Source organism: Eulemur rufifrons, chromosome 7 (assembly GCF_041146395.1).
Source record: "Eulemur rufifrons isolate Redbay chromosome 7, OSU_ERuf_1, whole genome shotgun sequence".
Classification (NCBI taxonomy): Eukaryota; Metazoa; Chordata; class Mammalia; order Primates; family Lemuridae; genus Eulemur; species Eulemur rufifrons.
The window spans coordinates 176,985,944-177,091,773 of record NC_090989.1 but is presented as its reverse complement, the minus strand read 5'-3'; the positions used below and the strand labels follow the sequence as shown (position 1 = coordinate 177,091,773).

The window sequence follows — 105,830 nt, the reverse complement described above, 5'->3', positions numbered from 1 at the left end:
CCTCAGACGCAGCCCCCACACCCGCCTTCGCAGAGTGGAAGACAGAATGGTCAAGGCAGAGGGCTGCTGTCAGACTCCTTGGCTTGGAATCTCTGCCATTTGCTCGCTGTGTGACCTTGAGCTATTTACTTCGCCTCTCTGAGCCTCATTTTACCCATGTGTACAGTGAGGGCACTAGTCCCAATATAGTTGTGAGAATTGACTGTGTACACATCGCGTTCAGAGTATGCATAAATCAGTGTAATCCTAAAGAGAATACGGCCATACCTGAACCCAACATTGGTCATTGGCCCACCCAGGAAGAGAAGCAATGCATATGGCAAAGTAGTAAAGAGCTCGATTTTGGGAATCAGTAGGATTCAAATCCCAACTCAACTACTTACTCCCTGTGTGACCCTGGACTAGTCACCTAAACTCACTGAACCTCAGTTTTCTTATTTATAAAATGGGGATTGTAAAACAGCCGGGAGGACTGAGCGAAATGGCGAAATGTGAACCATTTAGCACAGTGCCTGGAACTCATAAACACTCAATTGAAGTGGCTGCTGTTTTTATTACCATCGTGATCGTTATTACATAAGCGCCCAGGAAGTAGGAAAGGGCGGGAATCTCAAAAGTCATCTTCAGCCCTGACATTTTACAAATGAGAAAGCTGGAGCATAGAAAGCAAGTCTGGCAAGACAACACCAGAACCCAGAACCCAACACATCTGGCCCCCGGTCAGTATGTGGACATTTTTATACACTTGTCTGTGAGCTTTTAAAAGAAAAATCTCTTTCTGTAAGAGCTGTGCTGTACAATACAGTTCCCACTCACCATGTGTAGATACTGAAATTTAAATTAACTAAAATTAAATAAAATTTACTGTAATCCTAGCAATCTGGAAGGCCGAGGCGGGAGGATCACTTGAGATCAGGAGTTCTAGGCCAGACTGAGCAAGAGCCAGACCTCATCTCTACTAAAAATAGAAAAAATTAACCAGGCAACTAAAAATAGAAACAAAAAAGTAGTGGGGCCTGGTGGTGAGTGCCTGTAGTCCCAGCTGCTCTGGAGGCTGAGGCAGGAGGATCGCTTGAGCCCAGGAGTTTGAGGTTGCTGTGAGCTAGGCTGACGCCATGGCACTCTAGCCCAGGCAACACAGCAAGACTCTGTCTCAAGAAAAAAAAAAAGAAAAAGAAATAAAAAATTAAATAAAATTTAAAATTCAGTTCCTGACTTCTTTAATAAAATCCAGTTCTTCAGTCACACCAGCCACATTTCCAAGTGCTCAATAGCCACATGTGGCCAGTGGCTTCTGTATTGTACAATGCAGATAAAGAAAATTCCCTTGGCCCAATAAATTCTGTTGGAACTTTCTATTAGAGAACACACAACCCTAATTTCTAACACTTTGCTTTGTCTCTTTGATCACTCTCAGCTTGTCAGACTGAATTTCTTATGGCATTCACACCTGGGTCTTATGTCAAGGCTTGTGCACCTGTGGTTTTTCTGTTTGAAAGCTTCTCCTCTCCAATTCACTTGGCTACCTTCCTCTCCTAATTCAGGCCTCAGCTTAAACATCACTTCCTCTGGGATACTTTCCATGATTCCCTTAGGCTGTCTTTGCTGTGTGCACTTTGTCTCTTATCACAGATGTTATCCACTGTTTGGAAGTTGAGACTGCAAGGGGAGAAGAGACAAGAGATGAAGCTGAAGAATTACTTCCTTTCATTCATTTCTTCCTTCTTCCTTGGAATTCCTCCCTAGCCAGTGTGTATCCCAATGTCTGCTATCACTATCTCCTACTCATGCTAATTGCCTTGGAAGAAAACAGAATACAAACGTGGCAACCAGCCTCCACAACTGCCTCTAATGATTCTCACACACTGAGATTCAATCTCCTCCCACACTGGATCAGAGCTGTCTATGTGAAGGCACTGGGGCTTCTGCCTTGGACTCTTGCATTGATCAAGGGGGCCTCAAATGGAGAAGCCAGTTGCCATGTGATGGGAACATTAGACAGTCTTGTGAAAAGGCCTACAGAGAGAAGAACCGAGGCCATGGAAGTGGATCCTCCAGCCTCAGGCATTCCTTCAGATGACTGTACCCCCAACTGACATCTGGATCACAACCTTAGGGTAGATCCCAGGGTGCAACAGCCCAGCCAAGCCACTCCCCAACTCTTGATCCACAGAAACTATGACAGATGACAAATGTTTATAATTGTTCTAAGCCTCTAAATTTCAGGATAATTTATTACACAGCAATAGATAACTAATGCAACAAATAAGAAATTTAATAGTAACAGCTAATCTTTATTAAGTACTTTCTATGTGTCTGGCATTCTTCTAAGCACTTTATAAAAATATCTAATTTAATCCTCACAAAAATCCTATGATATAGGTAATATTAATATCTCCACTGAACAAGAGAGAAAACTGAAATATAAAGAGGTGAAATAACTTGCACAAAATCACATAACTACACAGACAGGTGGCTGTCCCGTGATTCAAACCCAAACTGCTTTCAGAACCCCAAACACTTTCTTGTCCTCAAGAAGGTTGCATAATACCAGGAGAGGTAAGAGTAAGCATAGACCCTCAGGAAGGGTACAAGGCCAGGACGTAATCAGGTGTTCAGAGGCCTGTGCAGTCTGTTCCAGGCAGAGATGAAAGTTGCTTTTTAGAAGGGGCCTCACTTAAAAACTGGAAAAGATTTGCACTGACAGAGACGAGCCCCCCAGGCAAAGGCAACGGTATTAACAAGGTAAACAGTTTGTGAGAGCCTCCTAGTTGCTGGGAAGAAAATAGTACATAGTCTCTCTTTCCTCCATGGAGCTCATGGTCTAGTGGAGAAGACAGACCTTAAATAGGCATGACCATGAGGGAAGACTGGCAAGGTGAAGGCCCATTGCGCTGGTGTGTACAAAAGGGAAAGAGCCTGAACTTGGAGAAGACGCAGAGCAGGTGGTGGAAGATGGAGACAGAAAGAGAAGTGGGAGAGAGAAATTGGCCAGGACCATGTCAGAGACAATGTAAGGGATCTTTGTTTAACCCCAGGGAGAATTACTTGAGTTTGGTGACCTTTCTGAGATGGGTCTGTGGGAAGGAACAAGAAGAGGATATTGAGGAAAAATTTAGAAAAACCAACATCCAGAAACATGAGCTTGAGAACAGGGAACCATCTGGGTTAAAATGCCACTATTAAAGCCTTAAAAGTTCTTTCTCTCTCGTGGCCTTTTATTCATGCCTTTAAGTCCTTATTTGTGTATCATAATGGGTACCAAATGAAGCTGAAGTAGATGGACAAATTAAACTGAATATAATTTTCTAAACAAGTATGAGGGTGGTTTCACAAACCATCAGAGTTCACTTTTTTCCAGGGACTTTGGAATGCTAACTCTTTTTTAGTGGAAATAAGAGTAACAAAGGGTCTGTGCAAAGAAGACCCTGAATTGTTTTGTCTGGTGCCACAACGAGGATGTCGCTGCCAGTGCCCATGTTAGGTTAAACCGCAGTGTCAGAAGGCTGGGCTGGGCATGGTGGCTCACACCTGTAATCTCAGCACCTTGGGAAGCTGAGGCAGGAGGATCCCTTGAACCCAGGAGTTCAAGGTTGCAGTGAGCTATGATGATGCCACTGCACTCCAGCCTGGGCAACACAGTGAGACCCTGTCTCAAAGAAAAAAATAGGAAGAGCGATGGAAGAGGAGGGGACTGGCAGAGTGGGGCTGCCTAGGTGGGCGTCTTGCTTGTCTGACTGCAGCATAGAAGTTAGCTTCAAGTTGTGTGACAGAAAATGGGAATGTATGAGGAGAGTAGGGTATTCCATGGGATCCAGGACTGTCACCAAACTCAACAGCCATCTTATTCTTCAGCTCTACACAACTCTCTCTCTCTCTCTCTCTCTCTCTCCCCACACACACACACACACACACACACACAACCATTCTATTGGTTCTGTTTCTCTGGAGAACCCTGACTAAACTAATACATATATAGTCATGTATTGCTTAACGATAGGGATAGGTTCTAAGTCATGTGTTATTAGGCAACTTTGTCGCTGTGTGAACATCATGGAGTGTACTGACACAAGCCTAGATGCTACTCCACACCTCGTCTGTATGGCATAGCCTATTGTTCCTAGGCTGCAAACTTGTACAGCATGTGACTGTCGGAAATACTGCAGGCAGTTGGAACACAGTGGTATTTGTGTGTCAGAACATATCTAAACTTGGAAAAGGTACAGTCAACATACAGCATTATAATTTTATGGGACCACCGTTGTATGTGCGGTCTGTTGTTAACAGAACCGTTGTTATGCAGCACATGACTGTACATACACACATATAGACACACATACACAGACACTATTCAACAATTGAGTATGATAAAATTGGATTTTGTACTGGTTAAGAGAAAGAGGTCTAAAATCAGACTGATCTGGTTTGATTCCTGGCTTATCAGTTCCTAGCTGTATGAACTCAGGTAAAAGATTAATATCAAAATGCTTTACTTTTCTTATTTGTAAATTGGAGTTAATAGTGGGGTTCTTTTTCTTTCCCTCCTCCACGCCGAAGAAAATTAGTGGTTCTTTACTCATTGGTTTGCTAGGAGAATTAAGCCAGGACATGATTCAATCAATGTTAGGTATTGTTCTTATTTACTCGGGTTAAGAATCATAAAAATAATCTTTGTAGTTTTGTTTTCTTTCCCTCATTTTTTTTTCTTAGAAATGGGGTCTCACTCTGTTGCCCAGGCTGGAGTGTGATTGCATGGTAGCTCACTGCTGCCTTGAACTCCTGGGCTCAAGCAATCCTCCCACCTCAGCCTCCCAAAGTGCTGGGATTACAGGTGTAAGCACTACGCCTGGCCTTCTTTCTCTTTTGAAATAATTTCAAACTCACAAGAAGGTTCCAAGTAGGGTACAAAGAAATTTTTTTCCCTGAACTATTTGAAAGTAAATTGCTGACCGGATACCTCCAAACCCCTGAAAATTTTAGGAGGTAATTCCTACAACAAAGATGTCCTCCTGCATAACCATGATACCGTCATCAAGACCAGGAAATTAGCATTGACACATTACCTCCATCTGAGCCTCGGACCCCATTTAAGTTGCACCAATTGACTTAATACTGTTCTTTACAAGAAAAAGATCCAGTCTCACGCACTTGGTGTATCTTTTTAGTCTCCCTCAGGCTGAGAGACTTCCTTAGTCCTTCCTTGTCTTTCATTGCCTTGATCCTGTTGAAGATGACAATTGTAGGCTGTTCCTGAGTTTGAATCTGTGTATGTTTCCTCAGAATTAGATTCAGGCTATGCATCTTTGGCAGGAGTGTCATAAAAGGATGTCGTGTTCTTCTTATTCCGTCCTATTGGATGGCACACCATTTCAGTTTGTCCCGTGACTAATGATGTTCAACCATCATGTGGGTGAGGTAGTATTTAGATTTCTAGATTAACTAGATTTCTCCACTATAAAATTGCTTTCTGTTCCCCTTTGTAATTGTACTCGTTTCCTGTGGTTGCTGTAGTAACAAATTACTACCAACTGGGAGGTTTAAAACAACAGGAATTTGTTCTCTCACAGTTGTGGAGGCCAAAAGTCTGAGGTCAAGGTGCTAATAGGGCCACTGTCCTTCTGAGCGCTCTAGGAGAGAATCCGTGCTTTGCCATCTCCAGCTTCTGGTGGCTGGTTGGAATTCTTTGATTTGTGGCCACATCGCTCCAATCTGTGCCTCTCTTGTCACATTGCCTCTCAAATATTCCTCAGCCTCACTCTTTTTTTTTTAGGTCTCATTATGTTGTGCAGGCTGGAGTGCAGTGGCTATTCACAGGCACGATCGTAGCACAGGACAACCTCAAAGTCCTAGACTCAAGCCATCCTCCCACCTCAGCCTCCCAAGTAGCTGGGACTACAGGCATGTGCCACCATGCTCAACCTCATTTATTTATTTGAGACAGAGTCTCTCTCTCGCTCTATTTGAGACAGAGTCTCATTTATTTATTTGAGACAGAATCTCGCCTTGGCGTCAGTCTAGCTCACAGCAACCTCAAACTCCCGGACTCAAGAGACCCTCCTGACTCAGCCTCCTGAGTAGCTGGGACTACAGGCACACCATGACAACGCCCGGATAGTTTTTCTATTTTTAGTAGAGACGGGTCTCACTGTTGCTCAGGCTGATCTCAAACTCCTGGCCTCAAGTGATCTTCCTGCCTCAGCCCCTGACAGTGCCAGGATTATAGGCGTGAGCCACGATGCCCAGCCTAAGACAGTAGATTTTAAGATCTCTCACCACAAATATATATGTGGAGTAATACATATGTTATTTAGCTTGATTTAGACATTCCACAATATGTACATATTTCAAAACATCCTGTTGTACACCATAAATACTATATATATAATTTTTAAAGAGTCAATTTAAAAAATTAATTAAAAAAAAAGCTGTTCCAGGAATCAGTCGTTTCTCTAAGAAGTTCTGATTCTTTTTAGTGGAGAATGCTTTTTAGGAATCAAGATGAGGGTGCTAAGATGTTCACTGTAATTGGGTCCTGTCGGCAGACAGAGTTGGAAGATATATGCATGTAGTGATATATACTCGTGCATACACATACATTTATTTCTATATCTATCTATATATACTGTATTGAAAACTATGAGTTCACAGATTCTAATTCTAATCCAACGATGGAAGATTCATTCTAGTTTTCCCCCTTTCCATACGTGTAACTTTCTTCTCCAATAGGAAAGACTCTGGCTGCCCTTGTCCTCGATATATTTATTTATTGGATCTCCTGTCACTACCTCAAGTTCCCTTAACAGTTGCCCTTTTCACCTCTCTTGGGCTCCGACATCCTGCACCAGGCTACCTTCCCCCACCTCCTTGTAGATTCCTATTTTTCTTGGCCACACCTGACTGGTTTAAGACTGAATTCTTCTGGTAATCTCCAAATAAAGACAATTTTTTTAAAAAAGACTGAATTCTTCTGGAAAGGAAGGTAAAAGAGTGGTAGTACTTATATGATAATAATAAAAGTAATTTTTAATTGCTCAAATAACTGATGAATAATGTTCCATAAAGCAACTCAAACAACATAGGGCAAGCAAACCTCTGACCCTCTCCTGACCCAGTACCCACGGCAGCTGGATGGAGTACAAGGAGCTTGCTGTGAGTCTTTCCAGCTGTTTATTAGGTGTTTACATGTCTCACCTGCATTATTGCAATGGCCTCCAACAGCGCTCATGCCTCCTATCCTTGCTTTCCTACCTTTTATTCTCAACACAGCAGCCAGGGCCCCTTTACCAGGAGAGATCACATCAGGCCTCTGCTCACAACTCTGCACTTGCTCTCCGCTGGACTCAGGGTAGAAGCCACAGTCCTTACAGTGGTCCATGTGGGGCCCCGTGGGCATAATCTGCCACTTCCCTCTCCCCAATCTCATCTCCTGCCACTGCACAGCCACGTGACCCCTCACCTTCTGCAGCACATGGTCTTAGGGAGGCTTACCCTGGCCACCCTCACCTGGACTTCTTGACCCCTCACCCTGCTCCATGGCTTTTGCTCATAGCCCTTTTCATCTCCTAGCATTTTACGTAGTTTACTTTTTAAATTATCTTTATGATATGTCCTGCATTACTAGAACTTAAGCACCTCAAGGAAAGGAAACTATGTTTTGTTCACTGATTTTTTTCCAAGTGCTTTGAACAGTGTCTATACACCATAGGTGCTTAACAAATAATTATTTGTCACATAAATATATATCAAAGTAGTTATTCTTGGCTTAAATTTCCCTTTCTTTTTCTTTATATAAATAGTAATGTATTCTTTTGCATTTTGAGTTTTTTTAACAATATATCTTGGGATATTTCCTTTTTTTTTTTTTATTTTGTGACGGGGTCCCACTACGTTGCCCAGGCTGGAGTACAGTGGCTATTCACAGGCACGATCGTAGTACACTACAACTTCAAACTCCTGGATTTAAGCAAGTCTCCCACCTCAGCCTCCTGGGTAGCTGGGACTATGTACAGGCCACTATGCCCAACGTGCCATCTTATTTTATAGATACTAATTTTAATCTTATTTTGCTTAACAGTTTGGAATATAGATGACATGTTATTATTTAACTAGTCCTCAATGAATGACAAAGAACTACCCAATTTTTCTATATTATGAACAATGATCTTAGATAATTCAAGATTGAATTTCCTCTTTTTAAAAGGTAGTGTTCAGCATGCAAAAAGTCTGAGAATTAAAAGGGATCCTAGGGCAATGCCTGAAAAATATTTTATTATAATTTTGTATTATTATTAATACTTGTGCTGCTACTATTACTACTACTTGCCTCTTGAGGCCGACATAATACTATTTCTCTGGGAGGGCAATCGCTGGATAGGTGTATTGTTAATTGAAACTGCCAATTGACTTTTTGCAAACAGCTGTCACTTTCCCAAAGTGTATAATTGCACACACATTTGTAAACTAGGTTATTTTTGTCAATCTGACGGGTAAAAGAAATACCTCTGTGTTGTTTTGCATTTCATTTTCAAGATTTATCACTTATTTTGAGCATGTTTCTCGTATCTTTTGGCCAACGGTGTATTTCTTTACATTTCATTCCCTAAAGACTACTGAGCTAACCCAAAGTCATGTTGATTGGATTTGGCAGTCTTCTGGGCTGTCTTAAGGCATTTCGCTTCTGTAATGGCCTAATTATATGTATATATGGTTAGTGTCACCACTCCAGAAGGGTGGAGTAGGTAGGGTGTGGAAGGAATCGGCCTATTACAGGGAAGTCACAGGCCCTGAACATAAAGCTGACCCAAGGAAATTATCAGGGCCAGATATTTCCCAAGCGCATATTTTGCATCAGGAACTGGTCTGTGAAGACAGCAGTGAACAAGGCTAATAGGTTCTCATGGGTCGTACAGACTAGGGGACAAACAAACGTAAAGGAATTAGATGATTAAGTAAAAGCCCCAGCAATGCTATGTAGGAAATAAACATGGCATGGGAGCATTGTGGGAGGCCACTTTGGATGAGACGATCAGGTAAGGCCTCTCTGAAGAGGTGACATTTTGGTTGACACTTGAAAATGAGCCATGTTGGGGCAGAGCAGGGGAAACAAAAGCTTGACAGGGGCCGGGCGCGGTGGCTCACGCCTGTAATCCTAGCACTCTGGGAGGCCGAGGCGGGTGGATCGCTCAAGGTCAGGAGTTCGAGACCAGCCTGAGCAAGAGCGAGACCCCCGTCTCTACTAAAAATAGAAAGAAATTATCTGGCCAACTAAAATATATATAGAAAAAATTAGCCGGGCATGGTGGCGCATGCCTGTAGTCCCAGCTACTCGGGAGGCTGAGGCAGTAGGATCGCTTAAGCCCAGGAGTCTGAGGTTGCTGTGAGCTAGGCTGATGCCACGGCACTCACTCTAGCCCGGGCAACAAAGTGACACTCTGTCTCAAAAAAAAAAAAAAAAAAAAAAAAGCTTGACAGGAAAGGGCATGGTGTGTTCAAGGAACCTGGAAAGGATTTGGAGTGTGGTAGGGACGGGGAGAGAAGAGAAAGGATCAGGTAGGCAGAGGCCGAGTACCAAGTTCCTGCTAAGCAGTGCTAAGGAGTTTGTTTAGTGGTCATCTCTTATGGGTGATAGACAGTGGAATGTTTTAAGCATGGAAATGACAGGTTCCAATTTATGTTTGTCAAAATGTTAGGTAGATAGCAAGGGATTCCGGGTCTCCTAGGGATGAAAGTGGGTGCCGTTGCCTTGGGGCAATCACCTCACCTGGGAAGAAGGACAAGGATGGGCCCCAAGGCAGGGCGCGGTGGCTCACGCCTGTAATCCTAGCACTCTGGGAGGCCGAGGTGGGAGGATCGTTTGAGCTCAGGAGTTTGAGAACAGCCTGAGCAAGAGCGAGACCCCATCTATACTAAAAATAGAAAGAAATTATATAGACAGCTAAAAATATATATAGAAAAAATTAGCCGGGCATGGTGGCACGTGCCTGTAGTCCCAGCTACTCAGGAGGCTGAGGCAGGAGGATCACTTGAGCCCAGGAGTTTGAGGTTGCTGTGAGCTAGGCTGACGCCATGGCACTCACTCTAGCCTGGGCAACAGAGTGAGACTCTGTCTCAATAAATAAATAAATTAATTAATTAAAAAAAAAAAAAAAGGATGGGCTCCAGGCCTCCATCTTGGTCCTCCTTCACCCTAATCCTCTCCCGAGTGACCGCTATACCTGGGGAGGAGGGAATACCCTACCAATTGGCCAATCATAACTTAGCGTGCCTGCTGCAAAAGAATGCAGAGGACTCTCTAGCCCATGGGCTAAGTGGCATAGGTGCCACAGAGTCTAGAAATTGACCTAGAACAATCCAAATGCATAGTAATGCAACTCCCAACTGACCAATCAAAGTGGTCCCATGGTGACGTCTGAGCCACTAGGGAGGTCTCAATTCAGGTGCTATAAAACAAGCTACAGTCTACGGCCATGCCACCCTGAACGTGCCCGATCTCGTCTGATCTCGGAAGCTAAGCAGGGTCCAGCCTGGTTAGTACTTGGATGGGAAAACAAGCTACAGACCATAACCCAGACCCCTTTTGCACCCTTCCTTTTGCTCTCCCGTTGCTGCGACAATGGGTCTGATCGTCATCTGTGGCATAGGTATCATGCTCTGTAAACCTATATCTTGCTCTTGCCCTATAATCCCACCTTTTTATCCTCAATAAACCTCATTTTTGTGCTTGCCTTATTTTGGTGTGTCTGGTCATTCTTCTGCCATCAGTGCACCAAGAACTGTCATTTCAGACCAAAACCTGACAAAAATCACCATGATTTCTTGTTCAGTCTTCCTTTTCAGGAACCCATAATGGGACATCTCTTTTAGTGATGCTCCAGTTCCTGACATTTCCTCTAGCATCTGCAACTGATGACATGCCACCTAGACCTGCCATTTTCAAAATTTAGAGAATTACTTGGGGAGCTTGATTTTTTTGTTGTTGTTGAAAAACATGATTTATTAGGCCTGGGGTGGGAGCCAGGCATCTCCATTTTAGCAAGCTCCTAGGTCAGTGGTTCTCAAACTTCAGTATACATCAGAGTTACCTGAAGGGCTTGCTAAAACAGATTACTGGGCTCCACTCTCCAAGTTTTGGACTCAGTAAATCTGTGGCAAGGTAACAAGAATTTTTATTTCTAACAAATTTCCAGGTAATACTGATGCTGCTTGTCCAAGAACCACACTTTAAGAACCACTGCCCAGGGTGATTCTAATAAAGCCAGTCCCTGGGGCCACACTTTGAGAAACACAGGCCCGGGGACTAAAGCTAATCTTACCAGTATGTCATAAAAGGCCCTTCACAATGTCTCTCCAGCCTATCTGTCCAGCTTCATCTTGTTCCACCCACTGTCTGTCCTGGGCCACCCACTAGCATTCTTCACTCTAGACACAGAAAACTTCTCCTCACTCCTAGAAGTTGCCCTGGCTGTGCATACTTACAGGCCTTTGCACATGCTGTTTCTTCTCCTTGCAATGCATCGTCCCCAAACATTCCCTTAAGACCCAGTTCAGCTGTTATCCCTTCCCTGTTGAGTGTCCCCAACTTCTTGCTAGGTGTTGATTGTATCTTTTATTGGATTGCCTATCACTTTGTATGTATTTCTAACATAGGGGGTTGAAAACTTTTTTGACCAAGCTCTGCAGTAAAAAATTCATTTTATATTACAACCCAATAAACATTACTTATATAAAATTAAAATATGATTTTATAAATATATTGCTATATATTCTGATTCTGTTCTATTGTATTTCATTTTTTTAAAAATGCTGGCTATAAATTTTTAAATTAACTGTGGTATGCAAAGCATAGCTCTAATACATTTTTCTCATATTACGTAATTATTTTTATATTTGTCTTAACAATTGAAGTATAATCTGTTTGAAAGTAGGTTTGTATCTTATTGCTCAGGTGTCTCCAAAGCCTACTAGGGGCTTTAGCACTTAGTAGATAATCAACAAATATTTATTGAATGAATGAATGAATATAAGGGTCTTTGATTTTCTTTATCCAACATTGATCCAAACATTAATGTCTAGCTAAACATAAGTCAGTTGGATCAACTGTTAAATCAACTGGATATCTACATGGAAACCAATGAACATGAACCCTTGCCTCTCATCATACAGAAAAATAAACTCAAAATGGAATACATACCTGAGTATATATTCTAGTCAGCTTGAGCTGCTATAACAGACCCATAGACTGGGTGGCTTAAACAATATTTATTTCCATGGTTCTGGACCCTGGGAAATCCAAGATCAAGGCACTGGCATATCCGGCGTCTGGAAAGGGTTGTTCTTCCTGGTTTGCACACCACCATCTTCTCATTATAATACTACATGGCTAAATGAGAAATCATCTCTCTTATGTTTCTTCATTTATTTTTCCCATAGCCTTTTGTCAAAGCAATTATGTTTCTTCTATAAGGACATTAATTCCATTAATTCTCTTCATGAGGGCTCATCCTCATGACCTCATTACCTCCCAAAGGCCCCACCTCCTAATACTATCACATTGGAGGCTGGGATTTCAATGTATAAATTTCGGGGGGACACAAACATTCAGTCCTTAACAATATAAACCTAAAACTATAAAACTATTTCTGGAAGAGAAAATCTTTGCAACTTGAGATAGACAATCATTTCTTACAAACATAACAAAAAGAAATCACTTTATTAACACAAAAACCTTTGCTCTTAGAAAGATATCATCAAGAAAATAAACTAAATTATGAGTGCAGTGGCTCATGCCTGTAATCCCAGCACTTTGGGAGGCAAGGCAGGAAGATTGAGGCCAGGAGTTTGAGACCAGCCTGGGCAACAGCAACACCCCATCTCTACAAAAAAAATTTAAAAAAGAAGAAAATTATCCAGTCATCGTGGCCCACACCTGTAGTCTTAGCTACTTGGGAGACTGAAGTGGGAGGATTGCTTGAGCCCAGGAGTTCAAGGTAACAGTGAGCTATGATCAAACCATTGCACTCCAGTCTGGGTGACAAAGTGTGACCCTGAATCTAAAAAGAAAAAGAGAAAGAAAGAAAAGAAAGAGGCCGGGCGTGGTGGCTCACGCCTGTAATCCTAGCACTCTGGGAGGCTGAGGTGGGCGGATCGTTTGAGCTCAGGAGTTCGAGACCAGCCTGAGCAAGAGCGAGACCCCATCTCTACTAAAAATAGAAATAAATTATATGGACAGCTAAAAATATATATAGAAAAAATTAGCCGGGCATGGTGGTGCATGCCTGTAGTCCCAGCTACTCGGGAGGCTGAGACAGGAGGATCGCTTGAGCTCAGGAGTTTGAGGTTGTTGTGAGCTAGGCTGACGCCACGGCACTCACTCTAGCCTGGGCAACAGAGTGAGACTCTGTCTCAAAAAAAAAAAAAAAAAAAAAAGAAAAGAAAGAAAGAAAGAAAGAAAATAAACAGGCAAGCCACCGACTAAGAAAAAAATAATTGCAACACATTTTTTAAAGGACTTATATCCAAAATATATAAAGACTCCTAAAACTCAGTAATAAGAAAGAACTCAATTTTTAAAAATGGGCAAAAGATTTGAAGAGACATATTACCAATGAAGACATATGAATATCAAATAAACAGATGAAAGGATGTTCATGTCACTAGGAAAATGCAACTTAAAACCACAATGAGATACCACTTCACACTCATTAGATTGGCTAAAATTAAAAAAGACTGTCTACATGATCTTGCCAAGGATGTGGAGCAACTGGAACAACTGGTGGTAATATAAATAGTACAATCAATTCGGAAAACAGTGTGACTGTCAAACATATACCTACCATACTACTCATCCATTCCAGTACTAATTTTTACCCAAGAGAAATGGAAACATATGTTCAAACAAAGACTTGTTCACAAATATTTACAACAGCTTTATTTGTAGTAGTCAAAAACTGGAGTCAAGCAAATGCCCATCAACAGGAGAATGAGCAAACAAGTTATGGTTAATCCATGGAAAGAAATATTACTGAACAATAAAAAGGAATAGGTAGTTCATTCATTCAACACGGATGAATCACAAAATAAGTATGCAGAGTGAAAAGAAGCCAGGCAAAAAATAATGCATACTGTACGGTTCCATTTATATAAAATTCAGAAACATGCAAAGTCATGCATCGTAACAGGAAAGCAGACAAGTTGTTAGCTGGGAATGTGGGTGGAGAAAACAAGGAATTAAAGGGGCATGAAGAGTCTTTTGGGAGTGATGGAAATATTTGTCATCTTGAATGTGGAGATGGTTTTAAAGGATTATACATAAGTCATTACTAATCAAATCATACCTTTGAAATGTAAGTAGTTTATTGTATTTGAACTAAATCTTAACAAAATTGTGTAAAAATATTAATGACTAGCTAAACACAAGTCAGAAATGCAAAAAAAAAAAAAAATAAGAACCATAGTCTAGAAAACAATGCATTTAAAACATATACCTTAAAAAGGGAAGTAAGAGATAATGAAATTAAAAGCATTTGGGGATCTTTGGAGTTAAAAATAAAGCACCCAGCTATATTATTATTCATAATACAATTAAAATAATAGCCATACTGCAAACTGAAGGATAAATGTTATAAACCTTGATTATGTAAAAAAAAAATAATAGCTAATAAAATCCAGTGATGGGAGAAAACTTAGAATGCTAAATTCCAAATATTTTGTGCAGAGAGTTAATTCAAACTTTCTCAAATGGAAACAGAGACAAAGGAGAAGGAGGAGGAGGAGAATTATTCTCATAATTAGCAAAAAAACCCCTACAGTTTAGGTATTATTTAAATTCCATTTTTTACTCACATGAAAAAATTGACCAATTGCAGATGATGAGACAAAAATTTCAGTACGAGTAGTTTATCTGGTGGCCAAATCCAAGGAAACACTGGTGTAAGAGTGGGGAAGTGAGACAAGGAAGGCAAAGAAGCCAGTACATGTATTATGAAGAAAGTTACCAATGTGGGCAATTTGAGCTTCCTCCCACTGGGGCAGAGTTCTGGAACAGAACCAAGAGTTACCCTACCAGAGAGAAGAGGGAACTGGGTTATATATTTACCAACTTCTCTCAGTTAATGTTTGAGGGCTTCTCCCAAACATGTTAATTTTCCTACACTTTCAGCCTGCCTGTAGGTCAGCAGAGCAGGCTGCAGTGGCGAAAGAGAGCCTTCAGGCAAGGAGTCACAGGTTGGGCATTAGAATCTGGGCTGGCATGCATAGAAATAATATGTGTTAAAGAAATAAGACTGGGCATGCTATGCTGGCCACCCATCATGTGCCAGAAACTGTGGGGTCTAAATTGATAGATGGCGACCTTAGGAGGCTTAAATCCCAACACAGCACACCAACTATTTTCTTAATTAGCTCTTGACTTTATCTAAATTTCCCTTTTTTTAAACACGTCTTCTTGGTTTTATGTTTAAAAACCACCAGACACTGCAAATGAGAGCAGAGTATCGGGGGAGCTGTTATAAACAACTATCAAGTTTTAAACATTTAATACACCAAAGCTGGCATCGGTCCTTTTATTTTTCCTTCAACTCTGTGTGCTTGCAATCATTTCTAATAACAATAACTTACATGAAGAAGAATCCAATTCCCTAACATAACATTTAGACTCGCTTTGTCACTTGACCCAAAATAGTGATCCTAAAAAATGAAATGCTATTGTTTTGATAAACCCTAAATGCTCAGTAAAGAGACAGGCACCGGCATTCCCAGGAGTCTCCTTATAGTCATAGCCTTTATGTCATACACATGACATAGAGCCCATAGAAGAGTAGAAGATACATCTACACTTGTGATTTTGACTGTCACCTCTGGGAATGTATGGGGACTGTGGAGCTGAGGAATTAGTAAAGTACTCTTGTCCAGCAGATCAAATTTTTGACTATGCACCCCGCCCCCATCATTCCTTCTTGTTAGATTGCTGATTGTCTCTGGCATGAGGGCTTTAGTTGGTTAACAGTAGTTCTCAATGAGGGGAAAAAGATATATTACAGTTGTTTTAACACAAACACCAGGAGAACAATTTTCTTGATGTTTTGACCCAGGTTGGCAATACCGTTTTTCAGCTGAACATGGAAACAATGTATTCTTCCAAAGATAGAATGATTCTATTAAAATGATGTGGAAATTTTATGGATGGAATCCTGGAAGGATGTGTGGTTTTCAATAAAGTATAAATGAAAAAAAGCATAGTTAAGATGATACATTTCCCTTGGCATCATTTGAGCCTTTAGGTTCACAGCTATTTCTGGACTTTTCACTTACACAAGACAATCCATTCTCTCTTCTTTTTCTGTACTAGCTCAAGTTGTGTTTTCTATTACTTACAATCTAAAGAGTTTTAACTACTACAGAAATGGGTACCTTACTAAATGACTAAGGACCTGAAAAAAAAAAAAAAAGAAATTGGTACCAGGAGTGGGTTGGTTTCTAGGCAGCCAAAATCCCACAAATGTCCACCACAGAGCCATAAAGAATAGATTGTGGAAATAAAGCTGGGTGTGGTGGCTCTTGCCTATAATCTTAGCACTTTGGGAGGCCGAGGCAGGAGGATGGATTTAGGCCAGGAGTTGCTCCATCATGTGGAGTAGAGTGTAGTGGTGTCTTCATAGCTCACTGCAACCTCAAATTACTGGGATCAAGTCATCCTCCTGCCTCAGCCTCCCAAGTAGCTGGGACTACAGGCATGCCCCACCATGCCCAACTCATTTTTCTATTTTTTGTAGACACGGGGTCTTGCTATGTTGCTCAGGCTGGTCTTGAACTCCTGGTCTCAAGTAATCTTCCCACTTTGGCCTCCCAAAAGTGCTGCAATTACAGGCATGAGCCACTGCGTGCAGCCAGGAAAATTAGTTTTTGAGAATATTCAGAATGAATATAGTGTGTGGTGAAGCTTTGCTCACAGAAATTGTTCCCAGTTCATGATGCAGGTGACTCACCTCATTTATTTATTTCTTACATATTTTTTGAGCATGTGAAATATGCTAGTCATTGAGTTAGATGACAGGCACGAGCATAGAACAAGATCAGCAGGGAAGGTATCCTTAAGCAACTGTGTGCCTACTGGGAAAGGTAGTCAATAAACTAATAGTTTTATACAAATAAGTCTTGTTACTTTTACAAACAGAAAGTGCAAAGGAAAAGTGCAGGGTAATATGAGCGCATCTAAAAGGAGGATCTGCCCTTGTATGAGGAATCAGAGAAGACTTACATGAGGAAATGGCATTTAAATTGATTCCAGGTATGTGCAAAGCCCCTGTGCTGGGAAAAAGGTAGGATTCTTACAGGAAAACAAACCACCATAAATGGAAATTAGTGAAGTGGGGGAGAGTAACTCAAGATGGGGCTGGGAAGACAGGTAGGAGGTAGAGCACACAGGAACTTTCTGAGACATTTGGAAAGGAGCTTAGGTGTTATCCTAAGCGCAAAGGGGAACCACAGAAGGGCTTTATATGGGGGTGGGGATGGGTTATGGTTTGGAGGGGGCCAGAGTGAATGCAGAGATAAGGGGGCGTTAGAGCAACAATACAGGCCATAGATGACAGGGACCTAGAGAATAATGTTTTGAACAGAGACAGCAATAAAAATAAACAGAGGAAGGTGACCCAGTTAATTCTCAAAAGGTAAACGGAATCCTTTTTTTTTTTAGACAAGGTCTCCCTGTGTCACCCAGGCTGGAGTGCATTGGTGTGATCACAGCTCGCTGCAGCCTTGAATTCCTGGGCTTAAGTGTCCTCCTGCCTCAGCCTTCTAAGTAGCTGGGACTACAGGCATATGCCACTCTGCCTGGCTAATTAAAAAAACAATTTTTATTAATTTATTTTTTTGTACAAATGAGGTCCCACTATGTTGCTCAGTCTGGTCTTGAACTCTGGGGTTCAAATGATCCTCCTGTCTCAGCCTCCCACAGTGCTGGGATTACGGGGGTGAGCCACCTTGTCTGGTTGCTCTGTCCATTTTTGTACAAGTTAGAGTTATGTCTGATGTCACTGGCAATTCAGAGGGTTTTAATTACTACAGAAATTTGTACTGGGAGTGGGGTAGTTTAGCGGAAAGTGACAATTTAGTGATGAAAATGATATGAAATCATGGAGAGGAAAGAGACAAGCATAATGCCCAGGTTTCTGTGATAAGGCAGGGGCTGGGTGTTGGTAACATTTAGGACTTAATGGAACAATGGAGGAGAAGAGAGGGAAATAATATGAGATTGTGATGACAGAGGGGAGGCTACTTTTGAGCTGTATTCTAACTCGATGACTTAATGAGGAAGCAAATGGAAACAATTGCACTGGGAATGGTAAAACTATTGCAGCCAGAGATTCTCAAACTTTTCCACCTAAGTTCCTCTAAAAAGATAAGAAAGGCAGAACTTCTGCATATGGACCGTCTGGTAAGCAAACATTAGACATCATGGTAGACTAAAATCTAATACACTTAAAGAAATCCACTAGCCATTTATTTAGTGGAGTTTGGGAACACAAGTCATTTTTAAAATTTTTGAAACTTCATGTTTTACTTAAATTCACTCAGATTTTGCTATTTCTACAGTAAGAGTAGTAGGAGCAGTAGTAACGCATGCTTTTATTTTTATTTTAATTTTTTTAGAGACAGGGTCTTGCTCTGCCACCCAGTGCAGTGGTGCGATCACAGCTCACTGCAACCTTGAACTACTGGGCTCAAGTGATCTTCCCACCTCGGCCACCTGAGTAGCTGGGACTACAGGTGCACACCACCAGGCCTGCCTAATTTTTTTTAATTTTTGTAAAGACAGGGTAACAAGACATGCTTTTAAAATTAGCTATTGCTTTGAATCAGCATTATGCTAAGAGTCTTATTTACATCTCATTTGTAATGTCTGTTGTTTAAGGCACAGAGAAGTTAAGATACTTCCACAAGGTCACACAGCTATTAACTTACAGAGCTGGAAGCTGAGTCCAAGTTTGAACACAGAACTAGTCTTTTAACCACTATTGTTTATTGCTTTCCATCATATAGCACTGTATATTTTAATGTTAAAAAAAATTTTAAAAATCTTCAAAATGATACTCCAAGAAGACACAGGAGACTTATCCCACGGTCCAGATGCCCCACCTCCTTTATAGCCCTGTAAAGCCAAGGGAGCCACTTCCCTAGTTTGAGATATACAAACTTAAGAAAACATTCAATCATTCAATACATACGAAGAATCATCTACCTGCAACGTTCTCCTACCTGCTTAGAACCATACTTCTTTTAATCTTTTAAACACTTTAGCTTCACTAACATTTATAGAACTGAAAAGGGTTTCAGAGAATGTTTAATCAAACACAAAATAGATGAAGAAATTGAGGTGTGCACAAGTTTAATGTGCCTGCCTTATGCCACGTGGGAGGTTACCGGCCAAGGCAGGACGAACATTCATTTGGACCCTGATTGGTCCAAGCCAACAGATTTTATTGGATCACAAGTTCCTATCACAGCAGACAGGTAGGTACCTGCCCATGGCATTAGCTAACACGTATGGAATGTTCACACGTGCCAAGCACTTTACATGCATTGTCCCATTCACCCCTCAGGACAACCCATGAGGAGCCCCAGCCATCATCAGTGCTGTTCTAGGAGGGAGACGCCTGGGCCACACAGAGGGTCAGCGAGGTGTGCCGGGTCACACACACAACCAGACAAGGGTGGAACTAGGATCTAAACTCAATTTTGTCTAAATGTAGTGCCTGCACCCTCACTACACCTCACATAGTAATTTGATGTGGGTTCCCAGTTACTCCAGAAAACCGCTACCAGATACCTCAGTATTTTAAAATGTTGTTTAAAAATATAAGGGAAAAACTCAGTAGAGGAATTGAGCACCCTGTGTTGATTTTAAAAAGAGATTAGGGATTGTGGGGGGAAAACTTTATATCATATAGACTCAAAATTCATGGTACAATTATTTTTGGTATGTGTACCCAACTAAAAAGTCAGGCTCAATTTTGCTAAATAAAATGTAGGAACATGAAGAAACCAATATATGTTCTCCAAACTTTGTTCCTTCTATCTCAAATGCAAAACACCATTTAAAAACAAATATTTATAATATGGCCTTTGTATAAACCAGGCACATTTTTAATGACTTTTAAAGTAGACCAAGCTACTTGCTAAATCAAACACTTCTTAACTAGTTGTAAAAACTTAAATATTACCAATTATAAAATTTTAAACTTGAAACCTTAAAAAGGCAAAGAAACACACCTTCAAAATAATACTAAACGACGTGTTTTTAGCTTTTAATTTAAAAAAAGGTAAAATAGGAGATGGCATTTAAAAAGACAAGACAGTAATTAAATCATAATAATTGTGTTCCTTTTAATTTGTTGTAATAAATCCTTTTCTTTGGGAATATTCTTTTGCTTATTTCTTAGCAAAGAAAAATTACACACACACAAAAAAGAAGAAGTTTTCCAACATAAAAAATGCAGTCAGGGTCTCCTTGGGAGCTATAAACAATGGGTGCACTTTTTCAGTGACAACACAAACATGTAAAATTGATGAAGCAGAAATTGCACCTGATTCTTACATGTTTATGCATATGGTGACACAAACACAAGCACTTTATCTTGAAGACTCAAGAGAATATTTCCAGTTTTGACCTGTGAAGAACAAAAACTAGGACGAAGCTCTCTGTTTCTTTATCAGAGAAATCACATCAGTTTTAAATAACAACAATGCAGTTGTGAAATGATCTGACCTCAGGTTTGACTATCCATAATTCTTCAATTCACAGGTACAACAAATGTTGGCTCTTCCTTTTAAAGGCATAGTGTGGTGTGTGTGTATGCATGTGTGTGTGAGTGTGTCTGTTGTGTTTTTTGTTTTTTTTTTAATTCTGGAAAATTCTTAACATAAGATTTGATGTAAGGATCGGAACTTAGATCTGCCTGCACAGGGATCCCTAAGTTCTGTCATTCTGCCACTAACGCCAGGCTTCTTAGCACTACTCAGAAGGTTACATGATAGACAGAAAGGGAAAGGCAAAAATGAAAAACAGGAATACGAAAGGTAGGAGAGAAACAGAAAATCACAAGATTCCCTACCATTCTATTAAATGAGAATATAATGACTTGTGCTCCCATGGAACTCAACATATTTTTGAATTCAGTCATGAAATGATATTCATTTTGGTTTATCAAACATGAAATTTATACCTGGTAATATTTATACATAAATCTAAATTTGTATGAATGTCGTCCTGTTTTCAGGGTGGGCTGGAGTGATTATTTTGTTATCAAATCATTATTTTGTGTTCACTCACTGTGGATAACGTTTTGTGGGGTTTGATTTGCTTGTTTTTGCTTATGAACACCATAATTGCAATAAAAGAAATACTCTCTGACTCAGGGGGATGGGGGGCATGGGCAATATACATAACCTAAACTCTTTTACCCCCATAACAAGCTGAAATAAATAAAAAAAAAAACCTAAAAGGAAATAATGAAAGGTGAAGGTAAGAAAAAAAAAAAAAAGAAAAGAAATACTCTCACACCTCCGAGTCCATATCAATATGCATTTCAATACTAAATTCAGTAAAAGTGAACAGGAATTTGCAATGGAAGCACTGACTATGAAACAGAGATTTGATACAAATAGTAATGCTTGGAGCATTACATCTAAAATGCTAAATTATCAATTTGAAAGTGGAATAAAAACTTAAATCAATTTTTTTTATCCAGTTAATCTTTCAAATATTGGAATTTTCAACATAAGTCATGATTTCTGAGATTTATATTACAGAAAAACTCAGCAGGGAAAATATTGTCAGCATTTCTAGTGACCCTGCTGTCGAAAGCCTCGATCACAATGCACACAAAAATACTGTCACGTTTTGCTATTAGAATGCATTCTTTCATTCTCCAATGGAACACCATTGTTGTATGCCTTAAACAGAATTTTCAAAGAAATGAGTAAAGGAGGAAAGAGAGGAGAGAAGAGGGAACAGAGGGCAGGACAGGAGGAGAAAACCAGCCCATGATCTTCCCCATATGAATTCAAAGTGGCACACACACGTGTGACAACACAACCTTTGGCAAACTTCAGACCACAGATGGCATGTTTTAGAAGTCCACTGAATTAAAATTTGTGGCTCCCAGATTTCAAAGGTGTTAATGTAGTAGTTTTCTGGAAATTATCAAAGGCAGAGAACATACTGCCACAATGGTAATATCCTAGCTATAGAAGATAATTAGCACTTTAAGGCAATAGGGATTGGAAAAGCAAACTTTTTTCCAAATTCTAGACCAAACTCAACTAAAATTTCAGGATACAACACAAGAATTCCAAGGGAGAAAACCACACCAGTTTCTAAGGTTTTCACTGTCTCATAATTCATCATTCTATAATGTTCTAGGGTTCTATCATTGACCCTTGCTGGAAACCCTGTTTTTGATGTTCATATCAGCACCCACAGTTGAAAGCTGTAGGTAAACCTGGCTCTCAAGAAAAAAAGAGGCATTGTTGCATTTGAAATCTTTACAGCAGATATTCTGTGGGACTCGTTAAAGAATGGACGTTAGGAAATTATGTTCACATCCTGACTTTTTCACTAAAACTCTATTTGTAGGTATATAGGATGCATTTTCCAAAAGAAAATTCGGAATTGCTCCATATCCTATGTGTCCATACCAGGAATGGAAGGCCTAGTACTAAAGATATAAAATAACGAATGATGTCACCTCTACTGGTGAAATGAGGAAACAGAAAATATAACATCAAAAATAAGAGTTTCACATCATAATGGTAGTTTCCTTTACAAAAATAACAAACCACAGGCCACCCAAATGATCAGAAGGAAAGTATGGGTTATTACCCTAACATTTTAGATTTAAATTTGTTGCTACCATAATGACGCTGCATACCACTAATGATGGATATCTATATATTTCTGTGTAGTGCTGAGATTTTCATATACTTTTTCAAGGTAAGACTTTTTCTGCTGATATAGCACTTAATTTCCTACTGGATTCCAATATATAAAAACACATTTACATTAACAAGATAATATTTTCCACTTTATACTTTCAGATCACTTTCTATATTTGACAAAAGGTATTTAATATTTTTATTTCCAAAAATTTCTCTGCAAAAGAGGATGCATCTTACACAGAACCGTGTGTCTTACAGAATAGCAATTCTATTGGGTATGTTCATTTCTTTGTGTTACAATTTCTTTATTTACCTTATAAAGGTGATACAGGCCCTTAATAAATTCACCAGGCTGTTGCAAACATCAAGGAGATCATTTATGCAGAAGTCATTTGAGATAAATAAAGCATTATGCAAAATGTCCCTACGCTGATACCTACTACATGAGCAACTAGGGATTAAGGCAGATCCCTTTGCGAAATAAAATATAGAACTTCCTCACTGTAGCTAGGTGATAAGATCTGCAAGGTTTCTTGGCTAACAGCAGGGTAACCCTAGGGAAAACTTTAAAGAGACCTTTCTAAGCTGACAGGAAGCTGAATTTTCTTGCCAATGGACTCAGCTGAGCTATTAATATTTATATTGTGCACATTAAATTTGAAGTTGGCCTTTGATTTCCACCCACTGCCCAAAAGTTTAAAGAAGAGAGAAGACCACACCTATTGACTATTGAGAGATCAAATGTCTTTGTGGGTAAACACAAAATCACAACCCTTGCTAAAGAGATCCCTTGGGTTTAACACAATTACTGAATTTCCTTTCAGAAACTGTTGTTGCATAGAAATTTCTTATGATTTAGTCCTCTGCAAATTCAAACAATCTTTCTTGAGAAACACCCCCAGATACATGCTTCATCCTTTAACACTGCCCAATTAGCTGAAATCTGAATGTTTCTCTCAGACGAATTTTAAATAAAATGAGGTAAACATAATCAACTTGTCTTTTTAGTCTCCTACATAAAAAAAAAATCTCAACAAAAGGGCTAACTTTTATTGAGACTACCTGTTTTAGATTGCCATATCTAAACAGAAAATACAAAAATAGGAAAAAAAAAAAAGGCTGGAAGGAACTACATTAAAATGGTAACAATTTTTTCCACTGGTTGGTAGGATTATGATTACTCTAATCTTGATTTGGGTCCATTGGCCCATATTTCCTCTCTTTTTTTTATTTTGCTCTCAGCCATGATCAGTCAATAAGGCCCACATTTTTCTACAAGTTTGTTTCACAAGTATGCATCATTTTTATAATAAGGGTGTGGGAGAGCCAATTGCATAGAAAGTGCCTCAGGAATGCTAGATAAATATAACACCTCAGATGCCACTGAAATGGTCTCAGACACTTAACAGGAATTGGAAGGCTCAGAAAAGTTCCTTTTCGCAGCTGGCTTGACCTGCCTGAACAATGTTAAGTGCATAATAATGTTGTTGTTTTTTTTTTAATTTTTATTTTTTAGAAGTAGGGTCTCTGTCTGGCTATGTTGCCTAGGCCAGACTTAAACTTGTGGCCTTAAGCGATCCTCCTGCCCCAGCCTTCCTAGTAGCTGGAGCTATAGATGTTGCGCCCATTTTTTTTTTTTTTTTTTTTGCTTGTTTGTTTGTTTTTAAACAGATAAATAGCATTTTAGAAAAAATGAAAATAAAGCATGTTCCCTTACAGGGGCAACTAATTTAGCAAAATTTAACAAGGCATTTTAAACTCAACAGTCATGGAGCACCATTAAATATTCACACAAAAAGATCCAGGCAGCTTAAAGATTAATATTTCCTTGATCATAAGACACCTAATTGACTTGCAACAACACAAAGTATTCAGCGCATCTGGTTGGGGCCAACACGGATGATGACATGTTTCTCATAAGCCCTTTTCATTGTCTTCTCAATTTGCTTCAGAAAAACTTGCGGGATTCGTCCACATAAAGTGTGCACAGTCTCCAGAAACTTCAGCTGAAGAGGATAATACATGGATTGAAAGAGATTGTCTTGAAAGGGAAACTGAAAGATATAAAAAAAAAAAAAAGAAAGAAAGAAAAAGCTTATTTTAGTTTAAATGCCATCTTAAATGCAAATCGCTTTTACTAAGAAATGACACGGCAATTACTGTAAGCACCCAGGCACGGGATTCTGTGTTCTCAGACAAGTGAAAAGCCCTCCGGATCTAAGTTCAAATCCTGACTCAGCCGTGCAAACCCAGGCAATCATTTAACATCCCTGGACCTCAGCTTCTTTATTTCCTTTTTGTAAAAAAAAGATTTACGTGGGTCCTTAAGGCTCTTAAAATCTAAAATCAAAGCATATCTTTAAGGACCTGATAGTCTATACATAGCATGTTCATGCTGAGTGGAAGCAAAACTCCAGCAGACACTCACTTGACATCTACTACAACAAAACACTGAATTCTTCATATTTTTGGTCTTCGAAGCAATCTTTTTTTCATTTTTTCTTTTTGAAAATTTACATATTTATTTTATTTTCTTCCTTTCTTTCTATCCTTTTTTTTTTTTTTTTTTTTTAAGAGACAGGGTCTTATTCTGTTGCCCAGGCTAGAGTGCAGTGGCACAATCATGGCTCACTGTAACCTCAAACTCCTGGGCTCAAGTGATCCTCCTGCCTCAGCCTCCCAACTAGCTAGGAGTACAGGCGAATACCACCACGTCCTGCTAATTTTATTTTTAAATTTTTTGTAGAGATAGGGTCTTGCTATGTTGTCCAGGCTGGTCTCAAATTCTTGGGCTCAAGCAATCCTCCTGCCTCAGCCTCCCAAAGTGCAGGGATTACAGGTGTGAGGAACCAAGTGCTGCCTGAAGCAATCTGGATGAAGAAACTTTAGGGTATGTCTATGGTGACCTCATAAACTCCAGAGTTTAGCATTTACTCGTACAATGTATTAGCAATGAACTTTAATAATTCAGGTACCAAATACTGGTGGTTGTTTATTTCCCACTTAATATTGGGTCTTTGAGGTTGTTATCTATTTTTAAAATTCTCTCGTGTTCTCATGGAATATGTCCATGAGCAGTATTTTCCAAAATAAATCTTTCGGACTGATTAGTTATGAGCACGTGTCAACGTTTTATTACAATCTTGTTGAAAGTGAAAAGACTGCTAGTAGATCAAGCCAATGATCCATTTTTCACAAGGACATTTTATATGAAAAGACTAGAAAGAAAAAAAGGGAGAGGAGAACGGTTAAAAGTCAGCATACTCTTTCTGACAGCAGAATGGGTGGGTGTCTGGTTTCTTAGAACAAGTCTTAATCCCTTTAAAGTTCATCGGAAATATTGCTTAAGCACGTTTAGCAGAAATGTCAATTTCTTCCCAGAAGATTATGCCTTACATAATGCAAGAATGTTCTGTCCCAGAAGAGGTTTGGGACAATTTTTCTTTCACTGTGCAATTTTTTTTTTAAGAGACTGGGTCTCGCTGCTCTGTCTCCGGGGCTAGAGCGCAGTGGTGCAACCATTGCTCACTGCAACCTTGAACTCCTGGGATCAGGTGATCCTCCCACCTCAGCCTCCTGAGCTGTTAGGTCTACAGGTGCACAACACCGCACCTGGCCAATTTTTTAATTTTTTATAGAGACAGGGTTTTGCTATGTTGCCAAGCTGGTCTCGAACTCTAGGCCTCAAGCGATTCTCCCACCTCTGCCTCTCAAAGAGCTAAGATTACAGGCCACTCCTCGCCTCGACATGCAATTTAAACCATTGATAAACCCCTTGAAGCCAGGTCTGATTCTGTCCTTTTCACCACTTTATCCCTATCAAGGGGAACAGAATAGGTCAAAACCTTGGAGTCACCCTTGATTCCTCTTTTTCTTCCACATCCTTCCCAAACCTGTCAGCTGTCCACTGTCTCGACAATACATCACAAACATAGCCACTTCTTCCCATCTTCCCGATGCTTACCTGGAAAGCTGCAATCAGTCTCACAAATGACCGTGTGTTTCACTCTTGCACCCTTTCCGTTACACATTACCAAGGTGATGTTTTCAAAGCATGAATCACAGCCTATCACTTTCCCACAGGGGCTCCCACTGCAATTAGAATAAGATTCCAAATCCTCCCTTGTTCTAAAGGCTCAAGGTGACCTGGAACCCTCCCCTCTCAGCTCCTCTCTCCTTTTATCTCCTCATTCCTGTCACCTGCGACCTCTTCCCTGTCCTTTGGGCACACCAAATTCAATTCCTGCCTCAGGGACTTTGCCCTGATTATTCCTTCTGCTTAGCGGGGTCTTCCCCAGATCTCCCCAGAGTTGCCTCCATCTGACCATGTCCCAGCCTCGCCCAGCCCTTCCCCATGACCCCAACTAGCAAACACTCCTCTCCACCCCGGGACTCTGGACTCATACCCTGCTATTTTTATACCTTTTCACTTTTCACTATCTCAGAGGACTTCTTTTCTGTAACCCAACTAGACCAACCTGGCTTAACTTTTATGTAACAAAGTTGTGAGGTGTTTTCCAGTTGCCATGGATCCCCAGGTTGAAGGTCACGTAACCTGAGCATACCCAGATAAACCAAGCTTGCAACCATGGATGGAACCTAAATGCTGCCACGGAAAAGTGGGGACTGAATTAAGAAGCGGACACCACAAGGCTCCAATCAGATTCAGCCCTGACATCACATGGCAGCATCCAGCCAGAGTATGTTTCCTGGCATCACCCCATCGCAAGATTCTATCAGACCACACTTCATCACCCTCTGACTATAAAACCAGCCCAAGCCCCTTGTGGGGGACACACTGCTTTGGGAACTATCCCTGGTGTGCTCCTTACTTGTGCCAAGTAATAAAAACCTGCTTGCTATCCATAACCAACTTGACTGTGTCTACTGACTTGATACCTGCCGAGCAAACGAACCCCTCCGTTTGGGAGGCAACATCTTCACACAAACACCTGACACCAAGGTGAGGATGTGCGTGCACCTGAGACAGACACAGAGGAAGAGTGAGAATATCTTCAGAGAGAGATGAAGGGAGAAAGAGAAAAAAACATATACACAGAGAGAGAGAAAAATATGGATAAACAGGAAGAGAGAGAGTATGAGCAAGTGAGAAAATGTGAACAAGTTAGAGAAAGAGATAAACGTGAAATTGTATCATCAAAACAACTTCTACTAATTACTGAGCACAACGGTAAGTCAGGTGCTGTACTAAAAGTTTAATGACCGTCATTTTGTTCAATTCTCACAACACTTTCATGAGGTAGATAATATTACTATCTCTGGTTCACAGATGAGGAAACTGAGGCCCAGTAAGGTAAGAGCACAGTTAACAGCTTCATCATCAGAAAGTGACAAATTTGGGATTTGAACCCACGTCTGTCCAGGCCCAAAGCCAAGCTCTGACCCACTACATGATGGTGCACAGCATTATAGAGGATGAGGAAATATAATGCATCTTTTATGTATTTACTCACATTTCAGGTTGGGGTTAGTGATTTTACTGATTGAAATGCCTGAATGAAAATTGTATTTTTAGGCCCAACTGGCGAACATTATTGAGTGCATTAGGCAGAATCATTTATAAACAAATATCATTTGTTTATCAGATACCATTTATAAACAGATTATAAACAGATATCATTTATAAACAAAATTGGCCAGGTGCAGTGGCTCACGCCTGTAAGCCCAGCACTTTTGGAGGCCAAGCAGGAGGACTGTTTGAGGCCAGCAGTTTGAGACCAGCCTGGGCAACAAAGCAAGATGATGTGTCTATATAAAAACAACAACAACAACAACAACAAAAAACTAGCCAGGTGTGGTGACATGCACTTGTAGTATCAGCTACTTAGGAAGCTGAGCCGGGAGGACTGCTTGAACCCAGGAGTTCAAGGCTTCAGTGAGCTATGATTGAGTCACTCCACTTCAGCCTGGGCAACAACAATAACAACAACAAAAAAAAAAAAAAGAAAAGAAAAGAAAATTATTCAGCCCTATTTCTGATTCCCCACCCAGAAAACAAACAAGATTAGTTGTAACGCAAGAACCACGATTGCCCAATCCAAATCAGGGCTGACAGATCATAAAAGAAAGCCGAGAGTGGCTCTGATAGACACAGCTGCTGCATACTTATTTAACTTGCACTTGTCCTCCTGAATGGGTTTGCCCCTGGAGTCAGTGTTTCAATACCGAGATGTGAGGGTATCATTAAGTATACAACACATTTTCTGCATAATTAAATCACCTGGCCTTTGAAAACCAAATAATAGGAAATATACAAGAAGAAAGGTATGCTTAGATGCGTGCTAAAATCTTTCCCTGCACAGAACTCTGGGAATTCCAGAGTTAACATTCTCTGGGACTCTCCCTGGCAAATGCACATTTTCAAAAATATGTTACTATGTCATGGGATTTACCCCCCACTTCACTGTTGCCAAAGCCTGTTCATGAAACCCTGAAGGTTCCTAGATCTTTAGGGAAAAAAACCTAATAAAGTCTACAAACTTATGTCAGGGGTTGGCAAACTTTTTCTGTAAAAGATTAGATAGTAAATATTTTAGACTTTGTGGGCCATATGGTCTCCATCACAACTAATCATCTCTGCTGTTGTAGCACCAAAGCAGCCATAGACAATCATAAATGAGTGGGTGGCATTGTGTCCCCATTAGACTTTATTTATGAATGCTGAAATTTGAATTTCATATGGTTTTTTCATGTCATGAAGTATTATTCTTCTTTTAATTTTTTCCATCTATTTAAAAATGTAAAAACCATTCTTAGCCCCCATTATCTTTTTTTTTTTTTTGAGAGAAGGTCTCACTCTGTCATCCCGGCTGGAGTACAGTGGCATCATCATAGCTCACTGTAACCTCAAAGTCTGGGACTCAAGTGATCCTCCCACCTCAGTCTCCTGAGTAGCTGGGACTACAGCAATGCACCACCACGCACAGTTAATTTTTCTATTTTTTGTAGAGATGGAGTCTTGCTATGTTGCTCAGGCTGTTCTCGAACTCCTGGCCTCAAGTGATCCTCTCACCTCACCCTCCCCAAAGTGCTAGGGATTACAGGTGTGAGGCACCATACCTGGCTAGACCACATATCTTACAAAAATAGGCAGCAGGGCAGATTTGGACCAAGTTTGCTAAGCCCTGCTTTATGTCTTAGAATTATGGTTTCAAAAGGGTAATCTCTAAAAGTACCTGTTGCTGGTTTCCCACTAGCAATCTCAAGGTAAAAAGTAATGTGAAATACACCATTTTCCAAAGCATGGGAGACAAAGTGCTAGCAGGCAATGCTTGATGTGATTTTAGGTGGCAAATCACAAAGTCAAGTCCTTTCAATCTTTACATTTACTACAAAAAGAGTTCACATAGAAGTCTTCAACTCCTCCTCAAAACTTGCTAATCTTTTTCTTTTTTGAGATGGGGATCTTGCTATATTGCCCAGGCTGGTCTCGAATTCCCGGGCTCAAGCCATTCTCTTGCCTTGGCCTCTGGAGTAGCTGGGATTACAGGCACACGCCACCACACCTGGCTAATTCTTTTATTTTTATTTTTTTAGAGATGGGGTTTTGCTACATTGCCCAGGCTGGTCTCGAACTACTGGGCTCAAGCAGTCCTCCCACCTCAGCCTCTTAAGCATTGGGATTAAGGGTGTGAGCCACTGCACCTAGTGCAATGCAGTTTTCTTGAGGGAATTGCAGGCAAGGGCTCAGGCCAGCCATGTTCATACACGTATCTGCATTTCTAGCTCATGGACCTTCATTTCGGGGACCTTGATTAAAGTGCTTTTCTCCACTTTGACTCAGCACCTTTCCACTCCTACTTCCTTCTCTCCTCCTCCCCCGCACCCCTGGCCCATGAGGCCATAAAAATGCAGGAACATTTTCTTTAGCGCTCCTTGGCAGTGAGAAGACTCCTGCCATCTGTGCTGCATCTACTTGCCTCACTTAGTACCCTTTGGCGGGTAAAAAAAATGGAACACTGGGAGCTGAAACCGCTTTCTGCTTCCTGGTTGCACTGTTGCAGGTAAGTAAATGAAGTCTTGATTGCTACTTTCAGTTTAGCTCCTTGTCCTAATTGACCACCTTCACATCTGATTGTGCAAAAGACTGGGGTTGGTAACCAGGCAATATATTTACCTTAAACTGAATAATATCATTTTATTTTTGTTATATTACATTTACCCTAATGTGTTACCCTCTACTATGGAAAATGGCATAGGAATTCTCTTTCTGACATGAAACTTCCTCCTAAAGTAAATTTATTTAAGTAAAAAATATTGAGTGATACGTGGAAATTAAGTCAAGAGTGGGTATGGTATTGGGTAGCTAGTGGATATAGTGATACAGAGGGACTGAGGCTGGGGAGAACTGGATAACTCAATGCTTTGGGAATATGTGGCTTTCCAAGGGACTGATGACCAAAGTGCCCGCAGTGCTATTTCATGCTGATAAGCACGTGTCTGCCGAATGGTGGCAAGACGACACTTACGTCCCGCACCGCTTCATAGAGTGCTTTGAAAGTGGGCTGCTTGTCATCATGGTAGACGCCTCGGTTGCCATGCAGAACAGACACACCTTCACGCTCAGCCTCTTTGCAGTTGCTTCCGTACATGCAGTGATCGGGACGGTAGTTCCACTGGCAGGGGAACACATAGAGACACTCTGGTGGTGACAAGAGAAAGACATAAGTCCACAGTCAGCGCCAGCTCTCACCTGCACGTCTGGCCATTAAACTAACATTTCCATTAACTGTACTCAGCATATGATTTCAACATACAGGAGTGTGATTGTGACTCATGGGCCAGATTTCATAACATTTATCAAAATTCTGAGGTCAAGAATTGAAGGAACACAGTCATGATGTAGGTTTCATCCAACGAAGGAAGGCAGGATAGCATCTTGAACAAGAAGGCAAACACAGGCATCAGATAGCTTGGGTCGAATCCCAACTCTCTCACTCAAAACCAGGGAACTCTAGGTCTAGGCACTTAACTTCCCTGTACTTCAGTTTCCTCATCTGTAAAATGGGAATAACAGGGTTTTCCTCTTATTTTGATAATTACACTTTACACATACATGTAAAATGCTTAGTAGAGTGTCAAGTACACTGTATGTTCAATAGTGTTAGCAGTTGTAGTCAATTCTTTGGAAAGGTTTTGTGAAATGGACAGACCCCCAAAATATACAAAGACTCCTCAGATTAAAAACAAACAAATAAAAACAAAACAAAAGGGAAACAATAAAAAAAGCCCCACCTACAATAGCAAAGGGAAAAATGCAAAGCAAAAAGCAAAAAACAAACAAAAAACTCCCCCAAAACCCTACGCTAAGGTAACCATACACACCATGGCTATATGTGTGCACATGTGTGTACGTGTGCGTTTATCTCTGAAGAAGTAGTTTTTAACCAGGGGGGGATTTTGCCCTCTCCTCGTCTCCCTGGGGCTATTTGGCAACATTTGGGGGAGACATTGTTGGTTGTTATACACAGGGGAGGCTGCGACTGGCATCTAGCAGGTGCTCTAAACATCCTACAAGGGACAGGGCAGTCCCCCACCACAGTAGTAGCGCTGATGTTGAGAAACTCTGCTGTAGTCCTATCAGGTTTGGAAGCTTCCCTTTGGTGACCAGGATTATACAATTAGCAATAAGTTCATGACCTCCTTCCTGGCTCCTCAGCTTGATGTCTTTTAGGGCTGGGGTGGAAGGAGAGATCACGAGAAAGGCCCCGTGAAAGAGTGCACAAAAGGATTACGTAAGTCAATTATATACCACTGTTGGAAAAGCAACTTCCAAGATGTGCTTGTTCCTTGGGTGGATGGCATTCTCTTCTCATGGAAAGGATCACTGCTTGGACATTACTTACAGAAAGTTAGAAGATGGAAAGCAAAGAATGAAGACATCATCACACATCCCATCTGGCAGACTGTGTAGGGTGTGTCCCTGGTCCCATCTTTCACAGACCCGTGACATCGAGGCACTCTCTAGCAAGCTCCTAATTGTTCACAACACATCATGAGATCTTCCTTTTCTCAGGAGAACTCCATTCCACCATGACGTTCCTCTTACTTGCGTTTACCTCCACACTCGCACAGACATCGTCCCTACGTGGGATAGAATAGTGGTTCTCCTCAAGTCACCCTATCTGGATTTGGACCACGACTTCTCTGTCAGCTGTGTGACCTTCCTGCACTTTAGTGTTCAGCAGAGATGCAAGGATTAAATGAATGAAAATATACAAAAGTGCTTTTGTCACCCAGTGGGTTACATCACTCATTTATGACGGCTGCCTGGGCATTTACGTTGCACTGTTTAAGCATCTGCTATGGTCCCCGGCTGGAAAAAAAACTGTCCTAGAGCCCTTCTCTGTTTTGTAAATATACTGATTGCTTGAATCAACAAATATTTATCGGATGCCTGTTGGGTGTAATGTGGACAAAGCAAATAATAGAAGAGTCCAGTCTCTGCCTTCAAGGACTTTAGATCGGTGATGAAGGCTTTTGTCACTTTCCGAGTAGTTTAGGATTCTACTATAAAAGAAAACCATTGGCCGGGCGTGGTGGCTCACGCCTGTAATCCTAGCACTCTGGGAGGCCGAGGCGGGAGGATCGCTCCAGGTCAGGAGTTCGAGACCAGTCTAAGCAAGAGCGAGACCCCGTCTCTACTAAAAATAGACAGAAATGATCTGGACAGCTAAAAATATATACAAAAAAATTAGCCGGGCATGGTGGCACATGCCTGTAGTCCCAGCTACTCGGGAGGCTGAGGCAGAAGGATCGCTTAAGCCCAGGAGTTTGAGGTTGCTGTGAGCTTGACACCACGGCACTCTAGCCCGGGCAACAGATCGAGACTCTGTCTCAAAAAAAAAAAAAAAAGAAAAGAAAAAAAAAGAAAACCGTTTGTCTCTTTGCAACCTTTTTAGAGGACAGAGCCGATGACGGGCACTCTAAGGCAGAAGACAAAAACAAAAGACACGGGCTTTGGAATGGACAGACGTAGGTTCTAATTTGGCTTCTACCCTTTCCTAGCTCTGCAACATTTCCTAGCTCTGAAACATTTGACCTCAATTTAGAAGCAGTAAAGAGAAGCAAAATTATCCAGGTTTGAATCCCAGCTTTACCATGTGTTAGCTGTGACTTAAGAGCAGAGTGGCTAAGAGAGCAAGCTCTGGAGTCAGCTCATTGGGTTTGAATACAGAACTTGGCCACTAGTTGACTAAATTCAAATAAATCGCATAACTTTTATGTGCCTCAGTTTTGTCATCTGTAAACTAGGGGAAAATTGCAAATATTACCTGTCCAATAGGATTTGGAGGAGTATTAAATGAGTTCTATATACGTGCCTGGAACAGTGGCTAACACGTAGAAAGCACAGAATACATGCAAGCTCTAATAATTACTATTACCATAGTTATTGTTACAACAAGAACCACTGCACTGTGTTGCTGGCAGGAAAAAACAAGATAACTGAACGAGCCTCTCATCATTTCCGGTGCATACACAGTATCCCTGTGATAAATGTTTTACTCCACTTGCTTTTAGACATGCAGGTAGCCTGTTATTCTTAGCCTTTTATGGAGCGCAGATCTCTCTGAGACTCTAATGAAAGCTCCACATCTGACTTTGGGAAAATACAACTAGGTATATATATATATATAGAACATTTGCTTCCAAGTTCAGGGATTTATATATCTCCTAAAGACCAGCTAAGAATTCCAGTTGTCAAACCTCAAATATGACATTGGATTCCAGACAGAATTCAATTCACATTTTTATATCTCCCCCTCAGAATTTTCCAGAGCAAGAAACACAAAATATATTCAGCAGCATATAATTGAAATAAGTATTCATTCACCACATTATTGCAAGGCATTGGTGTCACTGGATGACAAGGTGCTGCTCCTGCCCTCAGGGGAATTTATACTCTTGTAAGGGAGATAGTATAACACATAGTGTGGTCAAAGTGAACACGTTTCATCAGGGTTCACAGAAAAGAGAGTTCATTTCTGGGAGGTGAGATGAGCAGCAGTTTCATTCAAACTCAGACTTTTCGTAAAGATGGAATTCTGGCAGTCAGAAACAGAGGCCTAGAAGAGCATTCAAGGAGACAATGGCCTAATCCTGGTAAAAGGTTTGGAAATCAGGATGTGTATTACAAAGTATAAGCCATCTTAGTTTTGCTGGGGCAAAGGTGATCTCTTCAAAGGGGAAGATAATAAGGGAAATATTGTCATATAAATATATTGCTTTAGGCCTAAAATATTCAAGAAATAGAAAATCTATATTAGATTGCAAGTAACCAACTTTGGTTCTAGTTTAAGAAACAAAAACAGAAAGAGATTTTTTGTTTTGAAAGGAGATGGAGTAGCTCATAAAATCAGAGATGAAGCCGCATTGGTGAGGCAAGCAGGGCAGCTCCTGGGTCTGGGGGGAGGGAACTAATGAACGTCGCTGCCACCGTAAACCAGCCTTGGCCACTTTCTGCTCTTGGGCTCTCAGACTGAAGTTCCCAGGAGATGGTCTTTCTGGTTTAGCAGGAGTCATGGGAGTGCAGGGCTCTAAGACTGCATGCGATGGGGGAGAGTAATTTCCCTAAAGAAAATGGGTGCTGTTACCCAAAGAAAGGAAATAAACAGTAGGCAATTAAAAATAACAGAAGAAACAGATTCACAAACAAATTTCTCATGGGATACACTTTGAAATCTCCACTTTTTTAATGGGGGAAAGAGGGAGAGAGGGATGTCATAGGGTGGCTGGTTAGAATGTGGAGAGTGGGCTCATGGGAGTCATTTGGCTATGATCAGTCACCTGTTCTGAGATGGATCTAATTTTAAGCATGATTCTCAGGGCTGTAAAAACTCTGAAGTTTAAAAAACATAGCACAAGGAAATGCTTAGGTTGTTTTTCCCACTGCTGAGGAAAAATGATGGTGAACAGTTTTAAAATTCCAAATCCTTGAAACCTCGAACCACTACAATTCATTTAAAAATATTTTTTCAAACCAACTTATCTTCAAACCTTTGGTCTTTGCTATATTTCTCTCAATTTTATATATATATATATATATATATATATAAGCTCATGAACTGATTACGAGTCTGAAATGCCTTAGTGATGACTTTAGGACTCTACATCTACTTCCAGAGCCTCCTGACTACTTGTAAAGTACTGTGCGAATTGATTACTCCTTACATTTCTGATTATTTCGTACCCTTGGGGTCTCTAAAATTATGAAATAGTTTATGCCTGACCATTAAAAATAATTTTTTTAAAAGAGACAGGGTCTCACTCTGTTGCCTTGGCTAGAATGCAGTGGCACAATCATAGTTCACTGCATCCTCAAACTCCTGAGCTCGAAAGATCCTCTCACCTCAGCCTATCAAGTAGCCAGTACTATAAGCATGTGTCATCACACTTGGCTAATTTTTCTATTTTTAGTAGAGACGGGGGTCTCACTCTTGCTCAGGCTGGTCTTGAACTCCTGAGCTCAAGCGATCCTCCCACCTTGGCCTCCCAGAGTGCTAGGGTTACAGGTGTGAGCCACCACGCGTGGCCGACCTGATCATTTTTAATTTCATGGTAATATAGGTTTGCTACTTGCTTGCTACTCCGTATCAACTGAACGGAGGCTGTTTGATTGCATCATTACTAGTTTTGTTTTTTTAAACATCCCATCCTGGAACTGAGCTTTCCCGGCATTCTCTTCTTCCTTCCTCCAGAATGTACCTTGCTCCAGAAAAGGGCAATTAATTCTTCCCAGGAGACTTTTCTGATTACATAATCCAAGGAAGCTCTTCTCTCCTTCCAGCCTTGATGGTCTCCTTCTCAATCCCTCCTTTGTGTCCTTCACAGCATTTATCACAATTTGTGATTTTGAACAGTCTAGTCATTAATATTATCCTTTGGAAGTCTATCTCTTTCAATAAAAGGTGGTCTTGTGAAAACAGGAACTTTGTCTCATCTGATGTGATATCCCTGGCACCGAGCCCTGTGGCTGGCACACAGTAGGTGCTCAAAAAATATCTGCTGAATGAATGAATGAAATGAACCTTAAACCTTCTACCATATGCATCTTTTTTCTCTTGCTCTTGCTGTCTCCCTCTCTTTTCTGTCCCCGCTTCACTTTTCTCTCATTTTCCTGGCTGTGGTCTCTTTCTCTCCCATTTATTTCACACCTTCACTCCGTTCTCTTAATTCCATTCATTCAACCAACCAACACTGCTGAAGACCAAATCCATTTAAAGCACTAAGCCTTGCACTGTGAAAGACATAAAGTAGACACAACCCCTTCTCACACAGACCCTACAACTTCTGTTCTTTTCTCTTGTGCTTTATGTCACGGCCCATGAACGTCCCAGTTTCCCCAAACAGTGATTTGTTAGCAGTTTCCCAGAACAGTCCTGATAGCAAATAACTGGGCCTGCCAAGCCCCCAGCACAGCAGGCATAGCTGCCTGTCGCTGGGGTTTGGGTGTACGGAGTACACGATGTGGCTGCACGCACAAGGGCAGGGCTCCCGTGATCCCAGGCAGGATGGGAATAAGGCCCTCGTGGGGCCATTGAAGAGACTTGTCCCTGTGACAATGAGTCCTGCTCTGTGTGGGCCCTGTGAACCCCTGCTGACCCCCTAGTATCACACAGTCAACTCGCACTCTATGTCTGTCCCTCGGGCGTTTCAGCTCTTCTCTCTCCCCGTTGGCAGAACTCTACTGCTTCTGCTCTGGCCGCATGCCCTGCCTTTTCCTCTGCACTTGGCTCATTCCATTTTCTTCCCTCCCCACAGCCCACTTTTCTAGAAATTGCCCCTGAAGAAGAGACAGACCTATGTGGTCATGTTTGAGACCGAAAATGCCATAGGACCTTTCTCCTCTAGCCCGTGATGACTAGATCAAGAGTGGTCTTGAAATCCAAAGAGAAACTGAGTCATAGATGGGCTGGGCCAGTCTCTTTTTAGTCAAGAATTTCAAGTAGGAAACAGGAAATCCATCATCACTGGTTGTGGACTTGTGAGGTTGTAGTGACTTGGGGTTAGCAATCGGGTTGGACCTTGGGCAAACTGAGAATGCTGTCTGAGAGAGAACAGACTCAGACAGGCATGGAGAAAAGCAAAGTTGACAGGGACCGGGCTGGGCATAGTGGCGCACGCCTGTAGTCCCAGCTACTCGGGAGGCTGAGGCAGGAGGATCGCTTGAGCCCAGGAGTTTGAGGTTGCTGTGAGCTGTGATGATGTCACTACACTCTAGCAGGGCAACAGACTCTGTCTCCAAACAAACAAACAAAAAGGATGACAGGGACCAGGAGGCCTCTGAGGGATGAAGAAATCACTCTGGTTCTTGGCAGCTTCCTACGGCCAGGTCTCACGCAGCCTGGCTTGACCTGACTCATGCAGTCATGAAACTGCCCCTGGACTCTGACAGTATCTGCCCTCACTCAGCTGGCTGGAGTGGAGTTTTGTTCCCCGGAACCTAACCACATTCGTGCAAACACATCTTTCTACCGAGAGTTCTCTTTTGGCTCCTGTCGGATTTACCCCTTCTGTAGACCTCTGCTCTTGCCTCAAACTCACTTGTAAAGATGTGAGCGCAGTTTTCCAGCCCCTGAGGAAGCCGCCTGGGCTCCCCTGCCAGGAAATGTCCTTCGGGATGAGCTACCTGCCTGCCCCCTGGGCCTCAGCGGGCTCCTCCCGCAGCCTACTCCGTGCCACTGCAATTACGCACCCACAGGCATTTACCGTCTAATTATAGCAAGAGTTTTAAAAACATTTTTTAGCTAATGACTTTTAAACACAGTTTAAAAAGCAGTCTTATTGGCTACAGGAGACTATAATAATAACAACATTCCAGGCAAGCACCACAGGTTTTATGTGCATCGCTTCACCCATGGCAACCCAAAGAACCGTAACAACAAACATGTTTATCTCCTGTGGCACGGCCAGTCCGTCTCCCCGTGTCCTTTCCAGGAATAAAGGGGATGAATCCTTTTTGCAAATATCGTTTGTTCTGGTTTATAGAAAGTGTCACCCTCGATGTCAATGAAGAGAAACCTTACAATGTGATGGCTATTGCTGCATTTTCAGTTTTAAAGATCTCATGTTTAATAAAGTACCTGGGTAAAGCGTGAAGTAGGAAGATTGAACGCAGGCCGCACGAACAGTCAGGGATAACCTAACACTCACTGATCTAAAACCAGAAAACTTGGTTATTTACTCAACACTGCTCAGAGCCAGGATTTAGAACGAACAACTTCGTAATTATTTTACAATATCCTTTTTACTCAATGAATCTAAAAGAAGGGGGAGGCGGGCGGGTGGTGCAGAAGCAATTAAGCTCAGTTGGTTTCAGCCCCAATTAAAGACAATGGGCTCGTGTCTAATTGCAAAGCTGCTTACGACTGCCTTTGGGTATTATTCACTCACTGATCACGTCCTCAAATAATCTGCAACAGGCTGGGAGGATTTCTGAGGAGGCAGCTGTGTGAATTCCTTAGTTTGGGGATATGGACAGAGAGATTTACATCAGGAAAATGCAATATTTAAAAGAAAGAAATAATAATGTAGCCGAAAGGTACATTTTGGGATATCTGCCCAGCTCTCTAGGGTGCCCCACATCCCCCGCCCGACCCCGAAGGTCCCCTCTACGCTATGTGGGCTGGAGTTAGAGTGGCCTGGGTTTGGATCCCTGCTCTGACGCTCCTTAGCTTTGCTGCACATTATTTAACTCTTTTCGCACTGGAAACTTTATCTGTAAACTGGGGATTATATTCTCAGTGTTGTTGTGAGGCTCAAGTATGATAAGGCTTAGAATAGCACCTGCCACTAAGTCCATAAGAAATGTCGGCCATTATTCCTTAGCTCCCCGCTGCTGGCCTCACTGATCTGATTTCTGATCAGACCTGATCTGAGAAACCATGTGATTTCTCTCCTTGGAAGTTGGAATTGGGATGAAGTTAGGCTTTCTGTGTGGCTGTAGCATGCAACCTTGGTACTCTGTTTTGAGGGCAGAGGAGCAAAGAATGACAATCTTCAAAGACAGGAATAAATAGCTTCAATGTTTGGAAAAAGTAAATCTCACCGAGGTCCCCCACTTTGCTTATTTAAAGAGTATCTTTTGTGCTTCAGCTAACTCCAGGCATCTTTTATTTGCAGCCGAGAGTCCTAACCAATACACGTACACGTAGAAAAAAGATGAAATCTGCTTATGAAGAAAAAGGAGGAGGTGTAGACTAAATTCCCTGTTACCGTCAAAGTGAAATGGATTAAAACACGCAACAAGTGAACAGCTAAGACATTTCCTTCCTCTACTGAATTAGTATTGGGAGTCTTTCCTAGAAACTCTGTATCAACCTGTTTTTTTTTTCTTTTCTAGGATTTGATTTTTTTTGATCCAAACACATATGAAATGAGGTTTTATACCAGATTTTTTTTTTTTTAAAACAAGGGTAACATGCAATCAAGGGCAAAGTCTTTGTAAACAGTAATTTCTACTTCAAGGTTTTTAAAGACAAAGCAAAGGCATGAATAGGGTGGGTAAGGATTGCTTTTGCTTTTTTTTTTTTTTTTTTTACCCCCAAAGATCTTTCTCAAGAAGAAAACATGGTTTTGATTTTCATGACATTAAATAAGGTTTTAGCAAAAAAGGGAAAAAAAGAAATTTTATTAGCTTTAGGTGTTAATATAAAAATATAAACCAGAAATTTTCATCTCCCCTTTCCTCCCCAACTCCATCAAATCATTGACTTAATAATATAAGAAGAATTTCTTTTGCTCCAGATTGAGGGGGATAAAAAAAGGGATTTGGGAATTTGAGTTTTTATTCTAGGCTTTTTTAACCTTGCACAGTCCTTTAACCCCAACGACCCTGAGAATCAGTTCCGTTCAGTCTAGCAATTGTTCAGGCTACGGAGGGTCTCCTGCTTAAATTATAATATTTTCTTGTAGTTTGTGCCTCACATCAATTTTTTTTTCAAAAGGCAAAGCTAGCCAAGCATGGCTGTGGGGGCTCAATTCAATTTTGATTGTACTTCTTAGAAGAATGGTGTAGTAAAATGTAAAAGATACTCTCTAAAAATGGAGTCCACTATTGGAAGTTTCAACATTTGGCCTTTTGTGTCAGTAGCACCAGGACCCGCCTCCGTCAGATGCCCAGGGTGGTGGGTGAAAGGGCAAATTTCCCAGGGGAACACAGGCTCCTCTGTGCACAATTCAAGTCCGGTCAACAGCACCAGGGCCTGGAATGTGCTCTGGGGGCAAGCTGGGCATACTCCTACGCAAACGGCATTCTCGAAAGAGAACCTACCTGGATTGAAAGAAAAAATAATATTTAATAAATCCTGGTCTCCCCATGTGATGGCATTCTTGTACTTCTGGTACAGAGGGTACAGCATGTCCTCCCAAGCCAAGCCTGTTGGAATCATGCTGTTCTGGAAAAGAGAAAACCATCAGAACAGCTGAAGCCAAGCAAACACGTCTTGTCCACTGAGAAGACACGTAGAGAGAGGGACAGGCTTTCTGTCCTTCGGAGGAATGAAGCAAATAGAGGAGGGTCCTGCTATCCTCAGGGCGCAGGACAAAGCCAAGTAGGGCTGTCCATTGTAGCGTTTTGCCAGATGTACGCATGGCTACTAGACGGACCAAGAAATGGGAGTTGGGCCCATGGTCTCTACTCAGAAAACCATGCCTGAGATTGAACCTCTTTCTTAGGGTTATTTCTTGTCTGTGAAGTGAAGGAACAACACACAGATGCAGAATTAAGGTATCTTAAGGAAAAGCACCTTTCCTTGTCTTAAAATAACGATTTACATTTCATAGAAAAGCAACACATTCATAGACTAAATACTCAGACAGCACAGAAAGATATAAAATAAAAAAGTAAAAACTATTCTTCCTGTATATCTCATTCCCACTTTTTCCCAGAACCATCCACAGTGAACAATTAATGGTGTGTTCGGTATTCTTTTGGAAATTTCTAAGGCATAAAAGCAGTCACACTCTACAGTATCATGATGTGCTGCATTTAAATTTTTTTCCCTTTATATTTCGTAGAGATCTTATTAGCTCATTTACAAATCAATCTATTCTTTTGAATAGGAAGATTATTATTTTTTTTTTTGACTAGTTCTCTACTGATGTTCACTTAGGTTCTTTCCAGTTCTTTGCTAGGATAAAGATGAGACCACGAACACTCTTGTACAAATATTTCTCTGTCCTTTTGTATATATAAATATATACCTAGGGTCATTCCAAGAAATTTTGCATGGTCTTTAAAGCCTTGGGTATACACAGAGTTCAAATATTATGAAATTCAGAAATGCAAAAAAATATTCCTGAATAGTAACTGTGCTGAAGTTTTAAATTCCGTAGCCCTCTGGGCTTTTCCTGAACAAACAAATATTCCATAATTGTCCAAATACTTTTCTCTGGCTCCTTCCATCCTCACCTACAGGCCACCTATTTCCAAAATCAGCAGATCCACACTCTGGGAATGTCACTGTTGTGAAGATCTAACTCCCAATCTTTAAATGAGGAATTTTAAAGCACTTCATTACCTTGAACTGGGCACTTCTTATACGAGTTAAATTCATTAACATGACTCCCGAATTAACTCCTGCAGAGCCATAGAAAGGATGCCTGGCAAAGCGGCTGTACCAGCCAATCTTGGGGATTTCGTGCTCAGGAGCCATGGCTGCGAGCTGGGTGGAATTAAACTGTCTCAGAAGCTTCCAGATGTCATCGACAGGCCTCAGAAAGAGCACGTCGGTGTCCACGTAGAGAAGTGAGTCCACATCCTTTAAAATCACCTTTGTGGGTCGGGGTTGGGACATGGGGGAAGGAGGGGAAGAAAACAAAACAAAAACAGGTCAGAAACAAAGGAAGTGGCATGCAAGGTAAATAATTCTACCGATTTTCATTGATGAGTGTTAAATTCTAGAAAGGGTACCACTCTTAGCAACCTTTCCTCCCTCTGCTTTGACTTGAGGGATGAGTGTCAATCAAGCGGTGAGGACTTAAAAGAAGGTTAACTCTTGACCTACACTGGCCCAATTCCAGGACCCTGGCTATATTTGATAGGGGTTGAACTTTCAAAGGGATGAAAACAACAGCAAAATTATGGTGGCTCTCTCTTCTTCCATCCTCCAGTGGCCTTACTGGAGGCCTTACTTATCTTTCTCTCTTAGTTTTTCCTTGGAACAGCCAGGTCTGGCATTGGAAAACTCGAAGTGGACAATCTCTAAACCAGCTCATGCTAAGCCTTAGTGGTAAATACCTTCTGTCCCTGGATCCCTTTCTTCCAGTGTTGCTGGGTGGCTCTCTATCTTTTAAAATGATATTTTTAGCTAAGATTTGCACTTGGGATTTTGCGAGCTTTGTCTGTATATAAACTTTTTCCTCTAAAGAGCTGGATAGTAAATATTTAAAACTCTGTTGCAACTCCTCAACTCTGCCATGGGAGCACAAAAGCAGCCACTGACAACACGTAAACAAACAAAAGGGCTTGTGTTCAAACAAACCTTCATTCCGGGACACTGAAATTTGAATTTCATATAATTTTCAGATGTCACAAAATATCCTTCTTTTGATTTTTTTTTCAACCATTTGAAATGTTAAAAGCTGTTCATGGCTGTGGTTTGCTGACCTCTGTTGTAGATCATCCAATCCGCCACCTAAAGGGAAATGAGTTCTCCTGTGCTAACTGCTTAGCTTTGCAGAGCTTTGCCCTGGGGGTTAAGACTTCAAAGCCTTAGTCTATAATAGACTATCTGCCTTGTTTTGTCATTGTTCCCCAAACTTAGGGGTAGCTTAACCAAAAAAGGATTTGAATCTTCCTGGATCCCTGGCCTAACATCATCCTAAAACAGTAACAACTTTTTTTTTTTTTTGAGAGAGAGAGTCTCGCTCTGTTGCCCCAGCTAGAGTGCAGTGGTATTATCATAGCTCACTACAACCTCAAACTCCTGGGCTCAAGTGATCCTCCTGCCTTGGTGTCCCAGAGTGCTGGGATATAGGTGTGAGCCACCTCGAGCAGCCTATAATAACATTTGTTATGGACCGAATGTTTGAGTTCCCCAACATTCATATGTTGAATGTGATGGCATTTGGAGATGGGGCCTTTGGGAGATAATTAGGTTTAGTTGAGGTTATAAGGATGGGGCCCTTATTAAGAAGAGACACCACAGGGCTTGTGTGAGTTCTCTTTCTTTGCCACATGAGGACAGAGTGAGAAGGTGGCCATTTACAAGCCAGGAAGAAGATTCTCACCAGAACCCAACCATGGTGGCACTCTAGAACTGTAAGAAAATAAATTTCTGTTGTTTCAGCCACCCAGTCTATGACATTTTGTTATAGCAGCCCAAGCAGACTGACACACACTCCACTGGGATCCCTTAGTTACTTGCTTATTTACAGGGTCTTGCTCTGACACGTAGGCTAGAGTGCAGTGGCCTGATCATAGCTCACTGTAACCTCAAACTCCTGGGCTCAAGTGATGCTCCCACCTCAGTCTCCCAAGTAGCTGGGACTATAGGTACATGCCACCACATGTGGCTAAGCTTTTCTTTAAAAATTTTTTTTGTGGAAATGAGGTCTCATCATGTTGCTAAGGCTGGTCTTGAATTCCTAGCCTCAAGAGATCCTCCTGCCTCAGCCTTTCAAAGTGCTGGGATTACAGGCATGAGCCACCAAACCCAGTGGGATTCCCCAATATTTAAGATAGATGAACACGGGTACCATAAGACACAGGTATCACAGGGCTTTCATATCTGAGTAATTTCAAAGCCTACATGATTAGCCACAAGATTTATCTTTATTTTCTCCTCATCTACTAGAGGAATGGATTTTACACACCAATAAAATGAAATTAAAAATAATGATCATCTGCCATTTCATAAAAGAAGATCATCTGGACATCCATTTTAACAACTTGAAGATTCCAGTTTCAGAATTAAGATAAATTCTGTAAACCAATTCTCATAAACCTTTTGTAAAAATCCACATTATCCTTATTGTTTTTTATTTTGTCATGGAAAGGTAAAAACTTTGCCAAAGATTAGCATTAGTCTGCTATTTTTTTTTAAATCACAACTCCAGAGTAATGTGTAGGAAGGGCAAACTTTCTACTAAAGTATTAATAAGTACATGCTATGATATTAATTATGTATCATTTGCAAATGTAGTAATGATGTCTTATATGCCCAAGACCATCCCAAGGGCTCAATACTCTTGCAATCTTGTTTTACTGGGAAGGAACTTGAGCACAGAAAAGTATTCTGTCCAAGTTCACGTGTCAAATAATGCTAACAATGACTGGATTTTGGCAAATAAGATTATAACAAGACAAAGTCACTTTCTAGAATGTGCTTAAGGGAATAAGAGACTGCATGGAGGTTCCTACAAAAAGCTAATTTAGAGCTACAGGAGCAGAGAGGAATAGAAATTCAATCCATGTGAAATAGTACAAATTTCTCTTTATGGCTGATTATCTAGTAAGGCCTGAATAAAATCATAAAATATTAATGTTTTAGTTAGTTAAGGGTTATGCAGAAATCTACCCAACAAATTTAGACTCAGTGACTTGGTTACTTTTAAGTTATCGTTACTTTCTTCAATAAAATAAATATAATTACTGCCCCTCATTGAAACAAACAAAAAACGAAAACAAAAGACTTGAAGAAGGTTCAGAAAAGGAAAAATTGAAGATCTGAAGGATGGAGGTATTTCATTATGAAGCTATACAATACACACTACCTTTAATCAGGAGAGAAAAAGGCAAACAGGGTGTATATCAGAAACTTTAAAAGTCAGAACAATCTTAATTGGGGTAAAATTTTAATTTAACCAGTATTTCATTTGACATGCAGATTGCTCCCACTGTTTTGGGGGGTTTGTGTGTGTGTGTGTGTGTGTGTGTGAGTGAGTGTGTGTGTTTAAAGAAACAGGGTCTTCTTGCTCTATCACCCAGGATGGAGTGCAGTGGCACAATCATAGCTCACTGCAGCCTTGAACTCCTGAACTCAAGCAATCTTCGTGCCTCAGCCTTGTCAGTAGCTAGGACTACAGGCGTGTGCCACTATTCCCAGCTAAGCTTTTTTAATTTTTTATAGAGATGGGGTCTTGCTATGTTTCCCAGGCTGGTCTCTAACTCCTGGACTCAAGTGAATCTCCCGCTCGGCCTCCCAAAGTTCTAGGATTACAGGTGTGAGCCACCTTGTCCAGCCCACTGATTTACTATTATAAACACTATGACAGATGTTTTTTAAGGGAAATTTCTAAGCACATAATATGGCATTTCTTTTTCTTTTTAACTTAGTAAATATTTACATGGTTCAACAATAAAAATTTATTAAAGTAAATTCAGTGATAAGTTATTCTTCCTTGTGCCTCGGTCACCATGGCCTCTCCTTAGAGGGAACCAATGTAATTGGACTGCTCTGCCTTGTGACTGAGCTGTTCCATGTAAGAATAAACAGCTATGCGTGTATCATTCCCTTTTCCCCACTACAAATGGCAGCACAGCAAACACAATGTCATCAGCCTGCCTGCTTTCTTTTAAACAAAACAATACCTGTAGAAGATCTTCCCATACCAGTACACAGAGACGGTATTATTTTTATGCCTGTATGGTATTCCATTGTGTGGACCTGCCATAATCTATCTGGCCACTTACTGAAGACCATTTAGGTTGTTCTCAAGTTTTTGTTATTACAAACAACATCACGATGCAAAAACCTCCTCGTCTTATTTCTTTTTTTTTTTTTTTTGAAACAGAGTCTCGCTTTGTTGCCCAGGCTAGAGTAAGTGCCGTGGCGTCAGCCTAGTTCACAGCAACCTCAAACTCCTGGGCTTAAGCGATCCTACCACCTCAGCCTCCCGAGTAGCTGGGACTACAGGCATGCGCCACCATGCCCGGCTAATTTTTTTTCTACATATATTTTAGTTGGCCAGATAATTTCTTTCTATTTTTTTTAGTAGAGACGGGGTCTCGCTTTTGCTCAGGCTGGTCTCGAACTCCTGACCTTGAGCGATCCACCCGCCTCGGCCTCCCAGAGTGCTAGGATTACAGGCGTGAGCCACCGCGCCCGGCCTCCTCGTCTTATTTCAAACACATGTGAGTGTATCTATCTGTAGGATAAGTTCCTAAAAAATATAATCACTGAATCAAAGAATGCGTGCATTTGTAAAGTTGATAATGTCAAACTACCTCCCTAGAAGTGGACTCATTTCCGCTCCCACCAGCAATGTCAAGGAGTGCCTCTCAGCTGTTCTCACCAGCACAGCATGTGACTGAAGTCTAGGGTCTCTACTAACAAGGAGGTGTCCCTCAGAGAGTCCTTGTTCAATGGCTCATTTTAGTAAATAATTTCCTGCCAGTCTTGCCCTAGTGGGCTGACCTGGGACCTAACACCATGGCAGGAGGTGGCACAAGGCTGGCAGACAAGCAATGTGCACTGAGGGACACATGAATGACAGCTCTCGTTCCCACCAGCAGGCAACCACCCAGGCCTCACACCGAATCCTCATGGGGTGGGAGCCCTCTAAACCCGCGGTACCCAGCCCCCACCCTCAGCCACGTCCCAGTACCAGTCCGTGGCCTGTTAGATACGGGACCACACATTCACCACCTGAGCTCCGCCTCCCCCACATCCTCTCACCTCGGCCCCGCCCCACCCATGGAAAAATTGTCTTCCATGAAACCGGTCCCTGGTGCCAAAAAGGTTGGGGACCACTGTGTCTAAATAGGCTTCTCTAGAATCATACCTAATCTCTCCTCTGAGGAGGTTTGATTCTGGAGACATACTTTCCAGACTGGAGCCGTGGGATAAGGAAGAAAAACCGTCAATAAATGTATGGCTACTGCTTTAGGGAAAGTTCTAAGTCTTCAGTTAAGGTTGCAAAGCCTGTTCAACTGAAAGAAGAGGTTGCAAACTCGGAGTCTGTGGGTTAAATTCAACCCACAGATGGATTTTTTAAAAAATTATTTTGGCATACATAGCCTATTTTAAAAGTTGCTGATTTTTTAAAATTGGATATTTCACAAAAATACCCGAATTTCTGTCTTCTTTTGAAAAATCTACAGCTCAGGCAAGAACCATGCCTGACCACAGGTACCCACTGTATTCTCGGTCCATTCATATAACAAACATTTATGGAGAGTTTACAAGGTGCCAAGTATGAACTAGCACTGACCAAGACAGAGAAAAATCTCTGCCCTTAGGTGGGAGTCAGATAATAAACCAGATAAATCCACTGGTTATATAGTATATAAGCAGGTGAAAAATAAAGCAGGGAGAGGGACCAGGGGTTCCAGGTAACGGGAAGTTTGAAATACTTTTATACTTTATGTACTATTTTTTTAGAGATGGGATCTCACTATGTTGCCCAGGCTGGTCTCCAACTCATGGGCTCAAGTGATCCTCCTGCCTCGGCCTCCCAAGTAGCTGGGATTACAGGTGCATGCCACCATGGCTTGGAGAGTTTACAATTTTAAATAGGGTGCTTGGGGAAGGGCTCACTCAGAAGGAGGTAAGCACGCGTGAAGAAGGCAGGAGCACATCGGGGACCTCAGAACAATGATGATGATCTAGTATGGCTGGACCTCGGTGAACAATTCGAAGAAGAGTCGGAGCTGAGGACAGAGAGGTAAAGGTTACTTAGGGCTTCGCACGCCCTGTAAGCACTTCAGCTTTGTAAGAACTTTGCCTTTTAGTCTGAGCAAGAGAACTGAGCCAGTGAAGAGCTTGTGCGCATGATCAGATTTCGATCAAAGGATCACCCTAGAGGCTGCTTTGAAAACAGACTGATGGGCAGCACAGGAGAAGCAGGGATACCAGCGAGGATGCGATTTTAACGATTCAGGTACGACGCGATGGTACCTTGGCCCAGGTGGTAACAACACAGGCAGTGAGAAGTCAAATCCTAAATACAGTCTGAAGGTAGAGCCCACAGGGTGTCCTGATGGGTAGGCTATGGAATGTGGGAGAAGGAGAAAAGTCAAAGGCAACTCAAAGGATTTTAACCTAAGCACCAGGAAAACAATGGAGTTGCCATTAACCAAGATTGCCCCGGTCTGTGTTATTCCTGTGTTCCCTGCCCAGCCCTTGAAGGCATTGGAGCTTGCAGCTGCTGAAGCCTGGCTCCCCTCTCTTCTTCATGTGCCTGCCCTGAAATATAAAGAAGCTCCTGGTGGTCTTGGGAAGAGATACATTGATGGTGGGTTTCTGGAGTGATGGCCATATAGTCTAGTTCTCGACCACAACAGTGGTTACACAGGGGTGAGCTTGTTAAACTAAGCACATAAAGTCTCGGCATGATCGTTTGGGTATGTAGATCATATTTCAAAAGAAACATACAAAAGTAGCCCCAATGGTACATCTCAGAGACACACGTGAAGACAGAACTTAAGAATCTGAGTCTGGTGTTCCCGAGTTCAAGTCTTGGCAGCATGAGGCACCAGCCCTGGGAAGTCCAAGTGGCTCCGTCTTTCTAGGCTTCAGTTCCCCATTTGTACAAAGCAGAAAGCAAGATCACCACCCCCACCCCCCGCCCCGGGTTGTCGCAATGAGGCAGTTAAATGAAACACACAAGGTAGTCAGTACGGTGGCTAGCACATAGTACTCAAAAAATAGCAGTTTTGTAAGACATCTCTGTGTTTTCCCTCTTAAAATGTCAAGTGTATTAGCTGCCATTCGCATCAATGCCCACAGCACTGCCAAACATGCGTGGACCACAAAAAGCTTTTATGTAGTCAGAGTCAAGTGGACAAGAAATGAGGTTTTTAAACCTTTCTAATATCATAATCCACTTAGTGCCTTGACTGAAAACAAGCACATAAGGCCTTTTTACTCTTTATCTGAAAAAACAAAAGGCCAAAAAAATAAAAAAAAATCACTCTTTCTCTAATATTACATCTCTGGAGAGTAATTCTGCAGCAATTATTGCTGGTATTAATTTGAAGAGGATCATTTTTGGCCACCTTATAATGGGAAGAGAAGTATTTACCAAAAGGATATAAAGTTAGCCATTCTAATTCCTTTATGGAAATTAGTCAGCACTAGAAGCGAGGTCTTTGTTTTTGTAGAGTAAAGCTGGGGGAGGCGGCACACAATAGCCATCTGTACCACTGCCGGCTGCACTGCAGTGGGTCTTCCTGCCCCTGCTCTGTGCTCCGCCCCGACCTGGGCACCCACCCCCAGTAACTGCCCGGCAACTGTGCCAAGCGTGGGCCGAAGCCCGGCCATAGGCACAAGACGGTCAGGGGCTCACTGGCTCGTCTTCAAGTTCACTCACTCCAATCCTGGTCTGACTCTGACAGTACAGCTTGGTGGTTAAAAGATTTGAGTTTGAAATCTGTGTTCAAATTCTGTTTCCACCACCAATTCTGTGATTTTGGGCAAGCTGCTTAAGCCTTCTAAGCCTCAGTTTCCCCTTCTTATAAATGGAATTGATATGATAACTCATTTCATTGTGCTGCTGGGATGATTAAATGAGATCATGTGTGTGAAGACCCTGGCACACACATACCAAGGACTCAATAAATGTTCGGAAGATATCATTATGGTCTCACTTTCATGAGGGCTGGGTTCCCTGACTCACAGCCCAGGAAACCAGCAACTGGCTACAGTAGTAGTAGTAGTAGTAGTAGCAGTGGAAGAATGAGACCTGTTCCCTGTTCTCAGGAGTGTTATAGGGGAGACAGAGAAGGGACAAAGCAAAGTGAGGTGCAGGCGATGACAGGGGAAGCACAGAAACACACAGCAGAGGCCCTAAGCCAGTCTGGAGGGAAAGCTAGGAAGGCTTCCCAGCAGAAGTGGCACCTAAACTAAGAGATAGGTGAAAAGCAGGGCAAAAGGTGCTGAGCTAAGTGGAACAGCATGTGAAAAGAGTGGGCATGGCAAGGGGAGGACTGCCAGGGACTTGGTGGGGCTGGAGTTTACAGCAGGAAAGTAAGGGGTGGTGAAAGGTTAGGCTATAAAAGTGGGCAGGGGCCTGATCTGATAAGGAGCTATGCCAACAAATTCAGACTTGATCCCGAGAGCCACAGGGAGATGTTCAAGACTTGACCCAGAAACCTCAAGGTCATCCTGGTTTCCCTTCCTACCCACATGGCCCACATCCAATCCTCAGCAAGTCCCATCGGCTCTACCTCCCAGATTCCTGAATCTGTGCATTTCTCTCCCTCTCCGCTCCCTCACCCAGAGTCCAAGGCACCATGACAGCTCCTCCAGAATTCTGTAAAGTGCTGCTCACTGTAAAGACCTGTTCACTGGTCTCCTGTATCCACACTTGCCTGCCTCCAATCCATTCCTCCCAGAGCAGCCAGAGGGATTTTTAATTTCCACTGTAATTTCTTCTTTATTTACAAGTATCTTCTTTAATTTCCAAATATTTGTGATTTCTCAGATATCTTTTTGTCATCCATTTGTATTTTAAGTCCCTTGTAGTCAGGGTGCACACTCAGCAGGATTTCAGCCCTTTTACATTGATTGAGACTTGTTTTACAGCCCAGCATATGGTCTGTCTTGGTGAATGGTCCCCAAACATTTGAAAAGCAATGTTTGTTCTGCAGTTGTTGGGTGGAGTAGTCCATAAATTCCATAGCTGTCAATTAGGTTACATGATAGTGCCGTCAAGGTCTTTAGTATCCTCACTGGTTTCCTGACTATTCATTATGACCACACAGGCTCCATGGAGCCTCATCTCCAAACACAAAGAAAGGCCGGAGAAAGGTAAAGTTGCTGCGAATTCGTTCACGACCACAGATACGATTTGGGAATCATTATTAATTTTCACACTAATCAGGGTCAACTTTCAAAAGAGGCATGATGACGTCGCCAACTCTGTGAATTGATCTATTTCTCTCCTTGTCTAGGAATGCTTTTACTTCATAGATTTGGAAACTCTGTTATTAGGCATATATTCATTTGGGGTGGTTACATCTTCCTGATGGACTGATCATTGTATCATTATAAAATGATACAATGAAAATCATTATGAAATCATTTTAAGTCCAGAGGGCTTAAAAAAAATCCCAAAAATCTACAATAGATCACACCATTTTCAACCTTAAATCCCTTCAAGACTTTTCTTCACCGCACTTCAAATACTCACACCTGTACCGCAGTCTACAAAAGGCTCTGTCCTCTTCTCCAACCTATTCTGTTGTCACTGGTGTGCCTTCACCTCCTAGCACAACCCAAGGTTTTTCCGGCTTCAGGGCCTTAACACCTCTCATTATTGCTCAGTTACTATCAAAGTCAGCATGGGGTAGGGAGCTAAATGAACCCATAGGAAGCCAGTGAGCTCTTAATTCTCTTCTTATCTTTGGCCAGGGTCTCCTCAATCTAAGATGCTCTTAAGTCTTTGCTTAGATAGAAACAAATCTATAAGTCTCCTCTGTCAGAAAGAAAACAGCAAATTGAAATGATAAATTTCTCATTTAACAAAGTAATCATCTTCTTACGGACCAAATGTTTATGCCCCACCCCCAAATTCATATGTTGAAATCCTGACACCCAGGTGATGGTATTAGAAGGTAGGTTCTTAAAAGTTGATTAGGTTATGAGGGTAGAGCACTTATGAATGGGATTAGTGCCCTTATAGAAGAGACCCCAGAGAGCTCCCTTGCCCCTTCCACCCTGTGACGGCACAGAGAGAAGATGCCGTCTATGAACCAGGAAGCAGGTCGTCACCAGACAGACATTGAGCCAATCTGCTGGTGCCTTGGTCACAGATGTCCCAGCTCCAGAGCTGTCAGAAGTAAGTTTCTGTCGTTTACCCGCCACTCAGTTTATGGTATTGTGTTACAGCAGCTCGAACTAAGATACACCTTCTGTTCTGTTCTTTCCCACTTCTCTTCCTAAGTTCATGACACCTAGGAGAAGCCAGCAAGTCCCTCAAGTGCACTTAAAAACAGCATCTTTACTGATTATGAAATGCATGTGCAGTCCCCAGCGCTTCAATCAGTTCCAAGGTTTGTGAACTATTGTTTTAGACAATTGCCTAAAGTATTAAAACTGTGATGAGTGTGAAAATTAAGGGTGGTTCCCAAATCTTATCTATTGATATAAATGAATTAGGAAGTCCCTTCACATTTCTGCCCCCTTTCCTTGGGTCTGAGATAAGGCTCCAGGGAGCTGCTGTGGTTTATGATAAGCAGCTTCCCAGATCTATAAGTGGAAACTATCAAAGGGCTCCCGAATGCCAGGCAGAGCTTTTCACTTATTATTCTTGAACACCCAGCTCTGACTCACCCCTTCTAAGAAAGACTTTCCCCAAGGGCTCCCTGTTCTTTCCCTCCATTTTCTCTTCATCACACGGCCTGACCTCCTTCCTGCCATCACTGCTCCCCACCAGTGGCCTTCAGTTACATTATCTTCTCATTTATTGCTTGCCTCCTCCAATTAGAACAGAAGCTCCATGAGGGCAGGGACCTTCCGTATCTAGTTAACTTCCAAAGTCCGTGTGCCGGGCAAAAGGCTTGGCATGTAAACTAGGTATCCAAAAAATGTTTACATAATCTAAGGAATTCAACTGTTGGATTATCTCAGAACCACTGTAATTTTAAATATGCTTCAAGGCTGACTGCAGAAGAGAAGGACAGGTTCTGAGAGACGAGGTTCTATGAACAACTGAAGAGTAGAAGACTCCAAGTTCCTGAAGGGAAAACCAATGTAACACCTACCACAAGGAATATCATTCTTGTGCTTGTGTGGACCGGTACATGACCCTCCTCTGTTGACAAGACAGCTAGGTCTCTCAGGACATCATCCCATTTCCTTGCCTCTCCCGCATTTCTACAACGCCCTCCAAACTAAAAGGATACAAAGGGAGCCAGAGGAGGGAATGAAGAGAACAGAAGCAAAGACAGAGGAGCCATTTTGATTCACACAGAGCTGAATTCCAGAGAGGGAACCTTTGGAACATGATGCTAGTGACAATCAGGAGGAGGGAAAAGATGTTTAAAGGGGGTTAAAGCAGGAGGTGGAAACAGAGAAGAGGAAAGGACAAGTTTTCAGAAGAAAAAAAGAAATCCTTCCTTCCTTCTTGCCAAGTGAAGACATCTCCTACATATATGAAAAACAGAGACTTGAATAGAGCTAAAATGGCAATACTTAATCTACACTGAATCAGAAAGTCACAGTCTTGATGTACACTAAATCAGATTATGACTAAAGAAATGATGCTCCCAGTGAAAGGCACAGGAAACACAGGCACTACATCAGCCTGGGGAGAGGAAATGTTCGGGAGATGGGTGGTTGGTGATGGTGGTACAACAGTGTGCATGCATTTAATGCCACAGAACTGCACACTTAAAAATAGTTAACATGGTATCTTTGATGTTATGTCTATTTCACCACAATAAAAAAATGGGAAAAAAGAAATACAGCTACCATGATTACATTTTTCAGTTTAAATAAAGATTGTTTTACACAAGGTACTCTATGGTGTTTATTCACCTTTCTACCTTTGTGAACTTTCACTTCCCTAAGCCAAATACATTCTGAAGAGTTATTCCAAGATGATTTTTAATTTCCATAATTATATCAAGTCCCTGTTCCTTTTTTTTTTTTTTTTCCCCCCTGTTTTGCAGCTCCCATCATTCCTGGAGCACACACGTCTAGATGAAATGTCTTGTCTAAGCAGACAGAAAGACTATGTGTGCCGAGAGATGTGCGTGGAGAGCACCCCCTCTTCTGCCCTGCCCCCTTTCTCTAACAGAGCGCTTTCTCCTGGGATTCTGGGGAAAATATCTGGTGGCCGCTGCCCCTTCTCATTCTCCAGAAAGATAAGCTGTGGGGCTTCCAGGGCTGTTTGGACTTCCTCCTCTGGGACCATGATTCCTAGGTCCCCAAACCAACATCAGAAAGCAAAGCAAATTCTACATTTCAACACACATTTTCAATTTGATAAAATAAGTTCCCTTTCCTCCACCATTCCGTCATTCTGTCATGCTCTTTTTTTTTTTTTTTTTAAGAATGCACAGGGGACCTATCTTGAAGCTGGCAACTGCAGAGACAATAATTACTGAGCAAAGGCAGAAAGCTAGATAGTAATGAACATTTCCACAGATGGGTGGGCAACTTCTGAGAGTTCCTCTAGTAAACAGGTGAAAATCTGAAAGATGCAAAACCATAGTTAAAGGAGGTAATATCCCAACACTTCAATGTGAATAATAATCCCATAAAATAATAAGGTAGATAAGATACTATTCTGAATAATAATTATACTAATTATAAACACTTATATAGCATGTATTATTTTCTAGGTACTGTTCAACAAGCTTTTCCATATGGACTCATTTAATTTTCAGAACAATCATTATCCCTATTTTATAGAAGAGGAAACTGAGACGTGGAGAGGTTAAGTAACTTACCCAAGGTCATACAGCTATACTAAATATCTAATCACAAATATGTATAAAGCAATAATCAGCCCTTGCATTTATTTAGCATCTGTTATGTGTTAAGCACCATTCTGGGTATTTCATATACATTGTTGCCAGTGCTTCAACAATCCTGTTACAATGGTATTATTACCCCATTTAACAGATAAACCTAAACAGTTTACCTAAGGTTACCACCAGTAAATGGCAGCACCTGGATGAAACCAGGGATCTTTGACATAAAGCTCATGGTCCTCGTGCTCTGCTCTATTGATTTTCACCTAACATGGAGCAGTAACAGTACATGCTCACAATGCAAATGACAGACATGCTATGGGGTGTCACTGCTTATAGCCCCCCTCAATGGATAGAGCTTGGAGATACATGTATGTATACAAACTCAGGTATATCACATATCTATAATTATTTCTATATAGATTTATCTGTGTATATATATATTTTAAAAACATGAGTTCACACTGATAGTGATCTCAAGAAACTGTGTGTATACATCTTAGAGAATTAATTTGTTAAAGAACAAGAGAATTTTGAGCTTAGATTGTTAGGGTGTTGGCCTAAATTTTGAAGAAATAAGTATGATTTTAATAAGTGAGGCTGGAGGTGGAGGAGTGGAATGGTTAGGGTATTGTTTCCAAACAAGAGCATGGCAGAAGGTAACGTGCACGGCATCTGGAGAAGACAGTGACAGACCGGTCTGGCTGGAATGATAAATACATGATCTGGAATAATGCTGAAAGTCAACAGGTAAGCCCAGTCGGAATACAAAGGCCCTGAACACCGGGCTGAGAGGCTTGGACCCGGTCCTACAAGGGCACAGGGACTGGAGGAAGATTCTGAGCCTGAATCCATCTAACATGAACAGCATTCAAAAACCAAAAATGCAGGAGTGGCATGCAGGAGGGAAGGGACACAGGTGGCAGAGAGATGAGAAAACAGGTCAGTATAATAATCCTTTTCTCTATTATCATTGCCACATTTATTTTTTGTCTTAATGTAAATACATCCAGACCCAGCACACCTGGTCAGAAAAGGCCTGTATGTCCTTGCAAATGTGGACAGAGAGCTCACAGACATTATGAAAAGCTGTAATGTTCTTTGTCTTTTTCTCTTATTAGTTTGCCATTTTAAAAAATTGTCTGAATTTACACAATGCACAAATCCATGCTTGTGTGTTCCAAAAACAGGAACAATTCTGCAATTGACGAGGTAAGACGTTCAGGGTGTCCTTTACCTGGCCCTATCCCTGCCACACCACCACTCTGCGCCCCCACTATGCTCTCTCCTCTCTTCAGAATTAACGTTAACAGGGCAGTGAACCATCCCAGACTGTTGCTATGCGTTCACCTGTATGTAGGATCTTTGTAAGGCCAGCAAGTCAGATCTCAAATCATCTGTTACCTTCTCAGCGACCTTCACTCCCATCACTCTCTGAATTCTTCTATTTTCCATAGTTCTTATTACTACCTGAAATTAACTTATAGGTTACTTATTTTTCGTCATTCTTCCCTGACTTGCATATGAGGTCAATGAGAGCAGGAAATTTAGAGATATATATATGTATGTATGTATATATATTTGTTGAGACAGTCTTGCACTGTTGCCCAGGCTAGAGTGCAGTGGCGTCATCATAACTCACTGCAACCTCAAACTCCTGGGCTCAAGCAATCCTCCTGCCTCAGCCTCCCGAGTAGCTAGGACTACAGGTGCCACCATGCCCGGCTAATTTTTCTATCTTTAGTAGAGATGGGGGTCTCGCTATTGCTTAGGCTGGTGTTGAACTCCTGACTTCAAGCGATCCTCCCACCCCTACCTCCCAGAGTGCTAGGATTACTGGCGTGAGCCACCACACCTGGCCAAAATTTGTATATCTTATTCATAGTCATATTCTAGGTCCACTCACATAGCTGAGGCTCAATAAATATTATTGAATAAATGGGCATATGTGTGTAAATGTTTATACACACATGAACACATATACTTTTGCATTTAAAGAAATATCAATGGAAGCATCCTATATGTACTATACTTTCTAATTGTCTACTTTGGTATATTTCCCTTTCATTTTATATGTACAAAGAACAAAGAACATATATTCAATGTGGTATATTCTCAAGTATCCCCTTTGATATTGTTAAAACAGTTTAAGCTGGCGGAGAGAATGATGGACACTTGGAAAGTACTGTTCCTATATAATGCTTTCTTTCTTGGTTTTTTAAAAAATATATATACATACACATTGGGAATTTGTACAAAAAGAAATACACATTCTTGATTAAACAGTGTTCTCCCATTTTAACTGTTTTAATCTGAAATTTTAAGGTCATTTGTTTCATTAAATTATTAGCTTAAAATAGGGTGGCACAGGAGAAAATTAAACCATATCAATTTTTATTTTTGCTTCTATTGTGCCCCCTTGTGGAATTACACATCGCTTACATATACATTTTTGTGATGTTTTAACAAAGAGCAGGGTGTACCCATGTCATAGCTACATTCACACATGCTCCTACCAATGAAGTAGGCTCTTCTGATCTTCTGATCTTTGCAAACAAGATTCAGATTGCCTCTGAGTTGGGCAAATCAATGATGGCTTTGTTCAGGATGGTTCTCCTAAGATTCTGGCTCATTAAACTTGTGTTTGGTCTTTGATTTCATCATCTCAGCTATGTGGCCAACTGTTAGATCCACATGTGGGACGTTTTCCACAGGCCTTGCGTAACTGAAGGTATCTGGTTTCTCTGGCATGTTCTGAGATAATGGCTCTCTCAGATCTTCCATCTGCTTCCATGCTCCCTCTTGGCCTGCTTCCTCCTCTTATCAGGTGTTGCAATCCCCGCCAGCAAGCACACAGTATCCTTCCTTGTTGGCTGTAGACATTCCGTTAGCCATGGCAACTGTCATTTAAAGCAGAGTCTAGTTTCCTAGTCAGATGGTGCCCCCCCCCCCCCCAGCCCAGAGAATATGTTCTCTGCTAGGGAGTTGCTGAAAGCAGGATCATTGTGTCACAAGGAACTGTACCTCTTCACTCGAATTGGACTCATTTTCAAAGAAGGTTTCCCTTTCCTTATATTTGTGAATCTAATCCAACTAACATTTACTGAGTGGACCCTGGGTTCAGGGCTCAGAACTTTTCTAAGTGTTATATCTTTAAATCCTCTCTGCCACTTTTTGAAGTAGTTGTTAAAGCCTTTTTTTTTTTTTATAAGACCATCCATCCATTCTTCCGTCTGTCCATCCATCTATCCATCCATCCTTCCTTCCACCCATTCATCCATTTAAAAACTTTTACAGGGTGCTTTCTGTTAATATAAACCAGGCACTGCTCTAGGTGCTGGAGATCAAAGATCTTAGCCCTGATGGGGCTCACGTGCTCATGAGAGAATCCAAAAAATAAGACAAATAAGTAAATTATGTAGCATTCTAACTTTGAAGATAGTAGGCTAGGGAAAAAGCAAGCAGGGGCGGGGAGCATTTATAAATACAACGGCCTCACTAAACTGGTCAGTCTGAGCAAAGACGTATGTTCTATTTTCAAACCCATTTAACAGTTAAAGAATGGAAGGTTCAGGGGAATCTTCCAAAGGAGGTATTTTGGAACACTATGGAAATGTTTTCTACACATACAGGAGAAAACACTGGGACTAATAAACTGCAAGAAATAGGGCAGAATGACTATACTATAGGAGAATCTCAGGCTCCAATCTAGGCTCTAAGATTACTGCAGGAAAAGGATTTATTTCTCTAAACTTCAGCTTCCTCACTTATAAAGAGGGTACAAATAAGTATATTCCTCAAAGAGCTGTGAAGACTTAATGAAATCATAAACCTAAAGATGCAAGCACGTGGCAAGGGTGGCAGACTGGGTGGTCTTTGGCCACCCACCATACATTCCTCTTTGTTCAGTGGTAAGTCTGGAAGACATGTTTTACAGCAGTATTTCTCAAACTATTTTCAACTGTTAAAAATGCATTGCACAGTAAGAAATGCATGCTTGCCACAATTCATAAATACATAAACAGAAATGTCAAAAATAGTATTTGTTTTTACTATATGTAATGCATCTCCATTATTTTCTATTGTATTCCACTTTATTTCATTTTCTTAAAAAAACTGATAATAATCCACTAAATTTGTTTCAGGAGTCATTGGTGGGTTATTCTCCACAATCTGAGAAACACAGAATAGTCAAACAGTTAAAAAAAAAAAACTTGGTAAATAACATACATGGGTAAATAGATAGACATATGGACAAATAATAAAACAGTCTATACCCCCCATCAGGTTTCCCACTCTCAGAGGAAACCGCCAATTCCAATTCTTTAAATTGATTCTATAGGTATGCACCTATACGTCTCTAAATAATATACCTCAGCTATTGGCTTCCTACCCTGGAAAAATAGGATTTAGCTCTCTTTCAGACAAACTCCCAACCCCACTGCACACATATATACACTTCCCGCCCCCCAATACAGTTCTAGCAAAATATTGTTTAGATCAATACACAACAATATCTTATCATGACCACATAAATGCTATTTCCAGTTAAGCCATGAAATCAACCATGATATTTTCCCTCTCTGTACAACTCTGTTTCCCTTGGAAGTAATAATTGCCCTTTTTGCTATTGTTAGTTTGCTTGCTTTTTTTTTTTAAGATCACTTTTGTGTCATCCTTGTGCAGGGGCCGTGCTAATATTCTCTGTATCGTGCCAAAGTTTGCTGGGTTTTCTATATGTTTAAAGTTTCTTCCACGGCTTCCTGATTCACTCCAACCAGGATGCTGTGCAGCTATCATCACCTTTCCCCTGAGGCTCCTTTCATGTGTCTTTTGTGTCCCTGCTTCTTGGATCCCATGTCTTCCTCTTTCTTGATGTACCCCATTTTGGTGGAGCATGTTATCTAGTAGATCCTTGAGAGAGAACTCATAGGAGGCTAAATATTTTGAAGCTGTGCACATTTGAAAATGTCTCAATGTTCCCATATACTTGATTTGTAGTTTGGCTGGGTATAGAATTCTAGATTGGAAATAAGGTTGCCTATGAATTTTAAAGGCATTGCTCCAATATTTCAGCACTTTGCACAGTGCTGTTAAGGAGTTTGAACCCTGTCTGATTACGGGTCCTTTGCTGTGACCTTTTATCCCCTTGTGATAGCTAATATTATCTTCCTTTTCTCTCTATTGTTCTGAAAGTTCAAGTCAATCTGCCTGATGCTGTATGGGTTTTTTGTTTTTGTTTTCATCAAATGTGATAAGTCTTTGGTGGATTCTCTCAGTCTGGGAATTTATGTCTTCTTGTTCTAGCAAATTTTCTTGAATTAATTTCACTGTTGATTTCCTACCCTTTGTGTTCTCTCATTTTTCTTTTCCGAACTCTTACTGTTCAGATGTTGGACCAGTCCTCTAACTTTCTGATCATTTTATTGCTGTTCTCCATCTCTTTAGTTTTTGTTTGATTTTTGCTCTACTTTCAGAAAGATTTCCTCAATTTTTTTCTTCCAGTTCTTCTATTGAGTTATTCATTTCTGCTATATTTTGAACATACAAGAGTTTATATCCTCTAAATATTTGATTTTTAAATAGAATCCCATGCTTCTTTCATACATGTAATGTTTTATTTCTCTGAGGATCCTAATGATAATTTCTTTAGAAGTTTAATTCATCCTGCATATACTATTTTCTCTAGATTTATATTCTCTGTTTTGAACCCTGTCTTTCCTATTAGGGGTGTCTTCAAATGTCTAGTGATTGCTGAATTGCTATTCACACTGAAGAGCTGTTTAGAAGTAGGAGGAGAGGGCCTGTCAGCTGTGCATGTCAGTGGAACAAACTCCGGTGGGCCACCCTAATGGGGCATCCCCTGATGTCAGTATCCTTAAATCCTCACAGCTATTTCTTCCAAATCCCTGTCTGAAAGGCATAATTTTCTTTGCAAGGTTCTAGGATCTATGTGAGAAAAAAAGGCCTGAGGTTTTAACACTCATATGGAAGTTTCTGATTGAATCTCATGTTTTCAACATGATGCCCTCAACTGTGCCTGGATTCTCCTAGTCCAGGGACCCTCTTTTTCACCTTTGTTAGCAATCCAACTTCCAGTATTTTCCAAGGAGGGGAGAGTCAGATTCCCAGTTAAATGGTATAAAACAGGCCATCTGGGGATCCAACTGCTTCACCAACTGAGATGCAACAAAACCTCCTGATTTTAGGCTCATCTTCACTGCCCTTCCCAGAGGTAGCTGGTGTCACCAATCCATTGGCTTTTGAGGGGTTTGGTCATGTATATCTTTTGCTTCTAGGCTTTCCCCACTGGTAGTTAAAGATTTAGCTGTCTCAGGTTAAGTTGGTTAACATCACTCGAAATTTACTTTTAGGTTTAATTGCCATTGCCCCCTCTCCTGTTCTTTTTGTCCTGGAATAGACTTATGCTCTTTAAAAAATTAATTATCAGCTGGGTGTGGTGGGCTAGCCTGTAGTCCTAGCTACTCAGGAGGCTGCTATGATTGTGCCACTGCACTCCAGTCTGGGCGACAGAGAGACCCCTGAAAAGAAAGACAGAAAAGAAAGGAAGGAAGGAAGGAAAGAAGGAAGGAAGGAAGAGACAAGACAAGAAAGACAGGAAGGAAGAAAAGAAAGAAAGAAAGAAGGAAAGAAAGAGAAAGAAAGAAAGAGAGGGAGGGAGGAAAGAAAGAAAAAAATTATCAATTTTAGGGTAGTTTTAGGAAAGAATGAACATAAATGCAAATGATTTGCTTGCCATCTTTAACCAAACACAAGCCTAGTTGGCTAAGCTTCTCTTCCATTCTGAGAGCTCCCAACATCCTTTCAGTCCAGTCTTTTTCTGATTAACCCAGCCTGGCTTAATTATGATTGCCTGCGGCTAAAGAACTATGTTACTATAGGTAATCAACAAATATTAGTTATAGTTCTTGTACTATGCTTCATAACACACATGCTGACTCTTCAGTTCTAGAACTACTGGGATGGTAATTATGCTGGGGTCAAAAAGACAATTCCCTACAATGTGACTAATGTCATAATAACAGTATTATCTGCTGGGGCATGATACAAGTGTTCTGGGTTGGTTATGGCTTGGCCAGCTGGGCCAAAACAATGTTGTTGCTATCAACTAAGATAAGATACTTTTTGGGAAAAGAGTTAATGAGTTCAGTAGTGTTATGCCATATATCAGTCCTAATAAAAATAGAAATAATCATAAAAATAGCAGCTAACACTGTATGCAAGGCACGGTTTCTTTGGGTGTTAAATGTATTAACTAATTTAAATTTTCACAACACTGCAAGATAGGTAATATTCTTATCCCCATTTTACATATGAGTAAATTAAGGCAAAGAAAGGTTAAATTATTATTTCCTCCGGTTACAAAGTGGTAAGTGGTAGAAGTAAGATTTGAACATATTTGGGCTGCTTTCAGAACCTGTAGTCCTAACAACTACACTATATTGCCTCCATATATCTCTAATTAATTTCTGTCTCCATTAAATGCTTCCTAATACTATGGCTATTACATTTTCTGAAGGCCACATCTTCTTATACATTATTTGATACTCCTCACCATAACAAAGTAAATGGACCTCTCTGATGGTTGGGAGGAGACCGTTAAGTCAAGCAGATGGTTATTGTTTGCCCTCCCAGCACAGCTTCCTTCATCTTCTGACAAGAGCAGCTGTGGTCAAGTTCTTTCCTGTGGTCAAACCAAATCCACATGGTTTAGATACAGTTGATCCTTGTTGCTCATGGGAGAGAACGTGACTCAAGTGGAGCCAATTTATGTGTCCTGTCTTCCTGGACATAACAATTGCTTCAAGGATGAGAATAATACGTGAATCATGACCTTGGATTAGACAATGGTTTCTTAGATATGACACCAAAAGCATAACAACAAAAGACAAAATAGATAACTTGGAATTCATCAAAGTTAAATACTTTTGTGTTTCAAAGGACACTATGAAGAAAGTGAAAAGACGATCCACAGAATTCAAATTTGTCCATTTTATCTAAGTCATCTAATTTGTCGACCTACAGTTATTCACAGTATTGCTTTATAATCCTTTTAGTTTGGTAACATTGGTAGTTATGTCCCTTCTTTCCTTTCTGATTTTAGTAATTTGAGTCTTCTCTGTTTTTTTGTGCTCAGTCTACCTAAAAGTTTGTCAATTTTATTGATATTTTCAAAGAACAAACTTCTGGTTTTGTTGTTATCCTCTAGGTGGAAGGTTGGTTACTGATTTGAGATCTTTCCTTATTTGTACTCTTGCAGTTTACACTATAAATTTCCCTCTAAACCTTATTTTAGCCGCATCTCCTAAGTGTTGGTATGTATTGTCTTCATTTTCATTCTAATTTCCCTTGTAATTTCTTCTTTAAGTCATTGGTTATGTATGTATGTATGTATTTGAGACAGAGTCTCACTCTGTCACCCAGGCTAGAGTACAGTGGAATCAACCTAGTTCACAGCAACCTCAAACTCCTGGGCTCAAGCAATTCTCCTGCCTCAGCATCGTGAGTAGCTGGGACTACAGGTGTGCATCACCACACCCGGCTAATTTTTCTATTTTTGGTAGAGACAGGGTCTCACTCTTGCTCAGGCAGGTCTTGAACTCCTGAGCTCAAGCAATCCTCCTGCCTCGGCCTCCCAGAGTGCTAGTGTCATTGGTTATTTAGGAGTGTATTAAATTTCCATGAATTTGTGAACTTCCCAAATATTCTTCTGTTACTGACTTCTAATTTCCATTCTATTGTGATCAAAGAACATACTTTGTATAAATTCAATCCTTTGAAGCTTATTGTGGGTTCTTTTATGGCCCAACATGTGGTCTATCCTGGAGAATGTTCCGCGTTCACTCAGAAGAATATGTGTTTTGCTGGTCTTGGGTGGAGTGTTCTACAGATGTCTGCTGGGTCAACTGGTTATAGTGTTATTCTTCTATTTCCTTGTTGATATTCTACCTAGTTGTTCAATCCATTGTTGAAAGTAGGGTTAATGAAGTCTCCCACTATTATTGATGGATTGCCTACTTCTCCTTCCAATTCTGTCAGTTTTTGCTTCATGTATTTTGTAGGTCGGTTGTTAGGTGCATATATGTTTATAAGTGTTATACCTTCTTGATGGATTGATACTTCTATCATTAAAAAATGTCTCTGTTTACCTTTAGTAATGTTTCTTTTTTTCCCTAAAATTCTATTTTGCCTGATATTATTATAAGCACTCCACCTTTCCTGTGGTTGCTGTTTGCATAATATCTTTTTCCACCCTTTTACTTCTAACCTATTTGTTTCTTTGAACCTAAAGTGTGCCTTTTATAGATGGCACACAGTTGAACTGTATTCTTTATCTATTATCTCTGACAGTCTCTGCCTTTTAATTGGATTGTTTTATCCATTCACAATGTTATATTTATACAGTGGAATTTATGTTTTCCACTTAACTATTTGTTTTCCATTTGTCCCATGTCTTCTTTGTTCCTTTATACTTTCTTTTCTGCTTTCTTTTGCATTAAGTGAATATATTCTAATATAGCATTGTAATTTAATAATTTTTTTCATTTTTGGGGGGGAGTTATTTCCTTAGTGGAACAGAAATTGCTTCACAGTCTAATCCAATTAAATTGAAGCCAATTTGAAGTTTTGAGGGCAGTCTGTGAAGCTAGTTCTGATATCAGGAGGGCATTTTGTACCTGCCTTTCCCCCTGGTTCTCCCCTGTAAACTAACTGGCCTATGGTTTTGCTTATTGTTCTTAAGGAGCTACAAGCCTCCCTTTAATTAAGAAAGCTCTCTACTTCTTCACCACATTTGCCTGGAATTTAGGCTCTGCATCACATAGCTGGTAGAAATGAGAAATGCTGATGGTCTGCCCCTCCCAAGAGGATACTATATCCCTCAGCTGGGAGCTGGGGAGAAAGGAATCACTGTGCTTTTGAGTGAAATGCCTGAAGTTCACTTTTCATCAACTCAGCTGGAAAGGGGGAGAGAGGGAGTGGGTCATAGTTTAAATGTCACAGATTCTCACTATTCTTACCGAGTTTTGTTAGCTTTTCTTTCTTTCTTTCTCTCTCTCTCTCTTTTTTAATAGTAAAGACGGGTTCTCGCTCTTGCTCAGGCTCATCTTGAACTCCTGACCTCAAGCGATCCTCCCACCTCGGCCTCCCAGAGTGCTAGGATTACAGATGTGAGCCACCGTGCCTGGCCAGATTTTCTCAAATAAATGTTTCTTCATTTGCTTAGGTCTTTAGGACAATTTCCAGTTAGATAGTTATTTGCAATTTAGAAGGTTATTTAAAAAAATAATTTTTACCAGTTGTGCTTGTTTCACTGGGGAGCAATTCCACAGAGCTCCTCATGCTACCATTTTGGAGGTTGCCACCTTGCCATGCTCTTTTTCTGAGAGAGAGAAAGACAGAGAGAGAGAGAGACCTGATGACAGTATGTGAGCCCCTGGATCTAGCTGTGCTTGGAATCAGCCCTATTGTCTGTGTTTTGCAGTTAGATAAGTCAATAAACTAATTTCCTTCTTTACTTAGCTAGTTGGAACTGAGTTTTTCTCACTTGTAACCACGAGTTGTAACTAATATATTAAATGTCAAACTTTTAATACTGTGCAAGTAAATGATAAGTACTATGGAAACTTTTTCAACAAAATTGATATCTAGGGTCATCTCATGTAATCATTTCAGTGCCTAATCTCATCCCAATAATTTATGGCTTCCTGGTGCTTGATGAAATAGATAGACATCATTTATGGTGATTCTAATTGATGTTCCTCTTAATAAGGATTTTTAATATATTCTTATACATCTGTCAATATTTGCTAATATCCAAAGGGTTGGTTCCAAAGATGTCTCAATGTTAATTGCTAATGCTGAGGTATAATATTAATAATAATACAGAGGTCTGACCTTAATTATAAAAAGTTCTAGAAAGTATGATGAGCCTCCCTTTTCCATTAGCCCAGAGCTAACTCATTAATATATCCCTGGTAAACATACAGACTTCTAAACCCTGGACCAGGTACAGGCCTCTTTAACAACACATAAGTAGAAACGGGAAGATTATATGTGTTGTCCTTAATGTGATATCTAAAATCTAGGTAATGTAAGATTTTTATTTATTTGGCATGGTACTCTTTAAAAATATTAAAGAATGAGACAAGTTTCTTAGATATATGGAGTCAGAAAACTTTCAGAATAAATTTGTAGGCCAAGGCTATGTTAAATAATAAGAGACTGAGAATAAGAGTCACACTCAATTGAGGTTTTTAACATTGTTTAAAATTTTATGACTAAACAAACAATATTTATTGTTGAGCTATGTATAGTTCTATGATGATATTTCCTTTATTGTACAACACTTTTCCTGGAGTTAATCAATTGCCTAATTTTTTCATTTTCTTTCTTTTTTGAAACAGAATCTCACTCTGTTGCCTGGGCTAGAGTGCCATGGCATTAGCCTAGCTCACAGCAACCTTAAACTCCTGGGCTCAAGCAATCCTACTGCGTCAGCCTCCCAAGTAGCTCAGACTACAGGCATGCGCCACCATGCCCGGCTAATTTTTTCTGTATATGTTTAGTTGTCCAGCTAATTTCTTTCTATTTTTGGTAGAGACAGGGTCTCGCTCTTGCTCAGGCTGGTCTCGAACTCCTGAGCTCAAACGATCCTCCTTCCTCAGCCTCCCAGAGTGCTGGGATTACAAGCATGAGCCACCATGCCCGGCTCTAATTTTTTCATTTTCTTTGTCTTCTATGTACCTATCAATTCATTGATCACTAAACCCACAATAGCACTCTACTGCCAATCCCTTTTTTTCTTCTTGAGACATTTCCCCTGCAGCCTTTGTCTGTCTGCCCCTTTCAGGCACATCTGCTCTCAAGGATTTCTGAGTATTCCTTCCCCATCATTCTGGGAGTCCCATTACTTTTTTCTTATATCTTATTGCCTCTTTCTTGCATCCTATGCCTTGTTTTTGCTTTCCCCGCCTCATGTTATTGAAATGCATCCTCTGCTAGCTTCCTGTGAAAAGATGCATGGCGAGTAACGTTTTTGAAAAATTCACTGTCTAAAACTGTTTTCATTCTAAGTTCATACTTGATTAACAGTTTGGGCAGTTTCTCTCCGACTGTTAAAGTCATTGCTTCATTTGAGTATAATTTCCAGTGCTGAAGTCAAGAAGTCAAAATCCATTATAATAAAGCTTAGCTTTACCATTAGTGATCTAAAATTTCATGTTTTTATAATAGCTCCTGCACAACTACAAGGATATACCCTGGTGTGGTTCTTTTTCAGCCATGTTGCTGGGTACTCAGTGGGCTCTTTAATTTGAAAACTTACATCCTGCAGTTCAGCAAAACTGTCTTGTATCCTTTCTTTGATAGCTTCTTCCCCTCCATTTTTCCTATTCTCTCTTGCTTCTGTGCCTACTAGACTAATGTTGGACCTCTTGGATTGATCTTTATTCTGTTCTTTCCTCTCCTATTGTCCACCTTGTGGTCTTTTTGTTTCACTTTCCATGTAAAGTTGATGGTGTTCTCTTTCCTGCCATTTCTGAATATCCCCTCCTTATATGACATCTCAATTATTTGATTATAGATAGAATAGCTTTTCTATTCTAAAGTGTCCTGCTGCTGCATTGTCTCTGCTTCCTCAGGGAAGTTTCTTCTTGATTATTTCGTTCTCTGTCTTAAATGTCGAAAGATTTTCTCAACCATCTGGATGCCTCAACTGAGGTTTATCCTGAGATTTTTATATTTCCTTTACACCTGTAAGTAATCTTAGCCTGTCTCTCTTGATAACTTTCTTCCCCAATTCCTTCCTTGAATGTGTATACTTATGACAAGTGTTGGGAGCAAGAAAGACACCAGACATTATAATCTTGAAGCTTATTAAAACTTAGTAAAAACAAAAGCAAAACAAACAAAACAACCTTTCTCCCTAGGTCCCTAAGTGAGGTCTGGATAGCACCTTACCCTACCTCACACAATTATTTTGGGCACCACTTACCAATAAAGTCTTTGAAGATTCTACAGTACAGTGATCTCTGTCATGTTTTAAATATCTCCAGGCTCCCCAGAGGATCACAATTACTGAGAAGTCTTTATAATTAAACAGGTACAACATGTAGCAAAATGCATAGATCTATTACAAAAATCTCACTACTTCCAATTAATTGAGGGAAAGGTGATATGAATTCATAAAACTCACTTATTCTCATAGGAGTAAAGGCCTTCTGTCCTTTACTTAAAAGAAAGGGAAAAGTCTTCCAGGATCAGTTTGATGAACAAATTTGATTTATTTGTAATTGGCATATTATTTTGGAATATTTTAAACTCCTGGATTACCTGAAACAAACATGCATTTTAGAGAGGTAATCAAGCCATTTGCAATTTAGTTTGCATTCATAATGGTCCCACTCCTAGGACCATTATTCACAGAAGTCCACTGATTTCCAGGACTTCAGCTGGAGCCCATTCTACTAAATGAAGTATCACAAGAATGGAAAAACAAGCACCACATGTACTTTCCATTAAACTGGTACTAACCACTCAACACTTATGTGCACGTATGGAAGTAACATTCACTGGGGATCGGGCAGGTGGGAGAGGGGAAGGAGGGGATGGGTAAATTTACACCTAATGGGTGCAGTGTGCACGGTCTGGGATGGGTACGCTTATAGCTCCGACTTGGGAGATACAAATGCAATATATGTAACCTAAACGTTTGTATCCCCATAAAAATTTTGAAATTAAAAAAAATTTTTAAAAATCTTGAATTGGTGAGATCTGAATTCTGCTCATTGTACTTGAGAATCTAACAGGCTTGAGTTGCAAAGACTCGGATATTATTCTGACAGTTAAATCTTAGTTGAGAAAGGGTCTCTCCTGCAGGTTTGGGGTAAATGACAGCCTCTCAGAAAATGGGTGAGACTATGGTACTTAGTTAACTGACCGCCTGCTAGGATGTCTGCATTTTAGGGTCTCCATTTTCTCTGTGCTGTCTCAGCAGCACACCTGATTTGGGTTTACAGGGATGCATTTCAAGGAAAATATGACCTAGGCTTTATTTCAAATTACACCGACGATCAGTATATCTCACCCATCCCCCCTCCAAAATGCCATGTTCATAATGTGCTGTTATGATATACAACTGGGAGAAGGTAAATGTCCTGTCAACCACAATCCCTCTTTATTATTTTTAAGGAAGGGCTAGTTTCCATTATCAGAAGCAGATAAGGAATGCCGGCACCCATTTGTCATTCAAAACAAAACACTGACTTAGCCGGGAATGAATGAAAACGATCAGGTGGTAGGTTTGTTTTTTTAATAGTGGAAATAAAGTCACAATTCAAGGTCAGAGAAAGTACAAACGTGGTTCCACTAGATTGCTAATATTCTGGATAGAGTGGGCAATTTCCCAGCATTAACTGTGATTTTCTTAACACTTCTTTTTTTCCTAAAATGGAGATAAGAAGCAGAAACCTAACATTTTTTTCTCACTTTCTCAAATGGTAATTCATTTTTACATCACCAACCTAGAGATTTTAGTACCAATTTGCGGTAAACTTTTCTTACCCCAGTTTCTGTGCAATTAATCCTATCTCACAACATGTATAAAGGTCTGTGGCATGTGAAAAGTCACCTGGTGGTGACTTAATGAGCGAGTGAGCTGGGGCAGCGAATTGGCACCATTACATCCAAGCTTTGTCCTGCTCACAGGTCTCTGTGCAGAAGATGCTAAAGGTGCCACTTGCCATTTAGGGCTTCCAGACCAACAGACGGGAGGACCTCCTCTGCTTGAATGTCTCCAGGTACTTCAAAATCAAATTATGACTCAAACTCATCTTCTCCCTTTACCAAAAATGCTTTTCTTCCAGTCTTTTCCATCTCTAAATGATATCGCTATCCATTTCTTAGGTTGAACCATAACAAATTGCCTTTTGTGTAGGTCATGAATGGTTGAATGTTGGCAATTTCAAATGGATCGACCTTAATAGTTGTTCAGGTCAGAAACCTGGGTGAAATCCTTTTCACTTCCCTCCCCTTCAATGATTACAATGAGCCTGGTGGCACAGAGGCTCATGCCCATAATCCAAGCACTTTGGGAGGCCAAGGGGGGAGGACTGCTTGAGGCCAGGAGTTTGACACGGCCTGGACAACATAGCGAGACCCCATCTCTACAAACAACAGAAAACAAAACTAAACAAACAAACAAATAAAAAAACCCACCTGTTTACAATGAGCCAATCATAAGGGCTGGTAAATTCTATTTCTCAGGCAGGTTCCGAATCCATCTCTAAGGCAACCACCCTAGCCCAAGCCATCATGGACTGGCCTCACCAATTCCACTGTCCACACTGCAATGAACCAGTAGGTCCTCTTTAAAACACATGTCAGATCATCCCACTTCCATGCTAGAAATCATCCAGTGGCTTCCCACTGCCCTTAAGACAAAGACCAGACACTCTAACATGGCTGACAGGGCCTGCTGATTTCTTCAATCCCATCTCACTTTCAATTTTCTGGTTACTGTGACCTTTTATTTTCTTAAACATGTCCTTTCCCAGGGCAGGGCCTTTGTAGGTACTGTTCTATCTGCCTGGAGCCCTTCTCTCTCTAATCACCCCCAGACCCTTGGCAGCCAGCAATCTCTACTTCTCATTTATACTCATGTCTCAGCATCGATGGCACTGCCTCAAGAGAACCTCCTGCAGTCTCTCCCAGACCAAGATGGAACCCCACGTTACACACATCCATGAGACTGTTCTCCACCTCAGCACGGATCATACTTTTAATTACTTGTTCAATGCCCTGCTAGACGCAAGCTCCAAGGGAGCAGGACCAGGGCTGTCTTATCATCATCACTAAGCCAGGGCCTAGCACCTAAGGGGCACTCAACACATGTTTATTGGAGGCATGAATCCTTCACAAATATCAAGGCTGCAACTCACAATTCAAAGTTGCCATCTCTGCAGAATGATATTCTCAGTTTTGATATATCGTAAGTGCTCTTTCTATTAAGGATTTTAAAAAAAGGAAACACAAACATGCAACTTAAAACTTCAACACTGAAAGGCTAAACTAATACTCTGAATCATTTCTGAATTACACCCTAGCATGACTACAACTAGTAGTTGTTATTGTTATAAAAGAAATAACAATAGCCAAAGCTAACATTTATGAAGGCAAACTATATGCCAAGCTTCACGAAACTGAGGCTTAGGGAAGTTGGGGGATTTCCTGGGGGTTCACACAGCCAGTAAGTGGCAGAGCGAGAGTCACAAAGACCCATAATTCAAGACAGGATTTGGATGTTCTCAGACCCTCAGTCTTTGGAGAAGACACCCTCAACAACACAGGGACCCTCTCACTACACACAGCATGAACTATAGAATCCAAGAGAGACACATTTTCAGCTGTAAATTAAACATCTATAAACACATCCAGCAAATTGCACCATGTTTCCAAGAGCAAGTCTCTTCCAAGCTACACCTTATTAAAAACAGGTGTTCCTACCGGAAGAAAGAGTCTCTGGGCAGCACAGGGTTTGAATAATTTCTTCCATTCCTGAGGGTTTCCAACAGAAAATGTGATGGGGTAGATTCTGTGTTCAAACTTCTTTGTATATGAGTCAGGCCACTGTCGTAACTGAAACACATGAACGGCAAGGGATAGGTGATTAGACTCCAAAAAATATGGAACACACCTGGAAAGCTTCTGGATGGTCAAACGGAAATTATTCAGGCAACATACACAGAAAGTCTAACTTCATCACCACTATTAACGTTCACTAAATGAAACAGCATTTTCTCTTATTAAAATTGCCAGGAATTAACAAAATAACATTCACAGTTGGCAAGGGTGTTGGCAAACCAGCACATACAAACTGCCAAGGGGAGTATGGATTTGAACAAATTTTCAAGAAGGCAATTTGGAAATTGGGAACAACAAAGCCCCAAAGATAGAGATACAAGGATGTTCACTACAACCTAGTTTGTAATAACAAAACTTGGGAACCGTCTAAATGTCCAATCATAAAGAATCAGTTACGATAGAACTATACAATGGAATAATGTGCAGTTAGAAGAAAGTAGATAATAAAGATCTATATGTACTGACATAGAAAATGATTATGATACATAGTTAGGTTTTAGAAAAAGTGTAAAAAAAATTAAGATATGGTTCTTTATTATAGGAAAAATATACATTTTATATGTAGACAAAAATCTAGATGAACATGTGCCAAATTATTAAAAGTGGGCACCTCTAGAGGTGGTGGCGGTGGTTTCATTTTCTCAGCTTATTTTTCCATATTCTTTAGAACTTTTACAGTGAGTATATATTACATTCTTTGCATATATTAATTTTATAACAAAATTTTTAAAATATACTTTATAGAGTATTTTATGTTTATAGAAAAATTGGCCAGAAAGTGTAGAGAGTTCTCATATTCATATAGCCTCTCTTCCTCCCCCTAGCTAGTTTCCTCTAATATTAACATTTTGCGTTAATGTGGTATGTTTGTCACTACTGATGAACCAATATCAATACATTATTACCAACTAAAATCCATAGTTTACTTTAGGGTTTACTCTTTGTGTTGTACAGTTCTATGAGTTGTGACAAATGCATAATGTCATGTATTCACCATTATAGTATCATACAGAACAATTTCCCTATCCTAAAAATCTCTGTTTCACCTATTCAATCTTCCTTCTCCCTCCTTGACCTCCTAGAAACCACTGATCTTTTTATTGTTTCTTAGTTTTACCTTTTCCAGAATGTCATATAGTTGGAATCATATAGTACTGGCTTCTTTCAGTTAGCAATATGTGTTTAAGGTTCTTACATGTCTTTTTGTGGCTTGATGGTTTTTTTTTTTAAATCACTTAATACTGTATTCCATTGCATGGACATACCACAGTTTGTTTATCCACTCATCTATTGAGGGATATATCTTGGTTGCTTCCAGTTTTAGGAAATTATGAGAAAGCTGCTATAAACATCTGTATACAAGTTTCTATGCAGACATACGATTTCAATTCATTCGGGTTAAATGCTTGTGAATATAATTGCTGGATCGTATGGTAAACCTACATTCAGTTTTCTAAGAAACTGTCAAACTGTCTTCCAAAGTGGCTGTACCATTTTGCATTCTCATGAGTAATGAATGAGAGCTCCTGTTGCTTCACATTCTCACTAGCATTTGTTGTTATCAGTGTTCTAGATTTTAGCCATTCTATTAATAATAGGTGCATAGTGGTAACTCATTGTTGTCTTAAGTTGCAATTCCCTAATGGCTTATGAGGTTGAACATCTTTTCATATGCTTATTTGCCATCTATGTACCTTCTTAAGTTTTTGAGTCAATGCTTTCCCATTGCCACAGTAATTCTACTTTTAAGAATTTATCCACGGCTGGGGTGGTGGCTCACACCTGTCTGTAATCTTAGCACTCTGGGAGGCCGAGGCAGGAGTAGTGCTTGAGCTCAGGAGTTCAAGACCAGCCTGAGTAAGAACAAGACCCCTGTCTTGTTCTACTAAAAACAGAAAAATTAGCCAGGTGCCATGGCGAGTGCCTGTAGTCTAGCTACTCGGGAGGCTGAGGTAGGAGGATCACTTGAGCCCAGGAGTTTGAGGTTGCAGTGAGCCATCATGACGCCACTGCACTCTAGCCAGGGTGACAGAGTGAGACTCTGTCTCAAAAAAAAAAAAAAAAAATTTATCCTAAGGAAAAATCCCAAAAGTGTACACTTGTTTACAAAGTTGTTTACTGTGGTGTTTGTAACAGTGAAAAATTGGAAACAATTTAAAGAAGAGATTGGTTAAATAAGCTCTAGAGTATATCTACATAACAGAATACATATAATGCAGCTGTTAGTGATGTTATAGAAACAAAGTCAGCAAATTATGGTAGTGCAAGAGCCAACCCAGCCTGCCACAAACAGCACACAAGCCAATAATGGTTTGACATCTTTAAATAGTTGAAAAAAAAAAAAACAAGAATAATATTTTTGTGACAGATGAAATTATATGAAATTCAAATTTCAGCATCCATAAATAAAGTTTTATTGGACCATAGCCACACCTATTTGTTTACATATTGTTGTAGAAGAAATTCAGTAAGATAAGTGTCAGTGATGTAAAAGAGAATACAGAATATGCTCTCACTTCTGATGTTGATATGAAAAGAAAAGGAATGGAAATAAATACAATACACCAACACTGTTCTCCTTGAGCATTAGTATGATGGTGATTTTTTTTTCATTTATAACTTTACGAATTTACTGGCATTTTTTAACAATATACGTATATTGCTTATAAAACAACATAAATTTTTTTTAAAAAACACATCATTGGAAACACTTTAAAATCTCTGAGTGAGAAGGAGAAGAGTGACAGACAAGGTGTTTGACATCTGATTTACGATGGCACTGACCAACCTGAACCCACACCAGGCATAAATACCCAGTGCAACAGCACCGACCCATTAGAGACGACACCAGGCATAGACACTCAGTACAACAGTACTGGCCAGGCAGGACACTGGCACAAATATGCAGTACGATTGTCCCGCTGTACAACAGCCCAAAATCAGCCCTGGAGGGAGAATGAGAAGTTCCCATGGTCTACTGGTTCCCTTGATTCTTTGATAATTAGCATCCTATCCTTCAGAAGGGTTTAACTACTTTGCCAATCTATGTCTTTGAACTGGAGTGTCCACTCTATTTACATATGTATATATCTGAATCTATTTCTGCCATATTTTATGCTATAGTTCCAAATTTTTGTTTCTTTTTTTCCCTTTCTTTCTGGACTTCTTTTAAATTGATTGAGTTTCTCCTTCTTTCCCATCCCCACATTTTCTTTTCTTCTCTCTACTATTTTAGAAGTGCTTATCTTGGAAATTTTAATATTCATATAAAGTCAAAAATTAACTAACGTGCTAACATACTCCTGAATTACACAAGATCCACAGAAAGCTTTAACTATGACACAATTTTAGTATTCTGGTATGCTTTTTAAAAATTAGCCCCACAACTTCGATATTATTTTTACATCATCAACCTTTATTTAGCTTTGCCCACACTTTAATCATGTTCTTTACTCCCCCCATTCCATCTTCTCACGCACATTTTCCTTCTAGGATTACTTTCTTTTGTCTTGAAGCATATCGTTTAAAATCTCCTTTAGTGAGGATCTTTTGGCAGTAATTAATTCTCTCAGGTTTTACTTACTCAAGTTTGTATTTATCATGCCCGCACTCTCGAAAGACAGTTTTGCTAGGTATACAATATCTGGGTTGCCAATTACTTTCTTTCTGCATTTTTAAGGTATTATTTCACTGTCTTCTGACTTCTAGTATTTCTGCTGAGAAGCTAGTTGTAGTTATAATTGTTGCTCCTGTTAAAAAATATTACTTAGGAGGCCATTGGGCTGAGGCAGCTCCAGTGCCTTGGGTTCTCGTGTTCGCAAACTGAAACCCAACTCAGCGTTAATGGTCATATTCTAGGCCAGTCAGAAACTGCCAACTCATCCCTAACTAGGGGCTTCCACTACTTAAGCCTAACCAATCAGAAATCACTAGCTAACCTCTAACTAGGGACTTTCCATTGGAATGATCCAAACAAGCCTACTGCTCTATGCTAAACAATCAGATATTTTCTCTGCCTTGCTTCCATGTTCACCCTATAAAAGCCTTCCCCTTACCCCACCTCACTGGAGCCCCCGAACCGCTTGTGTTCTGGAGCTGCCCAATTCATGAATTGCTGAGTGCTCAAATAAAGTCTTTAATGTTTTAATATGCCTCGGTTTACTTGTAACACTTCTTTCAAAGTAATCGTTTATCTCTGGCTGCTTTTAAAATTTTCTTTTTGTCCTTAGTGTTCTGTTTTTTTTTTTTGCCATGTGTCTAGTTGCAGATTTCTTTCTATTTATCCTGCTTAGTTAGGATTCACTAGACTTCCTGACTCCAAAGACTGGTATCTTCCATCATCTTTGTATCATTCTCAGCCATTATGTTTTTAAATATATCTTCCCTTTTGGACTCTTCTCTCCTTCTAGAACTCTTAGCAATACATTGCTCTTCTCACACTCTATCATTCACATCTCTGAATCCCTATTTGGTATTTTCTTTTTTTTTTTTTTTTTTTTGAGACAGAGTCTCACTCTGTTGCCCGGGCTAGAGTGAGTGCCGTGGCGTCAGTCTAGCTCACAGCAACCTCAAACTCCTGGGCTCAAGCGATCCTCCTGTCTCAGCCTCCCGAGTAGCTGGGACTACAGGCATGCACCACCATGCCCGGCTAATTTTTTCTATATATATATTTTTAGCTGTCCATATAATTCTTTCTATTTTTAGTAGAGATGGGGTCTCGCTCTTGCTCAGGCTGGTCTCGAACTCCTGAGCTCAAACGATCCGCCCACCTCGGCCTCCCAGAGAGCTAGGATTACAGGCGTGAGCCACCGCGCCCGGCCCCTATTTGGTATTTTCTATTTCTTTATCTTCCAGTTCGATACTTCTTTCTTCAGCTCTATGTTTTCTGCTAATTAATATTTTTCACATAAGTTGGTCTCATAGACTGCTATGATGGCTCCCAGAGATGTCTGGGATGTCTGACTCTTGTTCTGACTTAGTTACACAGCTTTAAGTTCAAGGAAGTACTTGGATTTCACCCTGGGGAGGCCGAGGGAGATAAATGCCTACCCTGTTTTGGAGCACTCTGTATCATGTACTGCTCCCTGTGCACTGTACACTCTGCCCGTCTGTAGTCATATTGTATATTGTGCACCATCACGGCTATGAGATGCCCCTTTTCTCCAATGACACACTCTTTGGCACAATTTAGACTAGCCAACATGCAGAACTGCCCTAAATTCTGTAGATATTGGGCTTAGGGGAGAGCAGTTAAGATTGCAGAAGGCCTGATGTGCCTTTCCCATCTAGACTTACCATCTGCAACTGTGAGGCCCTTTAGGGGAATGTAGAACTTACAGCTCTCTGTTGGGGCTGGGAGCAGGGGAGGCGAGCAAGGTGCCCTAGGGGCAAACTTTAAGGAGGCGCTCACTGTCAGGTTTGTGCTCATGCCCACCACAAGCACCCTGCTTGCCTCATTCTAGTTCCAGCCTTCCATGTTGCTATTGGATAACAGTGCTGATTTTTCAGCTGCCTATCCTAACTGTGTTGACTTACTCTTTCCAGATAAGTGAGCTTTGATCCATCCAGGTGGCATCTGTAGCTGGTCCCTCTGAAGGTTAATCAGAATCTCCTGCTGACCTTTGTCAATTCAGTGGGTGAATACTCTTTCAGTAAGTTTTAAAATTTTATTGATTATAGTTAATTTTAAAAAGTTGCCCTTGTTCCCCACCCCCCACCCCAAACCTGGCTAGTTAAACTTCTCTCATTTCTACAAACACATTGTATCTGTATTTGATATGCTCAATATCTGACATTTTTGTTGTTTTTGCTGACTCTCCTGGTGCTACTTTCCTTATGAGCGTGGTGATTTCTGATTGGCAGTCTAATTTCTAGGAACTCCATCTATAAAAACCTTTTGAGGCTTGGGTTAAGCTAGACCCTCCAAGGAGGATTTGTGTTGCTTCTGGGGGTGGGCTGCCCAGAGGCACAGTAGATACCAGGGTCTACTTTACATTACACTTCCCAGATTGTAATTTAGTTTCTCAGAGGCACTTTAGTTTCAAGTCCCAAATCCATTTGAGGAATGGTCACACGTTCTCAAAAGAGAAAAGACTTTCAAAGAAATTGCCTCTCAAAGCCAAGACATTTTTTCCTTATTCTCAGCCTCTATGGGGAGTTCTTTTTTCTTTTCTTTATCTGGTATAGCTTTTTCCTGAAAGTGTGGCTCTTCTTGGGTTCCAGCTTTATGAGGGGTTTTCTCCATTCATGCTGCGTCTCCTGAAGGCTTTGGTCCACTCCCCAGGGCCCACTCAGCATCCGCACAAGCCCCCAACGTACCCAGGGGTGTCAATGCTCACGTACCTGCTAGCCTCGTGCTTCCACCTCCTTCCTTACCTCGATAGGTCACCCCCTCCCCTTTTTCACAGGTTCTTTTATTCTTTTAAAGTTTTAAAAAAAATATTTTTGAGCATCTACAGACATTATGGAACAGGAGACTTTTAGGACCTCGAATCCATTATATTCCCTTCACAAGGGCTCGGCTGGCTCTCAATAACACTAGATACAATGAAGCCATTGAAATGTAGTTGCATCAGTCAGGATAAACTAGGCTTTGGTGAGGTTAACAACCCCCCAAATCTCAAGACTTTACTTATTTTAAGGGTTCATTTTATTTAAAAAAAAAGTTTGCTTCGTGCCCCTGCTGTGTGTTCCGATTGGTAAGACGCTCTGCTCAGCCTCCTCCCTCAGGGACCAAGCGACAGAGGCTCCGTCTCACCTCGCACGTCAGTGAACACGGAAGCAAGAGAAGGACGGTGGCAAAGTCCACACTAGAGCTTAAAAGCTTCCACCCAGAAGTGACATATTTTACATTACAAGTGACGCGCACCACAGTCACCCACATTTCCTCGGCTGTAACAAGTCACACAATCACATCCAACGTCAGAGGAATCAGGGAGATGCCATAGGCATGACCAGGTCTCTAAAAGGAGGGAACCTCTAATGAGGACCGTGAAGGTAAGACAAGAAGGGCCACAAGGTGAAGGTAGAAGTGTTACCCTTGCCTTGACCCACGTCCTCCACAGACATGCCTGAAAGTGTCTGGCCAGCCTCGGCTTGCCTCCAGTCATGAGAAACCCAACACCACCGAAAAGTCCTTCTAGCATGGAATTAAAAGCAGCTTCTTTAGACTTCTCCTGCATTACTCCTTGTTTCCTCCTGCAGAACAACATAGAAGAAATCTAAATCCAATTTTATATAAGTCTTTAAACTATTGAAGACTATGTCATCATCCCTTTCTCTGGGCTATTTTTCCTACATCCTTAAAAAATGAACCTGATAATGAGGAGACATGGCCTCTGTCCTCTGAAAGCATATGGTACTATTTAAAAGAAGCCCTTTGGAGGATCGCTTGAGCTCAGGAGTTTGAGACCAGCCTGAGCAAAAAAGCGAGACGCCATCTCTACTAAAAATAGAAAAATTAGCCAGGCATGGTGGCATGTGCCTGTAGTCCTAGCTGCTCAGGCAGGAGGATTGCTTGAGCCCAGGAGTTTGAGGCTGCAGTGAACTATGATGACACCACTGTACTCTACCCAGGGCAATAGAGTGAGACTCTGTCTGAAGGAAAGAAAAAAAAAAAAAAAAAAAAAGCCAAGCCCTTTGGTGCTCTTTTTTTTTTTTTTTTTTTCTTTAAAGGAAAAAAATGTTCCTCACTCTTTTTTGGCTACTTTGTGTTATTCTCAGGAGGCTAAGCCACATGCAATAAAACCAATTCAGGCTCTGAAAGTCAAAAAATAATTTAACGAAAGGATGTTGGGTAGCTCAGAAAACTGCTGGGAAGGCTAGAGACCCAGACCCAGGGGCTACACCCTGACCCAGCTAGAGCCAAGCCCAGGTGGCGTCTGTGTCTTGTCTGTTAATCAGAAGCTACTTGCCACAAACCACTGGGTAGAGGAGACCCCAGCCACTGTCACCACAAGTACCACAGCTGCCCCACGGACTCTGGGCACTGGAAGCCCCTCCTGACACCTCTTCCCACGCAGTCTCCCACTCTGCCCCCGACACACGTGTGCATGCGTGTGCACACACACACACACACACACACACGCGCGCACACACGCTGGCCCCACCTGTCACCACGATGGATTGGCAGCCTCCTTACTTCTGTGTCCCACTATTTCCTGATTCCGAGTCTGGGGCGGGAGCACAGATGAGCCAAACCTAAATCCCACGCGTGATCCCGGGCTGCCAGACAAGGCTAGGAAATCAACCAGCTGGTCTTTTCCACTTCCGTGTTGGCAGATGACAAAAATAAACGAAACTTTAAAATATTAAATATCTAGATGTAGATGGTACACACCACTTGACATACTGTACATGTGTAACTTAAAAAAAAAACCTACTTAAATATAGAAGAACTCGCCCATACTGCCCCTAGAGGAATCACTATAGCAACTGGCATTTTGTTTTATTTTCACCTGAGGTAAAAATACGTGGCCCCAAGCTTCCCAGGAAGTTATCCCAAGAAACCCTGGATGGCCCACAATACCTCAAGTGTCAGAACTGACAGGCCTGAGAAGGGTGACACAGCCTGCCTGTCCACACCAGCGTCTGCTTGTGGCTTGGCAGGGACCAGCTGCCACCGCTCTAGATAGTCTTCAGGCCTGACAAAATGTCCAACATACAGGAGATGTTCCAAAGGATCTTTGAGGAATGACAGAATAAACACACTATCTGATTCAGCCTCACCACCACACTCTGCAACAAGCAAAGTATCATTTGCCCAAAGATACAGATAACAAAGCTGGGACCAAGAGAAATTCTAGGACTTACAAAGGGCTAAGGTTTTAAATCTAAACTGGCACCATAATCCCTGGAATCCATGGAAAAGGGGTGACACTGCCTGGTTTTTAATTTCCTTCATTAGTTGAGCTTCACTGGTCTACCAAAGACCTGAGGAAACGAGCAGCAAAGGGCTGAAGCCATCAGGGCAATGCAAAACACAGCACAGCTTCACCAGTATCTACAATAATTCTCCCGTACAATTTAGCTATTATAGTGTTCGAGTTACTATGGCTCATACAAAATTACCCCAGAACTTAGCCGTATAAAACAACCATTTATTATGCTCACAGGTTCCCCGGGTCAGGGCTTCAGGCAAGGCACAGTAGGGACGGGTGGACTCCGCTCCATGACGTCTGGGCCTCAGCTGGAGGCCTGGAGAGCTGTGGGCTGGAATCATCTGAGGGCTTGTTCGCTCACAGGTCTGCGAGGTGAGGCTGGCTGTCGCCTGGAGGCCTCAGCTTCTCCCTGTGTAATCCTTTCTGCGCAGTGTCGCCATACAGGCTAGTTTGGGCTTCCTCCAACATGGCAGCCAGGCATCCCAACAAAGAGCCAGGCAGAAGCTGGGTCCTTTTTACGAGCCAGCCTCAGATGTCATACGGCATTACATCTGGCACACTCTGTTTTATATACACACATACGCTTACATATGTGTGTGCATGTGTATATGTATATGAAATGTATTAACTTAGAAAAATTACCCCAAAACTTAGTAGCTTAAAACCACAACATTTCTTATCCTACAAGGTTTCTTAGGGCTGGGAATGTACAAGCTGGCTTGTTCTGGCTCAGGACCCCCATGAGGCTGTGCAGCTACAGTCATCGAAGGCTTGACGGGGCTGGAGGACATGCCTCCGCGCTCCCCGCAGGAGTGCTGGCTAGAAGCCCTCATTCCTCACCACGTGGGCCTCTCCGAAGGGCTACTCCGACGTGGCAGCTGGCTTCCCTCAGGCCGGGTGATCCGAGATGGGAGATGAAGTGCCTTTTATAACCTGCTCTCAGAAGTGACAGATCATCCCTCTGCCCTGTGCTGCTAGTCATACAAATGGCCTGGGACAGTGCAGGAGGGAAATACACAGGGTCTGAATAACAGGAGGTTGGACACCGGGGCCCTGTTTGGAAAGTACAATCTGCCACACAGATACAGTTATACATACACCTCTTCCTTCCCTTATCTGTTTTAAGTCCACATGTGTATATTGTTCTGCTTCATCCCCACACTCCAGCTTCTGGCATGCAGTAGGTACTCAACAAATGCTGAGATGGATATTGTACGGGACATGAGCAGTGTGTGCCCACAGCCAGCTTCCCTGTGTTCCCGCATGCAGAGCAGCACTTCTCAGACCACTGCAGTTGGCCGGGCCTATGACTGCTCGTGGCCAGTTAAACATGCATGGGAGACCTGTGTCACTGTCATGCTGAGGCAGCGAGAGGCACAGTCATGATGCTACAGTCTCTCTTTCCTGCAGTGACATCGCAGGAACTGTAGATGCCAAATGCTCCAGCAGGTGCAGCCACAGGCATGAATAACCTCTTTCCATCTCAGACCTAAGAGACTATGTGGAACAGAGACCCTGTCCCCTCGGGGAGGCAAGCGTCAGGCACGCGGAAAGTCTCCAAACCTTTTGAGAGCTGTTACTCCAGCCTGACCGATTGTGATTACAGATCTCTCATCTATTTTATCAATCCTGTGAGCCTCAAGTTGCAGGTGGGGAAACAGAGGCCCCAAAAGGCCAAAAGTCTTACCCAAGGTCACACAGCAAGTAAGTAGTAGAGCTGCATTTTGAATCTGAGTTTTCTGTCTACTAGTTCAGGTGAAAGTGGTTAGTATAGTGGTTAATTCCAAGGGCGTTTGAACCAGTAAACTTGACATGACACCTGATGAGCAAATCACTAAAACTCTCTAAGCCTCATTGATCTCAGTCTGTAAAATGGGGGCATAATGGGTACCTTCTTCAAAGGGTTGTTGTGAGGATTAAATGAGATGAAATCGTAAATCATAAGCCCTTGACAAATGCTGTGTGTTGCCATTTTCATTTCCCTTTTACCACTGCTCCTGAGCTAGCCGTGAGTTTCAACCTTTTTCCTTCCCACTTCCCCTCACTCAGGTCTTTTATAAGACAATTCCAAAGCCCCGAGACTATTCGCTCCTTGGCTTCTCTTGGTGAAGATGTCAAAGTAATTTTTTTCCTTTGAAAACATAACACGCGTTCTAGCTTTCTGTTCTTAGCCTTTCTCTGCCCAACACGCTTTCGTGCACATTTCTCATTAGTGCGGCCAGCCTGGGGACAGGATGCCGCACTGTTGACTCAAGCTGGTAGACACAAAGCGAAGCAGCGTTTCTCTCTGCCAGCATTCGAGAACTTACTGCGAGAGAAAACTTTCAAGGAAAACAAAGCTTGGTCTGCAAAGGTCACACGTGTACCTCCACTGGGGGCAGAGGCCTTTCCAAAGCTCCCCTCGTGTACTGGCAAAAACCCATTGCTCGTTTCCCTCAGTGTGGGAACAGTTGGATAAATGATGGCCCAGCCACTTAATAAAATAATATGTAGTCACCAAAAAGGATGCGGTACGGATGTAGGAACACTGACTGGGAACAATGCTGATGACACCATTTTAAGTGTGGAAAAGCAAGTTCCACAACAACACATACAGTATAATCCTCATTTTGTAAAACAAATACATTTTAATCTGGATTCATACATATGTGTATAATTATATTTTGTGCATCTATACATACACACATACACACACCTGCATATAAAAAAATATGGCAGAACCACTCAAAATTTTTAAGTCTGATCATTCCTTTGTGTGGGATCAAAGGGCAGTAAGGACTTCCATGTTTTAATTTTTCACCTACATCGTTTGAATTTATGTCAATGAACATATATTACTTCTTATTTTAAAAAAACATATATAAATAGATAAAAATAAGCTACCTGCTTCTCAAATGAGAACAATGTCAATAACACCAATGAGGTTCGCGCCCTTTTTCAAGCACCTAAAGTGTATCATCTCATTGAACCCTCACAGTATCTCTGTGAGGTAGGTATGATTATCCCGGTATTATAGATGAGAAAAGTAAGGCTCAGAGGCAAGCGTTCAAGGTCATACAACTGAGTACGCAGCAAAATACATTACGGAATAGGATATGCAGTTCCTAAAATGTAGTCTGTGTCCGCTCAGTAAAAATGGTCCCACAATTTTCACCAATTCACCTGCTCATCAAACTCGGGCTTCAGAGCGTCTTCGGTGAAGATGTGAAATTGTATCTTCCTGTGGCTAAAGAGCACGGCCGATTTGAGCATGACCAGCGTCTCCTCCAGCCGATTGCCACAGGCCACCACAGCCAGGTGGATCCAGAGCTCAGGTGGCAGCACAGCTTGGAAACCCCTGGGTTCTCCGGGCCTCCTAGAAAGAAGAAAAACAGGTCAAAGCTATTACTAAACTTAAAAAAATAAAGACAACATAAAACAGCTAGTGAATGGTTAGAACATTTCAAAACATGAACAGGCACAATCTGTTATATTTTATAAAGTGATAAGCATTTTGACAATTCTTCCTGCTTAGAGGAAAATACCATTTATTCCCGTATTTATTCTGGCAATAGCAGGATGAGTCACTGTTTGGACTGCCATAGGTGTCTGAGACTTTTGCTGCCAGCACTCAGCTGTCTAGTGCCTGCTGGCTGCCTACTGGCCCATGTTTGGAAATAGTATTGCTAAACTTCGACAGCTGACACCAGGGCTGCAGAGCTCCCACTTGCACGGGCCATGGAAATTAGATTTGAATGCAACTTGAACAAGAGGAGGGTAGGCTGCGGCTTTCCCATGTGAAATGAGCAACATGATATTCCCATCATCTGGATGTTTTTAGGTTGCGGTGGAATGCATGACCACTCGACCAAAGGAAAGTCATGCAAGTCCGGGAGGTGAGCAAAGAAAACAGCGTATGTGCCCCGAATACATCTCGGGAGAGTCTCGAAGAAACAGGTGTTAATCCTGACTGTCTCGCCAAAGATTGGTAAGGTGGTGGGTATGAAATTCATCTTCCACTATGAAATTCATATTAATGAGAAACAGGCAGGCGAGGAGGCAGGTTAAACCGAAAATGATCAAGGTATCATACACTGAGTCAACAGCTGAGAAGGGAATAGGGTCCAAGAGTCCAGAATCATCATCCAACTATTTCCTAGTAATAAAAGATTTGTTCCAGACAAGAAGATGCAGCCAAGCCTCAAATACACCACTGAGAAACATTTGCAGGCAAGTTGGAAGAAGTTGGCCCTGGAAAAGGTGCCCTGAGACAAATGAAACTAATTTACTTGCACAAAAGATTTGGAGACCAGGGGAACTTGGATGTCAAATGCTACCTTCCTTCCAAAAACTTCGAGTTCAATCAGCTTGTTGCTCCATTATTCACTGCTCGGTTGAATAATGGCAGTCTTGCTCCAGATTTCTTTCACCAGGAGGGAAGTCGAAGATGTGGGTGGAGCACTTTGGAAATCTTTCCAATTTGATTACTTAAGAGCATGCTTAGCAGAAATATAGCCTCATGTGCAGCTAAGTCCAGATGCACAGAGTTACTTGGATTCCACTTACTTTGGGGATCACAGGAAAAGACCGTAGAGGTGTCCTAAGTATCCCAGAAATTGTCCACTTCTCTCTATCCCCCTGCAATTACCTGGTGTGGCCACCATCTCCCCTTCACCTCCCTCACTGGGACAGCCCCCTGGGTGGTCCACCTGCCTCCAATCTTATCTTCAATCCCCATCCTATGTTTTCTCCTTGTTGGTCCCAGGGTGGTATTCTTCTAAAATGCAAGTAGGATTGTGTAATTCCCTCTTTTTTCTTTGAGACAGGGTCTTGTTCTGTTGCCCTAGCTAGCCTGCAGTGGCGTCATCGTAGCTCACTGCAACCTCAAACTCCTGACCTCAAGTGATCCTCCCGCGTCAGCCTCCCAGAGTGCTAGGATTACAGGCATGAGCCACTACGCCTGGCCGTGTTATTCCCCTGATTAAAATCATGCAAGGCTTCCCATTGCCCTCAAGATCAAGTTCAAACTGTTGATTATGGCTCCTACTTACATGTATTGCAACTGCTCCCGGCATCCCAGCCTGGATGGACAACCACTCATACTCACAGTCATAGTTGCACTTATATCCATATTCTCTGTTTCATTTCCAGTTCACAACACCATGCTGTGCTGGCTCTGGGTCTTGGCACATGCATTGTCTGTCTGTCTCTCTCAGAAATGCTTTTCTTTGCCCTCTTCCTTGCTAACTCCAGCCTATTTGTTAATCAACAAATCTTTATGGAGTCCCTGTTATATACAGGCACCACTCTAGGAAGAAAGCAGTAAACAAAACAAAGTTGCCTGCCTCAGCAGAAGTCACCTTCTACAGGAGATAAGGAAAACACAGGAATAAATAAGAGTGAAAGTAGACAGTCACTAAGTGACCTATACATGAAGTTAGACAGTGCTAAGAACTACAAAGGGAATACACAGTTGAGCAGGATAGGGGTACCAGGAGCACTGAAGGGCTGGTGCAGTGTTGTACAGCGCCAACGCAGGACAGGCCTCATTAAGGTGAGCTTTGCCACCAACATGAAGGAGGGGAGGGAGTGAGCCATGTGCATTTCTGGAGTAGGGGCATTCGAGGCAGAGGGGACAGCAGAACAAAGGCACTAGGTCTGGGGTGTGCTTGGAGAATTTGAGGACCCCTGTCTACAAGACTCACATGCCCACTCTCTTCCTTGGCTTCACTGGTGGGTTTTCACACCCATTACTAAAGCCAACTTCCAATTAACTTATGTAAAGGAGTGGGAAGGGCATGTTAAAGATAAATGCTAAAATGACAGTCAATTGAAAGAATCGCAGTCAAGACACTAGCCAAAATATGCTACAAAAGAGATTTAATGGGAACTCATTTGCTTAAAATTATGCCCAATATTTAGGAAGGTGAGTAAGATTCACAGGTACTAACACAATAAATGAAACTGCTTAGATATCTTAAATACGAACATCCTCTCCTGCCCCCAAACAGAACAACTCCACTTAGTTTAGCTTTACATGCTGGGCTTCTGCATGAACAACAGTTTCAACCTTAGGATTCAGGGAAATACAAATTGAAACCATAAAGAGATTCAATTTTATTTTCAGGTTGGCAAAAATTACAACTGGTAGGCTTCAGGTGGATATGAGGAAGGGGAGAACTCAGGCACTGCTGGGGGACAGGGTAAGTTGGTCCCAACACTTTGGAGAGACATTTGGGAACATTCAGCAGAGGTGGAGATGGACACACACCCTCCAGCCTTCCAGTTCTACTCCTGCATATACAACCTGAAGAAATTCTCAAGCATTTGCACAAAACCCATACAAGAATGCTCACAGCATCCCTGCTTATGACAATAAAAAATTGGAAATAAACTTTGCGGCCCATGCGAAGGAGACTAGAGAAGACATCTGGCATGTTTAAAGAGTGGAATACCATATAGCAGTGAAGAGAAATAAATCATCATAAGGCCACAGAGGGAACAAAAGCAGTTTATAGGATAGCAACAGAATGATAGCATTTAAATGAAGCTTAAAAACAAGCGAAATAGCACTGTATGTGATTCACAGATAAATGCAGCAAAAAGAAAATGCGTGCATGAGAACGAAAAACATCAGACATAAGATAGTAGTTATTTCTGGGAACTTAAAACTTTATTCCTTAAGCTGAGTGGTGAGCACACAGAAATTCATTTTGTTAGTTTCTGCATTTTTTGTGTCCTCAAACTATTTGACAAATACTTTTTTTTTTTTTTAATTTAAAAAAGCTTTCCCTCCCTGTAGGACAGCAGGCCACCTCTTTTCTTCTCTGCAGGCTTCAGTGATTTGGGTCTGCACAGTACAAAAAAGCAGGCGCTGGGGACGGCAATCCTTCATGGTGTCTGGTGACAGGTACTAAAAAAGAAAAATAAAAGCCTCTCCTGGTGCAGTTCAAGTATCAGTGGTTTGGATTTAATGAGACCTTTGCTGGCCCCCCTCGTTCTCTCACATTACCCGAAAAAATCTCAGGCTTCAGGTAATCAGCGTTAGTGTTGTGCGGTCACAATGAATAATAAAGTTTAGGGGCACCGGAATGGTGTGCCTTTCACCAGCTCCTACCCATGGCACACTCAGCACCTCTCAAATGTCACCCGAGGCTCCGTGAGGATCCAGGGGACCCAGGACTTCTAAACCCCTTCATCACTGGGTTTGGGCGGGGAAGGGGTGGTAGAGAATTCTAGCACTGCTCTGACTATTGGTTAACTACGTTCTTATTTGTACTTTATAAAAAGGAACTGGAGTGGACATTTGCTGTTCAGGATTTTTAAAGACACATTTCTAAGGCTGGAGCTGATGGCAACCACCTTGGCCACGACACTGGTAGAGTCTGAATGGGAATCAACTTAAACCAGTAAAAAGCACCGAAAGATGGCAGGTCAGATCTCTGGTGACCTTACCTGGATCCAGGTACACCTGACTCTAACCTTGGACAGTTTAGTTATTAAGCCAATAAATTCCCTTTGGCTTAAGCCAGTTTGAAATGAATTTACAACTTAGCAACCAAAAAAAGAGTCCTAACACAAGTCATAAAAATATGTCTCTAATCATCTTGGACTCCTCCTGCCTCTCACAATTACCTGATTCATCCAGTGAAATGCTCACTGAATCCATTCCTTCTGTATTGCTCACTGCTATGACGCTGACCTGAATCCTCACCATTCTTCCACTTGGGTAGCTGGAAGAGACACCAGACAACATGCAGGGCAGAGGATTCCCTACCTGGCCATGCACCATAATCACCTGTGGCGTTTGTTAACATACAGACGCCATCCTACAGGGATTCTGATTCCGTGGGTCCCCAGCAAGGCCCTGGAGTCTGCATATGAACACACTGAGCTACACAACACCCGTAGTTCAGCTACAGTCAGGAGCCAATGATCTGGGCTGACCTGTCACCGTGCCTCTCTCCCAAACTTCCCCCCCCCCCCAGGAACACCCACTCCACCCTCAGCCTCTGCTGGGAGTATCCTCTTCAGTTCTGCCTCAATGAGAACTTGGCTGCCTTGTGAGGACACCCCCTTCCCAACTGCCCTCCCCGCCCTTCCCCAGGAGCCTCAGGGCAGCAGATGGGGCTGACGTCCTCCTTGCTGCTCCGCTGCCACACCTAGACACGTAATAGGTCTTGATAGTGAAGTCTGTGTCGTGAAGCTCCTCTGTCTTCTCCCTGTCCTTGATGGTGTCATCTGTCAGCTCCCTGGCTACGCCTCCTCATTCACTGGAGAGTTTAGCTCCTGGATGACGTATTCCACCCCAATTCCTGTCATCGTTCTTGGGCACTTCAACCACTACTTAGCTTCCTGACCCTTCAATTCTGTGACCTCCACACCCACCACCTGTTCCTTCCTTCTACCGGAGACACCTAATGCTGTCTTCATATCCTAGACCTTTACACAAATCGTCTCTTCAGCCTGGAATGTTCTTTCCTCACTCTTTGCATGGCTGTCTCCTTGTCCCTGGACGAGAGAAGGCAAAGAGGCCTTCCCTGACCACTTCATTGAAGTAATATCCTCACTTTTGTTTTCTATCATGGTTCTTGTTTATTTCCTTCCAAAAACTTACCTCAGCTGGTGCTCACAAGCTCTTTCATTGTAATTTATATCAAGCATATAACATCATATATAATTTATATAAAACAATGCAAATAAACAAAAATCTCTATCTTTACAAACAGATTGGAATAAAATACACAACGTACATTTTAAATTGAAAAATATAAAACATCAATGTATTGAAATATTAAAGTTGGTAAACAAAAAAACAATCTTGCCCCATAAAACTTTTTGTTTTTTGCATGTTACATTCTGATCTTTATTCAATTGAATACATATTTTTACAACTGCATTAATAGTACACATACAGTTTTTAATTCTATTTTTTTCCATTTTATTCTTTTATTTTTCTTAGTACTTTTGAAGTCTTCATAACCATCATTTTTTCCTCGCTACCTACTATTCCATCCAACTAAAACACCATAACGTATCATTTCCATTTTGTCGGTTGTTTCCAATTGTTCTCAAGTTATTAAAAAAATCTTGCAGTAAACATCTGTGAGCCAATAGATTTTTTTGTTCTTTTGCGTTATTTCCTTAGACTACATTCCCAGAAATGCAATTACTGGGTTGATATGTATTACCTATCAAGAAAGTAGCAATTTTGATAGTTTCTCAAATTTACCTGGGTTCTCCAGGAAAATAACAGACCATGAGAACAAAACAAAACGCATAACAAACACCACCACAGCCACCTCTGAGTAACTTGTATGACGTAAGCACGGAGCTGACTACTGGAACAAGACGACAGGGGCTTGCATACGGCACAGCGCCTCCTAATTCCATGTATTACAAAGGGGTGATGCACAGGTGGTAGTTCACATTTAGATACTGCATCAAATAACACTGAGTCACACAGTGAGAAAGTTGTTCCATTTTCAGTTCTTTTTCAACAATAGAAACGTCTCAGCTTGCTGCTAATGTCTTGGACACCTTTCTAATATTGCCTAATCCCCCCTTTCAAAGGAAAAGACAACAGACCTCAGGTGCAGAACCTTCAGCAGGCAAGAATACCAAGAAATGAACAACACTGCTTAGTTTTCTTAGTGTTTGATTTGACAATTACCTTTTGTTTATGTTAATTACTGACAATTCCTAGCAGGGATATGAAGTGTCTTTAAAAAAATAAATTTACTTAGGATATGCAGAAACTGGAACCCTCAAACATTGCTGGTGGGATTATAAACTGGTACAGCCACTTGGAAAAACAGTTTGGCAGGTCCTGAAAATATTAAATATAGAAGGTACCATATGAGCCAGAAATTCCTCTCCTAGTTATATACCTACAAGAATTGGAAACATATGTCCACATAAAAACTTATACACAAATGTTCATAGCAGCGTTACAATAGTCAAAAAGTCTAACCTAAATGTCCATCAACTGATGAACGGATAAATAAAATGTGATGTATCCATACAATGGAATACTATTTGGCAATAAAAAGGAATGAAGTACTGATGCATACTACACGCATGGACCTTGAAAACAATAAACCTGTGAACCTCATGAAAATGCAAAAGGCCATGTATTTTATGATTCCACATATGTGAAAAGTCCAGAATAGGCAAAGCCATGGAGACAGAGAGTAGATTAGTGGTTATCAAGAACTGGGGGGAGAGGCAAATGGGGGGAGAGGCAAAATGGGGAGCGACTGCTTAGTGTTAATAGGTACAAGGTTTCTTTTCGGGGTGATGAAAATGTTCTGAAATTTGACAGTGGTGATGGCTGCACAGTTCTTTGAATGAAATAAAAACCACTGAATTGTATACTTTTAATGCATATGTGAATTAAATCTCATAAAGCAATTATTAATAAATAAATGCACTTAAATTTATGACATGGATAGATGTAAAAATTTTTAAAGACCGTAGTGGGAGTGTAGCAATATTATAAGAATCGTGACGCCTGGTGGGAATAAGTGAAGTTTGGAAAATGCTGCCCCAGTTGTCCTGGCTCAAGCCCTCTCCGCGCTCAAATGAAAAATGATCTTCAGAGTAACAGAGGAGGCGCAGAGGGAGAAGCCGCTTCCACGCTTCCCCGGCATGGTGCCCCAGACGAAGCGTCTCCTTAATCGCTTAAAAGTCTCAAGCATGTGACTTAATTAAACTTCAATTTCTGGAGTGTATAAATAATGAAATACAGCATTTATGTGTAGTGCTATTTACTTTGTAGCCTATTACTGCAAAACACACTGAATTATTAAAGCGAGTAATTGGTTCTGCTCAGACCCTCTTTTCTGCCGTCTCCTGCTACCTCGCTTATCAGTGCTTCTCCTTAACTGTCAGGCTCAATTAACTCAGGTAAACCTGAGGCTGCCGTGTGGACCAGCAGGGTAAGCTGAACAGAAAATCCGCACTTCTTTCAAATACAGCCCCAAGCCGTGCTGCTGGCAACTAGTTTCAGTTAAGGAAGGAAATACAGAAATATTTAGAAAAAAATGGTAGAAGATGGATTTGAAGAGCTTGAATATGCTCACCTTCGGGGAAGAAGAGATTAGTAGAGTCCCCCTTCTTAGTGCAATCTTTTGTAAGATGAAACTGTTTCACTATTTTAATATGGAGAAGGTCTGCAAATGAGGCCAGAGTGGCAGTTAAGGAGGTGGAAACACCTTGATACAGCCCTTAGTGGAAGAGTCCGATGATGGGTAATTATATCCACATTGCGTGTTGGCAGCAAGAGTCACTACTAAAGTTCCCCGCAAACCACAGGTTTTGAAAGGCATGAATCCCTTGACAAAAAATGTCTCCATTAAAGCCATGATTAGAGCCTTCCCTCAGAACCCAGACGTGACACTAAGGACTTTGCTAGCAGTTAAATCACTTTTAATGACCCATGGTTTGGAGTTAAATCAAGTATCATTAATCTTTCAAGACAGACAGAAAAGCTGGCATTTGCCTTGAAGTCATGGTATTATATGAATAATGTCAACAGAGTGCCAAAAAAACGCCATGGGTGGGCGCTTAATAAAATTATTTGATAAATGCATTTAATTTTAATGCATGTATTTCATTAGGTTCATGATATCTGAAACATGGCTATGTTCCTAAACAAAGTCTAGGTCTAATGCATGGTAGGTATTCGATGTCCAAAGTTGGTAGTTATGGTTATGTGTGTATATGTGTGTGAGTTTGCTTTACTGGACACATACATAAGCTCTAGGATTAGTAAGTGTCACAACAAGGATTCAAACCCAGGGAACTGGACTTAAGAGGCCACGCTTGTAATCATTAGGCTATATGGGGGCCATACACAAGTGAGTTAGAAAAAGAGCCCTCTCTGGGCAGATGAAGCCTCTACCTGGGGCTCCTGGCATGGATTGGATTTCAGTCCCCCACTCCCAGCCTCCCTTGGTGCCCTCGTGCAGGGAACGATTCCCACAACAGACCTTCACCAACTCCACCTTCTTAATCCGTCCATTCGCCATCAGCTGACGTCATTCACATCTGTGTTTATTTATTCTCCTTCCAGAATTCTGTGATGGTGCCTGGACTAATTCTCATTCCATTTTTCCCCCTTATGATTGTTCCTGACGTACAGGAGATTCTATTTCTCCATCTCCCTCTTCTTTTCAAATTAAGATGTTATTGAGATTATAAAATAGGAACCAACAGTGCTAGTTTGAAATAAATGGCTGTTGACATACAGGGGAGGAGAATAGGGTGAGGATAACACATTCTGCAAATGAATTTCTATTTCATTTCCCGAAAAGAAGAACGAAAGACTTACAGCTTAGAGGAAAAGAGAAAAATTGTCTCCCAAACTAATTTCCAACCTCCTAAGCCTCAGGCCAATAAGAGATTTTTAATTTTTATGATAATTTATATACTTTAAGATGTTTTATAAATTATATAAGTAATCCATATATTTATATATTTAGGAAAAAGCAAAAGCACGAGGCACCCATAATTCTAATTTCATAACCACTGTTAATGTTTTGGTATACTGACTTCCAGAGTTATACCCAATACATATGGGAGTGTGTATATAAATATGTAAATACATAAAAACTTTTTTAAAAGCCTGAAATGGGATTTTTATAAGTTGTTTTTTTCCTTACAAATATGAACAATCTTTTTTTTTTTTTTTTGAGACAGAGCCTTGCTCTGTTGTCCAGGCTACAGTGTTGTAGCATCAGCCTAGCTCCCAGCAATCTCAAATTCTGGCTCAAGCGATCCTCCTGCCTCAGCCTCCCAAGTAGCTGGGACTACAGGCATGCACTACTACGTCTGGCTAATTTTTTCTATTTTAGTAGAGATAGGGTCTCGCTCTTGATCAGGCTGATCTCAAACTCCTTAGTTCAAGCAATCCTCCAGCCTCGGCCTCTCAGAGTGCTAGGATTACAGGCGTGAACCACCGTGCCCAGCCAACAATGTTTAATTATAAAATTAGGGAGATTTTTATCAAAGATACCTTTTTCAAAGGAATTCTAGAAAGCAATCAAACAGTTCAAATTTTGAGATTTGTTCCCAAGTACTTCATCGTGGTTAGCAATTTTACTCTAGAAGCACATGGACTTGGTGTCAAATTCTAGGTCTGTCACTTGGCTGTCCCATCTTGCACAAACACTTTAATCACCCCTAACCTTCAGTTTCCCCATCTGAAAAATGGGCATATTGATTATATTGGATATCTGCTTTTAGTTTTGGTGTTTCTTACTGGTATCCATTTCCAGGACTTTTTGGTAAAACCACCTTTATTTTCTTTTGGGGAAACCACTCTTATTTGGTTCTCAGCCCATGAGGTTTGGAGAGGCTGAATCATCCACCCTCACCCCACAAGGCACGCGTCCCAGGTGTAGCCATCGGTGATGGGATACGCATGCGATCCAAGTTGGGCCAATGCAGGCAGCCCGGGGACTTTTGCCGGATGAAATTTTTCCCTTACGAGCTATTAAAGGAGGAGGAGGAAAGCCCAGACCTGTTGGGAATCATTACATGGAGAAAATCCACCTGAGAGTGCGGCCCGCACAGAAGGAAGCAGAGCTAAAAGGAGGCAGGATGGCTAGCAATCCTGCATACACCAGTGACTACAGCTTTACCTGCCTTGCACTTTCCAGTTTCATGAGTCAGTAAATCCTCTTTTATGATTAAGTGATAAAAACTGATGAGCTGGCATTCTATCACTTGCAATTGAAAGAGTTCTTACCTATCGAATAACAGCACCTACCTCTTAGGTTGTTACGAAGATTAAATGAAATAATGCAGGGAAGTGCTTAATAAAGTACCTGGCATATTTGAAGTTATCATTAAATATTAGTTGTTATCATCATCATTATTATTAAACATTAACTTGAAATTCAGCAGAAGCCTTTATTTTTCTCTAAATATGCTATATCCCCAAAGCAGGCTAGGCAGGGTGGCAAAAAACACATATTATATTAAGTACCAATACTCTACCTTACTGCAAACCAGATTTGAAGTGCTTGTACACTTTTTTAAAATGCTCAGACTTTAATACCAATTTCCATTAACCCATTCTCCTCGGGGGATAAAATCTGAGAAGTGGATGCTAAGGCTAGTTACTATGGGGCCAGTGGTCAGATAACTGGGGTCCTTGTAATTTTCACAAAACTGGGAGGAGGAAAATGGAAAGCAAAGTCTCAAGCCCAGCTAGGCCCCTAAGTAGCAGTGTTCCCAGACAAAAATCCTTCTGAATGCCCAGAGAATTCACAACTCACTCCATGCTTTTCTAAGCTGGGAAACAACAGTTCTCTGCCCTTGAGTAGGCATCAAAGCTAAAACTGGCCAGCACAGTGGCTCACACCTGTAATTCTAGCACTTTGGGAGGCTGAGGTGGGAGGATCTCTTTAGGCCATGAGCTCGAGACCAGCCTCAGCAACACAGTGAGACCCCAACTCCACAAAAAATAAAAATTAGCTGGGCATGGTGGCGAGCACCTGTAGTCCCAGCTCCTGGGAGGCTGAGGCAGGAGAATTGCTTGAACCTAGAAGTTTGAGGTTGCAATGAGTTATGATGACACCACTGCACTCCAGCTTGGGTGACATAGTGAGACCCTGTCTCTAAAGAAAAAAAAAAAAAAGAAGAAGCTATAGATGTCTAGGTTCAGCTAGTTAGCTGAGTCTAGTTGTGGTTCAGTTCCTAACTAACAAGGCAATGAAGGACAATAATAGTACTCAGAATAGTGAATCATTTGGTGAGTGACTCCCGTGACCTAGCCCTGTGCTAGGTGCTTCATGTACATTATTATTTTATCTTTCTGGACTCAGGTTTCTCACTATGAAAGGGAGTCATATGGTGGATTCTGTGTTTTATATTGTCTTTTACTTATATGTAAAGCTTGGATTCTAAATTGCACCATATGAATTTCTATAAGATTATAATCTTTCATGTTGCTAAAAGAGAGGGAAGGTCATGGAAAAGTGACCTTTAACTATAGCAAAGTCACGCTTTGCTGGCACACAATCAGAGATTCCAAATAAAGGCATCAAATTAAGAAACTTCTTTTTCCAGGAGTGTTCAGAATTTCATAATCTGAAATAAATCAAATGCTCGGGAATATTTAGGAGGAATGTAAAATAAATTCCATCTTCAGTGGAAGTCTTATCTTTTATTATTTGTAAAATTGTGGTAAAATACAATACACCATAAAATTTTGTCTCTTATTTTCTTACAGTGAATTATACATAAAGAGAAATATTTCCAAGGAAAACAAATCTGTTCTCAAATTTTCTTCCAAAGACTCACCTGTGAGTTTGTATAAGGAAAAGTGTCAATATGGCCACTATTTACTGAATTTAGTATAGGTGCTAAAAGAAGGTGCTACATAACCAAATTAGTCAAGACTCTTTGGTGGAAAGCGACAGGAATGCAAGTCAAATTGGATTATGAACAAAAGGGGAACTTATTACATCATGGACTCTAGAAAAGGCTGGAACAACACAGCCAGCGAAAGGCAGAAGCTGGTCCTGGGAACAGAGCTAGGAGCTGGCCCTGTCCCACGCCACTCGCTCTGCCTTGCTTCTCATCTCTCCACATCATCTTGGTCTCCACGAACTTTCAATGCAGACCACCTTTCTCCACATCGTAGAAACAGGGTTGCAATCCCTGAGTTTCACATCTTACAGCTTCAGTCACTAGAAACAATCTGCCCTTTTGCTGTTCCCTTAGGTCTCTGATCCCAATTTTTAAAAATCCCTAAGAAAGGCTCTAATTTGGCCCAGGAACCTACCCCTGATAAATCACCTGCAGTCTCTGACAAGGTCAAGTGCATACAATAGCTGCTCCAGAGCACGGTGGATGCTCATGTCCTGTGTGCCCTCTGCAACTATTCCCCATTCTCTCCTCGATAGCCCCAAGATTCTGATTTAAAGGGACAATCTGGTTCAGCTAAGATGATTTGGGATGTATATAACAGAAACCTCAACTCCAAGGCATGTAACAGAAGGGCCCAAGACACGGTAGACCTCAGGATTCATCGAGTCTGGGGCTCAGTGGTGTCCTCAAGGAATCATATTCTCTTTCTTTCTCCACTCTATTGCCCAAAGGGATGGGTTCCTCCTAAAGCCGGTTCCCTCACGATCATGGTAGCAGCTGGGGCTATTTATTTCCTTAGTTATATCTGGGATATGGAGTATTTTGCCCAATAATGTAAAATAAGTCCTTCCCTTCTGGCCGATTGGTCCAGGTTGGGTCATGTGACACCTGTGGACCAGGAACTTTGCCAGAGAAATGAATGTATTGATGGCTTGTCCTGGATACCCAAAGCTGACACTATGAAAGGGATAGATCACCATGGTGGGCTCAGACCATCCCTCGGAGCTGTAGTCCACTCAACAACTGCACAGTCAGGGAGGGAGAGAAGTCAGGAACCAATTACAATGTCTACCACACCAAACTCCCCCAAGTCTTTGGGGTGGGAGGCTTGGCCTTATCCCTAACTCAAGGTGGACCTTGTTTAGTTTAAGTTAATCAGCTGATCTGATCCCAGCCCTCTACTCCTTCTTAGTCGCTCCTCCAAATTACAGGCATTTAAACCAACCAAAGCCAGTGTGATGGGAGAAAACTTCTGCCAGGCTTCTGGAAAATAAAAACATTCCCTCTCCCAAACAGGCAAGGAAAGGAAGCTAGAATGATCCATGTGGCAATGGATTAGAGCTGGAGACATCAGCATGAACCTAGGTTTAGCTCAATATAGACAGGGATGGTTATATATGGAACATGTATAGTTATATGCGTATATACAGGTTAGTATAATGTATGTATGTTTTGCTCTGTCAGCTGTGAGGGCCTAAAAGATATGACACTCCTGTAGCAACAGACATGCCTAGTGCCCAGGCATTGTTGAGTCTGGGCATTTGTAGTGCCCAGATCTTGGTTTCTAATGACATTCTCCAATAAAAGGAAGCAGGGCTCCTTGAAGAAACAGCTGATTCTAGGACTGGGGCAGGAAATATACAAGATGAGCCTGGCACATCTTACAGTGCCAGAGAGCAAGGAAGGGCTCAAAAACAAACAAAAAACAAAAACCCAAAACAAGGATGAAGACAAAAACCAAAAACACACTGATGAGAATATGTCAAAGGAGCACAGAACCCAACTGAAAGAGCTCCTCGTGGCCAAAACGAAAATACTTTCAGCAACACAACATAATAAAGTCATATTGGATCATAACCCAAAGTATAGAACAAATATCCGTGAGTCCATATGAATATAAATAAATTATTGAATAAATTAATAAATGGGGAGAAGAAACAAATCTCCCATGCAGAAGAATTTCAAATAATTTATGTAAATACTCCACCATCAAGGAGGGGGAGCATGATTTAGGGGTGGGCTGTGCATAGTGACTTCCTTCCGCAGCGCACAGTATGGAAGGGTTTTGGAAAAAAGAGTGACTTTACAGTGGAGAAACCTGACAAACACTGCCTCAGGCAAGTGACCAAGGCCAAGATTAGCAGTCCTAAACCATGTCGATAGTACATATACTTGATATGATGTGACGGCAATGGCAATTTACCTGTGGTTTTCCTCCCAATAATCCATAACCTCAGTATTATCGTGAGTAAAACATCAGACACGTTCCAACAGAGAGACAAGGCATCCTACAAAATAACTGACTAGTACTCTTCAAAACTGCCAAGATCCTTAAATATATACAATAGAAAACAAAAACAAAAAACAGAAAAAGAAAAGAAAATTCAAGGTCACCAGAAAAAGGAAAAATTTGAGAAACTGCCACAGTTAAGAGGAGCCTAAAAAAGGCCATGACAACAAAATGTAATGTGGTGTCATGAATGAGATCCTAGAACAGAAAAAGGACATTAGGCAAAGCCAAAGAAATCTAAATAAATTAAACATTAATAATAATGTATCAATATTAGTTCATTGATTGTAACAAATGTGTCTGTTACACTTCTGGAAGATTTTAGTAATAGAGGAACCTAGGTGCTGGGTATATGGAAATTCTCTATACATTCTAGATTTTTCTGTAAGTGGAAAACTGTTCTACAAAATAAAATCCATTAAAAAGAAAAAAAAAATTTTCTCTCTTTTGATGGTGTTACCCTTAAAGATCCTCACTATTCTTCTAAAGGGTGTGGGACTGTTTTGGATATTATCAAGTAACAGGAAGGTAGTAACATAAGTAAAGCCCTAGCATAGTGCTGACACAGGCAGGGTGCTGCATTCGTTCATTAGTTCATCCAACAAATATTTTCTTGAGTACCTTCTATGACATCATCTCTGTTCTGGGAGCCAGGGATACAGTGATTAATAAGACATGAAGTGCACATGAAGGGAGAGAAGCAAACAAAATACAATATTCATATAATGATGGGTGCTATAAAAACCAAACACTAAACAGGGTAAGGGATACGAGAGTGCTGGGAAGGGCCTGTGTTCTCGAGCAGCTAGGAAGGCCCCTCTGAGGAGAAAACATTCAAGCACAGACCTGAAAGATGCGAGGGAGCTGGCCATATAAGGATGTGAGCAAAGAACATTCCAGCACGGGGAACAAGTGCAAAGTGCCGAGGCGGGAACAGGCTCGGCATATTTGAAGGCCAGCGTGGCTGAAGCAGAGTAAGTGAATGGAGAGTGGTCGGAGACAAGGTCAGAGAACGATGTGGGACTGAGATCAGGCAAGGGCTCAAAAGCCACACCAAGAAGCTGAATTTTATTCTTAGTGGGATGGCAAGTCAGTCACTGGAGGCTTTAACCAGCAAAGTGACCCCATCTGGTCTACCTAGTTAAGATTGTTCCAGCCGCTATACGGAAAATGGACTGTAGAGGGCGCTAGAGTGGAGCCACACAAACCAGAGAGCAGGCTACTGCAGGGATCCCCCAGCAAATGATGGAGGTCAGACACTCAGTAGTAACCACGGTGGGACTGGGGACATATTTTGAGACAAAACCAACAGGTCTTACTGATTGGGTATGCGTGGAGGGTAACAGAGGGGACTCATGGACCAATCAACAAAAATGAATTGTGAATAGAATCAACGCTCATAGCTACATACTATCACAGATGGTACCCAAGATCTAGAGATCTTTACTGTGCTCTGGGGCCATCAGTTAATATATAGGACAGCCATACGCTTTGCATTTTGCTATGTAACACCATCCCTTTTTGGCGAGAGCTTTATGCAGCCTTGGACATTCTGAGAAGATTTATCTCGGAGACCAAAGGGAACTGCAGGAAGTGGTATCTCTTGATGAGCAAGTACATGTGCTTCCTCTCATTGGGGCAGCTGGGGAGGCTGCCAAGTGTAACATGTTTCTGTATTGTCTCTCCTCCTCCCACAATTCTGGGAGGGCAGCAACCTCATTCACCACTGTACAGTGAGTGCCCAGCAGAGTAAATGCGCAATAACATTTGCTAAATGACTGTGGAACAAAATGGCAGAGGAACACCACAGGCTCAGAGGTAGCCTAAGTCTCCCTAAGAAACCATATTTTTAGGAGAAAACAGAAATATCCAGGCCAATACAGAAGAAAAAGAATAAAGTTCAGGAGAGGGTTGAGGTTGAGTAATCAGTCAGAGCTTCTAGGATGGAGCCAATAAATGAGAAACAGTGATTTTGCAAGAGACAGCACAAAGGGCCATGTAATAGTCATTGTTGGGATTTTGCTGTTAAACTTGATGATCTCATCACAGGACCATCAAGTGTCAAAGCTGAAAGATCTCAGAAAACTTTTGGATTGATTTGCTCATTTTACTTTAGACTACAACCCAATTTGCTGGACTCCAGATGCCAAATTCCTTTTTATATTGCACTGATTAGCAGTTACATTAAACTTCCTTTTCCACATGTAGGCTCTAAGAAGTTTTCAGAAGCAAGCTAGAGAGATCGTCTTCTAAAGTCTAAAATCCATTCCCAGGTAAAATTCTCATTTTGTAATTCAGTTCCATGAAAAAAAAAAATCTCTCTTGATAAATGTTTCCTCTTTATTCAGTAAAAATGAGGTAGCCCATCAGGGTTCCCTTTTTGACATGGCTGCCAGGAAGCTTAGAGCTAAATTTAACACTTAATCCTATTAACAAAAGTACTGTTTGTTTTTGACAAACCATACTTCTTTCTCCCTCCTCTTTATGACTTTTCTTTTTTTAATAACTCTTTCAATGGCCTTATTGTATATGTGTCTTTTACTATACATCGTCTCAAATTCTTCCTGGATGTCAGCCAGGTGTAAATCACCAATAAACCAAAATAGAAGGAAGATTTCATTTCTCTTGTGCACTGAGACTGCCACTTCCAGTATGGTGTCCGTTTTCAGATTGCACCCTTGACCCAAAAACTCAGACCTTACCTCCTGGCTTTATATTTATAGAGAAGGAGGCCACCACAGGGCAGATTGCATACAAATGACCAGTTATAAAATTGTAGGGTCTGCCTGCTAACTAGGCAAGTCCTTGGAAACTTCTCAGAAATGAAAACAAGATGTGGAAGGAGAGTGCTATGTTTCCTGCGTTGACGTGGCAGAACTTCGCTTACAGCGGTACCCTGGGGGAGGCGAGGCAGCCCAGGCCGTGGATGGTAAGCAGGTGGCGGACTATGTCACATCCAACTCCAAGTTTTCAGCTAACTTCAACCACAAGTCTTACCCTCCCCAGGCCAGAGAAATGAGATCACGAAGTCTTCATCTCTTCTGGATTCTAGCCACGTAAAGAGATTAAAGCACTCGTTTTCTGAAAACACGAGGCTGTCTCTTCCCTCCCTAAATGAAATTCCTCCTAAACCACAAAAATTTAACTCAAACAGAACTAGGAAAGCAATAAAGGAGTCTATGCAGAGATCTTTCCTCCTGCTCCCATACTACTTCAGAATCTTCTGTTGCCATTTCTGTCGAGGTAGCAAAAGAAATAATAAATAAGTCCCAGAAAATGTCAACTGTTTATGCATTTGAGCCTGAGACTTCCTGTGGCTTTTGTTTTTTACTCCTTCCCAAGTTTCAAAATTTTGTTCTTTATTCCTATGGTGTTTGGCCATGATTTCCATGATAATCTAAGAGATATGTTCAAAAGAAAAATGGCTTCAAGGGTACTGTTGCTCCTGGAAATAGTCCTTCCCTAAAACATCCATTTGGATTCCGTTCATGATCTCCTCCTAGTCAGAGCCAATTTGTTCAGATAGAGACAAAAGATGCTGCTCTGATGTTCCCAACACCTTGAAGAATGAGACAGTTCCAAAAATCTATGATGTTTCTTTAGAAAAATCTCAGTAAAATTGAAAATCACAGGCAAGACTATTGTATGACATCAGTATAGCAAGTAAGTGCTCAACCTGAGCCCACAGTGCCTGGATCTTTATGCTTCTCTACAATGTTACCTATGAACCTGGGACAAATTGCTAATCCTTATGCAATACTTTCCTCATCTGTAAAATGGGGATAGCATTAGTGCTTATTTCACCGAGCAGGTTCTCAAACTTTGGTGTGCATCATAAATAACGGCGGGGCTTTTTAAAACAGATTACTGCCAGGCACAGTGGCTCATGCCTGTCATCCTAGCACTTTGGGAGGCTGGGGTGGGAGGATCCCTTGAGGCCAGTTTGAGAGCAGCCTGAGCAACATAGCAAGACCCCTTCATCTCTATAAAAAAAAAAAAAAACACAAAAATGAGCCAGGTGTGGTGATTCGTGCCTGTAGTTCCAGCTACTTGGGAGGCTGAGGCAGGAGTATTGCTTGAGCCCAGGAGTTTGAGGCTGCAGTGAGCTATCATGACACCACTGCACTCTAGCCCGGGCAATAGAGGGAGACTCTATCTCAGAAAATAAATAAATGAATAAAAATAAAACAGATTACTGACCCTACCCCCATGGTCTCTGATTCTGTAGGCCTGGGTTGGGGCCTGAGAATCTGCATTTCTAACAAGTTCCCAGATGATGCTGGTGCTCCTGCTCTGGAGTCCACACTTTGAGAACCACTATCAAAGGGTTACAGTATGGATCACATAGTCGCACATGTAAGGGTTAACAGCGGCTGTTTATGTGATGCCCTTAGCACCGTCCCTGTCAATAGATTAGCTTTGTTAAGTGGAGTCAGTTCTTGTTATTATCTTACCAGTGTCCCAGCAAATTCAGAAATCATAGTAGACTTGCAGTTAAACCCTAATTTAATCTATTATTAGAAAACTCTGTGTAGAGGAGGTGAAATCTTATTAAATTCCCAACAGAAATATCCTTATTTTATTTTATTATTATTATGTTTTTAGAGACAGAGTCTCACTCTGCTGCCCAGGCTGGAGTGCAGTGGTGCAATCATAGCTCACTGTAACCTGGAACTCCTGGGCTCAAGCGAATGTCCTTATTTTAAAGACTATACACTGAGCCAGGGTTGTACTGTAATTCCATAGATGATTCGGCTTTTCCCCTAAAACTTGTCAGCACCCATCTGTACATTTATTATAAGGCAGAAGAGAAACAAAAGCTGACACAGCTACTTTTTGAGGTTTCGTGTCTTTTCTCGTAGTTACAGCAAAAGCTCCAAACAGATTTAGTCATTATGGTCAAAAGGAATTCTTCAACTCGGTTTCAAGTAATTAAGGAGCCCAGCAAACGTGGACGTTGCAATGGCAGTTACAAACAACAGCTTTGAAAGGGCAAAGGAAACAGATCCGCTACAAGACAAGCAGATTGTTAAAAAGCTCTCCACAACAAAGGAAACGAACGCAAATCCCCAACCTGCGGGCGTTCCAGCAACCCTAAGGCCAAAGATAAAACGCTCTGAAGAAAAGCCGTGGCGTGTTAAGCTTTGTGTAGGGAAAGAGAATATCAAACATAAGGTCGAAGGTTAAGATGTTTTCCTTGTAGGACCCTTTGACCATACTTGAGCCTGAAGCAGAATGAGGAACAGGAAACCCCCACTCTGTCTCTCCCGTGCCACGCATCACTCCTTCCAAGGAGAAAACTTCTTTTTAACAAACTTAGGTCAAGTGCCTCTTGTTCTAAGCACAGGGGTACTCGAGGTTCAATGAGAGGCAGCCAGTCCCTGGCAAACATCTAACTTTTCCAACTAAATCTGATCTAAGTTTTCGTTCAAAATTCTCCAGTGAAACATGAGACTTAGATAAAGCATTCTTGCACCGGGATAGCTTTTGAAAAATTAAACAAAGGGCGCATGTTTGCAAGAATGCAAAAATACGCCTTGCCTTGACAGTTAAAAATACAAACCTCTTTCCCTGACACTTCTTCAGAAACGTACGTGATAATCGGCACTGAGCTGTTAGGACTCCACAACGTGGGTCTTCATGTCTAGCAGGGTAAGAAATAGCTGGGGGCACCCCGTGGGTGAAACTTGGAGTCCGTCCCTCCAGCCCGGAGCCTCCCCTGGACTTGGCACGGGTGAAGGGAGGGAGACACGGGTCCCCAGATGGGATTCTTGGGTTGCCACGACTCACCTCGCCAACTTCTCCGGTCTCGCCGCGCCCCGGCGGCCCGCTCGGGGGCGCAGACGCGGGGGCCGGCGCCTCCGAGCGCCCGGGCTGGCCCCGGGGAGGGCGCCTGGACCCGATCGGCGACCGGGGACCGGCGCGGGGTGGCGCTGCGGGGCGGACGCGGGGCGCGCGGGCGGCGCGGGGGGCTCAGCGCGGCCGGCGCGCAGGGACAGCAGCGCGAGCAGCAGCGCGGCCAGCGCGAGCAGGAGCAGCGCCGCCGCCTTGCTGCGGAGCTTCATGGTGCGGCGCGGCGGCGGCGGCCCCCGGGCGGCGCGGCCCCTCTGCGCATCGCGGCGCGGCCGGCGGCGGCGGCGGCAAGAGCAGCGCGCGGCGGTCGCCTCCTCCGCCCGCCCGCCGGGGACTGGGGTCGTGGCGGCCGGCGGGCGGCCGGTGGCGGCGGCGGCGGAGGAGGAGGAGTGGGGAGGAGAAGGGAGGAGAGGAGGGAGGGGAGGCGGCGCGAGCGGGGCTTCAGGGGGAGCAGCCCGCGCCTACCGTACTGTGTGGAGTAGCCGCCCGTCCGCCTACCCGCCAGCCGCCGGGCTCTCGGGCTGCTCTGGTAGCGCAGACTCATAAACCACTTCATTCATTCATTCACTGACATTCATTCGTTTACTTCCTCATGCACTCACTCATTCACTCACCCACCCATTCCATCCACTCTTCCATCTCATTCCCCCAAGCCATGATTCCTTCATGCGTTCACTTATTCCATGTGTTCCCTCATCGTTTATTTTATCCATCTATCCACGCGTTCACGCATCCACGCAGGCAGGAACATCTCCGTCCTGTGTGCCCAGTGCAGGGCCCTGCACACTGTGGTGCCCAATAAATAGCTGTTGGATAAAGTCACTCCAGATCCATGAAAAGAAATTGTAGAATAAGTTTCAAAGTCTGAATTTGTGATTGGACACTGTCGCTTACTGGCTTGGTGATCCTGAGTAAGCTGCACAAGTTTCTTACGCCTTAATTTCCTTACATGCAAAATAGGAATGATAATATTGCTCACTACAGAGCGTTTTCAAAGAAACTAGCACAGTACCTAGCTCATAGTAGGTGTCCAATGAAAGTTCTGTGATAGTTACTATTTATGATAAGCTTATCAAATATACATAAATGAAAATTTTATTTTCTTTCATAGATTTGAGATAGAATAATAACTTCACAACCCAATGTAAGAATGGATTCTTCAGAGACTTTTGACAGCCACGATCACCAGATCAAGGTCAGAATTTCCCAACTCTTCTCCCAGGGCATCCGCAGTCACAAATCTGAAACATTAGGACACATCTTCTTCTTATTCTCCATGAACTGACAGCCAGTATTCTATTAACTCTCTTTTTAGCACACCACAGAACAAAGAATGCTAGTTATAATAATGTCCCTGAGTTTCTACAAGATTCCATGTTGCTTTATAAATCACGTAAAATTCAACTATAATCTGAATCATTCTTATACTTGCATTTTATTTTAGTTCTTTGAGAATCCATTGTAT

The 105,830-nt window shown here is 41.5% G+C and overlaps 1 protein-coding gene and 1 non-coding gene across 2 annotated transcripts; both read right to left on the bottom strand.

Moving 5' to 3' along the window:
• Positions 1-24,806: 24,806 nt before the first annotated feature.
• GXYLT2 (glucoside xylosyltransferase 2) lies at positions 24,807-104,577 on the bottom strand. Its single transcript, XM_069472058.1, has 7 exons — positions 104,303-104,577; positions 84,025-84,217; positions 71,846-71,977; positions 42,477-42,728; positions 41,228-41,351; positions 31,425-31,597; positions 24,807-24,989 (listed from the first exon to the last, which is right to left on the bottom strand). Exons 1-7 carry the CDS (start codon positions 104,575-104,577, stop codon positions 24,807-24,809), a joined length of 1,332 nt encoding a protein of 443 aa, XP_069328159.1.
• On the bottom strand, positions 59,962-60,067 carry LOC138388890 (U6 spliceosomal RNA). Its single transcript, XR_011234355.1, has one exon. It is a non-coding gene; the product is annotated as a U6 spliceosomal RNA (small nuclear RNA).
• Positions 104,578-105,830: the final 1,253 nt, after the last annotated feature.

Bases quoted from the DNA above. Each gene is read 5' to 3' on its own strand.
- GXYLT2 (XM_069472058.1), bottom strand. From the start codon at position 104,577: ATGAAGCTCCGCAGCAAGGCGGCGGCGCTGCTCCTGCTCGCGCTGGCC. The intron at 84,218-104,302 runs GTGAGTCGTGGC...TCTTCTTTCTAG, and splicing joins AGACCGGAGAAGTTGGCGAG to GAGGCCCGGAGAACCCAGGG. The intron at 31,598-41,227 runs GTAGGTTCTCTT...TGTCACCACCAG, and splicing joins TATTTTTTCTTTCAATCCAG to AGTGTCTCTATGTGTTCCCC.